Source organism: Artemia franciscana, chromosome 1, assembly GCF_032884065.1.
Source record: "Artemia franciscana chromosome 1, ASM3288406v1, whole genome shotgun sequence".
NCBI classification, from domain to species: domain Eukaryota; kingdom Metazoa; phylum Arthropoda; class Branchiopoda; order Anostraca; family Artemiidae; genus Artemia; species Artemia franciscana.
This window is the reverse complement of record NC_088863.1, coordinates 30,533,498-30,667,208: the sequence shown is the minus strand read 5'-3', so window position 1 is coordinate 30,667,208 and position 133,711 is coordinate 30,533,498. Positions and strand designations below refer to the sequence as shown.

Here is a 133,711-nt window from a genome sequence, read left to right as displayed (position 1 = left end):
AAAATTTTTGTGTGATATTCGTGATAGACAGAATCAAATTGTTCTTGCCATCGAATCCATCAGAAACAAATGATGGTCGTTATGTAACCTGATCTATCATGTAATTCATTTTTAAAATAAAGACAAATATATGGTAAAGTTTGGCGTTTTGGGGCCAAGTAATAACGGCATTAGCTTAAATAAGTGATTCTATTGGAAATTAAAGCATCAATTTGGTGTCAGAAATAAAATTTTTAAGAAAAAATCAGGAATAAAATACGTTGAAAGCAGAAAAAACGTATTTTTATACCGCCCTTAAGAAATGTGTCATTATTTTTAAAAGAAAATAATTTTTCTTTGTCCTAGCATTTTAAGCAGTGTTGGTGAATCAACAGCTACTCCGATTAATCAATGGAAAACCAAAGCGTCGCTCCTACAAAGCTTTTGTTGATGATGCTGAGCAAATGCTGTTGCAGTACTCCACTTTGCCAAAGCAACGCATTCTTTTTACCAATTTGGGTTTTATTTCTACATATTAATTACTGCTTGTTAAGTACCTTAAGTAAATTTTGAACCTTGAATAGAAGTACAAAATTATAACAAATATAAACAAACAATAAATGTAACAAATATAAACAAACAAACAAACCTTCATAAACAAACAACTTGTTTTAAGCTCACTTAAATAGCGACATTACAACTTGAAACAACCAAAATTAACTTGGACAGGAGATGGAGTGTTGTCTCCTCAACTCCCCACTTGTGATGTAATGTGGCTCCTTATGCTTTACTGAAAACTTAGTACAATACAACAGACGCCCAGCTGGCGATTGGAAATATTTCATCGATTTCTAAATTTCTGTTCTAAAAAGGCACTTTTAAAAATTGTACAAAAATTAAGAATCCATGGCGAGTTGTATTTAGGACACTTATGTTCCAGTTTTAGCCTCGCCTCTATAGCTAGGATCTTTGAAAAAAAAAAACTTGTAAAATTGACGGGTGGGGTGCTCTAAGCAGGGAGTAGTGTGTTGGCATGTTTTTTGGGTAGTGAGCTGAGTATGAATTATTGACTCAAGTAGTTGGGTCTTCGCAACTTTTTCGAGTGCATTTCTTCGTAAGCATAATATTATGATATTCAATCCTATATATATATATATATATATATATATAATATATATATATATATATATATATATATATATATATATACTAGCTGTTGGGGTGGCGCTTCGCGCCACCCCAACACCTAGTTGGTGGGGCGCTTCGCGCCCCCCCCCCAAGCCCCCCCGCGCGCGTAAGTCGTTACGCGCCATTGTAGTTGTGTCCCTATGTCCCACCTGTGAATATAGATAGATATATATATATATATATATATATATATATATATATATATATATATATATATATATATATATATATATATATATATATATGTTTTTAACTACGTAAAACTTGCGAATATACAACATTCTTTGCTGTCCCATTGTCTGTGCATATAAATAGATTGTCAGGTTTACCGACTCTTGAACATGCAACATATAATGGTCCATGGGAAAACAATCCGTATTCAGATCTATACCTCATGATTCTAATGATTGCCCTTGAGCTTTGTTGATGGTGATTGCTAATCGACCATTCCCTGAGTCGCCATCGTCATTTATATATCCCCCTGTGCACCCCGGCGTCCCCTTTGTAGTTATGTCCCTGTGTCCCGGTCGTCATTTATATTCCCTGTGTCCCGGTCGTCATTTGTGTCCCGGTGTTCCAGTCTGTGATTTCTCTTTGAGTGTCCCCGGCGTCATTTATATTCCTTGCGTCCCGGTGTCCCGGTCGTCATTTATATCCCCCTGTGCCCCCCGGCGTCCCCATTGTAGTTGTGTCCCTGTGTCCCGGTCGTCATTTATATTCCCTGTGTCCCGGTCGTCATTTGTATCCCGGTGTCCCGGTCTGTATATATATTCGTTTTTTAGTTTTGTTTTTCTCCTTTATTTTTTTCCTTTTTTCTTTTTTTTCTTTTTTAGTTTATTTAGATTTTTAGATTTTTTAGTTTTTTTATTAGTTTTTAGTTTTTTTGTAGTTTTTACCATTTTTTAGTTTTTTTAGTTTTTTTTTTTTACTTATGTCCTGGTCGTCATTTATACTCCCTGTGTCCCGGTCGTCATTTGTGTCTCGGTGCTTTGTTGATTGCTAATTTATATTATATTTATATTTATATTTTTATATTTATTAATATTTTTTTAGTTTTCTTTTTCTCTTATTTTTCAGTTTTTTCCTTTTTTTTAGTTTTTTCTTTTTTAGTTTTTAGTTTTTTTTTGTTTTTTACCTTTTTTTAGTTTTTTTAGTTTTTTAGCTTTTTTAGTTTTTTTATTAGTTTTTAGTTTTTTTAGTTTTTGCCTTTTTTTAGTTTTTCAGTTTTTTTTAGTTTTTAGTTTTTTACCTTTTTTTAGTTTTTTTTAGTTTTTTAGCTTTTTTAGTTTTTTTTCTTTTTAGTTTTTTTTGTAGTTTTTACCTTTTTTAGTTTTTTTTCTTCTTTTGTATTAGTGTGAAATAATTCAGACGTCATATGCGGACAAACACGACGTCACTCGACAGACAGACAGACAGACATAACCCACAAACAACTTATTTTTATATATATTTATTCATATTTTTTTAGTTTTCTTTTTCTCTTTTATTTTTCAGTTTTTTCCTTTTTTTTAGTTTTTTTCTTTTTTAGTTTTTAGTTTTTTTTAGTTTTTTACCTTTTTTAGTTTTTTTTTAGTTTTTTTAGTTTTTTAGCTTTTTTAGTTTTTTTATTAGTTTTTATTTTTTTTGTAGTTTTTGCCTTTTTTTATTTTTTTCAGTTTTTTTTAGTTATTAGATTTTTACCTTTTTTTAGTTTTTTTAGTTTTTTAGCTTTTTTAGTTTTTTTCTTTTTAGTTTTTTTTGTAGTTTTTACCTTTTTTAGTTTTTTTCTTCTTTTGTATTAGTGTGAAATAATTCAGACGTCATATGCGGACAAACATGACGTCACCTGATCCACAGATCCACAGATCCACACACAGACAACTTATTTTTATATATATAGATATATATATATATATATATATATATATATATATATATATATATATATATATATATATATATATATATATATATATATATATATATATATATATATATATATATATATATGTATGTATATATATATATATATATATATATATATAATATATATATATATATATATATATATATATATATATGTATATATATATATATATATATATATATATATATATATATATATATATATATATATGTATATATATATATATATATATATATATATATATATATATATATATATATATATATATATATATATTATAGATATATATATATATATATATATATATATATAGTATATATATATATATATATATATATATATATGTATATATATATATATATATGTATATATATATATATATATATATATATTATATATATATATATATATATGTATATATATATATATATATATATATATATATATATATTATGTGTGTGTATATATATATATATATATATATATATATATATATATATATATATATATATATATTTAAATATATATATATATATATATATATATATATATATATATATATATATATATATATATATATATATATATATATATATATATATATATATATATATATATATATATATATATATATATATACATATATATATACATATATACATATATAATGAAAAGAGAAATCACCAATGCAACAGCACAAACACATTAAAAAAAAAATGAAAAAAAATGCAATGAAATAAAAAAAAATAATAAAAAAAGATAATAAAAAAAGGAAGACAGAAGGAGAAAAGGAAGACTGTGTTTCCTACATTAGTGATTAATATAGACCAGCACTTGAATGAGGCCTTAACCCTACCCATCCATACAATCACATAGGTCAAACAGCATAGCCATACACAATCAACCATAAAGAATAATCCATGGACAGGCAGTCGTGTCGTCAATAAATATAAGTCGTCATTTACCAAACAATAAAAACAGTAAAGACAAATAACTCAGAGGCAACAACCCAACACAAGTGCTCATCAGGAGAATACACACCTGCCTATAGGGTTTCGGCACTTATATATATATATATATATATATATATATATATATATATATATATATATATATATATATATATATATATATATATATATATATATATATATATATATATATATATATATATATATATATATATATATATATATATATATATATATATATTATACATATATATATATATATATATATATATATATATATATATATATATATATATACATATATATATATATATATATATATATATATATATATATATATATATATATATATATATATTATCTATATATATATATATATATATATATATATATATCTTTTCAACAATTCTTTTTGTATCTAATATGGTACTATAAATAATCTTCATCACACCTTCGACATTTTTTTATAATAATAATTATTATTTTAGGATTACCATATTTATTCCCCCTAAAACCGTCCATCTATTTCTACTATTAATTGTTTTTATACAGTTGCATTTTTTTCTTTTTAGGACAATCTGTGGTTTGACATTGGAATGCTTTTTGTGCTAATTGCTGCCTTTAGATTAGTTGCGTTTCTCGCACTGCTTGCAAAAACTTACAGAAAAGGATAGCCTTTCCTCTATTTTATATCTATTTTGTATTTATATTACTAAATAATGCTTTACTTAAAGTGTTTTTCTTTATATAAACTTAGCACAGGTCAGTTATCTTCAAATCTTGAAGCATGGATATTTTTTACCTAATTACCATAAGTATTAATAATCTAAAACACTATCGTTTGACAAAAACTAAGAATACGAAAGAAATATATATATATATATATATATATATATATATATATATATATATATATATATATATATATATATATATATATATGCATATATATATATATATATATATATATATATATATATATATATATATATATATATATATATATATATATATATATATATATAAGATATGAAAACGATGGGAATTATTAAACAGTGAAAAAAACTGAAAGACAAAACAAATATTTCGACAAAAGCTTTTCCTAAGACGTCTTCAGCACTAAAAATAATTGACGAATGTTTTCAAATCTAATTTAGGTATCAGTTTTTTACATTTAGACTGATATGGAAGTAAAGGAAAGAAATTTTAACCCTTAAACTGTCTTTTGAGAATAGTAAAGCAGGATCAAATGTAGCAAAGGTCTTTAATTTTTGAATAGTTAATTTGGTTATTTTTGTAAACTTGACAGTTTTGTGATCTTTTTGTTGTTGTTGCTGAAAGTATAGTGCATAAAAATAGACTGTTCCAAATAGATATCGTTTCAGTGAACCAAGAATGAACTTTGTCCTTTAAAGGTTCTGAAAGGACGGCAGTCCAATTTTTTTTTTTTTTTTTTTTTGTGGTAATTTTTTATTTTAACTGTTTATTCATAATAATTTTTTTTCTTTTTAAGTATTTTTCCTTGTTATGTGACTATTCCTACCTGTTTTAGATTTTATATTGTTCTTCATTAATCTTTAAAGCATGTTTAGTAAAAAAAATCCTATAGCTTAGTTTATATAAATGAATAATTTTTGTTCGTTTTGAGTTTCAATGCTGCTCCTTATTTCCAGTTAAAAAAACTTGTTTTTTTTATATTTAATAACCTCCAAGCACAGCCAAATGTAACAGTATGTAGCCGTCAAAGTCTAAGGTATTTATATGCACATCCCCTGAAACTAGTAGCTGACTAATTTATGTTCTGTAACAACAACATCGTGCAAAGCTGTTTGCTAAAAACGACCAGCATTCAAATTGGGGTTTGCATTCTTTCCTAAAACTTATTTTTTCATGTGAATTTATCCTTTAAGCACAGCGAAATGCAAGGGTGTGTGGCCGTCATAATATAAGCCCTCTATTTATGCACCCCTTGAAACTAGTAACTGACAAATATCTAGTTTACCACGCCTAGAAGCATAATGTAAAGGTGACCACTAGGGACTACCGTCGTTCTTTTTGGGGTTTACTTTATTTTCTAAAAGTAACCAACATAATTCACAGATTTTTAAGTTTTTGGGAAAAATAGCTAGTTTAAAATTTTGATCCATCACCATTGAGCTATGGGACTGTGAGTAGCATAAAAAGGAAAGGCACTGGTGGAAGACAAGTATCCTTCAAATTACTTTCAGCCCTATCTATGGTACCAGAATTTGGATTTCTAGTCAATTTAGCCCCTCCAAAGTTTCCACGAAAATCACTTCCATACGAAGCGGTTAGATAATCTTTTTGCCATTTGTTGGGTCACGTTTAAGAAAACTATTTTTTCTTCTTTTTTTCTTCTGTATTGGAGTCTTCATAGTCCAAAGACTAAAATAGATAAGTTTCAAGCAAATTGGGAAAACCAGTTTTTGGGCCCATTTTTTTAGTTTAATTTGGGGAGAACTGTGTCCTGTAATATTTTTTGTTTATTAGAATCCTCTTGATGCAATTGATTCTGATTGTAAATTTTAACTTATCTGAGACATAAAGAATTTCTGCCTATATTTATGGTTTCTAGTTTGCCCCCCCCCCCCCCCACTATAACAAACAGTTTGATCCTTTTGACCTAGAGACCAAGCTTTTAAATGTTCTACCAAACATTCCAAGTAAAACAAGTTCTTCTATCCGTTATAAAACCTAAGTGTAAGTCATTAACACTTTGCGTCATTTATGGTCCTTGCTCTGGAGGTTGCACTGGTCTATCTATTTTTAGAGGCATATCTATTAGACGTTTTAACTACTTTGAGCATATTGGCCATCTTAAAATATGATCCAACCGTTTTGTGGTTTCGTAAGGGTGGAGTAACCAAAGACAGAACGAAAGAGGGGGATAGCTGACTCATTTGACTTAAAAATGGCGCTAGATTTTTTTATTTCTAATTAAATGAGCCAATTCCGAAGTTCTTACGAACATACCTTCCATATGAAATGGCCGGGGGGAATTTTCAATTGCAAGAGTATTACTTTTAACCTAGGAAGCTTTATAATGCGGTTAAATAAAAAAAAAAAGTTTTTTTTTAACTGCAAGTATGGAGCGACATTAAAACTTAAAACGAACAGAAATCATTTCGTATATTGAAAGGGGTTGTCCCCTCCTCAATTCCTCGCTCTGTACGCTAAAGTTTGACTCTTTGTCACAGCTCTACTTTTTAAAACAATTAAAAAACATTAACGTAAAGAGCGAGGGGTTGAGGAGGGGACAACCCCTTTCATATATGGAATGATTTCTGTTCGTTTTAAGTTTTAATGTCGCTTCTTACTTGCAGTTAAAAAACTCGTTTTTTTAATCTAATTTCAGAACATTTTAAAATTAATGCAGGTCTTGATTTTGGCTCACCAAACATGAATAAATAAAACGAAATTCGCATCTTATTTTTTTTTTGGCTAAATGGCTTTCTCATAGTTTTGATTAGACGATTTTGATCAAAAAAAGGGTGGGGGAGGAGGCCTAATAGTCTTCGAATTTGTGTTACTTAAAAATGCAAATTGATTTTTTATGAACGATTTTGTTTATAAGAAACATACCTACCTTACGAATTAACTTCCGTAACGAACTTCTATATTTGTGTATTTTTATTACGTAAAGGAGGGGGTTCGCCCACTCGTCAATACCTCGCTCTTTACATTAAAGCTTGAATTTTGTCCCAAATCCTTAAGAATGACCCCTGAATCACAAAGGCCATACAATAAATAGTTGAAATTACTAAAAATACTTTAGCGTATAGAGCAAGGTACTGTCGAGGAGACAAACCCTGAACCCCTTTATATACGTAATATGTTATGTTCGTTTTAAGTTTTAATGCTGCTCTTTGCTTCCAGTTGATAAAAAAAATATTTATTTTCTCATTGTTTTTTTTTTCAAATAATGCTAGAAAATCCTGTACCCCCTTCATGGAAATTATTTTCCCTCATGAAAAATTCCTCCGTGGAAAGGTACTTCCATGTAACCCCCTCCTCCGACCCGCCTCCACCCCCAACGCAAGAAAGTCCCCCCTGAAAACGTCTGGACATTTCATAATAACCATTACTATATGTAAACAATGGTCAAAGTTTGTAACTTGCAGCCCCTTCCCCAAGAACTGTAGGGGATTAAGTCGTCCCCAAAGATGTAGTTATTAGGTTTTCAACTAAGCTGAAAAGAATGGTTATCTCAAAATTTTTATCCAATGACTTCAGGGGGGAAATGCGTGAAGGAGGTGACCTAGGTGCCCTCTAATTATTTTGGTCACTTAAAAGGGCACTAGAACTTTTAATTTCCGTCAGAATGAGCTCTCTCGAAACATTCTAGGACCACTGGGTCTAAACGATCGCCCCTGGGGAAAAAAACAAACAAATAAATACACATCCGTGATCTGTCTTCTGACAAAAAATATAAAATTCCACATTTTTATAGATAGGAGCTTGAAACTTCAACAGTACGGTTCTCTGATACGCTGAATCTGATGACATGATTTTGTTAAGATTATGTGACTTTTGGGGGTTGTTTACCCCCTATTTCCTAAAATAAGGCAAATTTTCTCAGGGTCGTAACTTTTGATGGGTAAGACTAAACTTGATGAAGCTTATATATTTAAAAATCAGCATTAAAACGCGATTCTTTTGATGTAACTATTGGTATCAAAGTTATGGTTTTTAGAGTTTCAGTTACTATGAGCCGGGTCGCTCCGTACTACAGTTCGTTACCACGAACTGTTTGAAACTTCAATCAACTAAAGATTATTGTTTTTCTTTTCCACTGTGCAGTTCATGCAATAACCATCTACATAGAAAGTCTTTCCGTGAATAGTAAAGCTGGTAGCACTGGACCATGACGCACCATTTAAGATCTCATTGAGTCAATTCCAGTGGCGGATCCATGGGCCATGGGAGGCGCCCCTCCCCTAACGTAATAGTGGATTTGTGATTGAGTCCACTTACTGTGGTTAGGGCTGGGAAGAAAGTTTTTTTTGTAATTGAATTTTAATAGTTTAGTTTTTAATAAGCTTTTAATTATTGACTGTTTCTTTTTGCAAACAAGTTTGAAACAAGCTTTTAGTTACTTTGTGCGGTCTCTGTCAGATTTTACTAATGACGCATACTGCCAAAAATTATTTAATTAAATATTAAGTTTGTCAAGGGAATCTGTCCGTTTTTCCACAAAAGCCAACTGAGAGGCGAAAATCTTAGTTTTTTAATAACAAGGAGGGGAATTTTAAAATCCTAAATTCTTTAGGCTTTTGAAAGGATGTTTCGACATTGTGCTGTTACAGCAGGGCTGAAAAGCAAGATATTTAATACTTTTTACTGTCAAAATTTGTTTTCAAGTCTTGCTTTGGCATTGAGGCGAAATAAATTGTAATCATTACTTTTTTTGGTTGTCTGTTTTTTTTGTTTTTTTTTTGGGTTTGCTTTTTTGTCAAAGCAGGGAGGTTTTACAACATCGGTGTTCTTAGGGGATTTGTATAAAAGAAATTAAATGTATGAGAAGTGCAAAAATTATTAGTTTAAGTTTTGGATTTAGGTGAGCAAATGGTGGCCACTTTACTATATATTTTCTTTCAATTAAAGCTCTACATTACATGATAAATTATCTCTGTTCGTCCTAAAACATTAGAAAAAAGGTCATTCCCTTTAAACTTTAATAAAGGTTTGTATAAGTTTATACTTGAAACTGAGTACATGAGGCAAAATACTCTTTCAAAGGTTGGAATAATCATTTAGGAAGAATAGATTTTCCACAAATTGTCTATAAAAGAATGCAAATAATTATGTGTTTAATTTTTTTATCTAGCTCGTATAGATGGGTCTCTGAATTCACAGTTTGAATTAGTGGAGTGGCATTGAATTTTTTCAAACATTTAAAATAAAATAAAAAATATAAAAAGGGGAAATTCACACAGCTTGAGTTAACCACGGAAGCAGAATGCAACTGCAATATTACCTCAGAATTTCATATCTTCTCAATACCAACCAGTTACAAACTATAGTTATGTTTTTGACATATTATAGCTAGATTTGTCCTTAAAATTGTCTAAATTGCTGAAGGATTTTGCTGAAATACCACTGAGGATTTTTGTATTTATTTTCATACTTGCCATCCAATCATATTTCCACAATTAATTGCTTATAAATCCAAATTTATACAGGAAAATAAATTGTTTAATACTAAATATGAGTCAAATTTTTGTTTTTGTGCTCAACAGATATTAAACGTTTGAAAGATTTAAACGTTTGAATTGAATGTCTGAAAATATCAAGATTAAAAAAAAAATAATTAAAAATCTCCACAGTTTGAAACCCTGAGAATTTAAATCAAGAATTTATGCCTATCAAACACAAAGATAACAAACACATAATTCTTTGTTTTTAAGGAGTATTTAAACTCATATACTTAGTCTGAAACACATACCTACATGCATCTTTATTAGAGTTCGTGTTTTTCTGACATTTTGGTCTTTATTCGAATATTTTCGAAATGAATAGAAGAGGAAATACTAACGAAGTGCTTTAGACTGACCGGACTGGCCATTACAAACGCTCACTGAAAAATTGAGGTAGACATCGACTGTGTAATAAATAAATATGGCGGGAGTGGAAATAGAGAAATAGACTTCTTACAAAAATTGTGATTTCTGTAATTTAAGCGAAATATCATGAGCTTTAAAAAGCGGAAAGATACGCTAAGTTGTTAGGAAAAGTAAAATTTCGACTAGTAGATTTTGAGATTTTGTCAAAGTTGACAATGTATATGAATGCCCTATTTTTAAAAATAAACAGTGATTAGTCATTGCTTTATTGGCTATACTTAAAACCCTCGTTTGAAATGTCTTCTATGTATTTCTATCTCTTCGTTCTGTTCTTCTTGTTACACCCCTAAAAGAACTAGTATTTAACGTTTTATATATCTTCTCCGCATTTCCTGTCTTTATCCGCATTTCCCACTCTTCATTACTATCATAGTTACTAAAAGATGCCACAAAGTTAGGCAACAAACTAAATGGTTTCACCTATGCAAATTGTCACAAAGATTGCATGACTCCAAAAGATGGTTCAAGATCCTTTTTTTTTCAACAAAAAGCTTAACTCACTCGTTATAGTGGTCAGAAGTGCAAAGGCGAAAAATTATGCAGAAAATATTAAATATTTTTTTTTTATGGATGGTGAATAGCTTTTTATTTTTTTTATAGTGGGGTGATTTTTATAACTTACTATTTTTTGTATCAATATTTGTATACCATTTTATTTTCAACTGGTTTACTAGAACTTAAACCCTCGACAGATTTTAGATTGAATTTACAACCATTTCCACTACCTACCTACAAAACAAGATTGTCAATGTTCCCTTTTAATTGCGGGTTTTTCATTGTTCGTAAAGTGCATTGAAGCAACCTATTATGCGCAACCCACCCTCCCTCAAGAAAATTCTGGATCCGGCCCTGGTCAATTCACTACTAACACTGAAGCTGCTAGATTAAAGAATTCATCCTATCGCTAGCAAGTGCAATTTACTGTAATCATTTAAGTGCGTCATAACCTTAGATCTTGACGGTGACGCACCGGCACGTATAAAAATTTTGCATGGTGACTTTCCGAAATTTTTGACACCACCGCTATTGTCCAGCATGACTTTGAAAACTATTTATACTTCAACCCCAATATTATCTACCCTATGATATATTCTCTTCCTTTGGTTAACCAAATGGAAAAATAATTTTAAATAAACCAAAACTCTAACTTATTCCTGATTATCGATGCCGTTTTAAAGAGTGTAGTAAATTAGAGACTTGCCCCATTAGCAAGTTCTGATTATTTAAGACTGGTTTTAACTAGATTTGACAGATGAAGAATGATTCATTATTAAAAATGTTTAGATTTTTTAGAAAACACCTTGCAGAGGAATTGGATTAAACTAAAATGCAAGGATTCCTAAGAATGCCTTAAAACATGATCTCATAATTTTCTGCTCTCGTTTTCCAAATACAGCATGAATATATGGAAGTGTGGCGGAAGGCGGAAATTTCAATTTGGTCAAAACAAGGATATCCGGAATGGAGAGTCCTGGTAATTGATATTACTATTCTAATGCTGTCCTAGGTGAAAAAACAGTGAAAATAAAAAAAAATTGATTTTCTCTACTTCATAAGAAAAGGTGGTAAAATTCTAGCTAATCGACTTCTTGCTATCTTAGAAAGTATTTAGGTTAGGAAAATGAAACTTTCAGGGATGAATCTACAGACTAAAATATGTCCTGGGAAGGTTTTTTGAAACAACAACCTCCACTCCTTCTCCCTCTAGAAGGCCATGACCTTTGATGACCTTTAAAAATATGTGTGTTATAAAAGTAAAACCTTGCAAAATAGATCTTCTGCTTAATTGAAGTACAACAAAATTGTATTCAGCTTTATAACTTTGCTCATTTCCATTTTATAAGGTTTTAAAGATATGCAAATACATTTCCTAAATTTTGAAAAAAAAACACTGATATGGCTCAAAATTCTACTCAAATAATAGGAATTGCATTTTTAGAACTAAAGGCAGAGAAAAGGCAACTAGTAAGTGAAAATTAAGGTAAAATATTGTTTTGTCAAAAATTTCAATAGGTATAGACCTGTCATGTAGGCAAATTTCAGGGCCCTCTAGAGGGAGAGGGAGTAGAGGTGGGTACTTTAAAATACCTTCCTGGGACATACTTTAGCCTGTAGACCCATCCCTGAAAGTTTCATTTTCCTAGCCTAAACCCTTTCCAAGATAGCAAGAAGTCAATTAACTAGAATTTTGCCAAAAAGGTTATAAGCCAAGAATTGGGGCTATTGAGAAGAATATATGCAAAGAAAATCATTTGTACATCTTGATAAGCAGAAAAGTCAGCTAGCAGTTAACTCATTTTGAAAGTACTTCCACTATACTTTATCCCCAACCCCTAATTAAGGTTTATGCTAACAGACTATTCAGTTAGCTAAGAAATAAACTTAGGCCTACCTCTATAGTCAGAATTGCATCTTTAATCCAAGTTTAATATGCATTTGTGTCAGAAATTCACTTTACTCCCTCCCCTATTGTGACGCCACCTTGTCACTTGTCACTTGCCACTCCCCTATTGTCACTTTACTCGCCACCTTGTGACGGCGTAGTGGATGACGCCAAGGTTTCCAATAAAAGGTCTCCTGGTTCAATCCCACGTCTTGCAAGGAAATTTATTCTTGTAACATCATTATTTGATAATTTACCCTTGCGCTGGTGTAGGGGAGACGACCAGGCTTTCTAATCCGGAGTACTCAATTTCAAACCCTCACAGCGCAAGGGAACTATTATACGAGTCTTTGATGCAACAATTTTTAGGCCGTCCTGGCCGAGTGGGTTGGTGCGCTGAATTCGGAATCCCTTGTCTGAGAGGACGCGGGTTCGAATCCCAGTGTACCCAATTCTTCAGTTTGGGACGGGGGTCAGTGGCGTGACTCTGTAAGCTTAGCCAGAGTCGACCCAGCTCTAAATGGGTACCTGGAGAAATCTGGGGAAGGTAAACAGGAAGGGTGTGCGAAAGCACAGGATGGCTGGCCCCCAACCCCCCATTGCACTTCCTGGCTGAAGGGCCAAGAAACGGAGATCAGCACCGCCGGTACGGACTGTAAAGTCTAATGCTGTATCCTTTACCTTTTTTACCTTTACCTATATATACCAGTTCAGGGTATTTATTTGCACAATAAGGTGGGGGTGTAAAGTTCAAACTTATCTCTATAGTCATAATTGTATCCTTAATCTAAATTTAGATTTCATTTTTGTCAGAAATAAACTTTACCCCCCCCCCCCTAATGTGCAAATATATACCCTGAATTTGTATATATAGGGGTGGGGGTAAAATTAATTTCTGACATTAAGTAAAGTTTGGTAAAATTCATTAAACTTACATCTATAGTAGGAATTACATTCTGAATACAAATTTAACACTCATTTGTATCAGAAATTAACTTTACCCCTCCCCATGGTGTAGAAATATTTACCCTGAATTGGTATATATTGGGTGGAGTTGAAGTTTGTTTCTGATGCAAATGCATGTTAAATTTGAATTCAGGACACAATTTTGACTTTAGAGGTAGGTTTATTTCTTAGCTACCTGAATAGTCTGTTAATATAAACCTTATCCCAATGCCCCCCCCCCATAATTTGCAAATATATAGCCTAGGTCAAATTATATGAGTTAAGATTAATTGCAAAAAGCCTGCACACTATGACAAAACAAAATACAGCCTAAAAACAAAGCTCAGGAACAAAATACAACTTTAAATAATATAAATAAAAAAGAAGGAAAAAAACAAACACACCAAGGTCCAACATTTTATCCAACAAACACCAACCATAATAAAATTCAATTCCTAAAACCCATAACTAGCTATCCCTTCAAACATGGTTCCCATGTTTAATCCCTAAACAAAAAAATTACACACCTGTTTACTAACACATGCATTCCTCTCAGCCATCCACTCAGTTAACCAGACATTCACTCCCAATCACTTGTCCATAACTTTCATTTCTCAGCTCAGACAGCTCTTCACACTTGGACAAGAAAATGAATTAAATTCTCATTCACACATCCATGCATAGGGCAAGAGGGGCCAGCTGATAGCCTAACCTTTCAAAAATTACATTCTCTTACCAAAATCCAAGCTATCCTCTCTTACTAACAATGAATTTTTTGAATCCTCATTGTTCAATCCCAATTTAAATATATTTCCCAACCATTTTTCCATGTGTCACTCTTGTTTCAACCTGTCTAGGCTCCCCATAAGTTGAATCAGTGCTGACAAAATTCCAAAAATAGAAAAACAGATGAGAAAAATGTAATTTGGGCTATATATTTGCACATTACAGGCAGTTGAGGGCAAAGTATAGTAGAAGTATCTTTAAAATGTGTCAACTATATTTTTTTTTGCATCTTTTGAAGTAAGAATTGTTTTCTTAACATGTTTCCTTCCAATAGACCTAATCATAGGGTTATACCAAACAAAGTCCTGTGGGAATAATAATTTGAAGAAGGGATCTAACCCCAGGAATGATTTCATTGTCTATTAGCAATGTGCATTAGAATCCAGATTTTAGCTGGATTCTAATGCACAGTTTGAATTTTTAAATCATTAAAATAGTAATTAGTTCAATTTTTAATTTCTTTTTTATAAAATTTCAGTTTAGAGGCTTCTTGCTATCTTGGAAAGTAACCTATATGAGCTAGATGAAAGACTCTTTCAGGAATGAATTCAAGGCTAAAAATATGCTCTGGAGTAGCAATGAAAACTTTTATATCACTTTTCCTATTTGTAGGGCTTAGAAGACTGCACACATGACAGGTCTGTACCTGTTAGAATTTTATTAAAGGATATTTTGCCTTAATATTGAGTTTTCAATCTCTTTTCCTTTGGTTCTAGCTTATGCAAGTTGAATTCTGTTTATTTTTGCAGACTTTTAAGTCATGTCAAGCTTTTTTTTAACTAATTTAAAGAATTTGATTTACAGATCATTTAAAACCTGATAAATTTGAATTGAGCAAAATTACAAGTCTCAATAGTTCAAAGGTCAGGTAACATTGGTATCTGTGGGCTATTCTGAAGGAAACACTCTTATAGAAAAAGAGTATTATGCTTACTATTTACTTCCCCAATTGTAACTCTTTTCATACATAGTGGCTGTTACCATAACAATTATACCCTAAATATAGCCCTAGGCTAAGTACAGAAGTTTAATGTGTTCATTTGGCATAATAAACCCACAATTGGTGAAAAATAAGAAAAAAGAATTATTATTTTTGGGTCTTGATTCCCCTCTTGTTGTCCCATTGCTGGTTGAAAAAAAAATCTCTTTTTGTATATTGTTGGGCGAGGTGTCTGCTGTGGCATGGCGAGTAATTAATGTTATGTCTATTACATTTTTTTTCCTCTTTCTTCTTTGTCATTTCTTTCTCGGTAAATAATGCACGTTTAGGTTGTTTATAAAAATAGTTCTGCTTTTTAGTCTTTAAAACAAAATTTCAGAGGTCACAAATAAATTCTGCTGAATTTTTTTTCCTGGCATGTTGTGTAATCATTGGACTTTCTTTACCTCTTTCTGCATGCCCTGTAAGCAAGGCTGTATCCAGGGTGGGGGTTAGGGGGTTTGACCCTCCTGAAATTTCTGCCCAGCTTGTAAAAATGTAACAAAAATGGATATAAACAAACTTTTGATCAGTTTTTTATTGTAAGTCCCTCCCTTCCCGAATAAAATCCTGGATGCGCCCTTTCCTAGAACTTTCAAGCTGATTGGCAAAAGAAAATTTTGGACTTTTCTGTTGCAAATTGATACAACCATAAACTACGCTTTTTTTAAATGCCTCTCAAAATTAAACATTGCCATTTATGATTGAATTAATAGCTATTTCTTTAATAATTATAAATAATGGACATATATTTATGTTGGATTTGAAAATAGTTGGAGCTTACAAGGGCTTTACAACGACCTTGGGCCATTCGGGAACCGAGCAGTGCAAGGGTATCAAAGCCCAACAGTTCCCTGAAAAATAAGATTTCAAGTTTGATTTACCTGTACCAATTAGTGATGTCAATGAATTTAAATGATGTGTAATTTTTTCCGAAACTCACGATTGGGTATAAGCTTCTTGGTCACCTATTAAATTCAATCTCAGTAACTCTGAGCCCACAACTTCTTGTTGTGCACAGGTCATATTTTGAATTTAGGCAAAGATACATGCTGTCAAATACATTTCCAAAAGTCATATTTTTTTTTACTTTCTCAGCAAGTTATTACTAAATTAAAGTATTATTGTACGTAAAAGAAAATTTTGCTTTGTTTCAAATGAACCCCAAGACCTATAATCACTGTCAAAGAGGTCTCCTCTTATCTATGACTTTAGACATTCATTAAAAAATGCGATGAAATATTTGTAAATACTTCTTTTTTACTATTCTTAACCCCTAGAGACCATAATTGGCAAAATGAGCTTGTCTCTCTGCCAAATATTTGTATATTTACAATGTGATGTATATATGAAGAAAAAATAGATGAATCTGAACCAAAAAAAAGCCTCAGATGGTTAATTAGCCTATTAACTAAAGGGTATCTAAACAAGAACATGAATTCGAATATACTGTAATTCAAATTTACTACACATTTGCACATTCACATTACGAACTTTAACCTAGAAAACAAAAGCACAGTATCAAAACCTAACCTCAATCATCAGTGGTAATCAAATCATGAACAGTGGTAATTATTATGCAAAAACAATAATGTAAACAAATAAAGATAATGGGCTTTTCAAATCCAGCATTCTTTTTTAGATACCCTTTAGAAACACAAACTGAAAAAAAACAATAGGAAAAAGACAAGAAATGAAGGGATAGCATAGAAATAATCTATGCTAATAGAGGTTATAGCACTCTTCATAGTACTTGGCCCAGTTGGAGCTAGAAACCTCACTTGTTTCCAACAAAAATTTAGTGCCATGGTGTAACTAACTCAAAACCCTCAAATAATGACTTTACTTACTTACTTAACTCCCATTCAGCCCAGTTGGCTCATTTGGGACTTCTCCTCTAATGACACCATAACACTATTTTCGGTATGCCCCTTTCTTTGTTGCAGTCCTTAGCAGTACTGGGGTGGTCAGAAAAATTTTCCCTCCAGCGCTTGGGAGGTCATTCCCTTGGGAAGAGGCATTTATTCTTCCTTCAAATGCTATTTTAGGTAGTTGGGCTGGGGAAATATGCTGAATGTGCCCTAACCATCGAAGCTTGTGGAGTTTGATGGTCTGCATGATGGTTTGATGGTAATTTAAAGAGTAAAGTTCATTTCATACTTGGTCAATGGAAGTGAAGCCACTGAGCTTTTGGAGCGATTTAGTCTTCAAATGCTGCCAAACAGTGCTTGTCATTGGCTTTTAGAGTCCATGTCTCTGCTCCATACTTTGCAATCTTCAGAGTTGCATCTTCAGTTACAAGGGGAGGTATTTATTTTTCCAATGTCATCTCCAATGTTTTTTCAATGTCATTTCCAAGGTCATCCCCTTGGGCAAGAGGCATTTATTCTTCCTTCAAAGGCTATTTTAGACAGTTGGGCTGGGGAAATATGCTGAACATGTCCTGACCATCAAAGCTTTTCATGTCATTGATTCCAATTACAAGCACTGACCAATCAGTGCTTGTCATTGGCTTTTAGAGTCCAAGTCTCTGCTCCATACTTTGCAGTTGGAATCACTAAGGTACAAAGGAATTGCATCTTCAGTTATAAGAGGAGGTATTTATTTTTCCAAATAGAGTGCAGTGACTTGAAGCATTCAGAGGCAAGAACCAGGCATTGTTTGATGTGTTTGTGGATGACATTGAGGAGTCGTTTGTGGATGCCAGCAAACTTCCTAGGTACCCAGCAACCCATTTGATTTCCTTGCCCTGAGTAGTGACTTTTGTGATGGAGGGACCAGTCTCTGCATGCCGCAATACTCTCATTACCTTGGTCTTGCTGGCGTTTCTCTTCGTTCTAAAGGAACTAGCTGCATCTTCAATATAGTTTGCACTGGCTTGGAGGTCCTCTGTTTTTGTTTTCAGATGATTAATGTCATCAGCGTATGCAAGTAGGTCAGAAGCTATCTTCCCAAGATTATTCCTGTGTTATCATGGACAAGTGAATAATGAGAAAGTGATTCCTCGTCCTTCACTAGTCTGCGCCATGCTTCTTACCTTCTCATACAACCTCCTTGGGATATTGATAATATCAAAGGGAATTCATTTGTGAGCTAAGATATACTAGAGACCATTTCGCCCGATAAGGTCAAAGTCTTGCTTAAAGTTGATGAACAGCTATTATAGTTTGGCCCAAGGGAAAAAATTGATTACAGTCCTAGCCTCCACATAAATCTGAAAAAAAAGTTGTGTCGATTGAAATGGTACTGAAAACAATGGAGGCCACTTCATTTAACCTTCTCTTCCCTTTGGTCTCACACCGCTTGTTGAAAACCCCTTTGATATTATCTATATTGATAATATCAAAGGGAATTCATTTGTGAGCTAAGATATACTAGAGACCATTTCGCCCGATAAGGTCAAAGTCTTGCTTAAAGTTGATGAACAGCTATTATAGTTTGGCACCTTGAGAAAAAATTGATTACAGTCCTAGCCTCCACATAAATCTGAAAAAAAAGTTGTGTCGATTGAAATGGTACTGAAAACAATGGAGGCCACTTCATTTAACCTTCTCTTCCCTTTGGTCTCACACCGCTTGTTGAAAACCCCTTCGTTTGTTTTAAGGATATTGAACATTAACTTTTAATAGGCCACAATCTGCATATAAAATATCAGCCCTGCCACACCTTTCAAGGTCTCAAGAGCACACTGAAGATCAAATTTGGAAAGATACTCTTTCATACCCTTCGTCGCTACTTTTTATTTTATTCGATTGTTTCTTTCTTCGGATGTGTAGCTTTTGCATACGTCCCAAGTGTTCTTCTTGAAAATTTATGTTAGCTTCCGTTTTCTCTATAGGCTAATTTTACTTAAACCTGTTCCTCATTGTCAGTTCATCGTAAAAGCAACTTCTCGGAAATACCAAAAGTCCTGAGAAAGAACTTTTTGCATATATTTTATTCGCCGGTTGGTTAGGGATAGTGTAAATCACTATAAAATTTCCATTGGAGGTTTCAGGCGTACCAACTGTGCTTTCTTTTTAAGAACTCTGCGACAAAGCCTCGTAATGTATTGGCAATTTATACATGTGCCCTTTGGACCCTTGTCTTGCAAATGAAGGTGCAAGAAGGTATATCTGAACTTTCCATCATTTTCTTCTTAATTTATTAAAGAATTATTTCTTTCCGTCCAATCAAGTTGAGAAGTGATAATAACATGCTACTGTATAATGTCATCAGCATATGCAAGTAGGTCAAAAGCTATCCTCCCAAGACTATTTCTGTGTTATCATGGACAAGTGAATAATGAGCAAGTGATTCCTCATTAAGTCCTTCGCTAGTCTGTGCCATGCTTCTTGCCCTCTCATACATACTCTTTAGGATATTGATAATATCAAAGGGAATTCAGTTGTGAGCCGAGATGTACTAGAAACCATTTCACCAGATTATATCAAAGTCTTGCTTAAAGTTGATGAATAGTTATTATTGTTCTTTGCCAAATTCCAAATTTTGTTTCAGGATTTGTTTGATGACAAACATTTAATCTATAGTGCATCTATTCTGACGTAATCCAACTTTATTCTCAGGTGTAACATGTCTTGTGTGGTCTAGGAGTATTTTCATGAGGATTTAAGCAGGCTGGCAAGTAAGTGATGTGGGTCTTTAGTTGTTGCAATTGCATTCGAATCCTTTCTAGTGCAAGGGGAGTATGACAGATGTTGACCAGAACTCAGGGTAGTATTTTATATGCCAAACAGCTGTTGCTATTTGATACTGCAGATCAATGACGATGCCAAAATTCTACTTTGAGCAATTCTGCTTGTATGTTGTCTATCCTGGGTGCTTTGTTGGATTTGAAGGATTACACAGCGGTTTCTACCTCTGACCTTAAGGTGGTAAGGGTGGTTCCTCATTTATTTTGTGCTGGAAATTCCTGTAGTAGTCCAAGATCTGGGTTTACTGTGAAATTTAGCTTTTCCTGGAAATACTTTTTCCAACGATCATGGATTCCAGTGCAAGTGGTAATTTTCTGCCCATTTTTATCCAAGAGATCCAGACATTTCATATCTTTATCATTTGCTATCTCTTTAGCATGTTTGAAGATAAGGTGTGAGTCACCCCTCATGAAGTTGTCTTCGCATTGCTGACACTTTTTGGGTTATCATGTCTTTAAGTGCCCAGCGGATTTTTCTCTCGATTTTGCGTTTGGATTGCTTTAATTTTAATTTTAAGTTTCAATGTCTGTGTTCTTGTTTGTTTCTGAGAGTTCGTTTCTTGTTGCTCATGTCAACGATCTCCTGGGTAATCCGTGGCTTGCCTCTGGCAGATTTACGACTAAGAACGAGCTCGGCTGTCTGACATATAGCCGTCACATGCTGATCAATGTCAGTTGGACCAAATAGGTCAGGTGTTTCTTGCAGGATCTTTGATAGTCTTTCGTTTAGCTACTCTTTATTCTCTTGGTTTGTCTTTTGGTCCTTCAGGGCTCCCACTTTGATTTGACAACGGCGACGAATTGATGACATAAGGAGTCTGTGATCAATGCGGAAATCTCCTCCAGAGAACTCCTTATTTCTTTCCTTATCCACTAATTGTAGCCCCACTAAGTGAGACAAGCCCAGATGGACTTCCAATCTATTCAACGCATGGTAATGTGTTGCATACGGCTTACGGGTTTACCAGAGTCTTTGAATTCTTTTATATCACCCCAAGGGTTTTTTCTATCAGCAGCAATCCGAAGGAGGTGTGATGTGTCAAAACTTGCGAATCTAGGAAAAATATTAGTTGTGGATAATGGGAGCTCATTGATCAAACCCTTGCCATTATGTAGACCAGAATCTTTGTCTAATCATGATTTGAAATGAATTTAAAATGGCCTTAGCTATGCAAACAATTATGTAATTCATAAAGCCCTTCTTTTAAGTTAAGCCAAGTTAAGCCCTTCTTAAGAAGATATGGATGATAAACTTACAATGCTGAACAGTTTCCATTGCCCAAGGGCCCAACCTTGAGAAAAAATTGATTACAGTCCTAGTCTCCGCATAAATCTGAAAAAAAGTCAGACTGTGTCCATCGAAATGGTACTGAAAACAATGGAGCCACTTCGTTTGACCTTCCTTTCCCTTTGGTCTCATACCGCTTGTTGAAAACCCCCTCGTTTGTTTTAAGGCTATTGAACGTTAACTTGCAATAGGCCACCCTCTGTATCTGAAATATCAGCCCTGCCACATCTTTTGAGGTCTCAAGAGCACGCTGAAGATCAAATTTGGAAAGATATTCTTTTGTACCCTTCGTCGCTACTTTTTATTTTTTTCGATTGTTTCTTTTTTCGGATCTGTAGCCTTTTGCTTGCGTCCCAAGTGTTCTTCTTGAAAATTTATGTTAGCTTCCGTTTTCTCTATAGGCTAATTTTACTTAAACCTGTTCCTCGTTAGTTATTCTTGGGACGGTGGAAGAATAGATTTCGCTTCCTGAAGTAGACACGGTACATCTAACTACGTAGAGTAACTTTTCGCAATTCTTTTCGTCGTTCTTCGTACAGTTCATGCATCTGAGGACTGAATTATTGGAATCAAGGTAACGTCTACTTGAATTTATTATGCAGCATCGGCTTTCGACCACAGAAAACGACCTGATCTGCGATATAAGGCATTATAACCGTTCATTTGTCGCCCTTTTCGTGTTTTCGATTTTTCCTTTCTCTTATCATTATTTACCAATCGTGAATCTTTTTTTTTTGGAATTGACTTTCAGTGCATCATCGAAGCAACTTCTCTGAAATACCAAAAGTCCCGAGAAAGAACTTTTTGCATATATTTTATTCGCCGGTTGGTTAGGGGGGATAGTGTAAATCACTATAAAATTTCTATTGGAAGTTTCAGGCGTACCAACTGTGCTTTATTTTTAAGAAGTCTACGACAAAGCCTCGTAATGTATTGGCAATTTATATATGCTCCCTTTGCCCCCTTGTCTTGCAAATGAATGTGCGAGAAGGTGTATATGAACTTTCCACCATTTTCTTCTTAATTTATTGAAGAATTATTTCTTTCCGTCCAATCAAGTTGAGGAGTGATAATAACATACTACTGTAGCAAGCTCTTATCATTCCTCAACTTAGTAGGGCAGGGCAAGAATCACTCTTTCGTGAAATGAGAAAAAAAAACAAGTTTTTTCAACTGAAAGTAAGGAGTGACATTAAAACGAAAAGAAATTATTCCGTATATGAAAGGGCATGTCCTCTCCTCAACGTCCCGCTCTTTACGCAAAGTTTGACTCTCTGTCACAATTCTACTTTTTAAAACAATAAAACTTTAGCATAAAGAGCGGGACGTTGAGGAGGGGATAATCTTTGTCACATTTGTCAGATATGCCTGACACAAGAGGAAAAAAAAACTAGATGGCATTTCCACTCAAAACGGATGCAAGGTGTAGGTATGTACTCAAAGATACGCCCTGTAAAAAAAAATTATTTTGTTGCCTCTTGTCTTCTTCCTCTATAGTTGGAATTGCCGAAACTACGTTATTTGAAGTTTATATTTCTTTACGCTTTAGGTAACACATCAAGATCTGGAAGAGTTGTCAAACGTTCTCAAAGGTCAGAAGATTTTTACTATGGGGATGAAGATGAAGGACTGAGAAATCTTCGAGCATCAGCAGCTGGTATTTCCAAAATTTTATCTCTGTTTCGGATATTTTCACAAGGGCTTCGTCAACATCTAATGTAAAAGTAATCATGGCTGCAGCTATAGCTGCAACCTAGTACACATTGAATCATGGCCCATATTGACAAAAAAAATAAAAGTGCTTTAAAAAACTGGATTGTATGTCATTTGAATTTGAACCAGCAATCGTAATTCTGATTTCGATCAATCTTAATGGTAGTAATGTATCGTGAAAAGAAGTTTATGGGGACTTCAAAATATAGGAAAGATATTTGAAAGGAAGTTGCAATGTCTAGTGCCTTTCGTAATTAGCAAATGATAATATTGCAGAGTCTATATATTGTACTTGATAATGTTGTACTTGACGGATATTCTATTTTGTAATAGTTACCCTATTAAATACATTGATAAAATAATAAAAAATGGACGCATTAAACATAACAATAGAGTTATTGGAGTTTCACAGGTGTACAAAATTAAATCTGCCGAAAAGTTTCATTTCTTTCCCTTATGTACCTATTTCGGGTGAGATACGTAAACGAATTTTTCGTAAACATATCATTGATACATCTTTCCAATCAGTGAGACCATTAGGTAGTTTCCTTAATTCTGGGAAGGATTTAACCTGGGGGATTTAGTTAGTGCGGTGTATAAAATTCCTTATCTTTCATCCCGAACATTTTATACAATTTGATGAGGCCACAGCTATTTCTAGTGATAAGGGTTTTTCTCAGCGGGTGAGGGAGACTACAGAAATTAAAAAAACTTATGTTTGCTAATCTTTCAATAAATAGGGACAGGGTAAATTTAAATATTGATCCAATTTATGATTGTCTTTTGAAAAATGAACCAATAGTCAATAAGGGAATTAAAATTTTACATAATCACGAGGGGACAAGATTACCTGCTGGACCAAAAAGAGTTGCTTCAACATTAGCTAACAAGAGGATTATTTTGCAACAGAATAGTTAACTTAATTTCAATTTTTCCTCAGATGCTTTGATGTTCTCATTGAAGTAACTCTAATACCTTGTTTTCCCAACGTCGATCAGTAGCGACAATTGTATTCATTTTTATTGGTGGTGGTTTTATTTGTTTTTAGTTTAGTCTTTTTTTCTTTTTATCCTGTGCTGAGGACGCCTAGTTTGCATACAGGCGAAATATCCGCGTTGTTTTAGTCTTTCATCTCTATTTTCTCTATTAGCTGCAATCTCGTTGGATTTTTTTTTATTTAGTTTTATCCCTCTTTGTTGTTTGATATATATATATATATATATATATATATATATATATATATATATATATATATATATATATATATATATATATATATATATATATATATATATATATATTTATATATATATATATATATATATATATATATATATATATATATATATATATATATGTATATATATATATATATATATGTGTATATATATTATTTTTTTTATTTTCAAGTCACGAGGTATTAAACAAGCAATTTAAATGAAGTTAAAAAATTCTGGCGTGAATTCAATTCCTCCTTCCTGTTAATGCATCAAAGAATCTTCTATTTGATTGGATTTGTTTTCTTTTGGGACTTGTTGCGACTTTAGTCGTCATATTTTTGCTTGAATTGTGTTGTTGTATAATTCAGTTGCATATTCAGTTTCAGCTTTACTCGTTTCAAGATTTATTTATTTATTTGTATGTATTTTTGCTATGATTGCTTGTGTAATTCCTGTTCGTTTTTTGTTTCATTTATTCTTTGATAGTAATTTCTGGTCATTTCGAGTTTGAACTATTGTAGGTCTCTGTTTCTTCTAAGCTTGAGTTTAATATGGCCCTCTTTTTTTGGAAAGTTTTTTTTTTAAATTAATTTTCTTTTGTTTTCGATTGCCAAAGTGTCAAGTTTTTCAAAAATCACTATTTCAAAATAGTGTTTTCCAAAGTAAATTCTGAAATATCGCTGTAAGTGTCTGGAAACGGATTAGCAAGAACTAATAAAATTAAAATGAATATTTGATATAAAATGATATTAATTAGTGAAAGCTCATCAGCCAAAGATTTTATTTCACTGCAATTTTCATTCAATGTTGCAACAAGTACAAAAGAAAATATTCGTAATATAATTATCTTTAGTAAAGGGCCAAATACGCAGTAGACATTGTGCTTTTACCGTTACGGAAACGGGCAGTAGCCAAACATCTTTTTTTTTTTGTGAAAACTATAGGTGTCATGGACAATCTTGGAAAGAGCTGATAAAAGTAAACTAAATATCCATGATTTTCGGAATAAATTATTGATAAAAAGTTGTTGTTTTTTTTTGGGGGGGGGGCAGTGGCATGAAAGGAGGGCTAGGGGTCCTTTCCCATGATTTTTTTAATAAAATATCTCCAATAAGCTATTTTGGACGGGGGTGTCCGGCCTTAAAGGATGGGCCAAGGTCAGCCCCCTTGAATTTCGGAATTAAATATCGTTGGTAATCTTTTTTGGAGGGGGTTAGGGCCATGGAGAGGACCAAGGGTTAGCTCCCCTGATTTATCATTGGATAAATCGTTGTTTTTAGGGGGAGGGGGTAACACATTTTTTTTAAAATAGTACAGTGTTTTCCAGCTGAATTAGATGAATATTGATGGTGGTCTGTGTCCTAAAATGACCTTGGTTTTGCTCCATCAGGTCTAGATTTTTGCTACAGAAATTAAAAAAAAAAAACTATTTTGCGTAGAAAACAAATTCCCGCAGATCATCAACTGCGAAACCCTTGACGGTTTTTTTTTCCGTTTTTCTCATGAAATGACGTATCCAAATTTAGTTTTTATTTGCTCTGTCCAATTTGATAATCATAATTTACAATAATAGTAAAATAATGAGCATTGCGCAGGGCCGTATCCAGGATTTTTCGGGAGGGGTTTTACTAAAGTACTTTTTTTTGGGGGGGGGGGTAGATAAAAAACTGATACATTTTTTCATGTTCGTTTGTGTTACGTTTTTATGGCACTTGGTATTTATCAAGTGGCATATAGCGATCGCAATTTCCGTCCGTCGGTCTGTTTGTCTCTCGGTCTCGATTTTGCTAGTTCGGGCACTTCAAGATAAGCTAGGAAGATGAAAGTTGGGAGGCATATGTGGGGCCAGACCAGATTGAATTAGAAATAGTCTCTTCCCCGATTTGACCACCTGGGGGGGGGGGCAAGCGAACGAGATAGTTGAGGAGAATTTTATTTGGCGATAAAAGAAATGATTATTCTTCTTAAATTCTTCCGCTTAGGTTGCGAGAGAGGTCTCAGGGTCGAATCCCGGACCGCCCCAATTTTTACATAAGAAGATCTAAAACTAGATGTGTAATAGCGATCGCTGAAAGTTGGCTGGCGTGTCAGTGATCAGACCAGATTAAATTAGAAATAGTCACTTCCCCTATTCCACCATCTGGCGGGGAGTGGAAGGACGGTTAATTCGGAAAAATTAGAAAAAATAGGGTATTTTAATTCACGAACGGATTATAGTATCTTAATGAAATTTAACATTTAGAAGGACCTTGTGTCTCAGAGCTCCTATTTTAAATCCCGACCGGATCCGGTGACATTGGGGGAAGTTAGAGGGGGAAACCGGAAATCTTGGAAAACACTGGGAGTGGAGAGATCGGGATGAAACTTGGTGGGAAGAATAAAGAAGTCCTAGATCCGCGATTGACATAAGGGGATTGGATCCGCTCTCTTTGGGGATGTCGGAAAGGAGATTTCCAGTGCTTTAGCGAGTTTGGTGGTTCTGGACGTGCTAGGACAATAAAAATTGGCAGGTGTCTCAGGTAACTGCACAGATTGACTTAATAACAGTCGTTTCCCCGATTACCTAGACTTCCCTGACTTCCTGGGAGAATTTAAAGAGATAGGCTTTGAATGGACTGGGATGTAAGAGGAGCGTGCATGGCTGTGTAAGCTTGGTTCTGCGGTGAGTTCTTACTAGTAGTATTAGTTGTAGTTAAAGGTGCGTGAAGGTGAAACTAACAGGGATTATTGTGAGGGGATGTTGAACCTGCCCGAAGGAAATATTTGCATCCTAATACTACTGCTTTTACTCATACTACTTCTACTGCTGTAAGTGTTACTACTTTTACTACTACTACTGCCACTAAAGCTAAGGCTTCTACTATTTATTATACTGCTACTTCTACTACTGCTGCTATTAAAACTGAAGGTTATGGTGAAAAATTCAGAATGTATTGAAACTATATGGAACTAAATCGAAACACAATTTACCCACACATGTTGTCAAGAGGATGTATCAGAAATGCATCCGGAACAGTTGAAGGTATTAAAATGAAACTTTCAGCTTGTGTTGAAGGGGAGGTTGAAGAAACCAAAGCTGTTATGCGAATTCTGCTACTATTGCTACTACGTAAGCTAAGAGTACTAAGCTTAAGCTTTTAAAGAATATTTCAGTGGATGTTGAACTGAATCAAAGCAAACTATGAACATATGGATTTTCAAAAAGTTGACAAAGCAATATCTCAAGGACAGCTTGTATTATTAATTTGACATTTAAGGGCAAAATGTGGTGAATTTTGAACTAGCCAGATGGTGATATGTGTATACTACTCATACCACCACTACAGTTACTGTAACTCATGACGCTAAGGGTATTAAGGCCAAACTTTTATGGAGAGTTTCAATTAAACAAAAAAGCTAAATGCATGCAGGTTTTCAAAAGGGCATATAAGCAAGATCATGGGCCATACCATTCTATAATAGTTTGAAATATCACTGAAACTTTTCAAGGAGCTAATTCGATTCAAAATCAATAGTTGTCGGGCCCCTTTTAAGAACAAAAAGAGATTGGAGGGCAGAGTGGTGTGGGTACAATGTATAATTATTTTTTTTTTATTAGACCAGGGTTCTTCATATAGAAGGAGTTGTCTTAGAAACTTCGAAAGAGGCTGATTTGATTGGAAGTTAAAAAGACTAGTGCCCTTTTTTATAGTCGGAAGTGACCAGAGGGCAACCAGCCCTCCCCAACGCCCATAATTTTCCCAAACACATCCAATCAGAATTTTGAGATAGCCCTTTTATTCAGCGTAGTTGAGGGATCCAGAAATTGTCTGGAGTGTCTTTGAGGATGACACCCCCCCATAGGCCTCAGGACAAGTGTTATAATTTATGCCCTGGGGGGGCATATAAGGATTTCATAGAAACGGCGGGCGTATAAACTTTGGAGAGGGCTCAATAGACTGTTGGTCATAAGTTCTAGTGCCTTTTCAAGACTCAAAGGGCAGCAAACACATTCAGTCAAAATTCTGAGACAGCCATTTTGTTGAGCAGAGTAGAACGGTCCAGCAACTTTGTCTTTTAGTGTATCAGGTATGTCAATCCCCCTTCTCCAAAACTACCTGAAAGTTTCAACTCCATCTATTGAGTCGTTTACGAGATATTTCAGATCTGGTATTTTGATACCCTAGATGTATTTATTGTATTTTGATTTCAATACACCCTTTCCCCCTAAATCATAATTCAACCCCTGATAGCCTCATAACCACCACGCCACCCCAACACTCCCTGATACCTTCAGCTCGATTTCCGAATCCGTTCCGAAGATATTGAAGGTACACTGTTTTGAAAACCAGGCACCACTAACAGGGCTGCCTCAAAGTCCCTAAGGTCCTTGGAAGTCCCTAAATCTGGCTTTGGTCCCTTTATGTCCCTATCTGTCCTTAAATCAGTGCTCTGGTCTCTTCAGATTTTTTTTCCTGATCGACATTGTTCCTTATTAGTTGAATATCTAATCTCTAAGTCATGGAAACCACTATGCAAGACATGGTATTTCAGTTTTCGCTTCATGTAAGTCATTTTCAACATGTGTTTTTGTGACCATAATCCTGTTTCATGGCTACAGCGTTACTGTCTGAATGAAAGAGACTCTAAGGTAGCGAAAAGGATTGACACCCTTTGCTTCTAGAGTCATCTTGGATAATTTTTTTATCCTAGCTTTCAGGAGAGGTTATTATTTTGTCAGTGTTTTGCCAGATACGTGGGCCAGCCTTGGGTTTTAGGGAGTTTAGGGGTAATAGCCTCTTGGAATAACTGCTCTTAACTTCTATTCTTTTGTCAGGCTAAACGATACCTGCTTATAACTGAATTTAAATAGGAAAGTGCAAATTCAAGAATTTTTGGCTTGAGGAGAAACACGAAACAGGGCACCAGATAAAAGAGTGGTGCAAAGCAGTCCCAGGAGATGTACACTTGTTCTACTGTGTCATTTGCAATTCATCACTTGCTTATCAGAAAGGTTGTTACTCTCTACTGCAGCATTCTGGGATGGGAGAACATAAGAAAAACGTCCAGACCAAGCTAAACTCCAATCAACTTCGCTTGACTTCAACCTCCAGCTGCGCCCTGGAAGGTGATCAAACTGGGAATTACACTTACTCGGTAAATGAGTAAACAGTGATAATTAAAATTACATGAGATCTAAAGAAGAAGAAGAAGAAGAAGTTTATGATTATTCAACACAATACAATACAATTCAAAATGGAATTACAATACATTTATTTCCCCTCGAAAGGCTCCATGACCAGGTATACAAGGGGGATACCCGAAAAAATACAAGCAACAACTACAATATATATAAGGGGGATACAGTATAAACAACAACTACAAAAAAAGAGAACAATAGAACATACCTGAACTTAGAGAACATACCTGAGGCCTAGGAGTCAAAGCACAGAGAAGACAACCATACACCATGAACAGAACTCAGGGGAAATCAACTCTTCAAAGGAAGAAAAAAAGTTATTCTATTCGGTTAATTATTAAATGATCCTTAAGAATTTTTTTAAAAGTCCAAATGAGTGGCATCTCTGTACTGAAGAAGGTAGTGAATTCCAGACCTGTGGACAAGCAATGAGGGGATTGAAATCTGATTGAATAGTAGAGGTAGGTCAAATGTAGATATTATTTGGAGAACGAAGGCTATATGGAGGTGAATCAAAAATAAACATATGAGTTTTCCGAAGAGATCTTGGAAGATTGCCGTAGAGCTGATGAAAGGCAAAAGAAGCACAACAAATAATGTAAATAGACCGTACACTTAAGAGCGGTGTTGGTGAGGAACGGTTGGTGTCCATAACCAGACGCCGTGCTTTATTATACATGACAGAAAGTGACCGCAGCGTAGACGGAAAAGTAGACATCCATACAATGGGGCTTTCACTAAATTTTCTTGATTTGAAATACACTTTGAATGTGCTTGATGCACCACACTTAGCTGTTTTGATGCATTTTGGGATTAATTTCTTCAGTGACGAGTCGACTAGTTCGTCCGGTACTTGTTTAACAATAGCAACAAAAGCAGGCTCTTGAAGTGTAACATTTAGAATGGGGTCAGAACACTTCGCCTTTTCGACAAGTGGTTTCTTTAGACGAGACTACAAGTTTCCATTCATTCTTGCCACGGCGTAGCTCAGATACATTGCTGCCGGGGCTAGGACAGAGACTGTCTATAAACGCTTGGTGCTCAATTGGGCGTTTTAGCTCTTTAGGAGGGTTTTTTAATATTACAGATGATTTAATCAGACTACTCCGGTAATTAGACAGACGGAATACCAGAAGTCTTCAAGAAAATGTTCAAGGATCCAGTTCTTAATAATTTCTACATCGGGCGAACCAAGTTTACATGCCTGTTGAATGAAGCGCTTGGACCATATTTTGAGAAGATTACATATGAGGAAGTTTGTAACAGTTATTATGTGATAGAATTTGATGAAACTACCAACAGAGAAAGTGAAAAGGAGTTACAGGCTAGAATCTGTTTCTGGTCTGAAAAGATGAATCAGGTAGCAGAGAGACATCTGAAGACTTGTTCCTTAGGTTATATAACTGCAGAGGACCTAAAATGGGAAAATCTGACCGCAATTGATGGTAGAAGTTTGTCCCTCTCTAAGCTGCTTAGTTTGAGTAGTAACGGCCCGAATGTGAATAAAACACTGTTCAGACTGATGGACAGTGAGAAACGTAAGGTAACAAATGGTGACGGACTTTTATACATTGGCACCTGCAGAATCCACATTGCACCCAACACCTTTCGCAAAGGCCTAGGAGAGGTTGGGGAGACTTGCTCTGATCTCATTGTGAAAGTATATTACTTTTTTCGTGGGTGGTCCGCGCGCGGCTGGAAGACTATTCAAAAATCCAGCAGAAAACTGGCGTTCTCAGGTCGAACATTTTCAAACATGTACCAACCTGATGGCTATCGATTGGTCCTGCTGTTGCTAGGATGATTAAGCAGTGGCCAGCTAGTTTCGAGCATTTTACCGTCTTCGTTCCGAAGAAAAATGTTACTTTGATGAGGTCGAACACATATAAAGAGATTACAAAACTCCTGAAGCTTTGAATCCACTTTGAAAGCAGAGTTTCAGTTCATTGTTGACAGTTCTAGTCTTTTTACTCGGGTTTACTTTGAAGTTCGAGCAGGAAGAACTGTTGTTACATAAAATTTTGGGAACTGGAGCTTCTTGTTCGGACGCTTGCTAGGTGTATCTTGAAAGCCAAAGCAGCTCAGAAATTGTTAGAAGACTTGAGTCCAAGACCGTTCGAAGATGACAAAAATATGCTTCCTCTGTTGGAAGTGGCTGCCTCTCTAAGTGACGAAGTTCAGACCTGTCTCAGAGCTGCTGACGAGCTTTCAAAACGTGTGTTTTGCTGAGTGTACAGAAGCACTACGCGTCGGCTGTAAAGTACATTGTAAAGCAAGCTTTGAACAGAGAATTCTTGTTGTTCCTGAAAAGCTTGTCTTTCTTGCACCCAAGCCAGTTTTCGTAGTCAAATTCTATTCAGGATTTGTTGTATGTCACCCAAAAACTGCCCATCCCAGTAAAAACTGATTTGCTGCTAGACGAATTTAAACTAGTCCAGATGAGTGAGTTCCCATCTGTGCCGGCAAGGATAGATGAACGACGGAATAGACTCATTGAAAATGGGAAGTATCCAAATTTGGCTGTTGTGGTGAAGAATATGTTGATTATTCCTCATGGTTCGGCCAGTGTTGAGCACCATTTTTCGATGTCTGGGAGGATCCTCAGTAAGCAGAGAGCATCCATGAATGAGCTCACGTTGAATTTCAAGCTTTTTGTTGCTGAAGGGTTGCGTCGAGTTGGTGGCAGCGCTCAAAAGGTTTGTGTTACTGAAGATTTGATTAAGCATTCCCAAGTCATCGCGAAAGACCTATCAAAACTATCTGGAACGGCAGAAAGAGTTTAGAAAAAATGGCGAAGAAGAACGGCACAAGTTTGAAAACGAAGAACAGCAAAAGGAGCAGCCAATCGCTGAAATGTCATCGAACAAGGAAATGATAAAGGCTCTTGAGGAGACACTAAAAGAGAAAAAGGAAGCACTTGGGACTAAGGAAAAAGCAACTGGTCAGGTACTTCAAGAAGCAAGGAATCGACTGAAGAAAGGAACTCAGAAGAACAATATGGTAGAAATCCAGCTTGCTCAGGCAATGCTAGATGGATCATTAGCACTCCCCGATGAACAAAAAAAAATATATTTGCAGATCTTGAAACTACGCAGGCTACAATCTAGAAGAAGCAGCAGCTGCCCATAACTAGTCTTTTGAAACATTCAGAAAAGTGAGAAATGTGTAAGCATCCTTGTCCTCACTTCCCCTTCCTTTTCCCAATAGCACTTTGAACTTTCAACTCCATAGCCCTAGCCATTCTGGAGATATTGCAGGCATGCTACTTCAATGATCTGGGTAAACGTACCCTTGAGAAAATCTGGCAAAGTTCGTTCAGCGAATGATCCCTAATAGTTCTTAGCTGATCGAACTACCAAGATCAACTGACACCGCCTTTTCTACTAAATCTATGAACCATGGACAATTGTGTAGCAGCATTGTGGCAGCACAATGTGGGGTAAGATTACCCCACACACCTTGTGCTGTATGGGGCAATGTTTATTGGGGACATACTTATCAGATCTTTCGAGGCTTAAGAACAAAACGGCTTTCTCAAAATTCTATCTAATTGAGTGGGTCTGTTTGGAGCTGGTAAGCAGAAAAGGAGATAGGAGGGGGGCTGATTACCATCCAATCACTTTAGGATCTTAAAAAGGGCGCTAGAACTTATAATTTCCGATTGGTTGAGTCCTCTTTCAAGTTTCTACAACCATCTTTTCTATATGAAATAGTTTGGGAAAAGTTTTTTGACCATTTCTGGCCGGCCCTTTGTTGGGCTCCATTTTGGATGCACAAATATATTTATATATTTTTCTTCTGTATGGGGTTCCCTTAGCCCAAAAACTTAAGGATAATACTTTCGAGCCGATCGAGGAAATTTTTTTCCCCGTTTTTGAACTGACCTTTTTGGGAGTAGTGAGACCCCTCTGAACCACTTTTTTTCCCAAGGCTCCTCTTACCTCAAGGACAAGGACTTCTGTTTGTAAGTTTCCAACGTATGAGTGAGAAAATGTTTGTGGCCCATTTCAGGACCTCTAAAAACTCGCTGTCCCAAGCTCAAAATCTCTTCACTCGGGAAACAATGCCTGAAACTTTGGGCCCCAAGACACCTAAGATCTAATGTGCCTCCTATCCTTCCTCTGCAAAACCTATCTGTTAACAATTGACAATTTGCATATTTTACAGCCCTTGCCCAAGGGACTTCAGGCGTCATAATCATCCCTAAATAAATGTTTTGTTGAACCTTCCGACTATTTTTAAACAAAATGACAGACTCAACGCTTTGGTCAGATGTCGGGGGGGGGGCTACGGGGGCTGGGTAGAAAAAAATGCATGGGGGCTGATTCCCCTCCTATCACTTTTGGATCTCATAAAGGATACTCGATCTTTCAGATTCTAATTGTTTAAACCCCCTCCCAAGTCTGTGTCCTATAGCCAGTGAAATTGCCATGAAAAAGTTTTTGCCCTTTTCTCACTATTTGTCAGGCTCCGTTTTGAAAGGGATCAACATGTTTTCTAAATTGTTTTTTCTTCTGCGTTTGGACCCCTCCCTAGACAAAGGACTTGAAGATTCATGTTTCGAGTCATCGAGGAAAAAGGCTTTTTGGCTCTTTTTTAGATCCTTTTTTTTACACAGATACTTTTTTAACCTTAGGTTCCTCTTAGTCCTTGGACATACTGCTTAAAGTCTTGAACTCATCAAGGACAAAAAAAAAATCGGGCCCACCTTGACTTCCTGCATAATGTGTTCTCCTTTTGATTCATAATGTGTTCTCCTTTTGATTCAGTGAACGATCCCTGAAAGTTTTGAGCCACTAGACACTCAAGTCAAACATACCTTCTTTTTGTCATAATGAAATGGCAGTTGTAAACGATTGCCACTTTGCATTATTTACGGCTCTTACCCAGGGGCATTGAGGGTTACGTATATTCGAAGGCATATTTACTGAACTTATTGACTATTTTTTGAAACGAAGTGTTTTAATGCTTTGATCGGATCAATATACATCTCCATGCTTTGTTTGGATTTCTTGGGTATTTGGCAAAAACGGTCTTGGAGCAGGGGACTGGTTACCTTCCTCTCATTTTTGATTCTTTTAAAGGGGAGCAGAACATTCAGTATCCTGTCGAATGAGCCCTTTTCCAATTATCCCCAGCCACCCCTTCCACGCGAAGTAGCCGATGAAAAAAAGGAATTAGGAAAGTATAAGGTGGCTTTTAGCTACAAGGAGATGTTTTTTGTTTTTTGTTTTTTTTATTCAAAAAACTTTTCCACAAAACAAGTTTTTCAAGCAAAGGTAGAGCTCTAATAAGCAAAGAATTAGTAGAAATAAAGTCAAATAATCTTCCAAGCGCAAAACTACTGCGAGTAGAGCTGATAACCCCCATGCCTTTTCAGGACTAGAACATAATTTGCGCTTTACTGAAAAAAAAACAACAACAAAAACAAATAACCTGGAATTGTCAGTTTAATTGATATATACTGATATTTATTTCTTAAAGTTTTGGTAATTTTTTATTTATGAAATTAAGGGAAGTGAAAACGTTTTAAACATATTTTGTTTCCAGTAAACCGCAAATTATTTTTGCTATTTCTATTGCCTTTTTGATCATCTCCATTATTATTTCCCGAATTTTCCATATTAATATGCTCAGCTATTCCTGTGTTGCATCCTTTTGACAATCCGTATACACCAAAGGTTTTTGATTTAGTTCAAAACTCCCCTCAACATTTTTTGAAAGTCTCACATTCCAAGGAGACGAATATCTTTCGTCTCCTTGGAATGTAAAGTTCAAACATGCATATATTTCTCAATAACATATGAACGAATTGCCTAACTTACAGCCCTTATCCTAAGGACTGTGGGGAGGTTAACATCCCCAAAGACATAATTACTGGACCTTTCAGAAAACTTCCAACTTCCAGTCAAAAAAGCTCCATCCGATCCAAAGTTTATACGACCACCCGTTCCATAAAAGCTGTCCTGGGCATAACTTTATAATCCTTGACAATGGGCTCTGGGGGATGGTGTCCTCCCAGAAGACGTTGTTATATGTTTTTTAGAGGCTACGAAATGACTATCTCATGATTTCAGTTGAATGCGATTTGGGAAAAGATGATTTCAGGGAGGGGGGCTACTTGCTCCCCATCTTGTTTGACTCTAAAAGGAACTAGAACTATACATTTCAAATCAAATGAGCCTCTTCTAAAGTTCACACGATCACCCCTTCCATAGAAACCTTATATGCCTCTAAATCATAACTTACAACTCTTACCCTCAGACTCTGGAGGATTCTGTCCCCTCAAAGGCCTTATTATAAGATCTTTGGACTCTTTTTGAAAAAATGCCTATCTTAAATTTCTTTATCGGATGCATTTGTGGAAAATAAAAGGTAAGGAGGGGGAGCGGGTGCACCCCATCACTTTGACTCTTAAAAAGGGAACTGGAGCATCTAATTTACAATGCAATGAGCCCCTTCCAGATTTTATACGACCATCCTTTTCATAAAACCTTATATGCCCTCGAGACATAACTTACAACCATTGTGCTGAGAGCTGTGAGGGGAAGGGGGGGAGATTGTCATCCTCAAAGACATAATTTCCAGACTTTTCAACTACGCTGAACAAAAATTGACTACTAAAACAGGCCCTTTCAGTTTCCTGTCAAATGAGCCTTGTTTTGAAGTTTCTACAACAACAAATGACCATCTCAAAATTTCTTCCAGACGTGTTTCAGAATAATACGAGGTGTGGTGGGGGTATCCGCCCTCCGATCACTTAGAATCTTTCAAAGGGTAATAGAATTTCATATTACTAATCCAATGAGCCCCCTCCAAAGTTTATTTGACCATCCTTTCTTTTAAAACTTTATATTCCCCAGGACATCATTTACAGCCCTTGCCCTAAGGGCTGGAGGTGGGTGTTGTCACCCTGAAAGACATAATTTCCGGACCTTTTAACTATGCTGAATCAAATAGTCATCTAAAAATTTCATTGGATGTTTTTGGGGAAATGGTGGGAGTGGGAGCGGGTTAGTTACCCTCTAAGCATTTTCGACTTTCAAAAAAGGCACTAGCCCCTTCAGTTTGCAATCGAACGAGCCTTTTTAGAAGTTTCTACGACAACAACTGACCATCTCAAAATTTCTTTCAGATGCATTTCAGGAAAATACGAGGTGCCGGGGAATATCCACCCTCTAATCATTTTGAATCTTGAAAACAGTACTAGAACTTCTGATTGCCGATCTAATGAGCCTCCTCTGAAGTTTGAACGACCACCTTTTCTATAAAAACGTTATATGCCTCTAGAGCATAACTTGCCCTGAGGGCTGTGGGGGTTGTCATTCTCAAAGACAAATTTTTCGGGAGGTTTAACTATCCTGAACAAAATGGCTGTCTCAAAATTTTGATTTGATGTGTTTGGGGAAATGATGGGCATGGTAGTTGCCCCCTTGTCACTATTGACTATTAATAGGGGCACTAGCCCCTTCCATTTCCAATCGAATATGGCTTTTTAGAAGTTTCTACGACAACAAATGGCCATCGCAAAATTTCTATCAGATGCATTTCGGGAAAACACGAGCTGTGGGGGGATATCTACCCTGGCACTAGAACTACTGATTACCAAATCAACGAGCCCCCTCCTAAGTTTATTTGATCACTTTCTCTATAAACCTTAAATGCCTTCCATGCTTAACTTACAACCATTGCCTTGGGGGGATTTGGGGGGGGGGGAGTGTCATCCTCAAATAAATATTTCTGGACCTTTCAATTATGTTGAATAAAAGGGATATCTCAAAATTTTGATTGAAGGTGGTTTGGGAAATATGGTAGGCGTGGGAGGGGGGTCATTTGCCCTCCAATCGCTTTCGACTATTAAAAGGACACTACCTCTTTCGATTTCCAATCGAATTCGCCCTTTTTGAAGTTTCTTCAACCACTCCTTCGATACGAAGTGCCCTGGTCTAAAACAAAAAAGCACATCGCTCTTTACTTAGGCAGCGCTATTGCACAGCCTATGATTTAGTCATTATGTCTCGTCAGTATCCATGATAGCTTTTCGTTAAAAATTGCTTGTGTTCGATCCTTTTTCGTTTTTCGAACTCGACTGCTGACAAATAAACTACCTCACTCTCCATAGATCTTTCCAAAATTTGTAGCTGACCTTTCAGAAGAAATACACACTAACGAAAAAACAGTGCAAGTAAAGCAGCAATAAACTAAGCTGGAGAGTGGGATTTTACTTCAAAATTAACCTGATCCTGCAAAAAAATCAAACTTCTTAAAAAAAAGAATGCGCTGGTTTCTTCCCTAAAACGCCAGCTATTTTGTTTCCTTTTTTAATATTTATATTGAATATATTTATATTTAATATTTATATCTATATATGCAAAAATAAGTTGTCTGTGTGTGGATCTGTGGATCAGGTGACGTCATGTTTGTCCGCATATGACGTCTGAATTATTTCACACTAATACAAAAGAAGAAAAAAACTAAAAAAGGTAAAAACTACAAAAAAAACTAAAAAGAAAAAAAACTAAAAAAGCTAAAAAACTAAAAAAAAATAAAAAAAAAGGTAAAAATCTAATAACTAAAAAAAAACTGAAAAAAATAAAAAAAGGCAAAAACTACAAAAAAAATAAAAACTAATAAAAAAGCTAAAAAAGCTAAAAAACTAAAAAAACTAAAAAAAACTAAAAAAAGGTAAAAAACTAAAAAAAAACTAAAAACTAAAAAAGAAAAAAACTAAAAAAAAAGGAAAAAACTGAAAAATAAAAGAGAAAAAGAAAACTAAAAAAATATGAATAAATCACAGACTGGAACACCGGGACACAAATGACGACCGGGACACAGGGAATATAAATGACGACCGGGACACAGGGACATAACTACAAAGGGGACGCCGGGGTGCACAGGGGGATATATAAATGACGATGGCGACTCAGGGAATGGTCGATTAGCAATCACCATCAACAAAGCTCAAGGGCAATCATTAGAATCATGAGGTATAGATCTGAATACGGATTGTTTTCCCATGGACCATTATATGTTGCATGTTCAAGAGTCGGTAAACCTGACAATCTATTTATATGCACAGACAATGGGACAGCAAAGAATGTTGTATATTCGCAAGTTTTACGTAGTTAAAAACATATATATATATATATATATATATATATATATATATATATATATATATATATATATATATATATATATATATCACAGGTGGGACATAGGGACACAACTACAATGGCGCGTAACTAATATGGCGCGTAACGACTTACGCGCGCGGGGGGCTTGGGGGGGCGCGAAGCGCCCCCACCAACTAGGTGGGGTGGCTTCGCGCCACCCCAACAGCTAGTATTTTAATATTTTTTTATATTCTAGCTATTGGACGAGCTGCAAGGCCTGCTGCTCACAAGACTGGAATTAATCAGTCGTCCGATGACAATCAGACAAACCGAAAGATAAGTGGTAAGTGTTGCTTCTAGGTTGTGTTTAATCAAATGGGTAGTCTATACTCTGTCTAATGGCAATCTTTTGTCCCCCTGTGTAACTTATACAAGTCTGCTCCTATGGTTTTTATTCTAGAGATACTTTTTAAGATCTCTTCAGATGTTTGAGAAATTGCTAGTTTATATCATTCCCATTGCACTTCATTATACATTTTTTTATTGTTCCCCCCATTGCACTTTCTGGCTGAAGGGCCTTGAGACGGAGATCAGCACTGCTTGTTTGAAATTTAAGGGTCTAGTACACTATCCTTTATCTTTACCTTACTATGGATGTCCTTAGATTTGCATATTTGATTTCATCAACATCTTCACCGTGAACAGCTTGTCATATTTTGTCAAGCCTTGTTCCTTTAAATTGAGTTGATTGAAATAAGGTGGTAAGCAAATTGGCAAGAGCAAAGTTAAATATCCCAAGATAGTACAACACATCAACACATGATAATCTCCAGAATGAAACTGGGAGTTGTAATTTTTTCGAACTATTAAGATCATAACCAGTGAGAGGCGCTTCATTCAGCTGTTTCTATTTTAACTTTTTGACATTGAATATTTGTGGAAAAAGCTAAATTTTTGTTCTGGTATATTGGATAGATTATGTTGTTGAATTTACAGGAAGTAATAGGATTTAAATTCTTAATCTAGCAATGTCGATTGAAAATTGAATAGATAATGTAAAATAAACCGTTTAGGTAAATTGAATTTGGTCAGAATTGTTTTGGAATTGCATTTATTTAAAAGGAATAAAACATACAAGAAAATTAGTAACATGTTTGACTAGTTTCAGTACAGTGATTGTTATCGATATACTGAAATGAAAGAAACACAACAAACAAGAGCTAAGAGCTCAAATGGCACTTGTGACGAGGCCGGACGAGCCAAAAGCTCATATGGTATGAGCTCTAGCAAAATTCTAAGAATCAATAGATTGATTTAAAAGAAAAATCGGAGGGTTAATGCCGGTCGGGATTTAAAATAAGAGCTCTGAGTCACGAGGTACTTCTAAATATCAAAACTCAATTATGATCCGATCACCCACTTGTAAGCTATAAATACCTCATTTATTTTCTACTTTTTCCTCTCCCTTCAACCCCCCCCCCAGATGGTCTAATCGAGTAAAACGACTTTATTATGTCAATTTCTGCTGCTCCCGGACACGCCTACCAATTTCCATCATCCTAGCACGTCCTAGCATCCTAGCATCGCCAAAGCACTGAACCCCACCCCCTAACTCCCCCAAAGAGAGTCGATCCAGTACGGTTACGTCAATCACGTATCTACGACATTTGCTTATTCTAGCCACCAAGTTTCATCCCGATTTCTCTACTCTAAGCGTTTTCTAAGATTTCCGTTTTCCCCCTCCAACTCCCCCATTGTCAACAGATCTGGTCAGGATTTGAAATAAGAGCTCTGAGACATTAGTTACTTCCAAATATCAGATTTCATTACGATCCGGTCACCCGTTCTTAAGTTAAAATTCCTCAATTTTTTTATTTTTTCCAAATCAACACCCCCCCCCCAGCTCCTGCAAAGTGAACATATCCCTTCCACTTTATGTCAATCACGTATCTATAACTTGTGCTTATTCTTCCCATCAGTTTTCATCCCTATCTCTCCACTCTAAGCGTTTTCCAAGATTCTTGTTTCCCCCCTCCAACCCCCTGTGTCCCCGGATCCGATTCGAATTGAAAATTGAGCATCTGAGAAATAAGATCCTTCTATATATCAAGTCTTATAAACATCCGATCACCCATTCGTAAGATAAAGATACCTCAATTTTCACGTTTTCTAAGAATTCCGATTTCCCCCTCCAACACCCCACAATGTCACCGGATCTGGTCGGGATTTAAAATAAGAGCTCAAAAGCACAAGATCCTTCTAAATATGAAATTTCATTAAGATCTGATCACCCGTTCGTAAGTTGCAAATACCTCATTTTTCCTAATTTTTCCGAATTACCCCCCCCCCACAACTCCACCAAAGAGGGTGGATCCAGTCCGGTTATATCAGTCACGTATCATGGACATGTTTTTATTCATCCCACCAAGTTTCATCCTAATCGCTCCGCTTTAAGTGGTTTCCAAGATTTCCGCCCCCCCCCCCCCCCCAATGACGCTGGATCCGGTCGGGATTTAAAATGAGAGACCTGAGTTACGAGGTCCTTCTAAATATGAAGTTTCATTAAGATGCGATCACTCTTTCGTAAGTTAAAAATACCTCATTTTTCTAATTTTTCAGAATTAACCCTCCCCCTAACTCCCCCAATTAACCCTCCCCCAATTCCCCCAAACAGAGCAGATCTGTTCCAGTTACGTCAATCACGTATCTAGGACTTCTGCTTATTTTTCCCACCAAGTTTCATCCCGATCCCTCCACTCTAAGCGTTTTCCAAGATTTTAGTCTCCCCTCCAACTCCCCCTAATGTCACCGGATCTAGTCGGGATTTAAAATAAGAGCTCTGAGACACGATATCCTTCTAAACGTTAAATTTTATTAAGATCCCATCACCCGTTCGTAAGTTAAAAATACTTAATTTTTTCTATTTTTTCCGAATTAACCAGCCCCCCACTCCCCCCCCCCCCCCCCAGTCTGGTCAGGTTCCTGAAACGCCTGCCAAATTTCATCGTCTTAGCTTACCTGAAAGTTCCTAAAGTAGCAAAACTAGGACCGACAGAATTTGCGATCGCTATGCGTCACTTGGTTAATACCAAGTGCCATAAAAATTTAAGTTTTTTGCTTTGTGGGTTTTATTTTATAATTTGTTCACTATTTATTTTTAACAGACGACACCAGCTTTTTGCTGGGAATGATGAACCAGGAACGCCACACCCATTTGTGGTAATTTTTGTTCGTTTGAAATTTGGCTTCACTACTCATTGTAATTTCTATTTGGTTTCATGTTTGGCATTTTGTGTAAGCTAATTCTGCTGCAGAGCAACAATGCTTTTTTTTTCTTTTTTTTGGTCGGTATCCTCTACCTTAGTAAGAATATTTTAACTATTCTTAGGTATGGCGAGCATTAAATGGAGACAGAACCTATAAATGTTGCAACATTTCTAGAACTCCAGGATTTCCAGACAAACAAAACAACCTCAGTTCTAAAATAATCTTTTTAATGATCATTTACTATCAGAATCGTTTACAGTCACAAGAATAGAACGAGGGACAACTACACTGTACCAACGAATGGTACGCTACTGTATAATAGACCAAATTCAGCCTTGAAAAAATTTGATCGATCTCCAGAGATTGACGTCTGTGGTACATTACTGAGTAAGTGACCAAAACAATCGGAACTGATGAGTTTTGATTGACATTGGGTGGGCAGGTACCCACAATCAGTTAGACCTTCCCCAAGAAATACTAACATTCGATCTTCGCAGTCCAGATCTTAGCTGGCTTTAAAGCTTTATAAACGGGAAATCTCCAACTATTAAGTCTTGTATCTCAACCAAAAACAGACAGTGGTCTAAAATTTCATGGAGAAAATTTGATTGAATATAACATTAAACTTTATGCAAACCTTTGATGCAAATCCTGCAAATTTTCCCATGGAAGATAGGTGTGACTCTGAAGACCAGTCAAAATTGACTTAGCTATGATGTCGACCCGGTGAGTCACCTGTAAGACCTTGCAAATAGATTAAGTAAAGATAATTATCGAATGAAACTTTGTCTACAAGTTCCTTAAGCCTCATATGCTCAAATATTCTTTTCGATTGCCAAAAGTGGATTTTTGTTTTCTTTTGTTTTTTTTAGGAAGATTGCTCTCTTTTATAAGTTTTTTTTTTCATCAAACATAAGTAGTCTGTTTTGTAACTAGTAAAATTTTCCATATTTGTATGTCAAATTTATAGAAAATTTTCACTAATTTCTTCATCTTGTTGAATGTCAACTTGAATAGCAAATTAGAAACAGTGGAAGTGTATATTGGCAGTATGCCAATTGTTTATGATTTTTCTACCATGATTTTTCACTATTATTTTTTCTAACGTCTCTTAGGTAGTTTGTCTGTTGATATATGCACACCCAGTAAAATCACAATATTTGAAGAGATATAAATGTGAAACAGAATTTGTTTATGCTTGAATATTTTTTGGTGATATATAAGGGTGTTTTGAGCGTAAGAATCTATTTCAGTGCTCAGGCTATCATGAAATTACTCTATTTAATTTATTTAATATTTTCAGACAGTTACAGTGACGGTGGACAACCGAAACTGTCTTCAGCTGCCACAGATCCCGTCACCTCAGACGATGAATTGGATGTGGAATCTTCTGAAGAACAATTCGTAAGTTTTTCAGCCTACTTTTAGCTCCTAATAAAGCCTTTAGGCTCCTACTTTCAGCTTCTTTAGCTTCTAATATGTAATGTTAATTGGTTATCGGAAACAATATTTTCTGAAATCTTTATGTGAAAACAGAAAATAATAGTAATAACGGATTTGTACCCTCTGTACATGCAAGAAGAAAAATAATTAACGTTAGAAGAGTTCATTACAGACAAAGAGACAGAACACGCACTTCGCAAGAAAAATAACACACAATGTCTACTGACATAAAAAACATTGATAGTAAAATGTCTGCATGTTTAAATTCTACGTGAAAAAGTATTAAGAATAAGTATTGCTCTAGTACTAAATTCCTGAAATACTAAGCGTTAATCAATCGTTTTTTATAGTAAATATTAAATAGGCTCAGAAATCTGTAAACTAGAAGAGGTTCACTTTCCATCTCATGGAAACGCTGGTACATTCTTCTATGTTACAAGTGGTAACTTCTACAAATAATGGGTTATAGTAGAGAGGTAGAGCCGTCGATTCCAAAGCCTATACGAATGTTGGCATTCTCCTTAATTTTAACCCGAAAAACAACCCAGAAAATATTCAAAATTTTTCTTATCCCACAATTTTGAGGGGCTTGTGGACTCTACAATGGTAGATTGAACATGAAGAGGAAATGTTTCAATCACTTTGAACTTGCAAATGGACTTAACAGGTCAGAAATGACAGATAAAGCCTAAAAATATGTGCGTGGTGAATTCTTACTCTCTATGGGATAATTAAAACATGATTGTTTATGGCGTCAACCTAAAACAATCGAGGAATGAAACTTAAAATGAATAAAAACCAGAACAGTCAATGAAGTCAAACTGAAAAGCAACAGCAATTCTAAAAATAAGTCTTTCTGTCCCTTAAAACCGTCAAAAAGCAGGAATATCAAATATGCAGCCTACAATTCAATAAAACATTGCAAAATTTAAGGAAAAGTGGAAAAACACTCCTAAAAATGGAGTTGGGCAACTTTGATTCCCAGGGGCGATCCTCCCAACCAGTGACCGTAGAATATAGAGGAAGATCGCTCTCGAACGAATTTAAAGCTCTATTGCCCTCTTTAGGTAACAAAACAGATCGTGGTATTGCAAAGTGTGTATTTCTACCATTTCATGTTTTAAAACAACGATCTTGTCCCGAATAGGACCAACATACTATTTGGACTAACATTCTAAGATACCCAATGGAACTAAAACTACCGAAAATACATTTACCTAGCCTCCCTGTTTCAGAGCCGGTATTGCTACCCAGTACCGCATTTATCACTTTACATATGTGCAAATTTCTACAAATGAACGGTTATTAGAGATAATTATCTCGGCACGCCAATTATTTCGTTTATTCATTCATTTATTAAATACTAAATACACTATACAGCAGACATGGGGGATCAATTACCTTTAACGCACTATTTCAAAGATAAATGAATATCATACATGTAAAGAGAAAAAAAAGAAAAAAAGGGATGAAACAAAAAATACGAGAAGGAGAAAGAAACAGACCAAATACACATTACAAGAACATAATACAATTAAATTCAAATGATTTGTTAAATTAATTCCATTAATGGAAAGAAAACGTCGGTAAATAAACCGCAGTGTAAGATGAAGAGGCATATCGGATGGGATTGAATTCCATAAAGAAATAGAACAGTAAATTGAGGATTTCTTAGAAGCTCTGGATGAACACTTTGGAGCAAATAACTTTCGAGAAAGACTAAGTAGCGATAAAGGGTATCTACTTAATGACACCGACCTGAGAACGTGCCGCTGGAGAACTTTAGGTAACAGACCATTGAAACATGTAAAGGCAAGGCAAAGATTATTTTTGGCAATAATGGTATCAATTGTATTAAGATCTGTATCTGCATAAAGGTCGGTAGAAGGGTCGACGAAGACGAAAAGCAGCCTTTAACGCTCTGTTCTCGGCTCTCTGTAGAAGGTGAAGTGTAGATTTGTTTGTATTTCCCCAAACAGGTGAGCAATGAGAAAGGTAAGGAAACACAAAATTAAAATAAAGATAAAGCATAATATCAGGTGATAAAACTGAGTTGCCACGGCTTAGCATTGAAGTTTGCCTTAATAGGACTGAACGCGTGTGTGCTATATGGGTTTTAAATGTCAAAAAAGAATCAATGAATACTCCTAGGAATTTAAATGTAGTAACTTGGGGGATTTCATCCTCACCATAAAACAACTGGATCACATCACAGGGCACCGACATACGATATGGCATTTTAAACCTCATAACTGCGCTTTTTTTTACTGTTAAGCACCATACCATTAAACAGGTACCTTTTTTTTGATATTATCAAGAAGATTATGAGCTTTCCCGACTACCAAATTGAAATTAGAGTCTACAATGAAGAAGTTATTGTCATCAGCGAATAATACAGGGTGAATAAAAGAATCGAGACCATCCACTAGATCATTAATATAAACAAAAAATAAAAGGGGACCTAACACTGAACCTTGGGGAACTCCCTTAAAAACTGGTAATGGTAGAGAACATGTAGAATTAATGGACACATACTGGTATAGATAAGATGTGAACCAATGAAGGGGAGCACCATACACTTCTAAACGAGTCAGTTTAGATGCCAATAGAGAATGGTTTACCATATTAGAAGCCTTCGAAAAATCTAAAAGTAGGTCAAGTATACACAATCATTTATCCAGATTAGTACGCACAAATTCAGTTGCGTCAGTCACTGCATGCGAAGTAGAAAAGGTTGGCCGGAAACTACACTGGTGAGAATTTATTCAAGGCTTTCCTTCAGCAGTGTTGGTGCCAAATAGGAAATAAGAAAGCCTCTTATGCATAACTCTTTTCAGGATCTTCAAAAAAAAAGGATAGAAATAGGCCTATAGTTAGATATAACAGACCCATCTCCTTTCTTATGCAGTGGGCTAACTTTAGCTACTTCAAATATATTAGGAAATGCACCGGAGGAGAAAGACAGATTTGTAAGATGTGCAAGTGGAATAGAGATAAACTTTGACATCTTTTTAACAACATAATCACTTAGGCCAAATTATCTACAGAGCGAGAATTAGGAAGAAGAGAAATAACATTTCTATTTCACTACAAGGAGTGAGAAAAAAAGATATTCCGGCAATGGGGATGTTACTTACGACCTGGAAGTAGGTGTTGAATCCGCTCGCTGCTGATTCGTTGTTGATGGATGAGGCGTCTGCATTTTTTATTGATATGGATCATTAATGACTGATCAGACCTTGTGTAAGTTACCTTTGCTTTCATCAATCCTATTTGCAAAATATATCTTTTTTACAGTTCTTTTAGCAGACGTTAGGACATTTTTATAAGACTTATACTTTACTAAATCGTCAGGGCACTTGCTATTACATGCAATTGTAAATAACGACGCTTTCTTATATGTACACCTAACTAGACTTACTGTCATCCACGGGCACTTCGGGGTCAGACATTTTCGCCGGTTTTTTTTTTTTTTTTTTTTTTTTTTTTTTTTTTTTTTTTTTTTTTTTTTTTTTTTTTTTTTTTTTTTTTTTTTTTTTTTACGGGGAAATTCTTATCCACCAACACTTCAATACGGTTAGTGAAATTTCACTAGCAATATTAACATCTTTATCACCAAGTACTTTCGACAAATCATTATCCTGATGGCACGAGATTAATTTAGAAATATTTTTATCGTTATAATGTCTAAATAGGGACTCACCTTGCATATCCACAATTTGTTTTACATTAGATATTGGTATAGAAAGAAAATCAAAAAATGGTCAAAAAGATCAGAAAATAATTCCAGACTAGAATTTTAGACTAGAAGAAAAAGAAATGCAAATGCTGTCTATTAGGGTAGCTGAATTTCTAACAGGGTCAACACGTGAAGGGAAAAATATAGTTGGCAAAAGTCCTGATGAAGATAATATATCAAATAAATGGTCTGATTCTTAGTCTGCTCCAATTTTTAACAAATTACAGGTCAAGTCACTAAGAATGCACACACATTTTTTGGAAAATTCCCTACCCGAGATAGCTCATCAAATAATTCACAAAACAGGTTGTAGAGAAAGAGAGAGAGAGAGAGAGAGAGAGAGAGAGAGAGAGAGAGAGAGAGAGAGAGAGAGAGAGAGAGAGAGAGAGAGAGAGAGAGAGAGAGAGAGAGAGAGAGAGAGAGAGAGAGAGAGAGAGAGAGAGAGAGAGAGAGAGATAGGTTTATTTAAACAACATGGTAGCTAACAGCTAATTTGCGTTGCTTCACTATGCTAAATAACAAACTAACACAAAAAAAAAGAAGAAAATAACAGTGGCGAATAACAGCTTCAAAATCTTCTGTTTTGTAGCACAGCGATCTAGTGTTGCAAACGAGGAAGTTAGGAAGGCCACGACGAGCGTTGAAAGTAACAGGTCTTAGGATGGGAGGCGGCTCATTGGCATAGTCGTTAACGTGCAAACTGTCGAAGCGTACGATTACGGGTAGGTCTGTGAGACTCGATTCAGTCGGTCTGCCTACACTGGCGCGGGTGTCACTTAGAGCGGATAAGTTACTCGGTTCCACTAGGGTAGAAAAGCTCTACTGTGAACAGTGCTGACATCTAAAAAATTATTAAAAGTCACCAAGTTCGAAAAAAATAGATGGCGCCACCGTATACAGGGGTGAAGAAAGGTCAAATAAAGTATCTTTCCTGTACTTAATTTGCATATTGATGGCACAGAAAACTGTCAGGATAGCCACTACTTTAACTGGTCACGCCATTGACGAACCAGCACACATAAATAGGGCACTATTAAGCTAAAGTTGGTAGATGGGCTCTGCAATGTGCTAGCGCAACAGCGCCATCTACCAACCACTGGGCTTATATAAGGGGGGCTTATAAAATAAACATAGTGTCTCACACTGTATCATCGGGTTTTGTGTATCAATAATCAAAGAGTAAACCATTCTACTAATAGACACTGATGAAAAAGACCTTCAAGGTCAGGCCTTCTGACAAACTTATGCATAGACTTAATGCACAATGAAATCCCCCCTGAACACTTGTTAGCATTCTTGGGATATGAATAACAGTGTAGCCAGGTAAGTCATATATTGCTAGATCATCACTTTCTGAAAGCCATTTTTCAGTTAGTCCTATTACATAAATGGGCAACATTCATTAGCACACAGGAAAGACAACATTGCCTTGCACTTATTTCTTAAACCTCGAATATTTACACAAAATACATTAAAAGCACTACTAGAACCAAGAGAAGGCAGAACATTATCACAAAAATCATCAGTAGTATAATAATTACAGCCGGACTTAGACATTTAAGGATAGGATCTGCAGTTTCTATATCACTTCTACAATTACAGCTTGGTTTATCAAACACAACTGAATCGAGCAGTGAAGAGGCTAACAGATACGAAAATCAGAAGAACTCATGAGGTAAGCCTAAAAACTTATAAAGAAAAACACATGAACCAAGTTGTGGCAAGAAAATTCGATGAGATTGACTCCAACACACACACACAGCAATTTAAGTTAATCATGTGAGGATCCATTCTTTCTAGCTAGAAGACCTTGGAATGTGTCAACTTCATTAGTGCTTTTTAGCTTTATAGTCTTCCCATCGGGAGTTTTGAGAAATATTTCTCCACCACTGGACCACACAGAGTTCATGCCAAACTTGGCTTTGGCATAGTTCAGAACTACCAGCTTTGTTTTGCTTAAAGATTCAGACAAGAACACACCATTACCTTTCAGATTTTTCCTTTGCTTAAGGATAAGTTCTTGCAATTGAGTTGTAGAATTCAACAATCATAGGACTTAGTTTAAGTCCCACTTTCCCATTTCCCCTGACAGATAGAAATTCCTGGAAATTCTGGCTACAGAGAGGAAGATATTTTTTTTTAGATACATCTGGTGTAGTGTCCTCCTTCACTCCAAATAGACTGATTTGGTTTGACATTCTTTGTTATTCATTTTGATCATTTAGTCTGTCAGTGTTTTGCTAAATTAGCTCCTGCATTCTCTGCAGGTCAGACATTCTGCTATCAAGAGCATTTATAGCTGATTCAAGTTTTGACATTTTAGAGTTATATTGTTTAAGGGATTTTTCCACACGTGAATCAAAATCAAGTTTCAAGCTGGCATACACATCTTGCTTCATTGACTCCAATTTATCAGCAGTGATATTTGAAGCTATGGGTGAGACAATATGTGAAGCTGAAAGCTTCTTCAGTGAACTATCAACCATGGATTCAACTTCTCTAGACATGACATCTACGCATGACATCTAGGATAATTTCAGTCATGGTTGCTCTAAGGGTGTTTTCATCCAGGGATTCAGCTAGGAGCTTTTGCTTATTTTTCAACATATTGATATGGGAGTTAAGCATTGTGATCTGTTCTACTGTTGATTCATGACCACTGTATTGGATTATGAAGTCAGACCAAAGATCTCGGGAGCTTGGAGCATGGATGTTGGATTTCCTTTTTGATTCTTCTCTAGACATATCTGTTTTTTAGACATGATAACAATGATGAATCAAAGCCTTAACTCAGCAAGCAAAGCAGGCTATAATAGAGGTACAGCAGTACAACAAACTAACAGCAGTCAGGCAAGCAGGAACCATGAAATACTGAGCTTCCAATTCGGACTCTAAAGTATGCAGTAATTAATAATCGCCTTGATGCGCCTTCACTTAACTAGAACTCTGTTTGGTTCTTGTCTCTAAGTCCGTTAAAACAGCGCTATCTGTTAGAACTAATGCTTCTTTGCATTAGATGGCGCTAAAATAAAAACTGGTAAGGTTTTGACTTCTATCAAGGAGACTGGCTCCAAAAAAAGCAGCATCAAACTGCTGCACAGTCTATTGACATTGTTCAAAAATTTAGGTACCTTCTTTCTGTCACCCACAAGTTATTTTAGGCATATGTAAAATCACTAAAGACTTTCAATATTTTTAAGTGTTTACAGATGGCCAAACCCAAAGAAGTCACTAGATATTTTTGGTCAGGGCATAGAGAATACCTTATAACTGGTACGATACGTCACTCCTACTCATTTCCTATAATCCTTCTTGCGAATTTAAGGTCACTAGTAAATAAAATGGAGGAACTACAAATTATTCTTGACAAAAACCAGATTGATATTGCTTGCCTTACAGAAACATGGTCTGCTACAGAAGATTCTTGCTCGATTTCTAATCATGACTCCCATTTTAAGCCCAGATTGGACAAAGATGGTATTCGTCTATCTCATGGTGGAGGAGTTGCTTTTTTTTGTAAGTGTACCCTCCCAAATGGGATTCTATCATTTTCTGAAATAGAGAACAACTCCAAAACTGAAGTTTTATGGCTCTGGACCAGACCCAAAAACCTCCCAAAAGACGTATCTTGCATGATTTTTTGTATTATTTATTACCCTCCCCGTAGTGGATTTAAGAAGGAGCTGACGGCATATCTGCAACTTTATACTGACAGAATTCGCCACAAGTACCCCTATGCTGCAATTACATTATGTGGTGATTTTAATGAGCTAGACCAAAAATGGCTTAGCGCTGCTCTTAGTCTTGACCAGTTAGTCAAGTCATCTACACGCAGTGATAAAACCCTAGACTTGATTTTTACCAACATTGAAGATTACTATTGTGCCCCGAAATAGCCCCTCCATTAGGGGCAAGTGACCATCTATGCATTTTTTGGACCCCTTTATCATCCTTTCCCCCTAAACCATTGATCAGTTATTCATATAGACCTATTACTGACGAGAAGATTGCCCATTTTAAAGTAAAACTTAGCTCCAAATCCTGGGCCAATATCCTATGTCTTACCAATGGTGATGAAATGGCTTCTAAGTTTTCAGGGTGAACTTTTCCAGTTATACTGTGACACCTTTCCAGTGAAAAAAGTCAATTACAAATCCAATTGTAAACCATGGATAAATAAAAAAAATTTGTGCCTAATAAATGAACGTGATAGACTCTTTAAGGAAGGATTTTTCCAGGAATCTCGAAAACTTCGAAACACTGTTATTAGTGAAATTCGTAAGGCAAGAAAAGAGCATGGTGCTCACGTGCTCCATAAGTTACTGTATTCTAACCCTAAGAAATTCCACAAATGTATCCAAGATCTCATGGGAAATGTCTCTTCTAAGTTTCTCTTACTGGATAGTAATGGCAACCCAGTGAGTGCTGACATCATAAACGATTATTTTACTTCAACTTGTAAAAACTCACCCGCCACTCCAAAATAGCCGGCCAACAGTGCATTGAGTGATATTCCTGTGATTGGTAATACATCAGACCCAGCTTAAACTCGAAAATCTTGATACAAATAAGTCAGTTTCCCCAGGTGATATCCCTACCCAATTTGATTGTGAAATGTGCCCATTATTTAAGTGTACCTCTAACTGCAATTTTTAACCAATGTTTTGTAGATGGTATTTTTCCAGTGTGGTTTTTAAACGAGCTATTGTATCACCTATACCGAAAAACAAGACCCCAAAAGTCCCCTCTGACTTAAGACCAATATCAAAAACCTCTATTTTCTCTAAAATTTTTAAAGTTTTATTTACAATTTCCTCTTTGATGATATTCAAGATAAAATTAACCCAAATCAGTTTGGCTTTAGGCCGAATCATAGCACCACCCATTGTTTATGTTATATACTTGACACTGTTTTCAAACATCTTGATTTAAGTAGTTCCTACGTTGAGGCTATTTTTGCTGATATTGGTAAAGCCTTTGACAACTTGGATCATCAGACAGTTATTGATAATGCAAGGGCTTTAGGTGTCAGAGATTTTGTTTTACGTATAGTAGCTAGTTTTTTATCTGGTCGTGAGCAATGTGTAGTCCTCCGTAACGGAGACTCATCAGGTTTTACCTCGATTTCCTGTGGAGCACCCCAAGGGACTAAATTGGGTCCTTTAGCATTCTTAATTGTTTTTAACAATGTTTTACCAAACTTTGACAACACTTTTAAATTTGCGGATGATTTGACATTACTTAACCTTTGTCAAACCTCAAACACTTTGGGTGTTAAACTTGACTCACTCATTAACAACTTAAAGAATGATCTTGCCAATGTTAAACTCAATCTGAGCATACCGAAAAGCAGTTTAATGCTATTCTCCTTTTTAAAAAATATACCCCAAATCAATAATTACCTTTGTATCCCAAATTTAAACATGGTTAAGCTACTTGGTGTGCACTTGGACAATGACCTTAAATGGAAATCTCACTCTTTTCACTTATTTAAAACAGGTGGTTTTCTCCTTAGATCTTTCCCCCTTCTTAAACGGTTCTCCATATCAATCCAGAACCTTAAAATAATTTATTGTTCATATATAAGACCTTGTCTTGAATATGCTTGCCCTGTCTGGCACCCTGGACTGACCAAATCCCAATATTCTAAAATTGAAAGCATTCAAAAAAGAGCTATAAAAATTATACTGGGGACGTCCTATACTGCTTATGATGAAGGTTTGGCTAGACTTGAACTCACTACATTGGAATCACGACGTCACTTCCTTACCATGAACTTCGGGCACAAGTGCCTTAGTTCTGACTATCATCGACGTCTTCTTCCCCCCTTCAAAGAAAACCCCCCAATCCTTCCCAATACAAGACTTAATGCTCGTAGAGCTCCAAATACTCAACTTGACTTGTGTCCCCAAATGTTGACAATGAGGTACAAAAACTCTTTCGTTCCCTATTTTGTTTCGCATTTTAATAATTGATTTAACTTTGTAACTATGTTTATCCCTTAACATTTATTTTATCATTGTAATTATAATTGTTCTGATGTGCTTATGCTAGCTTGTGTGCTATTTTAGCCAATAAATCATATTCTATTCTATTCTATAACAACCATCTGGGTTTCTTTTTTGCCGTGATAAGGGTTGCTTCTTATAATGTAAAATAATAAAAAAATATCTTTAAATTTTGTTCTTAGTACTTTTGGGAAAATTTTATCTACTACTGTTTTGTTAAGAATTAATTGCTGTTTTTATTTGATTAGAAATGAGTAACGGGTGCTTATTCATGAAGGTCTGCTGGAATTTGGGTTTACTCGAGCTATTTCCTAGGTTTTGATTGAAGTAAAAAAGCATTCTGTTTTTTCAACAGGAAATGAATAATTCTGAATAAATGAGGATTTTCTTCCTTTTACAGTAAAGAAATTATTCTAACTTAACAATTCAAAATGAGTTCTTAAATGAGATTTTGTGTTTTAGGAAGTATTGTATAATTGTGACTCTTGTGATTTAATTTTGAAACAGGCTGACTATTCCAGTTTTCATACCCCGACCCAATTAAGTTCTGCTTGTTATTTAACTTAGATCAAGCAGTTTGCTTAATAGAGAAAGATGTCTCTTCCATGTATTTTTTCTGCCTCATCATATACGAGTAGATTGAATGATCCTAGAAACTTCGCGAGCAGGGGGGGGGGAGGATTCAGTCGATTGTCAATAGAAATTTCTGCTGCTCATTTTAAAAACCAATACCGTGTGAAGGGCAGTCTTTCACTCCTTCAATAGACATCGTGTCCCCAAGCCCCCTCCAGCGTTGCTGGTATCGGATCAGAAGATGTACGTTGACAAACGAACTCGTTTGTCGGGGTAGGATATTTGTTGTGCAAAATTATAGAGATACCCTAAATTTTGGACCTATTTAGTCAGTCACAAAGAGTGTAACTCTTTACAAGTTTCCACACGTAACTTATACGTGTGGAAACTGGCGCTAGTGTCCACCGAAAAAACTGTCAATGCCATCTAGCCATTTTGCGACACCTTGCTTTTTTTTTCAGTGCAGTAATAATAATAAGTAATTTAATTAATGTCATTGCTAAAATTACGTTAGTGATATATATCTGGTCTCATTTCCTGACAGATAAATTATCGTAAAGCTTGAAAAAATGCCAAGTGTCGCCGAAAGCCTGATGACGGTAATAGTCTTTTGCCGACATTAGCGCCATTTTCTATTCGTATAAGTTCCCATACTCTTTGGCCAGTCAAAAAAGGCCAGTCAAAGCTGTGAAAGATAGAATAGTTAGGTGATCTTTTAGTATGTAGTAGGACCCAACGAAAAGTAGGTCGTCCTCGAATGGACGGGAAGATATCGTAAGAAAAGATTTAAGGAAAATGGGAACTTCCTGGGAGGGTGTAAAGAAGGAGGCTTTGAACAGATTGGGATTGAGGAGTAGCGTGTTGGTCTCAGGCGGCTTGGTGCTGCATTGAGTTGGTAGTAGTAGTAGTAGTAGTAGAAGTATATTAGTTATAATTTAAGCTTAAACGAAGGCTCTTCTAATTTTCAACACTAAAACCTTTGCTTGATTAGCAATTTGTGGTAAGATATGTGTTCAGCTATTTAAGCTGATGAAGATTTTCTTATCGTTTCCAGCGTTATAAAAATCCTAAAATGATCATAATTTGGACTAGATTTAAGACAGTTATGAGATTTAACACGATTTTCAAAACATTTTTTCATAGTGCACATCACTGTAACTAAGTATTTTTCAGCTAATCGTTTAAGCTGGTAAAGCGGTTTAAGGCTCGTAAAATGAGATTGTGCTTTGTTTTAAAAATTTGCTGAAGGCCTTTCTTGGTGTATACTGCAGAATTTGTCTTTTGCAGTTAAACTAGGCGTCTTTTTTTTAGAATTCAAAAGATACTTCTGGCTTCTCTGCTGCGTTGACACGTGGTAAAAGAACAGATTCAGAGAGTTCAAATCAGGTATATTTTAATTTATCTAACCAACCTCTCAAAGTTGTTTTCACGGTTATTTACTACAGTGCTAAAATTTTGCACTACATTCTTCAACACTAAATATGAAAGTTCAGAATAGTAAATTCAATTTCAGCATCTGTCATTTAGCTATATAGAACATACAAAAGAACAGAACAAAAAACGTTACCATGGCAAGCAAAACAATACCTTCCCTTAGGCGTTGTGAATTTCCGTGTAGTAAAAGTCTGCTAGCGTTCTATTTAGTTGTTCTTTTTAACTGACATTTTACTGTTTAATTATTGACTCACGAATGATTTTTCATTCGTTTTTTTTTCTTTTTCGTTGTCGTTTTTGGCATTCTTTGCCAGTTTTCGTGTTTTTATGATATCTTTTACTCCGAAGTCCAAATTCACCCCTTTTGGGCTTGTGATAGTGATTCTTTGAGATAAATATCTTATTTTTTATTATGAACAGTTTGAAAATCATTTTGGTAAATAGAAAATCAGGACCTATGTATCTCAGTACAATGTCCAATGTCATATTAGTTAGAAAACAAAAAAAAAAACCTGAAACGGTGCTTGAATGCTTTCCCATGTCCTTTGAGGCCAAAATGTTTAATAGCATTTCTTGGAAAGTACGTCTTCAGGATTTACTAAAATCCTCGTGTGTGGTTTCACAACCGACTTAAAAAGTTAATTTTCTAAGTCCAAGAATCATTTCGCCAGAAAAGTGGCGTATTCGCTACTCTGCTCCAGTTTTTTACTATTCTCTTACTGTGAAGTAAAAATTTGTCCTATTTTCGCTCTTGTGGATGAATAACCTGAACTAACAGAGCGATTCAGCTTTGGAGCAGTAACTTTGATAGTTTTTCCTTTTATTGTTTTATCATCTATTTTATGAACATGTAGGGTTTTCCATTGCTTGGGCGCAGTTCGAAAGCTCTGTCAAAGCAACAAGAATATCAATCCTTAATGTTTTTCGTGTTTTCCACGGGTAGTGGCGGTGTCAGTTCATGATTTTTTTTTTTTTTATGGGGTTAGGAGGTCAGGAATCTATCCTTCGAAACCTCGGGTTTTTTTTTGGTTTCTTTTTAAACTCTCCAACGAAAGAACCAAAAAAGCCATTTTTTCAGTGAAAATACCGAAAAAAAGTGTTTTTCAAAATTTAGAGAGGACAAAAAATCTTGGGGGGCCAATGCCCCCCATCTAATTGAAGCCATTGCCTGGTATTCATTTAAAAATGCCATGATTTTTTTCTCTTTTTTTGTTTCACAAGTTTATAACTGTCTTCTGTCTTTCTTTAAGTGTTTCTCATTTATAAATCATTCAATGTCAGAATATACATTTAATACTACTACTACTGCCACAAATAACTCACTGCAGCGCCAAACCACCCGACACCAACTCAGCTGCGTGCGTTCCTCCTCCATCTCGATCTATTCAAAGCCTCTCTCTTTATACCCTCCCAAGAACTTCCCATGTCGCTAAAATCTGATCTTATGAAATCTTCCCATTCAATTCGGGGGCGACTTGCTTTTGTTTGACCCTACAGGGTGGCCAACACCTTCTAAATACCAGCACAGAGTTGTTGGACAGGGGGAATCGGGATTTCACCTGGTCCAAACGCCCTCCCTCAAAGACTAATAACAGTGGCCAAAAAATGTACTTTCGTGTCCTGACTCATCCTCCGCTAAAGGTTGGATGCATTCGTAGGTACTTAAACGTGCTTATGTACCCTACTTCACGTTGCCTCAATATGAATCAATATGTAGCTCCTCCTTTTTTAGTTAGCGATTTTAATTACTAAAATTATCCATTCATAGTGATGGTTCCACCCATGCTCTAATGGAGTATGTGGAATGGTAAATAAATTATGTACACACTAACCGATTGTTTCCACTTGAAAAAGAGATAATGATTGTATGTATAAAAAAATATTGTAAATCAATATATAAGAGGAGGGCACTTTACATGCCCACATGAGGGTCATGCCTCTGACCCCCTTCTATGACTCCTCTTCGTTGACTGGGGTACTTTTCCTCTTTTAGAACCTCGGTGCATTCTTTCTACAGTCTAAGAGATTCAAATAATGAACGAAATGAAGCCTTTTAACGTTTTTTTATTTAATTTTTGTTCTATTTTAGCCCAAGAAATTAAGTGCTTATCAACTATGGTCAAAGGAAGCTAGAGCCGACCTGTTGAAAAGAAATCCACATTTAGGTAAAAACCACCTTTTTTTAGTCGTTGTCTTGATATATCTCTATAGTGGTAAAAATTGTCATGGGATGAAACATGTCAAATAAAATAAAAAGTAATTTTTAGGGTTCTCCGATGCACTGAATCTAATGGTGTGCTTTTTAATAAGGGTGCTTTAATTTTTTGGGATGTTTCTCTTCTTTATTGAAAATCAGACAAATTTTCTCAGGCACTTAGCTTTTGATGGGTAATATTAAACTTGGTGAATTATATATATATATATATATATAGTACCGGGAGTCCCGGCAATTTGCACGTGGCTTCTTCTATATATGGATTCTCACTATCACTTGTCTTCTAAATGCAGGTAATTACTTTTTTTATTGGACCTTTAACTTTTGCCTCGACTTGTCTTTTGTCATTATGACAGACATATCGCCATTATGAAAGACTTTTGCCTCGACTTGTCTTTTGTCATTATGAAAGACATATCGCCAATTCTTTGTTTCTCTTAATTGTTCAGGTGGTGGGACAAAACTCCTTCTTTTGCCTCGGCTTGTTTTTTGTCGTTATGAAAGACATATCGCCGAACCTTTATTTCTTTTAATTGTTCAGGTCGTGGGACAAAAAATTATTTTTCTTCCAACGATTTATCTAGTCCAGGTATTTTATTTTCAAAGGTATGGTAGGCATTGACGACCACCTTTGTTTCTTTTAGTTGTTCAGGTGGTGGGACAAAACATTTTTCTTTTGCCTCGGCTTGTCTTTTGTCATTATGAAAGACATGTCGATGAACCTTTGTTTCTTTTAATTGTTCAGGTAGTGGGATAAAAACTTCTTTTTCTTGCAACAATTTATCTAGTCCAAGTTTTTTATTTTCAAAGGTATGGTAGGCATTGATGATCTTATCCATGCCAAAATACCAAATCCGATCATCATCGCTGTCATTTTCAGTTTTGACACGTTTTGATTCTCGATGTCCAGGCTGATTTTCATTGACTCGTCCACATGTTCGGTGTCGAATGTCTTCTAACCGCGTGTGTCTTTACTCTTAGTTTTCATTTTTGACCTGCTCACATGCTTGGTATCGCATGTCTTCTAACCGCGTGTGTATTTGCTCTTGGTTTTCTTTTTTGAGCCGATCACATGCTTGTCGCATATCTTCTAACTGTGTGTGTGTGTCTTTGCTCTTCATTTTCATTTTTTAAATGTTTTTGGATTTCGGTTTTTTCAGACAACTTAGCGATGGCGTTTGCTTTAGCTGTATGTATTGGCGCTGTCGTAATTTATGGTCCAGGTTGTTCTTTTTCACAGCGTATGACGTTTGATAGTTCAGGTGTTTGTTCCAAAGAATCATTATTTATAGTAACTGCAACTGCAAATTTTTGTTTTTGGGCCTTCCAACAGACATGATATTATATAAATAACTGATGCATTGGAAACTCAAAAGGCTTATTTATGCTATGTGTGACATCATGTAAGAAAAAGCTTAAACGATATCATAAGAATTGCTTATATGATGTACTAGCATAGTACATGACATCATTTGCAGAAACCAAAATTAAGGCTCTTAACGAATTTTCTCAGACTTCTGACCTATCTAGATCTTTTTTTTTATGTGAGAATATTCCAAGATACCAATTTTGCCAAAAAAACATGGAGCCGTTTATGAGAAAAAAAAATACGTAAAAACATAAATAAATACATATATACAATTACAATTATTGCTTGCTTATTTATAAAGATAGTATAAGTACATAAATACATATACAGTTGTTGCTCGTTATGAAGATAGTATATATATGTTACTGTGAATGTCAAAAATCTGGTTAGGGTTGACATTCACCCGTGAATGTCCAAAATCCTGTTGGGAACTTTGGACATTCAATTTGGATTCTGCTTGGATTCAATTAACTTTGCAAATCAGCTGTTTCGGTTTTATGCAAGCTTTGATGGGAAAATTTAAAGTTAGATTAGATTGGGTTAGGTTAGGTTAATAGGTTATAAATCTCAGAAATGGGTTAAAAACCTAACTCTACCTAACCTAACCTGTCACAATCAAATCTTGCTTAAAACTGAAAAAGTTGACTGGCAACGTTGACCTAAATCCAAGGAGAAAAAAGGTATTTCCAGTTGAAACAGTTTTCTAAAATTTTCTCATGAAAAATTATTTAATGAGAAAATCTTAGAAAACTATCCAACTGGACAAATGTCCTGACTAATAATCATCTAAGAGATAGTAGAAATTATTCGATAAAACAAACATGACAGAAAATGTGTGTGTGGCTGAAATATCCAATAAGCTGAACGATAAATGTGGCTCGGTTCCGCTTTCTAGGGCTAAAATGAAATAAGGTTGCTAAGTTTGAAGGAAATTGGTATTTCATGGGAGGATGTAAAGAGAAAAAGGTTCGAACATGTCGGAGTGGAAGAGGAGCGTATGTCGCTGTGTTGGCCTTAGGTGGCTTGGCTATGCAATGAGTTGTTAGATGTACTGTAAAAACATGCATGGTTATATTTATAAATGGGCACATTTATATTTAAAAAAGAAAACTTTTTCCATTAGATATTGTAATTTTTCTGGTCAAACTAAAGAACTTAAATCTTATCGTTTGTTTTTGTTTCAGATTCATCACAGATAATGAGAATTTTGGGCCAACAGTGGGAAAGTCTTCAAGGACAAGAAAAATCGGTATGTATACCTGGGAACCAGCAAACCAGAGTTATTTAGTGTTAGTCATATGCGGTCCTTCAAAGTAGAAAGAGTATATTAGAAAAAGAAATATAAAAAGGATTCCAGTTAAGCCACGTTATCTATGCACACTGTTCATTTGAAGATTGTTCACATGTAGCCTTTCTCTATAAGTCGTGTCAATATTTGCCCATGGTCATACTTCATTACCACGTTTTTGAATGTCCTTAATTTGAATTTAAAAATTGCAGATTAGTTTTGCTTAGAATTATCTAACTACTCCCTTTTAAACTATTTTTCCTAGAAAACCCAAACTTGAAGAAGATATTACCCTAAAAAAAAAACTACTTAAAATTCAGATCTATCTGTGAAATATCAACCTTACCTTGGACCATAGTTCCTCATAGGGCGTCAGTGAGTAGCCTTCAGTCTCCAATCTTCTTTCAGTTTTGTCGCTACGTATATCTCCTCCCACTCTTGGATGAGACTCGTTTAGAGGGCTCTTCTGCCATGTTCGGACGTCCTACGGAGCGTGTTCTTTGGTCTTCCTTAGTGGCATGCTGAGGCTATACCCAAGGTAATGCCATCTTCTTTGTCTTACAATTGAAGCTATGTCTGGTTGGCCTGTGCAGAATGGAATTTCGTCGTTGCTGACATGGTCTTTCCAACTGGTCCTTAGGATCTGGCTTAGCCACTTATTCACAAAGGCGGGCTTCTCCTATTCCTCAATTGCTAACTTTAGTAATTTCATAGAGTCTCATAACAGAAAAAAAGTTGCTTTGGAACAGGCTGTGTTTCAGCTTCTGTGCACTATGGATTTTCATATTGACATGAGTCGTTAAGATGTTGGCCAATACTATTCTGGTCCGTAGTTCTTTTTCAGTCACCATTAGAAGCATTTGTGTACTCCCATTGTACTTTCTAGTTACCTGAAGTCTGTAACTTGTTGAATGTCTTCACCTCCTAGATAGGGTCCTATGGAGGAACTGCCAATTGACATAGCTTTACTCTTTAGAGCGCTGATTTATAGTCTGAACTGTTCAACTTCCTTCGCGTGTTTGTTCAGGAATCTCTTAAACTTCTGCTTCTTGGCTTCTATGGGCCTATATTGTTGGCGCAGTCGACCTCCTGATAAAGCTTGAATAAAACTCAGATTCCATGTCTATCTATTAGTCTAAAAAAGTAGCCGTCAACTACGACGAAGAAAAGAAGTGACAGAGAACAACCTTGCTTGAAGCCCGTTACAGTCTTCAAGTGGCGCGTGTTACGGTTAGAGGTTCTAATGCAGCATTTCGTCTCTTCGTACATAGTAACTATTCGACGAATTAGTTTTTCGGTAACGTTGCAGAATAACAGGACTCTACTATTCATTAGACTCCTCCAGCACTATGCATTAAGTTAATTTAAGGTCTGCACTGGACATTACATCAAACAAAAATCAATTTGTGAGAGTTTAGTTGAAAAGGATTTATGTTATTGGCTAAGGCCTAGTAGCAGTATACCCCTACCTCCCTTACGCACGTACTGTCTATTTCCATACCGAGTAGATTCTGCTTATTTTCTTCCTAATGACGATTCATGGAGACGCTTGTCACACATTGCTTTAATACGTTGGAACCTCTTTAACTTTTACTTTTTAAACTAGTAAACCAAGGTTGTCCCAGAGAGATGGCTTATCGCTGTAGCTCTCTCTCTCTCTCTCTCTCTCTCTCTCTCTCTCTCTCTCTCTCTCTCTCTCTCTCTCTCTCTCTCTCTCTCTCTCTCTCTCTCTCTCTCTCTCTCTCTCCTCTCTCTCTCTCTCTCTCTCTCTCTCTCTCTCTCTCTCTCTCTCCTCTCTCTCTCTCTCCCTCTCTCTCTCTCTCTCTCCTCTCTCTCTCTCCTCTCTCTCTCTCTCTCCTCTCTCCTCCTCTCTCTCTCCTCTCTCTCTCTCTCTCTCTCTCTCTCTCTCTCTCTCTCTCTCTCTCTCTCTCTCTCTCTCTCTCTCTCTCTCTCCTCTCCTCTCCTCTCTCTCTCCACTCTCTCTCTCTCTCTCTCTCTCTCTCTCTCTCTCTCTCTCTCTCTCTCTCTCTCTCTCTCTCTCTCTCTCTCTCTTCTCTCTCTCTCTCTCTCTCTCTCTCTCTCTCTCTCTCTCTCTCTCTCTCTCTCATCTCTCTCTCTCTCCTCTCTCTCTCTCTCTCTCTCTCTCTCTCTCTCTCTCTCTCTCTCTCTCTCTCTCCTCTCTCTCTCTCTCTCTCTCTCTCTCTCTCTCCTCTCTCTCTCTCTCTCTCTCTCTCTCTCTCTCCTCTCTCTCTGTCTCTCTCTCTCCTCTCTCTCTCTCTCTCTCTCTCTCTCTCTCTCTCTCTCTCTCTCTCTCTCTCTCTCTCTCTCTCTCTCTCTCTCTCTCTCTCTCTCTCTCTCTCTCTCTCTCTCTCGTTGGGATTCTTCAATAGAACTAATACATTTCCAATGAGAATGCAAATTTCCCAAATTTGTCGTTTATCGTTCCGCAGCCGACTTTCTGACTTCCATTAAAATCATTTTCAAACAAACTTTTGTATTGATGTTTGTATTTATATCGACAAGTCCAAATCAGGTGTTTAGATAGATAGGTAGATAGATAATTTTTATTTGCAACAATTACATAAATAGATATGACAAACCAGTGCACATGCTTGGTGGCAAACTATAGCACTGACAATGTTACACTACGAAAACAAAAACTAGCAGTGTTGTAGCTGCAATTGACAACTAGCAGTACAATTAGCAGTGTTGTAGTAGTGCTAGTAGTTCTAGCAGTGGTGCAGTGTGCTAGTTGTTGTATACAACTAGCAGTATACAACTAGCAGTGTTGTAGCTGCAATTCTCTGGCATGCAGGAGCGGTTCGAAGGGGGGGGGGGTTACTCCCCCCTGGTTTTTGCAAAGTCATGTTAGTTATTTATTTGGCCTCATTAAGGTCCCAGGTTGTAAATACCGAGGCAGTCTAAGCTGTATTTTCTTTCTCCTGGAAAGACTTTTGCATTTTCAAACTTTTTAGTAAAGGAATGACTGGTTTTGACAACACTCACCTTCAACCATGGATTCATTTTATTTTATCGCTTAATTTTATTGATTTTTAATTTTGCTTTTTGTAGAGTCGTTCAAATTAAATCAGGTTTAAAGGGATTGGTAGCAACTCTCGCCTTCAAAACCTGCTTATGCTCGCATATGATTTGTTTTTGTCTGGTCGTTCAGATCTAGCCCCTACTTTTTTTGAAGTCATATAAGTCGTTTATTTTGGCCTCATGCAGTTCCCAGGTGCTCAATTCAGTCAGAGACAGTCCAAGTTGTATTTCCATTCTCCTGAAAAGACTTGTGATTTTCAGACTATAATTCCGGGTTTAAGCGAAGTCGTTTAAATTAAACCAGCTTAAAGGGGCTGGACTGGTAGCTTATCAATTCGCCTTAAAAATCTATTTATGCTGGTATATGATTTATTTCTATCTGATGGTTCAGTATTTTGGGAAACTTCAACTGAAGCCTGACTAGATAATATGAACAAACCAAAAGCAATAGACAAGGTTACATGCATCAAATGTAGGTCAAACTTGGACTGCGAGTGGAAAAGAAGGTAGGACATTTTTTTAACACAATTGAAAAGTAATTAAAATTCAAAGAAAAGGAACCCCCATGAGACCCTTTCAAAGCAAGTGTATACAGGACAGTGAAAAAAAAAACTCGATTAAAATACGAGGGTGAAACGGATACAATGCTTGAGAAGGACAAGCAAGATTTGGATGTGCTTTTTCTACAGAATCTTTTCCCCCAGGATAGGAGTACTTTTAAAGACGATAAGATACCTCATTCAAGTCGAGAGGTCATTGTTTGCCTGGGCCGAAATTAATGAGCAACGTTAAACTTATAACGATCAGGAATTAGATAAGGAATTATTCCACATGTGAGCCTCCGCCTCTTTATGGTAATTTTTTGATGTCACGCCATCGGTCAACGCAAATGATGAGAAGGAGTCAAATATGGGGCAAGATGTATCCAATCAAAGACCAAACAAAGTATTTTGTTACATGTGTTACCAAGCTAGAATATATTGTGTCATTAGTTGTTGGTTCCAATGACACTCTTAAAATTGTCCAGGGAAATTTTACGGTGAATTCAAAAGATATCTGGATAAAAATACAATCTAAATCATCTTCTGCGTTTGACCTATGTAAAGAGTTAGCATTCAATTGCACTGAAGAACTTGTTCATAATTCAACAATTAGTAGAGTTGTTGTCGAAAGTTGCTGTGACGATTTTGAAAGTATTGTTCACAGGGGTCTAATCTTTAGCGAAAACCAAAGGAAGTAGCCTACTTCATGTGGCCCTAATCAATCAAAACTGATGGTATTCCCTGATGATCCTTCAATGTAAGAAATGAAACAGTGGCATTTTTATCCGGGATGGTATGAGGATTACCAGTTCTTAGAATACAATATCGAGAAAGCTACTGCCTTCTGGTTCGTGTGTTTTGTTTTCTCTAGTGGTCCCAGGAGGGACCAATCCGAAAAAGCTTGGGTGGAAGACAGTGCGTGGCAATGGCACAAAATGAAGTGCAAAGTAAAGGTGAAGAAGGGAAAACTGGCAAGTCATTTCTCTTCCGAGTCACATAATAGCTCTAAAACTAAGGTTTTGCAGCAAGCAAAAGGTTAAGAGACAAACAGAAAAATTTCGAAAAACCTTTTGAACCTTGCAAGGACCCTAGCGAGACTGGACATTGGCTTTAGGAGAACCGAAGAAAAAACGACAACTTTGTTCAAATTGTTCAACTTCTAATGAGATATGTGACAGCTCTTCATACCCGACATAGACCATACAAATTTATCTATTTACGGACAATCCCTAGAACGAGTTCATTGACTTTCTTTCTTCAGAAGTCAGGGAGATGATCCTCGACAAAGTCTAGGATTCAGAATTTTATGCCGGATACGACATCCAATGCTTCACTTTCTGATAAGCTTTCAGTCTTAATCCGCAATATCCACTCGAAAGGGACACCTAGAAAGAGACTATTATATCCTAGTCAGCCTAATGTTAAAACCGGCCAGGTTATGGCAGAAAGTATAATAGGAACATTGTCAAGGAGAGGAATTCCTCTGAATAAACTAGCTTTCCAGTCTTACGACTCTGCAAGTGCGATGTCTGGTCAATTTAACGGAGCCCAGCAGAAAAAAATCTGAACTTCTTGATCGCAGTGTGCCTTATATTCTCTGCCAGGCCCGCAGACTAAACATTGTTATAGAACATAGTTGCAGATCACCGCTTTTGATAGTCGAGCTCGTCAAGATCCTTGACGAAATATACGTGTTCTTCTCTTCATCTACAAAACATTTTGCTGTCCCTTAAGAAAAACTCTCTTCGATTGACAACACCCTTAACCTCCGAAACTTATCACGGATGAAACCATACAAGCAGTGGTTAGTTTGTTTAAAGCAATAGTTTCAGCCTTTTACGGAACAAAACAGATAAAGAACACTAATGCGAAGACGAAAGCACATAATAGCGGCCTTCTGAAAAGGATTCTAAACTTCGATTTTACCGTTAGCTTCATGTTTAGGGAAAAAAAATCATGTACAAGATCAGAGTATCAACAGAAAAACTCGAAGAAGAGGAGATCAACATCACCGACGCAATCGAGATGCTTAAGGCTATGAAGAAACTTTTCAAAAGAATATCGGAGGATGAAATGAAAGATTTTATTTAGAGTGCAAAAGTGTTTGCCAGAATGAGAGAAGTCGATCCAGAGGTAGACTTCTTCTCTATGAGTCGTTTAAATGAGGAACCCCCCCCCCCGTAGCCTGGGTGCTTCGGGCCATCCCTGCAGGCATAGATTATTTGGTTATTTATATCTAATGGTTTTAGTTTTTCCAGCTCAAAAAAATTGTCGACTCTGTCCAAAGCTTAGACTCAAAGTTAATGACTTGCTTCGTATCAAAACTGCTGTTCGAGGATGCTAATAATTGTCTAATCATAGGATTGTTGAGGAAACTGGAAATTTTACAATTTTTCACCAATTGGATGGCCTTATCTTCCTTCTTTTCTTTTTTTTTTTTACTAGGCCTATTGTTGTCAACATTAGCTTATTAAAATTTACTATGCTAATTCACTTGTTAACTCTCATTTAACATAAAATTTGTTTCAGTTTTCTTACTTAAATTTTGTTTTGCAGTACTGGAAGATGCTTGCGAAAAAGCAAAGTGATTCTTTGCCACCTCTTAGCGCTAGAACTTCAAGTAGGGGTCGTGGAAGACCTAAGGGATCTGTAAACTCCTTATTTGGGAAAAAGACTAGGTGAGAACAATAATTAAATTGTTTATAAGTAAAATTTATTTTTTCATTTGGTTTTGCATATTTTTTCCTGTGATGGGCATTAGGCATTTCTGGCCCAATATCGGGTCATTTACTTTGGTTGAGTAACAAGTGTGATAATTAGAAATTACAAGTAAAATCTGTCATTGCAATTTTCTACATAATTGTCACACTGTGGATGGAGGAGGATTCATGTTAGGGTACTACCATATCAGCCAAACAAGAATGATTAAAAGTGAAAAAAAATTATCTTTTTAAATTGTCTGGATGCTTAAAATCCTTTCGTGAATTTTAAATTTGACTTAATGAAATCGTAGCTTGTTATTTGCGTGATATTATTTTGTCTGTCGTAATTTTCCTTCTTGCCTTTATATTTCCGTTTTTTATCTTCTCACTTATCATTTTCTCTTGCTGCTCAAACTTTAAAGCACAAGTATAAACCGCTTATATTGTTTATTTAAGCATTTTTTGATATCTACATTTTTTTTAAATGGTAACAATAAAAAAAAAGTTTACTAAGCTATGCAAAAAAAACTTATTTTTCACAAAATATTCGTATTTGTTTTCTTACTTCAACATGGATTTCAACGTGTACACGTCCTAAGAACTGATTAAATTAAAAAACAAGTTTTTTCAGCTGAAAGTAAGTAGCAACATTAAAACTTGAAACCAACAGAAATTATTATATATATGAGGAGGGTTGCTCAGGGTATGGGGGAGGGCATGTTACCTCCACACAAAAAAAAGTATTTTTTCACAAACTATCCTCATTTTTTTTTCTTATGTCAGCTCAAAGATTACAACGTGTACTCGTGTTAAGAAGTTTGTGCTGACTGAAGCAATCACTGAATACTTAAAACTAAGCATATGAGTCGAAATACTGCTTCAAAGGAAGGAATAATCATTTAGGAAGAATGGAAGAATAGATTTTCGAAAAACTGTTCATAAAAAAAGGGAAATAATTATGTCTGTTTTTTTTTTTTTTTTTTTTTTTTTATCTAGCTGATATTTCTGAATTCTCAGTTGTAATCAGTGGAATGGCATTGGTTTTTTTTTCAAACATCTACTAATAAAATGTTGAAACTAAAGTAAAAATTCACACAAGTTGAGTTAACCATGGAAACGGATTGCAACTACAATATACTTCAGAATTTCTCACTTTCTCAATACCAACCAGTCACAAAATATAGTTATGTTTTGTGTTGGGGTTGCATATATTTGTCCATAAAATTATCTAAACTGTCATATATACCGCTGAGGATTTTCATACTTATTTTGATACATGCTATCCAATCATATTTTCACGATTAGTTGTTCATAAGTCAGAATTTTTACAGGACATTTCTCTTACTTAATACTAAACCTGAGTCAAATTTCAACTTTTTATATTTGTGCTCAAAAGACAGATTGAGATTTAAACGTTTGAGTTGAATATCTGAACGTCTCAAATTAAAAAAAAAATTAATTAGAAATCTCGACAGCCTGAAACCCTGAGATGGATTGATCACCAATCCATACCTATCAAATACAAAGATAACAAAGACATAACTATTGGTTTTTAAGGAGTATTTGGGGCGTTTTTATAACTTACTATTTTTTGCATCAGTATTTTTATACCATTTTAATTTCAACAGACTTGTTAGAACTTTAACCCTCACGAGATTTTAGATTAAATTTGCGACCATTTCCACTACCTACCTGCGACACATAATTGTCGAAGTTCCCTTTAAATTTCGGGTATTTCTTTGTTCGTAAGTTTGTCAAAGCGACTTGTTATGCGCCCCCACCCCCTAAAGAAAATCATGGATCCACCCCTGTATGGTAGCACTTTTAGCTATTCATGTGAGAGTTATTATGACAAAAATTTATCATAATAGCCTTATTTAGCCACTATTGTTTGTCACATGCCAATTACTGACGCATTACACTCAAGTTTAACTGGTGAAAAACGTTTGTGTGATAAATATTGCAGACACAAAGATGGAGACTCCTAGATGATATTCGAATGTACTTCCCACAAAAAAAGTTCATCTATTTGTTCAAATGATAAGCGCTCATTAAGAATTTCATTCCCGCTAAAACTAAGCGTTTTGTAGCCGGTAAAATGTTTGAAGCTCATAAGCTTCGTGAAATTGTTAAAAAGAAGTAAGAAAGTTAAGAGAAAATCTTGAGCCATATTTAGCAAAAAGCCCAAAATTGAAACTGTAACACTGATCAAAACATGGCAAAAAAAGAAGAAAAGGCACGAGTATGCCAACACTTCTCCCGATTTTTTTTTTTTTTTTACTATAGGCGAAGTACCTTGTACTCCTGCGAAGAGTTTGAATATGTGTCTTGTATACAACTGAATTCTGAATTGTAATTCATGCTAATTCAGTTTACCACTGAATTAGCAGGGGTTTGACAATCTCTGACAAAAAAGCAGTTAAGAACTCTTTGTGCTACGGTTTTGTTAGTATGCCCTGTACATGGATGTATGTAAGGTTTTGTGACGATAAGAAGTATAGAGGAGAATTACCAAGTTCAAGTTCTGCGACGATCTTTAAGGCCACCAATCCGTGAAATAAATATATCTGCGAAAATTTTATCACTTTAATACTCCAATTTTGGAACAAAAATCGGGTTTAAATGTTCTAGATCTTCTTTAGTGAATGTTTAACTACCTTCGTCTTTTGTAGACATGCGTAGATTTTGATTCGTTAAAATACCTCCTTAACTTTTAGAGTCGTCCCAAGTTTTGATGTTAATGGAAGTAGTTTTCTTGAATCAGCTGCTTATCTGAATCTGCTTGGCCAAGGACTGAACAGTATCGGAGAACGCCTTAAGGAGCATCAAGAGGTCTTTTTCTCATTTATTTCTTTTTTCATTATTTACTTCTTTTTGGGGGACAGGACAGGTTTTTGATCAGCTGCTCATTCGATGTACCCTTGCGTTTTTTGGTTATAAAAGAATATTGTTCAGTAATTCATTATTTAAAAGAAAATAATTAATAGATTTTTACAAGGTACCAAATGTTAGCAAAAACACTAATTGTGTCCTCTTTTATCTAAAATTAACCAATTAGTGGAAAAGTCAGTAACAGTAATTGAAAAGGTAATTAAAGTAATAGAAAATATTAAAAACTCATAATTTTATTCTGCTTATTTCTGTTTGTTGTTTTTTTTTTTTTTTTTTACTGTAATTAAGTAAAATTAATAATTTTTTACTGTAAGCCTTATATGCATCTAGGATACGGCAACACTAGAAAAGGTACGGGGATTATTCGAAACAACATTAGCATTGGTGAATGCTTCATTTTCACACATGTTAAACAATGATAAATTGTTAGCAGAAACTGCTACGTTCGTCAATTAAGAAGAAAATGTCGAAAAGAACATTTATTTTGCATGGGTTGTTTCCAGTCGTTTACAAAACAAGAGGAATCAAAATTGCAAAGTTTTCTGCTACTCAACCTAATTCGTTAGAAAATAACTTGAAGCAAGGTTTTCTATTAAAAAAAAAGACTTAAGACTTTTCGTCACTACTTTTCAGATTCTTTGGAAAAAAAATTTGGTTACAAAAGTTTTTTTTTGGGGGGGGGGTACAAAAGTAAAATAAAAGCACATCAAAATTTGTTTATATTTACTTATATTACGTCTTTACGAGTCGGACAAATTTCGAGGGGGGGGGGGTTCAAACCCCCGGATATGACCTTGTTCATAGTATATATATATATATATATATATATCCCTTTGAAGATTTAACAGAATTGTTCTCAATTTTCCAGTGGGTGAGGTCCCCTTTTCTCTGAGCTAGGACCTATGTCTGTAAAAATGTTCTGCTATTGATTTAGGGACCAAGATCGAGATCGGTCACTGATCGAGAAGTAATTAAAAATAATTTTGCAGCAACGTATGCAGAAGAAGAGGCTTGATTGCATGACACTAGTGTTCTTTGCATATGTTAAATGCAATAGCGTAGATAAGTTGCTCAATTAGTGTCGTTAAAGTGATTAATGGTATGCAAGGGCTTCGTGTACATCTTCGTGTAGATACACGTTACAGGTATGTAAATACACATAAATACAGCTTCGTGTAGATAGGAAGTAAAGCTATTAGCTGGTTCGGTGTCGAATAAGGAGTCGAGTAGCATTGTGCCTTATCCTAAACCTTGTCCTAAGAAACATAGCTAATATGGGAAGGCTTTGGGAACACGTGGCACCAGCTAGGAAGTTTAAGCTCTCGTAGATATAAATTAATTCTTAAACTAAGAATTAATGAGAATCAAGAGGCTGACTTGGCTAGCGATAAAATTGACAAAGTCAATAGCTTGAAATACATCAACAGAATTATCAATTACAGATGTGGGTGGAAATACTAAGTAAAAGGTAAAATAGCCAAGGGACAGGATGTTATAGCACATTTGAAAAGTTTGGGAGAACAAGTTTTAGAACTAAGATTGGGATACTAGAAGCCGCGTTAATGACAGAAGCCAAATATGCCTTTGCATTGTGAGCACTTCGAAAAGTTTAAGAAGGCGTGCTAGATGTTTTCTAGAGGAATTGTCTATAGGACTAGGAGGTTTCTGGTTCTCTGCTAATAGGCAGCACAATATGTGGCCCATAGTTTTTTGAATCGCCAGCCTTTTCGCGAGTGGATGCTTTATTGTCAAAATCTCGAATCAGTTGAACAAAACGAGTCACCGAAATGCGAAACATATACATGATTTTCATCCAATTCAATGAGAAGAAAGTTTAACACGTTACCATACAAATCATACTTTTGTCGAAGTTTAGGTGACCCTTGGTAACTTAAAAACTAAATACGGAAGCGGAGGGGAAGTATTGAAAATTTTCAGATAGTGAAATTTCATTTTTTACTGCTTTCCCAACTTGCAATTTACAATTGCAGCATGAGTCAAAATTAAGTGAAAAGGTTTAATTAAAATTTTTGGCGGCCGTGAAAACAAAACAAATTATAATAGCCAAAATATTAACCTTGTTTTTTAACGATATGTCCTTTGTTTTTTTTATTATAGGTATTTATGTTAATTTGTGATGTTATATGTTAATATGTGATGTTTTTTGTGATGTTAATCTGCGTTAACATCACAAACGATTCATCCAAAATAAAACAGGACTTTGATTACGTTGTAATTATCTATCTATTAGTAGGTCGTTTGAATGCAAGTGATTTCTTATTTATTAAAATAGAAGTGGTTTTACCATTTATATTTATTTCAAACTGCGTATGTCCAGGGGTCTAGCTTCAGCATTTTTATTCGGGGGGGAGGGGTCCATATCCAGATAGTCAAGGAGGATAGACTATATAATAATTTTTTCCAAATTATTAGGGGAAAACTGCCTTAACCCCCCCCCCCCCGAAACGACGCCCCTGCGTATGTCCTTGCATATGCTTCTTAAACTCTCTTTTTAGGAGCCAGTAAGTCAAGAGCGTCTAAATGGATTTTTGAGTGTATTACTTGATTCAGCTCTTTGTTCCATGGCAACTTTGATTTCATTGACACAGTATATCGACGAACTTGAAGATGCCATACCTGCAAACTCAAGAGAAAAAACTTTGAACAATATCAGCTATATCATGCCTGGAGCCATATGAATTATTCTCAGCCTAAAAATTCTTTTCTTCATTGAGCTTAATTTTAGCTTGCTGTCGTCCAGAGAGTTGGCCGATTACCATCAAATACAGCTTTTTTACAAATTGTTATTGTAGTAAAATCGCCACTAGCATTGAAGAAGAAGTCTATACAAAAGAAAGTAGTTATTTCTAGAAAATCTACCATCATCTTAATTTCTCCTGTGTGATATTAAAATAAATCATTTTACATTTGTCATATTCACCTTTGTAAGATTCTTTTGAAATATAGAAACTAAAAGAATTCTATTGTGATAACTTTTATGAGTGTAGAAATTCCTGACATAGAATTTTTACATTAGAGAATGTTTTATAGAGATGAAAGTCATTGCTTTCATTTTTACAGTGAAAACAAATGAGTATGAAATACAAAAAAAAACTGTGCATAAAGTTAAAAAGGGACAGTACCTAATTCAACCTCCTTCGATAAAGGGTAGGGCTGAGTTACACAATGAGAAAAAGAGAATATTAACACAGCACATGGTACAGAATGATCTTAACATCCTCCCTTTCCACAATGAAGAAATCATAGTTGAACTTTATCTTTGGTATTACATATACCCCCTCCCATTGTAAAAAGTAATATTTACAGGAGCGTCAATTGCCCCCCTCCCCTAATTTTGACTGTTTTGAGTATTTTCATTGAAAAATTGTAAAAAAAACTACTTTCTAAAATTTTGAAAAATACACCCACCCCCAAGATTTTCATGGCTGACACCCCTGAATATTTGCGTTCCAGTTCAGAGTCGATGTCACTAGTACTTACAAACAAAAGAAACATGACTAGTCTTGCCCTATAAGAAACACAGGCAGGGTTCGATAGTGAGAGTTTTTGCAGAATAAAAGTACACTAATGGAACATAAACTGGATTTTAGATGTCCGTAAAACAACCACCTGCCAACTTCCGAATAAAATATAAACATCCAAAATCTCAAGATGGAGCAATTACATTAAAAGATTGATTAATAAAACTGAATGCCAGAATATTGTATATGGTCTCAGGTTGCATAGGGAATCCTTATATATGATATTTATTGACATTGAAGCCTTTATGGGTCTTGTGGGATTTATATAATTGCATAGCAGAAGCTATGTAGAATTCTCCATCAAAGGAAATACTTGAGGTCATACTTGCCAAACTAAGATTTTATTTGCAAAAAAACTGATGGCTAGAGGGAACGCAAATCTACCACTGACTTCTATAATAATCACAATTAAGCTGGCACATTTCAAAAGCGAAGAAAGCAGTAAAAAAAGAATAAAACGAGATATACGTCTTTTATGCTAAGCATGACAGTATAGAAGATTGGACCTAATTTCAATAAATATATTGTCCTTGCTTAAATTTTCATGCATTTTAATTGTTTTTGTGCAAAACTGTCCACTGCAATATTTTCTAAAATTTTCTTTTCCTCATAAAACGACTTACAGCAAGATTTCGTGTCATTTCAAGCACAAAGTATATTGAAAAAGAGGGAGTTGATGGAACTGAAAGTCTCTATTTATGATGTACTGGTCAAAGTTAATGAAATAAAACTGAAGATCGAGTATTAACAACTATATCTAATTGCACAACAGAACATAAATTTATGGACAAGATGTTTATTTTGAGAACAGTTGTAACGGTTATAAGCCTTAAAAAAGAATATTTGCAACTTGAAGCTAAGGTGCATCCAACACTGGGAGCCTACTTCACATGGATGCATCAGGTAACTACGATCAATTGTTTCAAGGTGGCATTTTTGTATCTAATGTCATTCTATGTCACACTTGAATAGGTAACATCCTTGCATTTAAAATAACCAGCATATCCATTAGTTTTGAACCTGGATAGCAACAGACACTAATGGCATCTATTCTGTGAGTAGTGTTTCTTCAATAGCAAATCGGAGCAATGCTTCCCCTGGTTCCATGCGATACTGTTTCCATTCTGATTCACTAAGATCACTTTCAGTAAGCTCAGTGGAAAATGCTTTTACAGGCAACAACTTCCTTTCTCTCTCTTCTGATGGCTTTCTAAAATAACAGCTAGAGATGGAACAGGCAAAGTTCAGCTGAGAACCACTTTTAAGAGCTTTTTTACACTCAAAACAAACATGCTGATATTTTTCTGTTTTGGGCTCTATCCGTCCATAATCCACAATATCTTTATAATGAAATGTTGCTGTTGCATAGTCCAAATCCAACTTTACTATGTAAGGTATTTTATTCAGACCTTGAATTAGAATCAACTGCAATTCTCCATACCATTTCTTAATTGGTTTTAGAGAGACTTCATCCAAAACGCACAGATCATTTTCTAGGAAATGTTGAGTCCATGCTGGTTTGATTTTGGAGTTTCCATGGACATTATAATATCCTCTATAACAATCCCAGGAAACTAAGGCAACAGCCGTAGTGAAGTGGGGAAGATGCACAACAGAAGATACTACTGTCCTAGAAAAGAATTTGTACAGAGAATTGTAAATGTGTCGGAGATCTTCCAGTTCTGCACTAGTTATTGGTAGCCTCGACTTGGCAAAGGGATCGAATTTGAAACCAGTCCCAATCAGCTCCTCTTTAATTTGAGTCTCTGGTGTATTGCTTCTTTCCTGTTCTACAGCTTTATTTATTTTCAATAGCCTTTTCAACTGTTTCCCAATCGAAACATTAAGGGAAGCTGGTAAATCAAGTCGCTTAACAATGCCTATGATTGTGGCCATTCTGTCCTCGTTTTTGCGGACGTAATCAAGAATGATGGCCACAGTGATTTCTTGATAAAGTCGCGTGTGGTATGCAAGCAACTTCATGAATATGTTTCTTACCGCTTCTATAGGTATATGAAGCTTGTGACAGCTTTGCTCAAAGAAATTTAATGCTATCTCTTGGCCCTGAAAAAGAAAATTATTCCTTAAGTTTTTTCTACAAGGAGTGAGTTAACATGGGAAGGCTAACCATTAAAGTGGACTGCTCGTCCATAAGACTTTCGAGATACATTCCCCCAGTGTTAAATAACGAAAATTTGTAGTAAGGTTGACAAAATCTAGAGTCAGAAATTGATTTTAATAAACCAAAGAAAAGACACAAAAATGCAAAGTACACAGTTTTGATTTGATCACTTCACTGAGATAAGGAGTTTTCAAAATAACCACCTAACCAAGAGCTGACAGATGTGTGGTGGAGATACAGAATTTTGAAATACCCACTTCCCTGCTTGAAATAGGATACATGTTTAGGGCATATAATATATATATATATATATATATATATATATATATATATATATATATATATATATATATATATATATATATATATATATATATATATATATATATATATATATATATATATATATATAAATTCGTTATTTTTTAGTGCAAATTAATCATTCTTTCGTCAGTTAACATCCAGTGAAATACCCACTTCCCTGCTTGAAATAGGATACATGTTTAGGGCATATAATATATATATATATATATATATATATATATATATATATATATATATATATATATATATATATATATATATATATATATATATATATATATGCCCTGTTTCGAGATAACGTTGATCTTAATCTGTGAGCGTTTATCTTTCCTGGATTTCAGATTGTTTTGGTAATTGTAAATGTTGCATAGTTTTGTATTTTATGTACCAATTAATGATTGTAACTGTAATCTTTCGTGTCACTATAACTCATTGTTCTGTTCTGTTGTCTACTTAAGAATCGATTAAAAGTAGTCAATATTTAACCTCCGCCTTCTCTCAAAACCCAGCAGAATATGTGTGAATATAGCTAGTGGGAATTTTGGACTAGCGAATGATCCTGAAGACATTGCTGCTCATTGGACAATAAAAACTAAACCTGTGCAGCCTTTTCTACCAAACCTGATTTGTGAACAATGGGCGGTTTATATAGCTAAGGGTCTTTGTCCCTGGGACTGTGGGAGTGAAGTTAACCCCAGAGCATACTGCTGAGCAAAATAACGATCAACATTTGATCCAATATCTCGGGGTTTTATGGAGGGCTAGGGTAGCTCAGAAGGGTTTGGAAGCGTGATTGGCTATTCTCTAATCAGTTTGACCTTTGAAAAGGGTACTCGAACTTCCAACACCAAATCAGCCTTCTCTGAAGTTTCTACAGACAACCCTTCTACACAAAGTCGCCAGGAAATAACAAAGTTTTCCCTTTTTCTGTTCCTTTGTTTTGAAGGCAACCAATATTTTTTTAGCTTAAGCTTGAAATTGTCTGTGCAGGATCTCAACTCATGTTGATAGAAAAGCATTGCGAAGTGTTGAAAACCGTGTAATGACCAAGATGGGTCGAGGATTGCACACAGCCTCCATTCAACTTGAGGTCCCAGGGACTTCTTGCTGTCCAGTTCTAAGCCAGCTTGTGCACTCATGTAGACTTTAGAAGATGTGCTAGTCCGCATACTGCACTGGTTCTGGGACCATTGCTTTTCCTGAAGCCAAAAAAGAATATTAATGGTTCAAAGAACATGAAAATTGCAATTAGGGGTGATACAGTATTAAAAAATAACTATCGTGTCAACAATTTGACTGACGAATTTAGGCACTTCGTACTGGGCTTATTAGGAGTTTCAAAAAGTCATATCCCAGGGGTAGGAAACATGAAATTAGGTGATATAGAATTTATTTACCAAAAAAGGGAGGATGAGGTACATAGAAAGGGAGTAGGGCTCATGGTGAATAAGGAAGCTGCTAAGTCTTGTTCAGGCTGGAAATGTATTAATAATAAAATTCTATTTGCTCATTTTATGACTAAAAAGGGCAGGGTATCACTCATAGTAGTATATGCCCCTGTAGAACTGACTGATGTAGTTAGTAGTGACTCAGATGTAGTCCCAGGTAGAAATAATGTGATTTATTTGCAGATTTTAATGTCCAGGTCAGTAGAAACAGGGATAGACGGTATCCTAAACTAGGTAACTATGGTTTAGGAAAAGAAAACAGTAATGGCTGTAGACTGCTGCAAGTTTGTAATTATGAAAATCTAGTTATAATCAATACAGTTTTTGGTTACAAAATGGCTCATAAGTTAACATGGTATTCACATAATGGTAAGACAGCTAATCTTATTGATTATGTTAGGTAAACTGAAGACTGGTAGGATCAATACAATATAATAGGGTATATAGGAGTCCTGTTATTTATTTTAAAAGTAAAAATCACTATCTAGTAGTGTCTAGGGTTTCTTTAAAGCTGAAATTTAGGAAGAGTTCTTCTGTGAACAGGGGTTTTATTTTCTTTTTAGTCTTATAACTTCCAAGTGCAATTTTTCACTACCAGTTTTTATAATTGTTCAGCTGTTATTTTACCACAGAAAATTTTGGAACACGACTTGACAAAGAATAATGAAAGTTTGCTATTAAAAATCTTCTATAAGTAGAACATGAACCTATTGCAATCAGGCATCCTGCCAATATGCTGTTTTTTTAGCTGGGGAATTCAGGAAAAATCCTATAAATTAAAATTGGTTCAACTTTAAATTGGGATATTAGATTAAAATTTTTTAAGAGCTAAAATTAATACCAGGGTCTTCCTCTCCTTAGTAGTTTTGAATCCATGCTGCACTTTTTTGTAAGGAACATTTCCTGTGTAGTATTCCTTATCCTCGCCAAATTTGATATTAATGGCTTCTTCTTCCTTAAAAAAAAATAGAAAGAACAAAGATTACTTACTATTACTCCTTTAGAGAGGAGTAATCCTCTCTGTTACCAAGGCTGTTCTTTTTTAAAACCAACCAAAATTTTGCATTTTGATACTCATAGTTTCAACATTCTTACTACATTTGGGATAATAAGGATATTATAAGAATATATGAGACTCAGAGTGAATATCATTCTGAGGGATGATTAAAATAGAAACTTTTGAAAGAATGCCAGGTTTTAGCATACATTCAGAGAATGTGAAAAGTTATGAACTTATCTATTCACCCTTGTTAAATTTTATCAAAAGTAATTGGCTGAATCAATTTCAGAAAAAGAAATTATTGTATATGGTGGGGATTTTTTTGTCTTGCCAAAAAATGCTGAAGCCAAGGCTGATCTATGATCAGAATTAGTGCCTGATAACCATTTAAAGGGTCATAATTCACTGAAATTAAATCTCAAGATAATGACCTTAGTATCAGCAATGTATACCAATATCCAAGTGGCTCCATCTTTTCATTTTCTACAGATCTTTTATGAGCTTTCGAAGAGAGTAAGTGCTCGTCTATGTGAGCTTCTAATATTGAGGGATTCCAGTCTTAATTTATTAGATCAGGCACTTTCAGTCATGTTGGATTTTCTACCATTTCTACTCGCAGCTGGAACTTTACCAACAGTTTGCAGTTATCCAAGATGCCATTCAATATAGTTGACAGAGATATGGATTTTCATTATCAGTTTGACTCCTTTTATGAATTGATCAAAACTTTGTTAATGTATATACTATATCCACTTGTGGTTCTAGAACAAAAAGATTTTTCCCTTGAATTCATGGACAACCCCAGGCTTTTCAGGAGCTGGAGAATAAAATATAATAACCTTTAAATCTTACAAGTCAACAAAAGCATTGACAAGTACACCAGGTGCTCATCTGGAACGTTTCAGACACTATAAGAACATTACACTTCTTTGATCAGGAAAGCTAAATTCCTTTATTATTTTCAAGAATGTTCTAATCACAGTAAAAAACATTTGCAAAACTTGGCAAGTGATTAATTCTATCCTCAAACCTTTAACTCCACCTTCTTGTTCCCCTCCAAGCTTGATGATTGATTGCTTGGTTGTTCAGCGTGAACTTAACATCCAAAAGGCCTTTACCTCCTATTTTGTAAAAATTGCAAAAACAATTGCTTCAATAGGCTTAAGTCTTTCTGAGCCTGATTTGAAATTGTATCTCAGTCTGACTTTCTTGAAATCAATGGCCCTGCAGCCTGTTATTGAAGTTGAGATAAGTAGACTTGTTAATGGGTTAAAAGGTTCAGCATCTTTTGGTCCTGATTGTATACCCACCAGGGTTATGAGATTAATGTTTTCCTTCAATCATATCCAATTGACAAGGCTTGTAAATATATATTTTGAGCATTTCCCAGTTCACTTAAGCAAGCTCAAATAGTAGACTTTGCAGTGATTCTACAAATTATTCACCAATATCTTTATTGTCTGTATTTGGCAAAGTTTTGAAAAGGATACGTTTGTCTACTCTTCTTTTTAGAAGTTAATATTTTTTTCAGTTTTTTAGTTTGGTTTCAAAGCAAAGCACTCAACTGAGCATGCCTGTGCTGCTCTTTTAAATTTCTAACATTTGGTTCTTGATTCAGATCTGATTCCCACTGCTGTAATTTTGGACTTCTGAAAAGCTTTTGATTTATTGAGCCACCAAATTCTACTCTTTAAATTATATCATTGCAGTGCATGAGATCCCACAATGCTCATTTCTGTTCTTTATTTTGTGATAATGACCTTATTTTTATGGTTATGAAAAAAAAACAGATGGTTTATTATTATCTATGTCAATCCAAATCTTTCCATACCAACAAATGTAGATCTCCACCATCTGGTGATAACATTCTAGTTATCTTTGCTGATGAAGAAAACAACCACTAAAATAAAAGCAGAAGTCTCTTTCTACCTTTTTAAAAGCTAATTGCTTACCAGGTCTGGTATCATCTGATGTTTTACTGGGTTGCACAATATTATAATGTAAAAGAGAAAAATCAGATTTTTTTTTTTTTTTTTAATGTTGCTCTGGTATCATATCTATCTGGTATGGGTTTCTCCAGTATTGCTATTAAGGGCTAATTTTTCGTGTATGCATTTCTTAATTTCAACAGCCTATCTGAAAACTTGAAAAAGACCTTTAACAGAGGAGGAGTTAAAACACAGGTTTTTTAAACAAGTTTAAGTAGTGTGGGTTGCACTACATGTGTTGAGATAAGCCCAAATCAAAATTCTCAGGGCTTTGGCATAGCATCATGGCTTTGTCAATTGAAGATTTGTGTTCCAACAAACTCTCTCCCAACTGTTGGTGGACCCTAGAACTGAGCCTTGTGGAGCCCCAAACTCAACCTGAGATGGTGAAAAAAACAGAGGATCCAGGGAAATAGCCCTTGTAGACAAATAAGAAGCAAACCAAGCACTAGCATTCCCTCTTACACCATAATGATATAATTTAGAGCAGATTTTAGTGGCTCAATGATTAAAAAGCATTTCAGACACACAAAAATATACCAGCACAAATCAGACCTGAATCAAGAGCTGATTGTAAGGTATTTAAAAGAGTAGCACAAGCCTGCTGATTTGAGTGCTTTACTTGGAAGCCAAAATGAAAATCATGAAAAAAATCCTTAGTTTCCAAAAAGGAAAGTAAATTGAAAGCATAGACTTTTCTATTGGGAAAAAAATTCCCAAATACAGACAATAAAGACATTGATGGGTAATTCATAGAATCACTCCAAGATTTGCCTTTATATAAAACAATCATTTGAGTTCCCTTAAGGGAACTGGAAAAAACTCCATTCTCAAAATATATTTTTACAAGGCTTATCAAGACAGAGATAATTGAAGGAAGAATGAACTTCTGCCATATTGATGGTATACAATAAAGACAAAAAGATGCTGAAACTTAAAACTCATCAATAAGTCTACTTATCTTGACCTTAGTCTGTGTTCAGACTGTTCATGTAGAATTGAACATTAGATTTGTTAGTCCCAATCCTGTACTGGCTATGTGACCATTGCTTTTCCTGAAGCAGTAAAACTTTCAATAATTTACAAAAATTAACTTACAAAAATTACAACATGAAATGTTACAATGTTAAAAAACAACTATTGTATTGATATCTTGACTGATGAATTCAGACACTTCAAACAGGACTTACTAGAATTTTAAGAAAATCATATCCCAGGGTTAGGAAATATGGAATTCAGTCATTTAGAATTTATTTACTTCGGCATGAAAGATGGGGTAAATGGGTAGAGAGTAGGGCCCATGATGAAAAAGGAAGCTGCTAAGTCTTGTTTAGGTTAGGAAGGCATTAACAATAGGATGCTAGTGAATAATTTAATGACTAAAAAGTGCAGAGTACCAGTCATTGTAGTATATGTCTCTGTAGAAACAACTAATAGAAATAGTACTGCATCAGATGAAGAGATTTACTTAATTAAAGTTTACTTAAAGTTGTTCAGTACCATCTGGCAGTTGACCTGCCTGTTTGATGCCCTCTTTTGCTTGATGGGTTTGTAGTTGGTTGATCTTTAAGCTATGTTTCTCCCAGGACTTGTCAACTCTGTTTTTGAAGCTATTGATGTTTGGTGCTTGGATGGCATGTTCAGACAGGTTAATCCATGTGTCAACTGCTTGTGCTGAGAAAAAGTTTGCACGGGCATGTTTTCTGGCTTGTACACCTTTTCTGAGTGGCCTCTGATTTGGTTTATGGCTGTTTTCCTGAAGAACTTTTTGAACGGCAGATTGTCTATTTTGGCTTTCATCTTGAATATCTGGATGGCGTCTCCTTGCTTATGTCTGTATGACAGACTTGGCAGCTTGAGAGTTTTTAGGCGGTCTTCATATGGCTCCCCCTTTAGGCCTGGCATCATTCTGGTTGCTCTATGTTTAACCTTTTCCACAGCTATGCAGTCCCCAATGTAGGATGGCCCTCAGGCTATGTTTCTGTACTCAACAATTGGCTGGACTAGAGTTTTGTACAACTGGGTGAGCATCTTCCTGCTGAAGTACTTGAAGGATCAGTAGATCAAGGACAGTGTCCCATTAGCTTTGTTGGCTGCTGTGTTGGTTTGAAGGTGAAACTTGAGCTTCTTGTCAATGATGATGCCAAGGTCTTTTAAGACCTTGAGAGGTGATCATGGGTAACAAGAAGATGGATCAAGTGTACAGCTTCACTTACATAGGTAGTATCATTAGTAAAAACTGTGGGTGCAGGGAAGATATTAAAAATAGAATAGCCATGGTGTTATTTCACAGCTGAAAAAAGTTGAAAAGAACATGAAGAAAAGATTGTGCATTAAGACTAGAATATTGGAAGCTATAGTGATGACAGTGGTCAGGTAATGTTCTGAGCATGGGTGCTTGAAAAAATGGAAGAGGTTTGCTAGATGTTTTCTAGAGAAATTGCAGTTTTAGGCACCTGACTTACTCACCATATCTCAAACAGTAAGCTGAACAAAAAATATAGACCAAGCCCTTTTTCTAGGGCTATAATGAGAGAAAGGTTGAGATAGCTAGGACACATACTGCAGATTAAGGATGATAGATTGCCCTTCTTGGGCAGTTGTCTAGGGCCAAACAAAAAGTAGGTTATCCCTAAATAGGGTGGGAGAATGTCATAAGGAGAGATTTAATGGAAATATGAACTTCTTGTGAGGGTGTAAATTGAGAGGTTTTGAACAGATTGGAATGGAGGAGGAGTATGCCTAGTTGAATTGGCTTTGGGCAACTTGTTCCTGCAGTGAGTTGTGAGTAATAGCAGTTTGACATACAATGAAAATAAACTGGCATATTCATAAACTGGAAAAAAATCTGATGACTGAAGTTATCACTGATACTAAACTTTCCAAATCAGGAAACAAATGATATACTGTACTCAGAAGACATGAAAATATAGATAATTTCTTAGTGTGTTGGAAATCAATGCCTCTACCCTAGGTCTAATGGATGTTTACAAGTCAAGAAATCCATTCCCAAATAAAAAAAAGCATTCACAGAAGCAAAAATAACAGAGAAATACATAAACTAGTGCAGCATATAAGACTGCCAGGGGAGAGGGTGTACTTGTAAGTAAAACAATTATTATATTCAGAAAGAGCATAGGCTAAAAAGGATATTAGGTAGGATGTTCACATTATCCCCATGTCAGTAGGCCTAATAGTCATGTATACATTTACCAACAGAAAAACGGTTATCAGTGTGGTATTGAGAAGGAAAAACTATGAAATTCCAAATGCAACTTTTAAAAATCCAAAGACACTTAGGCCTACTTATATCATTCCTAATCCCCCCCTCTGCCAATGTGCAAATATATAGCCTAAGGCATATGTTTTTCATGTATTCTTAAATTAAATTATCTTACCTTAAATGGCAGCTTGGAGCAATCTAAGGATTTTTCCTTGTAGAAACTCCAGAGTTGATAATACATGACACATAGTTGAATAAATATACTTGACTAGTGGTTTAATGTTGCTGATTCAACTGCTTCCCAGTTATACTTCCATTCTTTTGCTGACCATTTGTTGTCAAGATGGTTCTTAAAGCTGTCTGTGGTTTGGGCAGCAATGGTATCTGGCAGAAATTTGTTCTAGAGGTTGACACCACGGTTGGTAAGAAAATTGGTGTGTTGCTGCTTTGAGGAGAAATGCCTGGATAACTGCAAGTTATATCTCCTTATACAAGAGTCCTGAGATGCCAGAGGAAGAAGATCAGGAAGTGCCTTTGAATCAATAAGTTTATGAACCAGAATGGCATCACCCCATCTTCTTCTATAAACCAGAGTGGGTAGTTTCAGCTTACATAGCCTTGTAGGGTAAGGGAGCTCATGCAGTCCATTCTGCCATCAATTTCTTTTTTGTTTCAAATGAGTGGTGTTGTCAGGCACTAGATTTGAAGTTTTGAGCAGGTTCAACAATAATTGTTTTCAGGTTCTCCATGTGCAACCCAGCCAAACTTGCAAGTGTTTTCATCTTAGAAGTTTTGAGCACTACCCTTCATGACTTGTCTAACTAGCAAACTACTGAATAGGAAGAAACCTGGAAACACTTCAAAAAAAATAGAAAACAGATGCAAACTATCAGAAGTATCAAAAGGCACAGAATGAGGCCACCAATTCCATCAAACAACTGAAGAAGGGACATGAAGAAAGGTTAGCTGAAAATATAAAAAATAATCCCAAGCTGTTTTGGCAGTATGCTTCTGTTAAACGTTGAAATAGGCACTCTGTCCCTGTGACTCATCATGGTCAGACAGTTTCAGACCCAGCTATTAAAGCCAAGATCCTAAATAACCAATTTGCATCAGCTTTTACATCAGAAACTGCTAGTAAGCTCCCAGCTCCCCCCTCATATATTGTTACTCAACCAATGCCACCTCTTGAGCTGACTGAGGAGTCTGTTATGAAACAGCTAACTTTGTTGGATGTAAATAAATCTGCAGGGCCAGATGGCCTCCACCCCTGTCTCTTGCATGAGTGCAGAACAGAAATAGTATATCCACTCTCAAAACACATTAGACTATTTCTGGATAGCTCAAAGCTTCCTGCTGAGTGGAAAGTGGCATATATTACCCCCATTCACAAAAAGGGAAGGAAAGATTCTGTGGAAAATTACCAGCCTATTAGTATTACCTCTGTTGTTGTTAAGCTTCTTGAACGTATTGTCAACAAAGCAGTTATTGAGCATCTTGATCAGAATCATCTTCTTAACAGCTCTCAACATGGTTTCCAATGCAACAGATCAGTTGACACTAATCTGCTTGAGTCATATGACTATATTACAAAACTACTGGAGTTGGGAATCCCTGTTGACATGATCTTCCTTGATTTTTCAAAAGCATTTGACAAAGTTTGTCATAGGAGACTTGAGCTTAAGCTACAATCTATTGGTTTGGAGGAAAAAATTCTTAAATGGATTCTGGATTTCTTGAGGAATTGTGTTTAGCATGTAAGACTGTCTGATGCAGATGGCAATCTTATTCTATCCTCCTCTCAGAATGTTATCAGTGGGGTTCCACAGGGTAGTGTTCTTGGCCCCACCATGTTCAATATTTTCATAAATGATGCTCCTCTAGCATTTAAAAGCAGGATGACGTTATATGGTGATGATTCCAAGGTAATTGGTCCAGCTAGCACTCTTGAAGATACTTCCCAACTTCAAAATGACCTTGATCTCCTTAGCATGTGGGCAAAATTTTGGCTACTCACTTTCAATGTGTCAAATGTCATGTTTTACACTTTGGGCACAAGAATATCAACACAACTTACTCTCTTTACAGTCAGCTCCTTTCTCCAGTATTGGAGGAACATGACCTAGGAGTAATTGTTGACAATAATCTTAAATTTAGCACTCATGCAAAGAAGGCAGCAGCATCAGCTAGCTCATCACTAGGCCTCATAAAAAGAACAATTTCCTCCCATTGTCCTAAAATTCTGAGCCTTTTGTATAAAGGACTTGTTCAGCTGAGGCTTGAGACAGGCATGGTCCTTGCATCCCCCTTTTTCAAAAAAGTTGCTAAAATTCTTGAAGATGTCCAGAGAAGAGCTACTAAGATGGTGAGTGGACTGCATGAGCTCTCTTACCCCACAAGGCTCTGCAAGCTGAAACTCCCAGCTCTGGTTTATAGAAGAAGATTGGGTGATGCCATTCTGGTTCATTAGCTTATTAATACAAAGGCAGTTCCTGGTCTTCTTCCTCTGGCGTCTCAAGATTCTTGTACAAGGGGACATAGCTTGAAGTTATCCAGGCTTTTCTCCTCAAAGCAGAAATGAGCCCATTTTCTTACCAACCATGTTGCCAACCTCTGGAACAAATTACTGCCAGATACCACTGCTGCCCAAACCACAGACAGCTTTAAGAACCATCTTGACAACAAATGGTCAAAACAAGAATGGAAGTATAACTGGGAAGCACTCAAATCAGAATCAGCAACATCAAACCACTAGTCAAGTGTATGTATTCAACTATGTGTCATGTGTTATCAACTCTGGAGTTTCTACAAGGAAAAACCCTTATATTGCTCCAAGCTGCAATTTAAGGTAATGTTGGACATGGGATTTCTAAAATTATAAAATTCCAAAATAGCACAGCCTGTTGAACACAGGCTATGAGAAGACCAAAACCTGTGTTGAACACAGCATTCAAATGAGGTTCAGCAATACATTTTTCAAACTCTGTGTTGAATGTGGGTGGTAAATTGCATCAATAAAATGTACCTTTCATAATATAACTTTTATTTTATTATAACTTGTATTCTAGGATTATTTATTTTTCAAAATTTTATAATGTTTCCTTCTCAACAGCCTAAACTGAAACTGATGGCAAAGAAAGAATTATAATAATGTAAATATTTGCATTAGAATAACCTATAATTAGTGATTGAAAATATATCAAGGGCTTTAGTCTAGCCTAGGCCTGTAATAGGATTATTTTTGTTAAATGTTTAGTTTTGTTCCAAGTGCTCTAAACTGGAAACTATGCTGCAAAGCAGCATAGTTTCCAGCTTATAGTGCTGAGAAATGCTAATTCAAGTAGCCTATCCATTTCTGGTTGACCCTTCTCCTCAATGGGGCAAACTAAAAATGTGTAAAGTGGGCTTGCTTAGAGGTAACAGTACTTATAGAGCAAAGCATATTAGTCCAGGAGCCTGGCAGGCAGCAGGGCAAGGTCATATGTAAATACATAAATACGTCTGTATTTATTTAATAAATCTTGTTTGAGGTTTTTTAGATTGATCACTCTTTGTTAAATCAATATAGAATACAGACCTCACCCCACTGCCCATGGACTAATATGCTTCAGTCTATAGGTAATGTTACCTGTAACAAAGCCCAGCTTATGCATTTTTAGTTTTCCCCATGGAGGAGGAGGATCAACCAGAAATGGATGCACTTCTCTAATAATGACAAAGAAACAACCTGCAATCATTAGAATCTTGCTATACGCAGTAATACACACTTGGAGCAAAACTAAATATTTAGGCCTACCTAATTTTTAATATGATATGGAACATAAACTAAGATTTTACTCGATGCTCCATTTGTTTGTTTTCGATTACTCAGATTTGCCGATAACAGCCCAAATGTACGTTTATTCATCTAATAGATGACTAATGGTGTAGAAAATGATGTCTTTTTTCTTCTTTTTCCTGGTGCTTTTGGCTACCATTGTTGCCGTGATGGTCGTTACATAATAAATAGAGGCCGTGGTTCATGGAAACCGAAATTTGAAAAACGCGTTTTCAGTAGACACAAGTTCAGAAGTAATTAAATAAAAAAAAAAACTAAGTTTTATTCCAAATGAAAGTAAACAGAAAGATAAAAACTACAAAACGAACATGAATTATCCCGTATATCAAGGGGTTATCCCCTACCCTACACCTTGCTGTTCACGTTAAAGTTTTTAGCAATTTTAAAAGCTTCCTATTCTAAATAAACGGTGCATGTGTTATTGAGGAGGGGACAGTCCCTTTCATATACCAAATAATTTTTGTCAAGTTTTGAGTTTTAATATTGCTACTTACTCTAATTTGGAAAAAAAATTTGTTTTATTTAATTTCTGATCGTTTTACGAATAACACCGATAAATTTGGCTCACTCTGCACGAAAAATTTTCTCCCCACATAAAAACTCCGTAGAAAGTTCCTCCCAAGTACATTACCCCCTCCTCCTACCCGCTCCTTAAAATACACCTTTCCCTTAAGATCCCCTGGAAATCCCATCTTTACTGAAATTCTCCCATCCGTAAAATTTCTGGCGGACGATTCAGCTTGACAATTGATTCTGAGCATACTTTTAATTGAAAAGACTGTAATTTCGAATCGTTTTCTGATCACTTCGGAAATTCCCTTTCGTGGATTTTTTCCCAGAAATCCAAACACGTTGAAAATTTTCCCGAGAACCCCAAACGCAAAATTGAGGTGGCAAACAAAAGAAACACAAATCAAAAGAATTTCGTATAGGAACTCTGTCAAATAAATCCCCTTAGTATATGTTTCTCCTGAAAAGTTCCTCCGGAAATTTTTCTCCCTAGAGAATATTTTTCCCATATAAACCCATCCATAGCAAAAAATCCCCCCAAAAAATGTCTGTATTCTTCCCAATAACAAACACTTTAAGCAAACAACGGGCAAACTTCACAATTTACAGGCCTTCCCCCAAATGCTGTGGGGGGTCATGTTACCTTAAAGGCCTAGTTACTGGATCTACAACTATGCTAAACAAAATGGCTATCTCAGAATTATGATCAAACGACTTTGGGGAAGAAAGAGCCTCCAATCTTTTTGGTCACTTAAAAAGGCAGTAGAATTTTTGATTTTCTTTCTAATATTCCCTCTCCCGATCTTATAGAACAATTAGTTTGGTATGATAACCCCTAGAGAAGAAAAACGCGTCAGTGGTCTTTCTTTTGGCAAGCAATGCAGAATTCCAAATGTTTGTATTAAGAGCTTGAAACCTTTACAGTAGGGTTCACTGATACGCTGAATCTGATAGTTAAATTTTAATTAAGATTCCTTGACTCGTAGGAGGTTTTCCCCCTTTTTTCAATTAGGAATATTTCCTCAGGCTCGAAGCTTTTGACGAGTAACGCCAAACGTGACGAATTTCATACGCTTGGAATCAGCACAATAAGTCGATTCTTTTGATATATTACATAAAAAAAACTAGTTTTTTTTAACTGAAAGTAAGGAGCGACATTAAAACTTAAAACGAACAGAAATTACTCCGTGTATGAAATGGGTTGTCCCCGCCACAATCCCTCGCTCTTTACGCTAAAGTTTTTAATTGTTTTAAAAAGCAGAATTGTGGCAAAGAGTCAAACTTTTGCGTAAAGAGCAAGGGATTGCGGAGGGGACAACCCATTTCATATACGGAGTAATTTCTGTTCGTTTCAAGTTTTAATGTCGCTCCTTACTTTCAGTTAAAAAAACTAGTTTTTTTTATGTGATTCCTGAACGTTTTTGAATTAATGCATGTTTGATTTTGGCTCTCCACACATAAATTATTAAAATGAAATTTGCATATTAATTCTTTTTTTGGCTAAATGGCTTTCTCTTAGTTTTGATCAGACCGTTTTGAGAAATAAGGGGTGGGGAAAGCTTAGTTGCCCTGCAATTTTTCGGTTACATAAAAAGGCAACTATAAATTCTAATTTTTAACGAATGTTTTTATTAGTAAAAAATATACGTAACTTAAGAATTAGCTTACGCAACAAACTTTTATATTCTTAAATTTGTATTATGTATATGAGGGGTGTACCCTCGTTAATACCTCGGTCTTTGCACTAAATCGTAAGTTTTGTCCCAATTCTTTAAAGATGACCCCTGAATCCGAAAGGCCGTAGAATAAATAGTTGAAATTACTAAAAATACTATAGCATAAAGAGCGAGGTATTTATCTCCTCCTAAATACCTCGCTCTTTATGCTAAAGTATTTTTAGAACCCCTCATATGCGTAATAATCTCTGTTCGTTTTAAGTTTCAATGCTACTCCTTACTTTCAATTGAAAAAACTTTTCCATGTTTATTTTTTCATTTTTTTTTTATAGTAATTTTAGAAAATCCTGCGCCCTTTTCATTGAATTTCTGTTCCCCCATGACATATTTCTCCAAGGAAATATCCTCCCACATAGTTCCCTCCGCTCAACCCCACCCCCAAAAACAAAAAAAAAATCTCCTGAAAACGCTGTACACTTCCCAGTAATAATTATTATATGTAAACACTGGCCAAAGTTTGTAACTTGCAGCCCCTCCCCCAGGGACTGTAGGGGAGTAAGTCATTCCCAATGACATAGTTATTATGGTCTTTGACTATGTGGAACAAAATGGCTATCTCAAAATTTTGATCCGTTGACTTTGGAGAAAAAATGAGCGTGGGAGGTATCATAAAATGATACTGGATCTACAACTATGCTAAACAAAATGGCTATCTCAGAATTATGATCAAACGACTTTGGGGAGAAAGAGCCTCCAATTTTTTTGGTCACTTAAAAAGGGCACTAGAATTTTTCATTTCCGTTAGAATGAGCCCTCTTGCGACATTCTAGGACCACTTGGTCGATACGATGACCCCTGGGAAAAAAACAAACAAACAAATAAACACGCACCCGAGATTTGTCTTCTGGCAAAAAATACGAAATTCCACATTTTTGTAGATAGGAGCTTGAAACTTCAACAATAGGGTTCTCTGATACGCTGAATCTGATGGTGTGATTTTCATTCAGATTCTATGACTTTTAGGGGTTGTTTCCCCCTATTTTTTTAAAATAAGGCAAATTTTCTCAGGCTCGTGACTTTTGATGGGTAAGACTAGACTTGATTAAACTTACATATTTAAAATCAGCATTAAAATGCAATTCTTTTGACGTAGCTATGGATATCAAAACCCCATTTTTTAGAGTTTTGATTGCTATTGAGCCGGGTCGCTCCTTACTACAGTTCGTTACCACGAACTGTTTGATTTATTGATATTAAAATTCTTTTTTTAGAGTTTCGGTTACTATTGAATTGAGTTGCTCTTTACTAACAATTCATTACTATAAATAAAAATTCGAAAAGGGATAAATTCTTTTATTAGACACTGAAAAAAACAATCAAAAATATACTGGATATTTCGTTCAAATGTACATTGATTGTCATCAGCAGAAATACTTAAACAAAACAATTAAGACCCATGATATATATACAAAATAAAATAAATACATAATGTTTATTTCTCTTATCTATTTCAATTTAATACCAGAAAGAATTCTTCTTAACCTCCTTGGTTCCGGTTTGTTAGCTATATTTAAACTAACAGGTGGGCTGAGGTCAAATGTTTTGGGATAGATGAACCTTACTTTATCTTACTATAATAAATTATCATAAATGGAATTCAAGCCAAATTCACCTGCGTCTTTATTCAAAGCTAGGTTCTTGAAGAGAATTTTTGTTATGTGAGTCGTTTCCCTGAAGATTTGCTTTAAACCCCGGTTCAGAAAAATAGAAGAGACATTATTGAACAAGATAAAATGGTCCGGAAACCAAAAATAAGATCTGACAGGGCTGATGTGAAATCTTCAGGTTTGGAATTATACTTTAAAGCCGACCAAATAGATTATTGATGTTGTAGCAATCTCATTTTCAAATTCTGGTTAATACGTAACACATATGAGCTACTGCAAGTGTATGGGATCTGATTTTGCTGCTCCAGTGAAGTTCGATCATTCCCAAAATTAAGAAAAATACCCAAAGTATTACTACTTTTTAAAGCTACCATTAAATCATTACTTTGTAAAATTCCTTTGATTTTTTCTCTTATCCCTGGAACATATGGTAAAGAATAAAAATCATCCTCTCTTCAGTTGTCTCAAAGATTTACTTAAAAATCTTTAGAAACTACTTCTTTTTTTAGAAAAATCTGGTCAATTAACTATCCTGGATAATGATTATTTATTAATATTTCCATTTAAAAGGTAACTCCTCCTCAATAAATTGGGAGAGCAAATACTACAAATGCAGTCAGTTAAAGATAAGATGAAACCAATTTTTATTTGGCGAGTGTAACAGGAGAAAAAAGACAACAATCTGTTATTGTTATTCGATTTTCAGTAAATTTTGAAGTCCAGACTATTTTCATTCTTTAAAAGAGGAATGACAAGAAAAGAAAGTTTCCCATCCTCTCCTCAAAATTTAAATCATCCCCTCCCCAAAATTTTTTTCAAGATATTAAAAAAACTTTTAATTACTCCTACCCATGATACAAGCTTCCGCAAGAACATGGGACTTGATGTATTCCAATTTGCTGATCAAATGAGATTAGATTATTCCCAGAATTTAGAAAACTACCCAAAGTATTAATACTCTTTAAGGCAACCTTTTTTATAAATTTTTTATAATTTTTTTACGTAGCCCTGGAACACATGGTAAAGAACAAAAAAAAATCCCTTCTCTTCGGTTGTCTCTAAGACCTCCTTAGAAATATTTAAAACTTTATATGGATGACATAGTTTCATTATGGAATCATAGAGAGGAAGGATTAAAATGTTATCCTTTTCTTAATACTATTCTTGTAAAGAATAAATATAGTCTGAGCTTCAAAATCCACAGAAAACCGACTAGCAACATTTTGTCATTTATTAATTGAGCGGTTTTTAACAATTGGTGTCCGACATTTATTTAGGAGGAGTTGTCTTCTCTGAGGGAAATACTAATAAGCAACCATTATCCAGATTGATTAATTGACCAGAAATCTTTAAAAACAAAAAAAAAAGTTTCTAGAGATTTCTAAGAAAGTCTTAGAGACAACTGAAGAGAAGGATATGTCTTTTTTGTACCGTATGCTCCAGAGCTAAGTGGAAAAATTAAAGAATTTTACAAAGTAATGGTTTAAAGGTAGCTTTAGACAGTAGTAATATTAATAATACTTTGGGCAGTTTTCAAAATTCTGGGAAGAATTAAACTTCATTGGAGTAGCAAATTTGGGTCTGTCAGATCCTATGAGCTTGTGGTAAGTCATATATGGGACTTACAAACAAAAATTTAAAAATAAGATTGCTAAAACATTAAGAACCTATTTCGTCGACTTTAAAGCAAAATTCCAAACTTGAAGATTTCACTTCAGCGCTATCGGAACACATTTAGGATTTTTGTACCATTTTATCTTGTTCCGTAATGTCTCTTTAATTTCCAGGGACCGGGGATTAAATCAATATTCCAGGGAAACGATTAAAATTAAGATGAGTTTTATTCAAGAGCCTTGCTTTGAATAAAGACGCAGGCGAGTGTGGCTTGAATTCTATTTATATAATAGCATATATTTGTTGCTCATCATAACCATAAAATACAACACTGATGGAGTAATAAAGAAAGAAAAGGAAAAGAAACCAATAAATTCTGACTAACACAAACAAAACCAAAACAAACAAGAACTGACAAGAAAAAAAAATAAGGGCAGTCATATGTAAGAACAAATGCATGATCAACGAAGAACAATTCCAGAGGTGCTTTCACCAATAATCTACTTCCGATATATCTCATTTCTTTTCTGCACCGCGGAAGCTGGACTGACAGATTCGTACCGCAAGGATAGGGAGCTTTTTTAGCCCAGAGAGGTAGACGCAGCAAATATTTCGTATATTTGTAGAAACACTTCCGTATATCCTTAATATCTGAAGTAGTAAGAAGAGAAATTTGTGACAATTTACTGAAATCAGATAAAGTAAGGTTCATTTGTCCAAATACGTTTGACCTCTGTCCCGCTGTTGGTTCGAATAAAGCTAACGAACCGGAACCTTGGAGGTCTAGAAGAATTGCTTCCAATATTAGAGCAATTTACAATATGTAATTATTATATTTTGTGTGTATATCATTGGTCTTAATTTTCTTATTTTAGTATTTCTGCTGATGACGATCACTGAAAACTACCCAAAGTATTAATACTCTTTAAGGCAACCTTTTTTATAAATTTTTTACGTAGCCCTGGAACACATGGTAAAGAACAAGGTTTTTAAAGGTAAGGTAAAATGTGATCAAAATATCCAGTATATTTATTTATTGTTTTTTTTTTTCGCCGTCTAATTAAAGGATTTATCTCTATTCGAACTGCTATTCGTCTTGGAAAGGGCAGCATGGTCTTTGGCATTACCTAATTTCTTATCACAAACTATTTGATAACTTTTTGAAAACATTCAATAGACCAACTCTCAAGAATGACTTCAAATCCCTACAAAAAGTAAATCATTTAAATCAACATGGTCAAAAACCTTTCACTGTAGATTTAAAGTCCCCAAACTTCAACGGCAAGGAAAACTATTTTTGGACGAGCACCTATTGACGTGTCTCCCTGTTTTTCTGTTGTTTCATAGTGGGAAACTGGGGAGCTCATCAAACTAGTGGCAGTAAAATTTTGGAAGAGGGCTCATTTAAATGGAAATCAAAGTATATAGTGCCCCTTTAAAATTGAAAACAAGATTAGACCATTGCAAAGGGTTGTTTTCTTCCACATAATATAAATTTATGCCCAAAGAAGAAAGAAATTAGGAAATACGAATTTTGATCTAATAATTGACTATTCATGGTTTGAAACATTTAACTGGAGCAATGTAGATCCTAATCTGTTAAGTCAAGGAAAGTCAAATTTTACTCTAGAAAGTATAGCTTTTTTTGATGTGATTGGGCTAAATATAAGCAATTTTTAAATGTCCTAAAACAGAGCAAGAAGAGAACATGGCGGTTTTGTTTTGAATTTCTTTTCATCAACTTAAGCATGACAAATCAGTATTTGTGAATTACACAACTTTCACTAAATGGATTTATAATGAAAGAGTAGGTTTTAATCAAATGTTATAACCAATTTTTATACCCAAAATATAGAATAAAATTATTATCTTCAAGGGTTTTAAAAGGGCTTAAGATTGAGTCTGCGACAAAAACGATTATTAAATTCAAAATGAGCATAAGAAACGGCATCTAGTGGTATGTTCATTTATTTGTAGGTCAATAATATAAACGACGAAATATTTACCAGATAAAAATTACAAGGAGGAGGCTCATTCAAATGAACATCACAAGCTCGAGCACTTTTCTTAAATAGCAAAATTGATCACACCGCAACTTTTTTTTTGTTGGAATCCCCATAGCCGAGTCCCTTATATATAGGGCGGCTCTTTGATTTGGCTTATTGCCTATAATTATCTACATTTGGCAGCACACCTAATATTAATCAGTTTATTTGTGGAAGAAACAAAAGAATATATTCTTAAATTGTTATCGAAACGCTTTTGACCTACTATTTCTTGATTCGTTGTAGGTAGCCTAAGAATAGTCTACGATTTAATATCAACACGCGAAAGTACCTAGACTTAACGTCACTTATAGGTAGGTTGAAGCAATTTATGTTTCTTGATACAGTCTACTTTCTTGAAGGTTTTTAAAGGTAAAACCTTGGATGCAGTTCTGATTTTGGTAAAATTCTGTTTTTAGCTACCTTTGGCTATCTTGGTAAGGGGTTAGGTTAGAAAAATGAAATTTTCAGGGATGGGGCTACAGGCTAAAGCATGTCCTAGGAAGGTATTTTGAAGTACCTACCTCCACTCCTTCTCCCACTAGAGGGTCCTGAAATTTGCCTACATGGCAGGTCTATACCTATTGAAAATTTTACAAAACAATATTTTACTGTTATTTTCAGTTATCACTTTCTTTTTCTCTGGCTTTAGTTCTGAAAACATAATTCCTGTTATTTGAGTAGAATTATAAGCCATATCAATGGTTTTTTTCTTCAGAATTTAGGAAATGTATTTACATATCCTTTAAACCTTGTAAGTCAGGATTAAGAAAAGTTGAGAAGCTGAAACAACTATGCTGTACTTACTCTGAGCAGAAGATCTATGTTGCAAGGTTCATTTTTATAACAGAGATTGTTAAAGGTCATTGTAAAACTTTAAGTTTCATCACAAGTTGCCTATACCACTTAGAAATGCTAATTGTAGAAGTGCATCCATTTCTGGCTGACCCTCCTCCTCCATGGGGAAAACTAAAAATGAGTATTTTATGAAATGTAGATTGGTAAAATGATAAAGTAGGCAGGGTTTTGAAGCCAAGGGAAAAGTTGAGGCTGTACAATATGAATAAAATTATATTTTAATTACTAATTCCAGTCATCACTAGTAATTTCTTTATAGTAGGCTATGAAGTCAAAAGATAATTAAAAAACTTGCACATCCATTAATGCCAATATCCAAGATAGTTCACTTTTACTTTCAGACAATACAATTGTCCAATTTTGCATAGCCTACAGGTATAACATTATTTATAGAGCAAAGCATATTAGTCCATGAGCCCCATGACAGCAGGACAAGGTCTGTATTCTGATTGGTTGAATTGTTAGTTGATGTTTATGACATATTTTTTGCTGATTAGTTAAGCCTTGTTTGTTATGGTCATGATGTTTAATTGTTGCAACCCTATTTTCGCCAGAAATAAAAGGCTAGTCAAGGGCAAGCTTCTGCAGTATTACAACTTTTAAGGAGGATATTTTAGTTTTTTGTTAGTTTTTTTTTGAATTGCTCAATATAGATAGATTCTGATGATTTCATGTTGTTTTTATGTCATTATTCATTCATATTGTCCAACCCCATGGCTTCAAATGGCCCACTTTACACATTTTTAGTTTCTTTAAAGAGAGATTTTAGAAAGCTAAAAAAATGGATTCTTTTCTAGGATTAGCATTTCTAAGTAGTATAGTATAGAAACTAGGCTGCTTTGTAAAATAGTCTCCATTTTCGACAGCTTGTGATGAAACTATAGCTCTACCAAGGCCATCAAAGGTCAGGACCCTCTAGGGGAAGAAGGGGTATAGGTAGGTACTTCAAAATACCTTAACAGCAGATACTTTGGTAAATTTTTTACAGTTCATATTATTGACTTACAAATAAAGTAAACATACCACTTGATGTCTTTTTTTATGGTCTTTACAAATATAATAATCACTTCTATTGCAAATTCAAATTTAAGCACTTTTTGACCTAACCAACCTAATCTAACTATAAATAATTTTGGTGCTGAGAAAACATAGTATTATTTTGTTCAAAATGACCAAAAATGCATACTTTAATTTAAAATTTGGTATCAAGGAAGAAGAAAATGGCATAAATGAGAAAATAAAATTTATTTATCCCACTTAATTGTGGAAAATCAGTGCTTGTGGATTATATAACATTAAAAAAAATGGATTGATAATGAAACAGTAAGTTTTAGACAAATGTTTTAAAGTTTGAGACCAATCTTTTAAGCCTTTCTTATACCTCCTTTTCAAGAGCTCAAAAATTGCTTAAATTTGAATTTGCAATAGAAGCAATTATTATATTCATAAAGAACATACAAAAGGCATCAAGTGGTGTGTTCACTTTATTGGTAAGTCAATAATGTGAACTGCAAAGAATTACCCATACTTTAGCATGTAGATTCATCCCTGAAAGTTTCATTTTCCTAACTTATCCCCTTCTCAAGATAGCCAAAAGTAGCTAAAGTAGAATTTTACCCTAATATAGATAAAAGTAGCTAAAATAGAATTTTACCCTGATTTCATTTTTTTAATGTGTCAAGGAAAAGGGGGCTGGACATCATCAATATAAAATTTATTAATCTGCCAGTGTTAACCTGAGGTGAGTGACACTTATAATTTTAGATGTGATGTAATCAAGATATTAACCAGTTTTTAGATTGGTGATGTTGCATTTACGGTACCTTAAGGCAAATACTATTGCTTGATATATTTGATGGGATTGTGTATTTTAATAAAAAGCACATTTGCTTATTTTCAATAAAGAATGTCAGCAAATTTCACTTTCCTCAGTCACAAACTTTCCAGTCACATACATAGGTAAAGGTTTAGAATAGCAGCTCTTCAGAAAGAGATATACTAGAAAAAAAAAGAATGATTTTTAGATTAACCTAATAATTTTAGGTTCACTATTAGGCTATGGTTTTGTTTATGTTTTTGACAATTCATTCCCAGCCAGGATTGTTCCTAGGCAGTGAATATAAGAAAACATGTTAACAAAACAATTCTTACTTCCAGAATAATCAGAGCTAACCTATTTTGCATAGGGAGAACCTTTATTATCATTACTTCTGTCATTGTTGTAATTTTTTTTTTACCAAATTTCTGAAAAATAAACATGGATTCAACTGAATTTTCCCATGTTCAAGTATTCTTATCTATGTAATTAAACACAACCAGTGCCATCTAATTATATTCTCATATCACATGTCAGTAGACAAATATTGATAAATTAGGTTAGGCTAGGATGGATGACATTTGCTTATAAACATTTTCAAGACTCTGAGAATAGACAGAAATATTTAGAAATGTGATAGAAGAACTGAAAACATAAGGAAAGAAGTGAAGATAAAGGTTCTCCCTATGCAAAATGTTTTAACTCTGATTATTCTGTACATTATGAACTAAGAATTGTTTTGTTAACATGTTTTCATATCTTCAGCTAGGGTCCTAGGCTTATACCTTGATGGCACCCAGAGCAAAATTAATTACATCACTGCTCTCCCAACTCAAACATAAATAAAAAAGGCCCCCAGAAGCTCTAGCCATGGCACCTCCCAGAGTGGTCTCATACAGCTCTAGGCAATATAAAAAATAGCCTAAATATAATTAAATTCTTACTTTAGCCTATAATATTTAGTAAGTATAATTGAATCACATTTACTTGTTTTTTTTTACCCATTTTTTCTGTTTGAATTAGTTCTCATCAATTATTATGTTACTTTTTCATATAGCCTAGGGCTGTATGAGACCCTTGAAGAAAGGGCGGAGGTAAATTGTCAAAAACACAAATGGAACCATAAAAATGAATATAAAATTAGTAATCTGAAAGTGTCTCTCTTTTTGTTCAAGCTAAAATGCCCATTGAACAGTTTCTATTCTTGTTCTACACATTGAGCCTTCTTCTTATTTTCAATGGGGCTTAAAACATTAGTTTTGCATGGCTTTTGGATTTATTCCAAGTTTCTTTGTGGTTTTCTGATTCCCAATTGAGCTCGGAGGGGGGGGGGGGTAAGGGACAGTTGATCCCATCATTTTAACACCATGTAAAAATTTTCTTTGTCATGATGTCTGAGCAGTATGCTTGAAACTCAGGTTATAACAACCTGCAATACAATGAAAACTATATGCCAAGCCTAAAAAATTATTATAACCACAGCACAGGCACATTCATATCATATCAGATGCAAATAAAGTGATATGTTACATTTGGGAATATGAAATAAACAGTAATTGAAGTTCCTCATCACCTTAGTTGCTCTTTTTTAATTTTGAAAGTATGCAAGAGAAAATGAATTAGAAGTTATATAACATAAAAAGGAGAAATTTCAGCCAATGAAATCATTTAGAGGCACTAGAGAATCACTGGCAATTACCTCAAACTGCAGCTTGGAGCAATCTAAGGATATCTTCTTGAAAAGCTCCAGAGTTAACAATCTTAGTTATATTCAATATTCTTTAGTGACCAGGTGCACTGTGCTGATCCATAGTTTCCCAGTTGAGTTTACACTCCTTTAGGACATCTCAACATCTAGTCTTTGTTTGAAGATGTCCACAGATTCAGCAGTAACAGTTTCTTCAGAGAGTTTATTCAATCTGTTGACAATTCTTGAGGAAAAGAATTGAGTGCTGACTCTAGATAAGGTAAGCTGCTTCACAAGTTTCAACTGATGACCTCTAGTTCTTGAGTTTGGACCAACAGTGGGAAATAATAATGGGAGTGTATTAGCCATCATTAACTTAGGTTAAAGTGGCATCATCTCTATTTCTCCTGTGTACAAGAGTTGGGAGTCTCAGCTTTGCTAGTCTTGGAGGACAGGAAAGTTCCCTCAGGCCAGATATCACTTTGGTTTCATGTATTTGCTCATCTTCCAACACTTTTATGTCTTTTTTTAAAATATTGGGAGACTAGAGACATTCTAACTTCAAGCTTAGGATGCACACTTAGGAAAATACTACACTGAGGAACTCAACTCAAAGCATGCTTAGATGAAGAAAGAATACAGCTACCAGAGTCATTAAATAACTGAACACATTGAATCACCTTTACAGAAAATCAAGGATCCAGAGCAGGAACTTCTCTTCAAGCCTGACAGCACATAATTTGAATGCAAGCTTGTGCCAAACTTTGTTAAAAGCTTTAGAAAAGTCAAGCAGAATTATGTCAGTAGGCAGCCCTGTACCAAGTAACTTATTAATATGGTCATATGGTTCAAGGAGATTGCTATCAACAGATATTCTAGAACAAAAGCAATGCTCTGAGATGTGTAAGAGATTATTTGCTTTAAGATGTCTTATAACTGCAGAATTGATTATTCTTTCTAGGACCTTAACAACTGCTGATGTCATGCTAATAGGCTGGTAATTTTCAGCAAGGTTCTTTCTGCCTTTTTTAAATGTTGAAATGATATGGGCTGTTTTCCAATCCAGTGGTAGCCTGGAAAGATTTAATAATAACTTGAACAGTAAGGGTAAAGGTTGCCACAAGACTGTTCAACATTCAGGGAGGATATGAGGATGAACACAGTCTGGACCAGCAGATTTGTTCATTTTGAGGACTTAAGTCTCTTTAGAACTATTGTGTAATTGATCTGAATAGGTTCCATATTATGGGATACATCATATATAGGAGATGGGAAAAAACAATACTGGAATTGGAGGAAAAAAACAGATGCAAATTCTGGTTGAAAATTTCAATTTTCAGCTCAGGATCAGCAACTGGTTGACTTGTGCAGGATATCAGGGACTGTGCATCTGCTGCAACATTTTTGAGAGTCATATGGCAAGAAAAATTTAGGATTATCCCTAATATCCTCAGCCAATTGTTCCTCAGACCTTCTTTTCAACTGCTTGGTATTGTTGGTTGTCTGGTTATAAAAAGTTTTGAAGAGTTGATAATTTTCTGAGATTTTCTTTTTCCTGTAACAATTCCAAGTTCAATGTTTTCTATTAATTAGCTTACTTGTTTCAGCAGTTAAAAAAGGTAGACTTTTGGCCTGTTTAGCCAAAAAAATTCTGATGCACGAATTTTCAGCATACAAAATTACATTTTTCAGGTTAGACCAACTCTCATCAATATCATTGGTAATAAGCTGTTCCCAAATGACATTGGCAAGTCTTTCAGAGACTAGTTTGTAATTGTCGTTGCTTGGAAGAGGGTTGTTTAGTAGGTAAACATAACACAGAAATAATTACAACATGTCACTATGAAAATTATTTGAAATCAAACACTAGAAAAGCAGTGAGGGAGGAGGGATAGAGGAATTTTAGGATAAAAGGTTGTAAGAAAAAATTCTCAAATGAAAAAAATACTCAATTTTTCAAACAGTTTATGATAGAAAACTGTAAGTAAGGATTATCATGGCCCAATAGTAGCCTTACCTAATTTCTAATGTGTATTTAGAGTTAATATATCTCTAATAATGTATAATTAATATAACAAAAGACAAATTTTTTATGCTGATTTGAAATATATGAAGATCAATAATTCTAATGTTATGCATACCTAAGAAAGTGTGCCTGATTTTCAAATATGGGGGAAAATACCTTTAAAATGACAAGCAATCTTAATGAAAATTACACCATTAGATTTAGCACAACAGAAGATTCTGCTTTAGTTTTAAGTTTCCACCTACAAAAATACGTAATCTTAGATTTTTTTTCTCAGAAGAAAGATCATGGATGCTTGTTTGTTCAATTGTTTTATTTCTAGGGGGGCAATTGAATAGAAGTAATAGTCCTAAGAGATTGGTTAAGGGGTGCTTGAACATAGCTTAAAATTTTTAGTTACCATTTTAAGGGTAAAGGTCAATATTAACAACTTTCAGGAGGAGAGATGCCATGGTTAATATACATGATCATTGTGAATTCAATTCATTTCAGTCATATATATTTAAACAAAAAACACATAACTACTGTACATAATCTGCCAGGAAAGCGCAAAAAGTGCTTGGCTTGGGCAGAAACTTAACTAAAGAATAATTAAACAATTAACAAACAGAAACAATGAATAAACTGGATTTATCAAAAAAGAAAAAAGAGAGGGGAGGGGGACGAAGAGAAGGAAAAGAAAAGAGGAGGACATGTTATTCAAATCTAAACAGTATTTCTGTAATGACCCTTTACTGCTTGCTTGAAGGTAATAAGATTATTTGAGTTCTGGATTTCCAAGGGGATTAAATTACAAATAGCTGGTGCAAAAAATCTAATTAAAAAAGCTCTTTTTGTTGATGGTGTCTTGTGGACAATGTCACATGAATTTTGCGCTTCGTAAGTATGCAAATCTTGATTTAAAGTGAATAGATGTTCAAATGATGATGGAAGGAGGTTGTTAAAATATTTAAAACAAAAAGTTGCAATCTGAAAATCCCTAGTCTTTGACACATCAAATATTTTAGTAAGTTTAAAATGGAGGTTAATGTTATCTGAATGCTGAAGAGGTGACATAATTTCAATGGCCTTATTTTGGATGATCTGGATTCTCTTATAACATGAGATGAATTTACTTGCCCATGTAGAGCATCTATAAGACAAATGGGGATGGAAAATAGAATGATAAATCATTTTCAGGATTTTTTTTTTTTAGGGAAACGGAATTTAATACGGCTGATAACTCCAATTGACCTTGAAAGTTTGTTACCAATTCATTTGGCATGTTCTTTCTACGTAATATTCTCGTCAATAATAAATCCAAGATATATACTGGTTTTTACTCTATTTATAATATTGTTTTTTACTCTTAAATTGAGGTCAGTTTGGAATGATCCGATTCTAGAAAATAAAATATAATTTGTTTTGCCATAATTTAGTGTTAAATATTGTGAATTAGCCCATAATACAAATTCAGTCAGAGTAATTTCCATTTTTTTAAATAAAGAAGGTAGATTTTCACATGCAACAAATAGAAGTGTGTCATCTGCAAATATTATGATATTAGTTTCAGATAAATAATATTTTACATGGTCAATGTAAATGAGAAAAAACAGTGGTCCCATTATTGAACCTTGTAGCACTCCGCACGGTAAAAGATGGCGCTCTTATGTTGCGTTTGCGTTTTGTACAATTTGAGCTCTATTAATAAAATATGAACAAAACCATTTTAAAGCCACATTACATACACCAATGGATTCAAGAATTTGAATAATTTATCATGATCATCAGTGTCAAATGCCTTTTTAATGTCTAAGCGTAAAGCTGCGGGTATTAGGCCTTTATCAAATGCATCATTCACCCAGTCAACCAATTTCAGAATTGCAAGGTCCGTAGAAAGTCCTTTGCAAAAGCCAAATTGGGTATCACAAAGAAGATTCTGCTCCTGGAGGTAATCATACATTCTTTTATGGACTATTTTCTCATAAGTCTTCGAAAAAAAAGGGTAAAATAGAAATGGGTCAGTAATTATTCGGGTCTTGTGAAGGGGTAGCACTCGGGCTATTTTAAGTCTTTCTGGGAAAGTTCCCTCTTCAAGTGAAAAATTAATCAGATAAGTCAAAATAGGAACAACAATTGTTTTTGTTGCTTTAACAACTTTTAGCGATACTTCATCTACTCCACAAGATTGCGATTTCATTCCGATAATTATTTCATTTATTTCATTTTCATCACAATTTGTAAAATTCAGAAGTAACATGACGAGGTTTAAGTTTGGGGACTGGTGTACTTTTTGATCTTTTAACTGCTTCATGGCACAGCTTAGAACCTTCCTCTGAAAAATACTTGCATACATTTTCGCAATTTCTTTTTGATCATTAACAATTTTTTCACTGAATTTCATCAGTTTAATCTGGTCCTTTTCCTTTTTATGCTCCAGTGTCTCATTGATTTTAGTCCAAGTCTGCTTCATGTTTCCTTTTATCTGTTCAAACTCTTTTTCCTGATAAGATCTTTCAGCGTACCGTTTAATTTTATTCAGCCGATTTCTATACTCTTTGAAAGTCAGGAGTTTCTCATCCATGGGGTCTTTTAAATAATCTTTATACAATCTGTTCTTCATTTTTACAGATTAAATAAAAAAACAAGTTTTTTTAACTGCAATAAGGAGCAACATTAAAACTTAAAACGAACTGAATCGGTTGAAACTCTTTTTCGTAAAAAGATCTTTCAGCGTACCGTTTAATTTTATTCAGCCGATTTCTATACTATTTGAACGTCAGGAGTTTCTCATCCGTGGGGTCTTTTAAATAATCTTTATACAATTTATTCTTCATTTTTACAGACTAAATAAAAAAAAACTAGTTTTTTTTTAACTGCAAGTAAGGAGCAACATTAAAACTAAAACGAACAGAAATTATTCCGTATATTAAAGGGGTTGTCCCCTCCTCAACACCCCGCTCTTTACGCTAAAGTTTGACTCATTGTTACAACTTCACTTTTTAAAACAATAAAAACAAACTTTATCTTAAAGAGCGAGGTGTTGAGGCGGGAAAATCCCTTTAATATGTGGATTTTTTTCTGTTCGTTTTAAGTTTAATGTCGCTCCTTACTTGCAGTTAAAAAAACTTGTTTTTTTTTTTAATTTAATTTCTGAACGTTTTTGAATTAATGGCTGTTTTGATTTTGGCTCACCGCACATGAATAATTAAAACTAAATTTGCATATTTTTTTATTTTTTTGGCTAAATGGCTTTCTGATAATTTTGATCGGACAATTTTGATAAAAAACGGTGGAGGAGGAGGCATAGTTGCCCTCCAATTTTCGGTTACTTAAAAATGCAACTAGATTTTTTTTACGAAAGTTTTTGTTAGTAATAAACATGCGTGCCTTACGAATTAACTTACGTAACAAACTTCTATATTTGTGTATTTTTATTACGTATATGAGGGGGTTCATCCCCTAGTCAATACCTCGCTCTTTACACTAAAGCTTGAATTGTGTCCCAAATCTTTAAGAATGACCCCTGAATCACAAAGGCCGTTGAATAAATAGTTTAAATTACTAAAAATACTTTAGCATAAAGAGCAAGGTATTGCGGAGGAGACGAATCCCCTCATATGCGTAATATCTTATGTTCGTTTTAAGTTTTAATGCTTCTCATTACTTCCAGTTGAAACAAATCATTTATTTTCTCATTTTTTTAAAATAATGCTAAAAAATCTTGCGTTCTCTTCATGGAAATTTTCTTCTCTCGTGATAAATTCCTCCATGGAAAGATCTTCCCACGTAACCCCTTCCTCCTAACCCAACCCCACCCCAACGCGAAAAAGTCCCGCCTGAAAACGTCTGTACACTTCATAATAACCATTACTATGTGTGAACCATGGTCAAAGTTTGTAACTTGCAGCCCCTCCCCCGGGAAGTGTGGGGGATTCAGTCGTCCCCAAAGGCATAGTTATTAGTTTTTCGACTAAGCTGATCAGAATGGCTATCTCAGAATTTTGATCCGGTGACTTTGGAAAAAGTGTGCGTTGGAGGGGGCCTAGGTGCCCTCCATTTTTTGGTCACTTAGAAAAGGGCACTAGAACTTTTGATTTCCGTTAGAATGAACCCTCTTGCGACATTCTAGGACCACTGGGTCGATACGGTCACCCCTGGGAAAAAAAAAAAAAAAAAAAAAACAAACAAATAAACACGCATCCGTGATCTGACTTCTGGCAAAAAATATAAAACTCCATATTTTTGTAGATAGGAGCTTGAAACTTCTTTTGAACCCTTGAGTAGGGTTCTCTGGTACGCTGAACCTGATGGTGTGATTTTCGTTAAGATTCTATGATTTTTAGGGGGTGTTTTCCCCTGTTTTCTAAAATAAGGCAAATTTTCTCAGGCTCACAACTTTTGATGGGTAAGACTAAACTTGATGAAACTTATATATTTGAAATCAGCATTAAAATGTGATTTTTTTGATGTAACTATTGGTCTCAAAATTCCGTTTTTTAGAGTTTCGGTTACTATTGAGCTGGGTCACTCCTTACTACAGTTCGTTACCACGAACTGTTTGATACAAGGATACCAGTTGTCATCCATACTTTCCGAAGGTTAGTTTTTTCTTTTTAACTTTCTTTAAGGGGCAACATTTATCAACTCAGCTAGAAATATATCCATAAACAAATTATAAGCCTCTTCTGCATATTTCCTTTTGAAAACTTCCGAAAAATCAACATGTTCCAAATTTTCAGCCATATTTTTCAAACTATTTTCTGATAAATCTCGATGTTTAATCTCATCTTTTGGTGTTTTCATCTTCAAACTACCAATTTTACTGATCAAAATAAGGTGGTCTGATCCATCATTAACAACTACATCGGCCATACAACCATTCAATAACTGCCCATCAATAAATATATTGTCTATTAAAGTTGCCGAAGAATGTATTATTCTCGTTGGAATTGTTACTAAAGGGTACAAATAAGACGACAACATTGTGTTTAAGGAAATCAACACGATCACTTGGATTTAATAGATCAAGATTGAAATATCCCATTTAACACTACCTTTTTCTTTTGTTTTGCAACTTGTGACAGAAGACTTTCAAACACAGCTAAAAAATCTTTCTCTGAAAATGATGGTACTTTATATATTATTCCAAACAGGAGCTTTTCTGACCATGACGACCTTATTTCAATAAACAATGTTTCGAGTTTACCTTCAACCCAGAGTGAAAGGTCATGTCTTACTTCGTAATCCACATCACTTCTTATTAAAGCGGCTAGTCCTCCTCTCTGCATAAAAGAGCGACCTTTGTATTCAACCTTATATCCTGGAACAGAAAAATCCAGTACATTCAGGATCTAATCGCTCAAAAACGTTTCACCTAGGCCTACAAACAATGGTTGGGATTTAAGACACTCCATTGTCCACAGCAAAGAACATTTAGCCGATCGGAATCTTTATCAGTTCCAAAAAAGTAACATACATCCCATACATAACATACATCCTGTACATACATCCCATTTAGTAAGATCTTCAAGTTCAAAGTATGAACTATCTTTAGGGTACTTTTTAATCCATCTTTAAATCCTGACTGATCGATCGAAACATCTGAAAACACATCATCAATAACTAATCTATTTTCCTCATAATTTTTCAATCGGTCACGGGACCCTGACATGACTTAACTGCAAAAAGAAATTAATAAAGAGTACAAGCAGAGAGCTTTGCTTTTTCCCGTTGCTGAGGGCTCTTTTTCCCGTTGGCTTTGAGGGGTCTTGTCATCCCCAAAGGCATAGTTATCGGACTTTTCAACTATGCTGAACCAAATAACTATCTCAAAATTTTCATTAGGTTTCTTTTTAGAAATCAAAAATTTTTATCAGATGTCAAATCTTTTTATTCATTCAAAAAGGGCACTAGAACTTATAGTTTTTATTCAAATGAGTTTTCTCCCAATCTTCTAGGACCTTTGGTTTGATGCAATCACACCTGAGAAAAATAAGATAAACATGCATCCATTTTCTTTCTTTTGGTAAAAAACAACAACAAAATTTCACATTTTTGTTGGTAAGAGCTTGAAACCTCTCTAGGCAATTCCTTGATTTTTTTTTGGGGGGGAGGGGTGTTTCCCCGCTTTTTCAAAAATAAGGCAAGTTTTTTCAGACTCAAAGCTTTTGATGGGTAATATTAAACCTAGCCCAATCAATTTTATATATTTGGAATCACTATAAAAAGCCAAGTCTTTTGATGTATGAATTCTTATCGCAATTTTGTTTTTTAGAGTTTTGGTTACTAATTGCTGAGTTGCTCCTTACTTACAGTTTGTTACCATGAATTGTTCAACAAGAATGATGACAACAAATAAAAGTATTATATAGATTGAAAAGGAGAATAAGGCACTCCTATTTTCTCCAAAATTCTCAAGTGACATTTTCTGCTAATTTTGAAATTTTGGAGCAGTCAAAGCCTCAGGCTTGTACACAAGAGCGTCAGATTATAACACTAGGAGAGAAATTGTCGAGATTTTAATCTCATTAAATAGAAAGGAGAACCTAAAACAAACCCAAAATTATATCTAATTTTTCACAGAATAGTCAGGATTATGCTTCCATTAACCAAATATGGAAAAGAAGACAAGGCTGTGTTATATTATTGGGAAGGACAGTAACCAAGCATGACTTTACCACACGTAAAAAAAAAGAAAAATTATAGAATGCATTTGAGTCATGTATTTAATAAATATGTCGAAATTGCTGTTCCTTATGTTTTAAATAAAGTTCAGATTATACCATAGCCCTTTCTAGTTAATTTATGTGAGGTCTTTTCTGGAAGAAATTTGGGCCAGAATCCAATAAGAAACTAAAATAAGCATTTTTCATTTTCTACCATCCAATTGTGCTTTAGTTGAAAAGCAATTTATATCTTAGTACTATCTAGAAAAGTCTTGCCTTATATTTTATCTCACTCGAAAGATACAAATATAAATATATACACCATTCAAGTAATCAATTGTAACTATGTACTCAAAGCAAGGGACACACACAGGGGAAGGAGGATTGTCCTTTCCACCAAGATCTTAACCCTTTTTTGTATGATTTTCCTAATAATGTAATATTTTGTTATAAATGCACCTTTTTCTGATTTTGTTTTTCATTTAATTAAAATTTCGCTTTCCATATACCTCAATCTCCTAAAAATATGTTAGAACAAAAATTTACCACAAGACCAGCCTTATTGCCTATGTACATAACAATGGCAAAGATCTTATCTACCCTTAGCTTAGCTGCTTGAATAGCAACATGCGTCAAGATACGCGATCCTGGAGGTGGTTTTCGTCCATTAATAAGAAAAAGGTCTAATTATAACTTCTACCAGAACAAAATCCGTGTTGTATCTTACTACCTATGGAATTTATGCCCTTCTTTATCTCAGTCCAAAAGATATTATATAAATACATGTGCTATTAATTCATCAATTATAGCTGCATACTCTAAGCTAGGCACACAGATGGAGGAGGCATATGGAGGATTGACCCCTCTTCCCATATCTTAATCTTTTATATAATTAGTATAATAATTTCCTATTTTTTCATGAATTCACTTACTAAATTTTCTAAAATTACTAAAATTCCTAAAATTACTAGATTACTAAAATTTCACTTACCTACCTATCTCAAATTTCTGAAAACATAGCCTACTTGAAAATAATAGCACCACACAAAACCATCCCCAAGACCTACATACATAGCAGTGTTAAAGAGCATATCACCACGGAAAAGGGAGATGCATCAGGGTTCAAAAACAGCAACTCTAATTAAACCACTCTATAAGAAAGGTTATAGAATAAGTTTGGTAATTATAGAAGCAGTAGATTGGTTTCTATGGGATGCCAATTACTTAGTATTACGGTATTTTTTAGACTTAGAGATTCTATAGATACAGTTTTAAGAGAAGAACAGTGTTATTTTAGGAAGACCCAATTTTTATGGCATTTGGTATTTACCAAGTGACATATAGCGATTGCAATTTCTGTCGGTCTGTCGGTCCCGCTTTTGCTAGTTTGGGCACTTGCAGATAAGCTAGTACGACGAAATTTGGCAGGCGGATCAGGGACTAGACCAGATTAAATTAGAAATAGTTTTTTCCCGATTCGGCCATTTTTTTTGGGGGGGGGGTGGAGGGGACGGCTAGTTCAGAAAAATTAGGAAAAATGAGGTATTTTTACCTTACGAACGGGTGATGGGGGGGGGTGGAGGGGACGGTTAGTTCAGAAAAATTAGGTATTTTTACCTTACGAACGAGTGATCGGATCTTAATGAAGTTTGATATTTAGAAGGATATCGTGTCTCAGAGATCTTGTTTTAAATCTCGACCGGATCCGGATACATTGGTGGGAGTTGGAGGGGGAAACCTGAAATCTTAGAAAATGCTTAGAGTGGAAAGATTGGGATGAAACTTGGTAGAAAAAATAAGCACAAGACCTAGATACGGGATTGACGTAACCGGAACAGATCTGCTCTCTTTGGGGGAGTATGGGGGAGGATTAATTTGGAAAGATTAAAAAGATGAGGTATTTTTAACTTACGAAGGAGTGATCGGATCTTAATGAAATTTGATGTTTGGAAGGATATCGTGTCTTAGATCTCTTATTTTAAATCCCGACCGGGTCTGTAACATTGGGGGGAGTTGGGGGGACCTAAAATCTTGGAAAACGCTTAGAGTAGTGGGATCAGGATGAAACTTGATGGGAAAAATAATCAGAAGTCCTAGATTTAATTGACATAACCGGAACGGATCCACTCTCTTTGGGGGATTTGGGGGGGAGGATTAGTTCTGAAAAATTAGAAAAATGAGGTATTTTTAACTTATGAAAGAGTGATCGGATCTTAATGAAATTTGATGTTTGGAAGGATATCATGTCTCAGAGCTCTTATTTTAAACCCCGACCGGATCCGTTAAAGGGGAAAGGGGGAGGGGTGGAACCTAAAATCTTGGAAAACGCTTAGAGTGGAAGTATCGGGATGAAACTTGGTGGGAAAAATAAGCACGAGTCCTAGATATGGGATTGACATAACCGGAATGGATCTGCTTTCTTGGGGGGGGGGGGGGTAATTCTAAAAAATTAGAAAAAAATGAGGTATTTTAACTTGCGAAAGAGTAATCATATCTTAATTAAATTTCATATTTAGAAGGGCCTCGAAACTTAGATCTCTTATTTAAATACCGACCGGATCCAGTGTCATTAGGGGGGGGGGGGGACCAGAAATCTTGGAAAAAGCTTACAGCGGAGAGATCAGGATGAAACTTGGCGGAAAGAATAAGCACAAGTCAAAGATAGCTGACTGACATAATCGGACTGGATCCACTCTCTTTTGTGGAGTTGGGAGGGGGAGTAATTCGGAAAAATTAGAAAAAATGAGGTATTTGTAACTTACGAACGGTGGTCAGATCTTGACGAAATTTGATATCTAGAAGGATCTTGTGCTTTAGAATTCTCATTTTAAATCCCGACATTATCCGGTGACATTGAATGGAGTTGGAGGGGGAATTCGGAATTCTTGGAAAACTTTAATTTGGAAAAATTAGAAAAAATGAGGTATTTTTAACTTACGAAGGATTGATCGGATCTTGATGAAATTTGATGTTTGGAAGGATGTCGTATCTTAGAGCTCTTATTGTAAATCCCCACCGGACCCAGTGTCATTGGGGGGAGTTTGGGGACCAGAAATCTTGGAAAACACTTAGAGTAGAGGGATCAGGACGAAACTTGATGGGAAAAACAATCTTAAGTCCTAGATGTGATTAACATAACTGGAACGGATCCACTCTCTTTGTTTTTTTTTTGGGGGGGTCTAATTCGGTAATTTGGAAAAAGTAGAAAAAATGAGGTATTTTTAAGTTACGAACGGGTGATTGGATCCTAATTAAATTTGATATTTAGAAGGACCTCGTGTCTCAGAGCTCTTATTTTAAATCCTGACTGGATCCTTTGACGTTGGGGGAGTTGGAGGGGGAAACCGGAAATCTTGGAAAACGCTTATAGTGTAGAGATCGGGATGAAATTTGGTGGGAAGAATAAGCACATGTCCTAGATACGTCATTGACATAACCGGACTGGATCCGCTGTCTTTGGGGGAGTTGGGAGGATTTGCTACTTTGGGCTAGTTTGAAAGTTGGCAGGCTTATCAGGGACCAGACTAAATTAAATTAGAAATAGTCTCTTCTTTGATTCGATAATCTGGGGGGGGGGAGCGAGAGAACAAGATAGTTGAGAATAATTTTATTTGTCCATAAAACAAATGATTGTTCTTCTTAAGTATGGCTTGTGGTCTAGGGGTATGATTCTCGCTTAGGGTGCGAGAGGTTTCAGATTCGAATCCCAGACCATCCCAAATTTACATAAAGGAGATCCGAAACTAGATGCGTGATCAATATAGCTATCGCTGAAAGTTGGCTGTCGTATCAGGGATCTGACGAGATTAAATTAGAAGTAGTCGCTTCCGCAATTTGACCATCTTGGGGCGAATGGAAGGACGATTAATTCGGAAAAATTAGAAAAAATGAGGAATTTTTAACTTACGAAGGGGTTATCGGATCTTTATGAAATTTGATATTTAGAAGGACCTCGGGTCTCAGAGCTCTTATTTTAAATCCTGACCGGATCCGGTGATGTTGGGGGGGGAGCTGGAGGGGGAAATCGGAATACTTGGAAAGCGCTTCGAGTGGATAGATCGTAATGAAACTTGGTGGGAAGAAGCTCTTGACTCTTCCGACCTTGTCACAAGTGCCATATGAGCTCTTGGCTCTTGTTATTCTATGACTAATAATAAAGATGTGCCTAAGTCACCAAACCCCTTTAGTCCTCAGTTTTATAGATTAGGAGTAAGTGATTGATTCAGTTGATAGAAAAGCTTTAGCGAAGGTCCTATCCTTGTATGGTGTACCAGATAAATACATTAAAGTGATTAGTGGTATGTACAAGAATAACATTGCTGCAAACAAGAGGATGTCTGTAGGATGACAGTGATCAGGTAAGGTTCTGGAGCGTGGATGCTGAAGAAGACAGAGGAGAAATTTCCTAACTGGTTTCCAGAGAAAGTGCGTAAGGATTGTTTTGGGTAACCGACTGACTGACAGTATCTCAAACAGTAAGCTGTAAAAAAAAGTCGTGGCTTAATCCTGCTTTTTAGGGCTATAATGAAAGAAAGGTTGAGGTGGCTAGGGCACGTTCTGCAGATGAAGGATGACAGATTTCCTAAGATATTCCTTGTTGGCCAACCGTCTAGGGCCAAATAATAAGCAGGTCATCTCCTGAAGAGGTGGGAGGACGTCGTTAGAAAAGCCCCTTAAGTGGAAAAATGTCTTAGCCCATAAGATCTCCAATGTCAGAAAAAAAAACTTCTAATATCTCCAATACCAATATCCAAAAATGCCTGAATTTCTTCAATGTAAAAAGCAAGTAAAACACACTTAGCTGTGCTATGAAGGTTAAAGCGAGGTGACGTCCTTTCCCCAGCCTTTTTAATCACGCAATTGACTGGATTATGGAGGTACTTATTAGCACACATGAAGGAGCGATGGATGGTAAAGGCGTACAGTTAACTGACTTAGAATATGCTAATGACATAAATTAAGTTTCATAAATATAAAACTCTTAACCATGAGTTTAAGTTATAGAATATGTTCAGCATTTGGGTCAGTGGCCCTCACACACTTGTTATCATGAGGTCATATTTCCTAATTTTTTTCAGATTTTATAGATCATGTTTATTTCTGTCTTTCCAAAATTGTCTTGGAAAAATCCTTCTAGCTTGAATGATTTGGCTGAAAGTTCAGTGGACCAAGTGGACAGAATAAAAAAGAAAGAAAGATATGGTCTTGTATATATTAAACAAAAAAAAACAAGTTTTTTTAAATGAAAGTAAGGAGCGACATTAAAACTTAAAACGAACAAAAATTACTTCGTATATGAAAGGGGCTGCTTCCTCATCAACGTCCCGCTCTTTACGCTAAAGTTTGGCTCTTTATCTCAGCTCTACTTTTTTAAAATGTAAAACACTTTAGCGTAAAGAGCGGGACGTTGATGAGGAAGAAGCCCCTTTCATATACGAAGTAATTTTTGTTCGTCTTAAGTTTTAATGTCGCTCCTTACTTTCATTAAAAACAAACTTGTTTTTTTGTTTTAATTTCTGGACGTTTTTTAATTAATGCATTTTTTTTATCTTGGCTCTCCACGGATAAATAATTAAAACGAAATTTGCATATTAATTTTTTTGGGGCTAAATGGCTTTTTCATAGTTTTAATCGAAAGACTTTGAAAAAAAAGGAGCGAGAGAGGAGGCCTAGTTGCCCTCCAATTTTTTGATTACTTAAAAAGGCAACTATAACTTTTAATTTTTTACGAACGTTTTCATAAGTAAAAAATATACGTAACTTACGAATTAACTTACGTAGCGAACTTCTATATTCGTATGTTTTTATTACGTATATGAGGGGGCTCACCCCTCGTCGATACCTCGCCCTTTACACTAAAGCTTAAATTTTGTCCCAATTCCTTAAGAATGACCCCTGAATCACAAAGGCCGTAGAATAAATAGTTGAAATTACTAAAAATACTTTAGTGTAAAGAGCGAGGTATTACGAGGAGGTAAACCCCTCATATGCGTAATAATTTCTGTTCGTTTTAAGTTTTAATGCTGCTCCTCACTTTCAATAGAAAAAAACTTTTCATATTTATCTTTTCATTGTTTTTTTTTAAATAATGCTAGAAAATCCTGCGCCCCCTCCATTGAAAGTCTCTTCCCCAATAAAACGTTCCTCCATTGAAAGATCCTCCCACGTAACCGCCCCCCCCCTTCAACTCTCCCCCCAAACCAAAAAAATCCCCCTGAAAACGTCTGTACACTTCCCAGTAACCATTACTATATGTAAACACAAGTCAAAGTTTGTAACTTGCAGCCCCTCCCACGGCGACTGCGGGGGAGTAAGTCGTCCCCAAAGACATAGTTATTAGGCTATTCGACTATGGTGAATAAAATGGCTATCTCAGAATTTTGATCCGGTGACTTTGGGGAAAAAATGAGCGTGGGAGGGGGCCTAGGTGCACTCCAATTTTTTTGGTCACTTAAAAAGGGCACTAGAACTTTTAATTTCCGTTAGAATGAGCCCTTTTGTGACATTCTAGGACCACTGAGTCGATACGATCACCCCTGGGGAAAAAACAACAAAAAAACAAATAAACACGCATCCGTGATTTGTCTTCTGGCAAAAAATGCTAAATTCCACATTTTTGTAGATAGATGCTGGAAACTTCTACAGTAAGGTTCTCTGATACGCTGAATCTGATGGTGTGATTTTTGTTAAGATCGTATGACTTTTAGGGGGTATTTCCCCCTATTTTCTAAAATGAGGCAAATCTTCTCTGGCTCGTAACTTTTGACGGGTAAGACTAATCTTGATGGAACTTATATATTTAAAATCAGCATTAAAATGCGATTCTTTGGATGTGACTATTGGCATAAAAATTCCATTTTTTTTTAGTTTTGGTTACTATTGTGCCGGGTCGCTCCTTGCTACAGTTCGTTACCACGAACTATTTGATACATTACACGCATCAATCACTTTGGTAAGAAAAAAATAGAATGATCGTACTTAAAACCTACAAATAATAAAAAAAAATGTACGTTAGGTTACCTAAAATTTAAAGCTCAGGGAAATTACCCTAAAGAATTTATAGAGAATTTCCGTTGTGAATAAAGATAGCACAAATTGTTGACTAACTTGAATATAGATTTTGCTTGATTTCAAATCGTGTTTTAAACCAAGTTATGACTCTAAACCGTCTAAAGCAGGGCACTCGAGCTCAAACCTGGCTGAACAAGTTCATCTCAGCCAGTTGCGGATCCAGGAGGTGCGTAAGGGAATGCCTACCCCTGGGTTGAACCCAGGTCTTATTAAAATTCCAGCCTCCGAGCCTATCGAGCAAAAAGGAAGGAAGATAGGGTCATCAGCATATTGTGCAGTCTCCCTCTTCCTAAAATGATCAGCCTCTGAACCTGTCGAGCAAAAAGAGAAAAGGAAGGACGATAGGGTCATTACCATATTTTGCAGTCTCCCTCTTCTTCAAGTGATCACAACAAGGGAACCTGTATTAAAGTCTGTTTTGCGTTCTTTTTTCAGCTACAAACCCTAAACTAGAGAAATAATAAAGATAGTGTTTTTAAAACAAGGTGCTAGCAAATCCAGAATCGTGATCTCAGGAGCTTGAATCCATTTCATTGTTGTTGTTTTTTGTGTGTGTTTTCTGTCTTTTGGGTCTAGTATATAATGCAAGAATGTGTGCAGCTCCGATTCCCTTAGCCTTTGTTGAACTGACTTGTCCTTTTCTTCAATATTGAGATTGAGATTCAATACATAGTTTTCATTTTATTTTACTGGCATTTCCTACGACGCAGTCTAGAATCATTCCACATTGGACTTTAGTTTCCGAGACTAGACTCATATTTAGTTCACACTGAGTCTTCTCATTGGAGGTTAGGGTGCTATGACTAGTTCTGTTTGGACCTCAAAGATTTCTTAGTGGAGACACGCTTTTTAATTACTTTTTGTGTAACACCTCTTGTCTATGCATATTTGTTTTACTTTTATTGTGGATATCTTTTTATCGAAATCTACATTGTTTAATCTTAAAGTAGGTAGCTAAAGTTAGCCTTTTTATATTTGGAATGTGCTAACACTTCTTCACTTTATTGCATGCTTTGTTGAAATAATCTCCAAGTGATGTTGTAAGCTATGCTTAATTTCTTTTTCATGTTTGTTTGTATGCTCATTGCTTATGATCCTTTATTATATCAAAATCAGGTTTTAACTTAAATATGGAAAATAGTTGATTGATAGAAGATATGTTTTTAAGGTTACTTTAACAATATGGTACATGCACTGCATTTGATTAGTGTGTACAAATGCTGTTTGTGTGCTTATCTTAGAACTGCTTAGGTTGTAAAAAAGCAATATGTTTCAAATTCATTTTTCGGACAAATAGAGTCAAAGCAACAAAGAAAATAATAATCCTAAATGAATTTATATTAGGTACATTGTTCATGGTTGAATTACCCTACTATGTAGGGTCACTGATCGTATAAAAGGTTTTTTTTTCTGTGTGTTTTAGTAGAACTATAAATTTCATTTGCACCTTGTTGTTTTGAACCTTCAGAAATTAATACCTTCAGCCATTAACCATCCAGCCATTCCTTCAGAAATTATAATGTATATATATACTAGCTGTTGGGGTGGCGCTTCGCGCCACCCCAACACCTAGTTGGTGGGGGCGCTTCGCGCCCCCCCCAAGCCCCCCCGCGCGCGTAAGTCGTTACGCGCCATAATAGTTACGCGCCATTGTAGTTGTGTCCCTATGTCCCACCTGTGAATATAGATATATATATATATATATATGGTTTTAACTACGTAAAACTTGCGAATATACAACATTCTTTGCTGTCCCATTGTCTTTGCATATAAATAGATTGTCAGGTTATCCCCCTGTTTTCCCCGGTGTCCCCGTTGTAGTTGTGTCCCTGTGTCCCGGTCGTCATTTATATTCCCTGTGTCCCGGGTCCCGGTCATCATTTGTATCCCGGTGTCCCGGTCTGTATATACATTCGTTTTTTAGTTTTGTTTTTCTCCTTTATTTTTTTCCTTTTTTTTTCTTTTTTAGTTTATTTAGATTTTTAGATTTTTTAGTTTTTTTATTAGTTTTTAGTTTTTTTTTCTTTTTAGTTTTTTTGTAGTTTTTACCTTCTTTTTAGTTTTGTTAATTTTTTTTTTTTACTTGTGTCCTGGTCGTCATTTATACTCCCTGTGTCCCGGTGCTTTGTTGATTGCTAATCGAACATTCCTTTTGTCCTGGTCGCTTTCTCTTTGAGTGTCGTCATTTATTTTTTTCTTTTTTAGTTCTTTTAGTTTTTACCTTTTTTAGTTTTTTTTTAGTTTTTAGTTTTTTTAGTTTTTTACCTTTTTTTAGTTTTTTTAGTTTTTTAGCTTTTTTATTTTTTTTTATTAGTTTTTAGTTTTTTTGTAGTTTTTGCCTTTTTTTTAGTTTTTTGTCCTGGTCGCTTTCTCTTTGAGTGTCGTCATTTATTAGTTTTTTCCTTTTTTTTTTTAGTTTTTTATTGGTTTTTACCTTTATTTTAGCTTATTTTTCAGTTTTTTCCTTTTTTTTAGTTTTTTTTTATTTTTTATTTTTTTTAGTTTTTTACATTTTTTTAGTTTTTTTAGTTTTTTTAGTTTTTTAGCTTTTTTATTTTTTTTATTAGTTTTTAGTTTTTTTTTGTAGTTTTTGCCTTTTTTTAGTTTTTTATTGGTTTTTACCTTTATAGTTTTTTTAGTTTTTTAGCTTTTTTATTTTTTTTATTAGTTTTTAGTTTTTTTTGTAGTTTTTGCCTTTTTTTAGTTTTTTCAGTTTTGACGTCACCTAATCCAGTTTTTTCAGGTGACGTCACCTGACACATCCATCCACACATCCACAGACAGACAACTTATTTTTATATATATAGATATATATATATATATATAATATATATATATATATATATATATATATATATATATATATATATATATATATATATATATCAGAAATTCAGATATCATAAATACCTTCAGCCATTCCTTCAGAAATTAAACGGATTAGCTCTGCTTCGATTCTCTTTTTTTATATTTTGGGTTGAACTTTCCTGATTCCGCTTAATTTTGAACAATCATAAGGCTCCCTCAAAATAAAGATTAATATTCCAATATGACAATAACCCATATTAAACTACTGAATACTAAGGTACACTCACTTTACTAATATCTGCTTGAAGCCTGCAGTAGTAGAGGTTCATTGTAGAGGTTTCGTGCTCATACCCATAAAAATGTTGAATGATATTTTTTTTTTTCAGAAGAAAGATCACGGATGATTTTTTTGTGTGTGTGTGTGTTTTCCCCGGGGATGCTCGTATCGAACTAATGGTCCTAGAAGATCAGGAGAGGGCTCATTCGAACAGAAATAAAAAGTTCTTAATGCCTTTTTTCAGTGACTAAAAATGATTGGGGAGGAATATGTGATTTTTTTTGTATCCATTACGTTTAATTATCTAACATGACGTCATGACATCATGTGACTATCATAACTCACCAACTGTGTGACAGAAAAGTGGTATATTCTGCAATTTTGTTTTACCAAACTATGATTCTCCCCCAAGTAGGACCAACTTAATATCGATTGAAAAATTCTAAGATAACTCATCGATTTAATAGTATTGAAACTCGAAATAACAATTGCAATATCTTTTCTTAAAATCCATGTTTATATAATTTCTTAGAGGCGCGTATGAAGAGTTGCTTTTTAGTGGGAGGGTGTGGGATATTCGTCAAATCAACATCAAAAATTGAATTATAAGTATACTAGTTAAATGAAATTGTTTTATATAATTAAATGATATGTCTTGTATATAATGTCTTATACTTATGATATATGTATGATGTGTTTTTGTAGTATGAAATGTTTTTGTAGAATTAAATGAATTTTCTTGTATATAATGTCTTGTAATATATGTATGATTTGTTCAGTGCATGATATTCACATCAATTGATCATTTCCATTGCTTTTTATCGGAGATTTGGCCATTTCATCACTAAACTAATATCACAAATCAAAATTGCTTCATACAAAGAATTATGGCGCAAAATCTAGCCACCGAAGATGGTGAAACACTGACAATTCTTAGCGAGAATGTTGCCTATCTATTAAAAAAATCAGTAAATAAGTTAGGGCAAAGGAAAAAAACATTCTTCAAGCACAGCTCATAGACAAAATATTCATAATAGTTGTGAATCGTGCAACATATTTCTGCATCTCCACCACAATTACTAATAGAAGATTACAACTTTTTGATGGCTGGGTATTATTGCGCTTAGACGAGAGAATACATTGAGACTAACGTCTTTTCTTATGCAGTATGACAATAGAAGAAAATTCTCTCGCAGTCTGAATTACTTCTACATCCTGCGAAACGATTTTATCTGTTAAAAAAGAAGAATCCTGAGCTTCTGCTCTTTTATATAGAAATTAAATAAAAAAAGCTAGTTTTTTTAACTGAAAGTAAGGAGCCACATTAAAACTTAAAACGAAAAAAGAAATTACTCCGTGTATGAAAGGGGCTGTTCCCTTCTCAACGCCCCGCTCTTTACGCTAAAGTTTGACTCTTTCTCTCAATTCTACTTTATTAACTGTAAAAAACTTTAGCTTAAAGAGCGGGGCGTTTAATTTTTCTCAGTGCTGCTGCTTCGAAGAGTTAGGTCTGGTTTACTAGTTTTTATAATCTATTTCTTTAGCATTGGTAACAAATTATTTTAGCTATACTTCGTTCCTTATCCTTAAAAAAAAATCTAACGTTTTTGTGAAACTGACCGAGGAAGACACACCGATGTGCAACGAAAAATCATATGGGAGAACGTAAGAGATTTTTTAAAAGAATGTCTGGATTTTCCCTGCTTTTTACTGTCTTTCTCTTGAGGTATCCTCGGGGATGAGATCTTCAATAATTTTTAGAAGACTTCTCCGATCGTCTTACATATAGATTGAAAATAATATGACTAGATACTATCAAAGTTTATGACACTAAATTAGGTTTCTTAAGATCTATTTACAATAAGATTAAAGGAAGTATTTTTCCCAACATTAAGCAATCTTTGGTTGACAAGTAAATCATCTGCACCAGAGGTATACAACTCCTAAGAAAAAAAAAAAAATAATGGAAAAGCTCTGAGACGTGTCTCATGCATATAGAAGCCAATTTATTTCCTTTTCTGAAATTGATTTTTCTTGCTAAGGGATACGTCGGCACGCCAGAAGTAAAATTCAAGATAGTGTTGTTTTTCTTTATTGTTCTGTCATATCTGAGGAGCAATTAATTATGCTCCAGTCAACTTAGGGCGAATTAACTTCTTTTTCTGAATATATTAAGTTTTTAGTCTGCCACTAATGTAAAATTGATTGTAAAAATGACTATGAAACTCGAAAATGAAAAAAAGGAAAAAACACAAAAAGCAAAAGACTTAAACAAAGGCGCCGATTTGGATATCAAAAATATTCAAACACATATCATAAATGACATCATAGATGTCACTTTAATTTTCTTGGGGGTAGGGGGTAAGACTAAAGCCAATCCTATTTCTGCCACATTTTTTTCTAGGAAACTACCCTTATTAAGCAAATATATTTTTGGGATTTTGGTGTAATGAAGAACAATACGGCCCACTGCTCCTACCCAAAATGGCGTCTTTTGGTAGAGACTCTGTGACAATTTAGATTTGTAAGTGAATGATAGTTCTGTGCTTATAGGCAACTCCAACCCTTTTTGCGTTTATGTCAGAAAGACCAAATAATAAGAAGGTGATTTTTTTTTTTACTATTATTCAGGGGAGTCAAATATATCAGATTAGTAAAAAATTTATTTTTAAGCATGGAAATAAAGTGAAAGAAAAAAAAAACAATAATTGCTCAGCATCTTGAATAAGTTTACGAACAAGGACTGTTAATGACGTGCAGCAATTTTGCTATGTCGCGTAAAAAAGTCGCACTTGCAGTTGCACTGTCAGTAGTTTTTCATATTTTTTCGCTTAATATTTGATCTTTAAGAATCAACAGATACCTTTGGAATTTTTTATTTTATTTTAAAATTTCTTCCATGAGAGCTGTTGGAATGAACTATTTAAAAGAAGAAACTTTTATCTATTTTCTTTTTACAACAAAAATAGCCTATTTAATATTTTTCTTTGTCGTTCGTGTATAATATAGGGTTGTGTCAATCAATTTTTTTTCATTCCTCCTTCTTTCTTCTAGGTTTTAGCAAAATGGATTAGTTTATTGTCTAGAAAGTGTATCAGGTAACTGGGTTGAACTGGTTTTGTGATTTTGGCTTGTGATCCATACTACAGATAGGATGGGTAGACGTTACAGGTTGGGAGCAATTTTCGTTGGACTTCTGGATTTCTTCCTAAATACTAGTGCAGATACTATCAAACGAGATGACATATACTGGAATACAAGCAATCCAATGTAAGTGTTTTTTTTTGTTTTTTTTTTATTATTTTTTATTTTTTTTTTACTGTAATTATATGATAAAGTCAGCTCAATGTTCACTTCAACTAAGAATGTGGCTGCACTACTGGTCCCAAAACTACGGGAGCTATGACCACTTTATAGCCAATGTGATGAACATAACAAGAATGATAAACAAATTCGAAACATTGGGTAAAATGTCTGCAAATGTGAAATATTTGAAAGGCGATGTAGGCTTTCAAATATTAAACTGTGATGGAATTTCCATTGCACTGAAAAACAAGCTATTTATGTATTTATAATTATGCATATACATACATATATATATATATATATATATATATATATATATATATATATATATATATATATACATATATAGATTTTATGTTGTTTCTAATGTTTACTTTCTAAAGCCTTGCCATAGGCTACTTAGAAAATTAAATTACTCTTAGCCATCAATTTTCTTTTTGTTTTCCAACTTAATTGACTCTTGAAAGTTATCGAGTATTATGCAAACCAGACGCAAAGCCAATAGTTTTGTTGACATAAAGCATAGGCTCGATTCTGCCTCATTTCCCGACTGAAATTGTTTTCCTGCCTAAATGCTATCCTTTTTATTGAATTGGGAAAAGGGAAATGGCTTGGAACTTGGTGAATTCAACGTTTTGCTCCACCTTATTGTAATTGTTAATTCTACTAAGATATACTCATATACCTTATATTCCTTCAAGTTGGTCATTTTTTTTGCATTTGAATGGGGACTTTTTTTTAGAATTTGAGACAAATATCGTTATAGAACTATTGACTCTTATCTATACGTATGTGATTAGGAATCTTCGCTAGTTTTCTGGCTTCTTGAATATATAAAGGGTAAAACACTTTTGTTTCGTTTCTATATGAACACACCTGTTCTAAGATAGAGGGTCCTCCCCTGAAGTTCCTCCAATTTGTACATTACTGGAATCTATAAAAATAGGCTGAATTGGAATTTTACTTTAGTGAATTATTTTCTATACATTGCATATTTGAATTGAATGAGTTTAAAACCATCGATGGAAATATGTTGCATATTAGCCTCATAATTATACTGATTTATCCCCAAAACATTTCCAAAGGTACATTTACCAATATCGAACAAAGGAGTACCTGGAAGTTTTGCCAGTATTTAATTTTCTAAGGGTATAATGGAAAAAGAAAACTACACAAGAATATATTAATAACACCAGTCTTTTACAATTCGAGATGCGGCGACAGCAATTAGTATGTCGTAATTTATGTTCGTTATAGTTCTGGCTTCATTGTAATTTCTGGTTTGTCTTTGGTTTCATTCTTCATCTTCATCCAAAGTAATTGCTGGTCGATTTATGAATATATATATATATATATATATATATATATATATATATATATATATATATATATATATATATATATATATATATATATATATATATATATATATATATATATATATATATATATATATATATATATATATATATATATATATATATATATATATATATATACTAGCTTTTGGGGTGGTGCTTCGCGCCACCCCAACACCTAGTTGGTGGGGGCGCTTCGCGCCCCCCTAGCCCCCCCGCGCGCGTAAGTCGTTACGCGCCATATTAGTTACTTGCCATTGTAGTTGCGTCCCTGTGTCCCACCTGTGAATATAGATAGATATATATATATGTTTTTAACTACGTAAAACTTGCGAATATACAACATTCTTCGCTGTCCCATTGTCTGTGCATATAAATAGATTGTCGGGTTTACCGACTCTTGAACATGCAATATATAATTGTCCATGGGAAAAACAATCCGTATTCAGATCTATACCGCATTATTCTAATGATTTCCCTTGAGCTTTGTTGATGGTCATTGCTAATCGAACATTCCCTGTGTCCCCATCGTCATTTATATATCCCCCTGTGCCCCCCGGCGTCCCAGTTGTAGTTGTGTCCCTGTGTCCCGGTCGTCATTTATATTCCCTGTGTCCCGGCCGTCATTTGTGTCCCGGTGTTTTTTTCTTTTTAGTTTTTTACCTTGTTTATTTTTTCCTTTTTTTAAAGTTTTTTTCTTTTTAGCTTTTTTCTTTTTTTAGCTTTTTTTTGCGCCATATTAGTTACGTGCCATTGTAGTTGTGTTCCTGTGTCCCACCAGTGAATATAGATAGATTTATATATGTTTGTAAAACTTGCGAATATACAACATTCTTCGCTGTCCCGTTGTCTGTGCATATAAATAGATTGTTAGGTTTACCGACTCTTGAACATGCAACATATAATTGTCCATGGGAAAAACAATCCGTATTCAGATCCATACCTCATTATTATAATGATTGACCTTGAGCTTTGTTGATGGTGATTGCTAATCGAACATTCCCTGTGTCCCGGTCGTCATTTATACGTCCCCCCTGTGCCCCCCGGCGTCCCAGTTGTAGTTGTGTCCCTGTGTCCCGGTCGCCATTTATATTCCCTGTGTCCCGGCCGTCATTTGTGTCCCGGTGTTTTTTTCTTTTTAGTTTTTTACCTTTTTATTTTTTTTTTTTTTTTAAAGTTTTTTTCTTTTTAGCTTTTTTCTTTTTTTAGCTTTTTTTTGCGCCATATTAGTTACGTGCCATTGTAGTTGTGTTCCTGTGTCCCACCAGTGAATATAGATAGATTTATATATGTTTGTAAAACTTGCGAATATACAACATTCTTCGCTGTCCCGTTGTCTGTACATATAAATAGATTGTTAGGTTTACCGACTCTTGAACATGCAACACATAATTGTCCATGGGAAAAACAATCCGTATTCAGATCCATACCTCATTATTATAATGATTGACCTTGAGCTTTGTTGATGGTGATTGCTAATCGAACATTCCCTGTGTCCCGGTCGTCATTTATATATCCCCCCTGTGCCCCCGGCGTCCCCGTTGTAGTTGTGTCCCTGTGTCCCGGTCGTCATTTATATTCCCTGTGTCCCTGCCGTTATTTGTGTCCCGGTGTCCCAGTCTGTAATTTCTCTTTGAGTGCCCCGGTCGTCATTTGTGTCCCGGTGTCCCGGTCTGTAATTTCGTCAGTCGACAAACATGACGTCGGTCGACAAACAACTTCATGACGACATACAGCTCAAACCTTATAATGACGTCAGTCGACACTCAAACATGACGTCAGTCAACAGACAAACAACTTATTTTTATATATATAGATAGATAGATAGATAGATGTCCCGGTCGTTATTTGTGTCCCGGTGTCCCAGTCTGTAATTTCTCTTTGAGTGTCCCGGTCGTCATTTGTGTCCCGGTGTCCCGGTCTGTAATTTCGTCAGTCGACAAACATGACGTCAGTCGACACACAGACATGACGTCAGTCAACAGACAAACAATTTAATTTTATCTATATATATATATATATATATATATATATATATATATATATATATATATATATATATATATATAAAAATAAGTTGTCTGTCTGTCTGTCTGTGGATCAGGTGACGTCATGTTTCTGTGTTGACTGACGTCATGAAATAAGTAAGAAAAGAAAGCGTTCCGAGGAATCACAAGAACAGAAAGAAAACAGGCTTGCGGCTAAAGAACGCAAAACTGCGCAGTTAGATGAAAATCCACCTGGACAGCGAGAGTCAAAACATATCAAAACTGAAAATGATAGCGATGATGATTGGGTTTGGGATTTTGACTTGGATAAGGTCATCAATGCCTACCAGATTTAAGTTAAAAAAAACAAAGGTTCGTCGATATGTACTTCATAGTGACGCTGAAAAATAAAGAAGAAAAAGAAAACTGAAAAAAGAAAAAAGGTAAAAAACTAAAAAAAAACTAAAAAGAAAAAACACTCAAAGAGAAATTACAGACCGGGACACAAATGACGACCGAGACAGAGGGAATATAAGTGACGACCGGGAACCTCAAAGAAAAATTACAGACTGGGACACCCGGACACAAATCACGACCGGGACACAGGGAATATAAATGACGACCGGGACACAGGGACACAACTACAACGGGGACGCCGGGGGCACAGGCGGGATATATAAATGACGACCGGGACACAGGGATTGTTCGAATAGAAATTACAGACCGGGACACCGGGACACAAATGACGACCGGGACACCGGGACACAGGGAATATAAATGACGACCGGGACACTCAAAGAGAAATTACAAACTGGGACACCGGGACACAAATGACGACCGGGACACAGGGAATATAAATGACGACCGGGACACAGGGACACATCATCATATATAAAAATAAGTTGTCTGTCTGTCTGTCTGTGGATCAGGTGACGTCATGTTTCTGTGTTGACTGACGTCATGAAATAACTAAGAAAAGAAAGCGTTCCGAGGAATCACAAGAACAGCAAGAAAACCGGCTTGCGGCTAAAGAACGCAAAACCGCGCAGTTAGATGAAAATCCACCTGGACAGCGAGAGTCAAAACATATCAAAACAGAAAATGATAGCGATGATGATTGGGTTTGGGATTTTGACTTGGATAAGGTCATCAATGCCTACCAGATTTAAGTTAAAAAAAACAAAGGTTCGTCGATATGTACTTCATAGTGACGCTGAAAAATAAAGAAGAAAAAGAAAACTGAAAAAAGAAAAAGGTAAAAAACTAAAAAAAAACTAAAAAGAAAAAACACTCAAAGAGAAATTACAGACCGGGACACAAATGACGACCGAGACAGAGGGAATATAAGTGACGACCGGGAACCTCAAAGAAAAATTACAGACTGGGACACCCGGACACAAATCACGACCGGGACACAGGGAATATAGATGACGACCGGGACACAGGGACACAACTACAACGGGGACGCCGGGGGCACAGGCGGGATATATAAATGACGACCGGGACACAGGGATTGTTCGAATAGAAATTACAGACCGGGACACCGGGACACAAATGACGACCGGGACACAGGGAATATAAATGACGACCGGGACACTCAAAGAGAAATTACAAACTGGGACACCGGGACACAAATGACGACCGGGACACAGGGAATATAAATGACGACCGGGACACAGGGACACATCATTAGAATAATGAGGTATAGATCTGAATACGGATTGTTTTTCCCATGGACAATTATATGTTGCATGTTCAAGAGTCAGTAAACCTGACAATCTATTTATATGCACAGACAATGGGACAGCGAAGAATGTTGTATATTCGCATGTTTTACGTAGTTAAAAACATATATTTATATCTATCTCTATTCACAGGTGGGACACAGGGACACAACTACAATGGCGCGTAACTAATATGGCGCGTAACGACTTACGCGCGCGGGGGGGCTTGGGGGGCGCGAAGCGCCCCACCAACTAGGTGTTGGGGTGGCGCGAAGCGCCACCACAACAGCTAGTATATATATATATATATATATTACTGGAGCTCGGCGGCGAAGGGGCCCCTGCACTCGACACGTGTCAGGATTCTAAATATTGACTGTCATTGTCGCTCGTCTTCTAGCCGCCGACAATTTGTGACAATTCGCTGTCTTTTCATGCTGAATCTTTTTAAAGATATTTGATCATTAAAGCAAGTACGATTTCTAAAAACAATATTTTCTAAGCTTCAAACTTTTGGTTTTCTTTTTTAAGTTTTTTGGATTGTTGTAAATACTTGTTTAATGTATACAAATATTTTGGCAATTACCAGCCACAGGGCCCCTGCACGCGGCACGCGGCAGACTTCTTTGTCTGGATTCTCATTGTCGCTTGTCTTTTAACCGCAGACAATTTGCTGTCTTTTCATACTGCCTCTTTTCAAAGATATTTAATTATTAAAGCAAGTTCGATTTCTAATAACGAGTATTGTTTAAGGTTTTTCAATTGTTGTAATTCCTTGTTAAAATATATACAAATATTTTTCAATTACCAGTTATTTTGCTCTTTAAGCAATTAAATGTCTTTTCATACTGAGGTCTAATCAAAAATATTTGATGATTACACTAAGTCTCAACGATATTTGATGATTACTCGAATTCTATCAACGATTTCTACTAAACTTCAAACTTTTGATTTTCTTTTTTAAGGTTTTGGAATTGCCGCAATCCCTTGTTAAAATATATACAAATATTTTTGCAATTACCAGTTTTTTGTTGTTTTGGCAATTTTATGTCTTTTCATACTGATTTCTATTCAAAAATATTTGATTGTTACATCAAGTCCGATTTCTAACAACGATTTCTACTAAGCTTCAAACTTTTGGTTTCCTTTTTCAAGGTTTTGGAATTGTGTTGAATTTCCAACGCATCAGTTATTTATGTAATATAATGTCTGTTGGAAGGCCTAAAAACCGAGAATTTGTACCATCGATTGCTACAACACCTTTACGGGCAGCTAAAGCAAAGGCCATTGCTAAATTGTCTGACGTAATCAAAATCCAAAAACGTGTCAAAAATGAAAAGTGAAGAGCAAAGACACGGCGGATAGAAGAAAGGTGAAAACGTCAATTAGATCGTGTCAAAAATGAAAATGAAGAGCAAAGACACACGCGGTTAGAAGACATGCGATACCGAGTATGCGAGCAAGTCAAAAATGAAAAGGAATAGCAAAGACACATGTAGTTAGAAGACGTGCGACACCGAGCATGTAAGCGAGTCAATGAAAATCAATCTGGGCTACGAGAATCAAAACATGTCAAAATTTGGAAATGATAGCGATGATGATTGGGTTTGGGATTTTGACATTTATAAGGTCATCAATGCCTACCATACCTTTGTTAAAAACAAAGGTTCGGTGATATGTATTTCATAATGTCGAAAAACAAGCCGAGGTAAAACGAACCAAACAAAGTGAAAATGATTGCGATGATGATTGGGTTTGGATTTTGACATGGATAAGTTCATCAATGCCTACCATACCTTTGAAAATCAAAAACCTGGCCTAGATAAATCGTTGGGAGAAAAAGAAGTTTTGCCCCACCACCTGAACAATTAAAAGAAACAAAGGTTCTGCGATATGTCTTTCATAATGACAAAAGACAAACCGAGGCAAAATAAGAAGTTTTTGTCCCACCACCTGAACAATTAAAAGAAACAAAGATTCGACGATATATCTTTAATAATGACAAAAGACATGCTGAGGCAAAAGTTAAAGGCACAATAAAAAAACGTAAGTTTTCAAAGGAGCTACTTCTAATTTAAGGTCTATTTGTGCTTCGAGACATCAAGAAAAGGCTCAAATTGTCTGCGTTTAGAAGACATACGAGAATAAGAATTCATATAATATATGAATTCTTATTCTCGTATGTCTTCAGGCGGTAAAACATTACCGCCGGGCTCCATCAGCTTCTATATTATAGAAGCTGACGGAGCCCGGCGGTAATGTTTTAATGTTTTGACCGCCCACAAAAAGACTGAATGAGGAATTTGGGAAAGTTGAAGGCTAGACGAGTGGAGGGAGGCGACAAAAAAAAGGCAAAGTTTGCTTTTTGCTCTTCGTTTTTCTTCATATGCTCTTGTATTCATGTGTTCTTTATTACTAAAATTTTCGTTCATTTTCTCGATTTTAGATTTTTTTTTTTTTTTGCTCCTTAGTTGTGTATCTCCAATTGAAAAAAAAAAAAAAAAAAAAAAAAAAATTCAACCTGCCGTCTCAAATGGGAAATTTCATTTTCAAGCATAGCTGTTTTTCCTACGAATATTCATTTTTTTCTGTTATATTTAATCTTACTCATTTATGTCACTCCTGTGATGGCTTCAGACCCTCTTAGCTTCCCGTGAGATTAATTTATTAGAAAATTCTCACTTTTTGTCCCCATTTTTTGTTAGAACTTTCCAGTTTCCCCCTGAGGGTCTCATTTGTTTCGATATGCGGTCTCTGCAATATCCTCTCGTCAGAAATATTGATTTATGAGTTTGCTCTCTCTCTCTCATTCTCTATCTTTTCTAAAAGATCGGTGTTGCCGGAGGTTAATTTCATTAAACCAATATACTCCAAAGAATTTTTTTTTCTGTGCTTTGCTATGAAAGCGTTTTCCATCAAACTTTGCTTTTATTTTCTATTGTGCTATTCCTTTCAAGATAGCTTCTTTGAACTTAAAAGAGATGGAATTATGTGTATTGTGTTTAGGAATTGTGGCCATGGGGAACGGCATAGGTGTAGTTTTCTGCAATAGTGGTAGTGGTGGGGGGGGCTTATCACTAAATGATGCAAACATTTTCGAATTGCATGACATTGAGTCCAAAAGCTGCGCGAGTTTAGCTTTTGGGCTACTAATGATGATTGTTAGACTGGTTTGCAAGGAAAATTGCGAGTATGACAACTCTCTGGTATAAGAACTGTTGGAGCCAAGTAGAACAGAGTGGATTTTAACCCCTGTTTCTTGGAAATGAAATTAAGTATTTTCAGAACGCTACAGTGCTGCTATATATCTCGACTAGTAGATGATTTCTAATATACTTCACGTATAGGCTTAAGAATATTGGCCTTTAGTTGAGTTAGGGCATGAGTACGTTGAACATGATCAACGAATAAAATACACTTAGTTCGCTTTAACGCCTAGCCTACCAGATGCCCATACTGAAACGGAAGAATCGCAAAAACAAGCCAAAGCCTGAAGACTACTGACACAAATTGCTACCTCTCAATTCGCTCTTGGAAGAGTCTCAATAGTCGCTGTTTCAATAGTCGCTAAAATCAAGCTAGATTGTGAAAATTAAAACTCTGATGAAAGTATCTCTATAATTTTTGTAAAAAAGAATTTTAGAAGTAATACCTCATTAAAGAAAACTAGCCAAATCTTGGAAAAATCTAGATGAAACACACATGTATGTTTAAACCGAGGTGAACAGAAGCACAGCTTGTGTCCTGGTCTTTAGAAGGCACGGAGGGTGTCAGCCCTACTCTTAGTTTTCGCTCGTTTTCAGTTTGACTCGGTTATTTATTGTAATTTCTGTTCGTTTCGAGTTTAATTTATTTGCTGATTTTGTTTTATGTAGCTTTGCACAAAAAAAATTATTCGACTTTACTTCTGCTAATCTTTGGTTTGCAGCTGATTAATTTCACTTGAAAAATTTCATTTGTGGAAAAAGTTTTTTAAAAATTAATTTATAGTGCTTTAATAACGAATGAGCAAGAGCAGTTTGAAAATAAGTCTTTCCCACAACACCTTGAAGAAGGAAGGCCTTGCTTGTTCGTATTTGTTTCAAAAAGTAAACTTTTTAGTTGGTAAGTAAATAAAAGGCTTGCAACCATTATATATTTTTGTGCTTACCGAATCAGAGGCCATAGAATGTCGAGAGGAGGGCGATTCAAAAGGATCCTCGGAGTTTTCATGCTTTTTTCATGCAACAAAAGAGATCGTGCCATGGTAAGATACCAGTTTCTACCGTTTTATGCCACAAATCACCTGTTTAGGCCAAACGTGGTACAAAATGCTACCGATTGAAAATTGAGAGATAGCCAACTCGCTTAGAACTCTCAACAAGCTGTTTACCTTCTCTTTCAGTTTGGGAATTTTCTAATGCGTTGTATTAATTTTGTCCCAGAATAAGTTAAATAAAAAAAAACATTTTTTTTTTCAACTGAAAATAAGTAGCAACGTTAAAACATAAAACGAGTTGAACTATTCCGTGTGTGAGAAGTTCTTGTCCCTGCATGAACCCGTCGCTCTTTACGCTAAACGTTTTTGGTCTCAAAAGCTTCTTATTTCGATTCAGCGGCCCTTGTGTTTTAGCAATCGTTCTTAAACAATAGGGGCAAAGTCAAACTTTAGCGTAAAAAGTGAGGGATTGGAAAGGGGGCATCCCTCCGCACAGACGGAATAATTTTTTGAGTTTTAGTGTTGCTACAAACTTACACTTGAATTTTTTTTTCATTTAGTTTCTGATTGTTTTTTGAATCATGTCCAGGTGTTACCATGAAATTATGCGGGCTACTGGCTCCATAAACCCCCGATGCAGCGTCCTACTTTTTCAGTTTTTCTGATAAAGAATTAAAAAGTTGGATTATAATTAAAATTTTTGACAAGATTTGAATATTTCTTCAAAATTTTCAATGAACAGTAATTCGTTTGTAAGTTCTTAGTAATACTTCTGCTACAAAATTTTGAGTGGACTGAGAGCGATATTATTGTTCACATGATTGGAATTCTACTTGACTTTTGGTCATCTACGTGGCTGAGGCCCTCGCGACCTATACAATAGTGGTTTCTAATGTTTAAATTCATTGTTTACGTGCGGTTAAATCCGTTGAAACATTATATATAAGTAGAAAAAAGGAAATCTTACAATGTAAAATGGCTGAAAACCCCTTCCTGGTAGCACTTTACAATATTTCGTCAAGAGCTTTCTTGGCGAGGCTCATGATGACGCGCCTCACCTTTTCCGCCTGTGTGCCGTTAGGCATTTGAATGTAATATTTTATGCTATATTGAAAAATAGTTTCGGAATTGGAGGGACACTATTTTACCCCCTCCTACCTAGTACCAGTAATTAAAACGTAGGTAAAAAAATATTCTTTGGAAGCAATGGGATTAAATATTAATCCGTACCCCTCCCAACCCCTCCCCAAAACTCATTCTGTGTTTGTCTGATGATTCAACAATCTTTAGAATATTTGGGGATCAAAATACAATCTTTGAGGCACTTTCCCCACCCCTCCGCATACAAAATGAACCACCGCCCCTCCTTCATAATATCTGATACCACAGTTTGGTACCATAAAATAGCAGAAAAAAACCCTTTCCTTGGCACAATATTTTCGGTCGCTTAAAAAAGACACCAGAGCTTCTAATCTCCATTCGAATCGGCGCTTTTACGATCTGTTAGGATCATTGGTCATATAAAATTATTCCTGAAAAAACAACAACAAATAAACACGCATTTGTGACCTTTCTTCTGGGAATTTTTACTGCCAAATTCCACATTTCTGTAAGTAGGAGCTTGACGTCTCTACAGTGGCTTTCTTTGATGTGCCAAATCTAATGATGTGATTTTCATTAAGATTGCTTGCCTTTTCGGGGCTGCTTCCCCTTTTTTCGATAATCATTCAAGTTTTCTCTGGCTCGCAGGTTTTGATGGGTAACATTAAATTTAAAAGGATAATTGTAAAAAAGGTTATAGAGCGGTTATTTGGTATTGCGTAATGATTCGCCGACTATGGGGTTGAAGGTGGACATAAACTTTACCTAGGGAGAAGGGATAGGGATGGCATTTCTTTCAATAAAAAACACAATTAACTTTAGCATAAAGGACGATGATGCATTCCTTTCAAATATAGAAACTGAAATTATATAAAGAAATGAAAACTGTTTTATGCCGTGAAAATGAGTATGCTAACCTTTTTAATGCCGATTTCGACAATTCAATCAAACCGGAGCTGTGGCCAACATTAACCATGCTCAAGGATACCCACGCTCATCTGAGGAACGGAGAACCCAGATTTAAGCCACACCGCTAATAGATACGTTTAGTTCGCTTCAACAAAAGATCCAGTAGGCTAATGGCTGCTTCGAAAAGAGTACAAGCAAGTAATATCTCAAATGTAGCTTGTCTGGCTAAGTGAGTGAAGAAGATAAATATCTTCTGAATCTTTCTTTTTTTCAGTTTGAAGTAATTAATCAAAGATGGAGAATTTGAAATTAGAAAGCTTTTGTCTACAAAAGATCCTTCGATCTTGCTTTTACTTCCCGCTGCTTTGCCTTTTAATCATTCTGTCACTACCTAAAATGGGAACATTTTCCCAAAAACCCCTCTTCGATCTTTTCATTTTTCTTCCTTAGAATCATTTCTCTTCCTTGTGAATGTCATTAAATTCTCTGATGGTTTTCACATTGAAGTGATAGATCATTGATTCAGTTACAGTGTCGTTCAACTTCGATTAAATTTCTCTTTCCACTTTCAAAAATTGGCAAGAATTTCCTAATTATTTCTACCCCTTACCGGCTCCCAGTACTATATATATATATATATATATATATATATATATATATATATATATATATATATATATATATATATATATAAATCAGGATATATATCCTAATTACTACTGAAAGATCATTATTATAAGGCATTTAATCATCTGAGTTGGATTTTTTTGGCAAGAAGAAATTTAAAAATTACCGAATTATAAAATTATAAGATCAAAGATTTTTCTTTTTAATTTTTTTGTGGGATAAATTTTTGTTGATATAGTCATGGCAGGATCCTTTCTTTAAATCTGTTTCACCTCCCTCTAGAAATCTGCTTAGTTGTTCCGTCTCAGTAAAGAAAATCACCAAGTTTTTAACTTTTATTGCTAAACGATTTTTTAGAACCGTATTCTTTGTTTTCAAGCCAAATAAAGATATCTCTTATTTCTCAACTTAGGTGGTTTTTTAAGCGTTAACGAACTAAACAGTGAATCTAGGCGTATGAATGAAAATCAGCGCATTGCTTTTAGTCAGATATAGAAACGAGACAAGGAGAATTCGGGAGTGTACTCCTCTTTTCAATAAAGATATTCAAGTTAGACTACGTATTGTGATTGAACCAAGCTTCACATTGTGCTTTGAAAGGTAAACTGTAAAAAAGAAAGGAAGTGTATTCTTGTTTCTGAGCCGTGTTTTTGAACTAGTTTGTAACTTTGACATTTAATGTGTTTACTTTTCTGCAGTCCAACATGCAAATGTTACCGAAGATGACCTATTGAGATGGGGAACGAATAGTTTTAAATTATTAGCATAAAGGATATGTTGTTTAAAAATATGGCAAACTTCTTCCTCTT

The 133,711-nt window shown here is 35.2% G+C and overlaps 3 protein-coding genes across 6 annotated transcripts in view; 2 read left to right on the top strand and 1 right to left on the bottom strand.

Moving 5' to 3' along the window:
- The first annotated feature begins 12,053 nt into the window (after positions 1–12,053).
- On the top strand, positions 12,054–72,483 carry LOC136028432 (transcription factor SOX-6-like). 2 transcript variants are annotated; one of them, XM_065706278.1, is made up of 10 exons: positions 12,054–12,162; positions 23,312–23,419; positions 39,247–39,333; positions 43,561–43,661; positions 55,332–55,406; positions 57,544–57,619; positions 60,223–60,287; positions 66,467–66,588; positions 69,330–69,444; positions 72,021–72,483. In XM_065706278.1, exons 1-10 carry the CDS (start codon positions 12,150–12,152, stop codon positions 72,201–72,203), a joined length of 945 nt encoding a protein of 314 aa, XP_065562350.1. In that variant the 5' UTR covers positions 12,054–12,149; the 3' UTR covers positions 72,204–72,483. The 2 variants fall into 2 exon arrangements, with proteins under 2 accessions (XP_065562350.1, XP_065562355.1); XM_065706283.1 differs by lacking the exon at positions 55,332–55,406.
- A 1,343-nt stretch (positions 72,484–73,826) lies between these two features.
- On the bottom strand, positions 73,827–87,130 carry LOC136028418 (uncharacterized). Of its 2 annotated transcripts, none has more exons than XM_065706260.1 (3): positions 86,989–87,130; positions 77,782–77,895; positions 73,827–75,110 (listed from the first exon to the last, which is right to left on the bottom strand). In XM_065706260.1, exons 1-3 carry the CDS (start codon positions 86,998–87,000, stop codon positions 74,094–74,096), a joined length of 1,143 nt encoding a protein of 380 aa, XP_065562332.1. In that variant the 5' UTR covers positions 87,001–87,130; the 3' UTR covers positions 73,827–74,093. The 2 variants fall into 2 exon arrangements, with proteins under 2 accessions (XP_065562332.1, XP_065562339.1); XM_065706267.1 differs by having other exon boundaries at positions 86,948–87,086.
- A 7,536-nt stretch (positions 87,131–94,666) lies between these two features.
- The window catches only part of LOC136028403 (ephrin-B2a-like), a 251,227-nt gene continuing 212,182 nt past the window's right edge, over positions 94,667–133,711 (top strand). The window contains exons 1-2 of one of the 2 annotated variants that reach the window (XM_065706239.1): positions 94,667–94,815; positions 120,746–120,961. In XM_065706239.1, the coding sequence (XP_065562311.1) occupies positions 120,846–120,961 (116 nt within the window). In that variant the 5' untranslated portion in view covers positions 94,667–94,815; positions 120,746–120,845. Of the gene's footprint in view, positions 94,816–115,358; positions 115,553–120,745; positions 120,962–133,711 lie in introns of those variants that run through there. The other variant, XM_065706248.1, reaches the window with a different exon arrangement.

Bases quoted from the DNA above. Each gene is read 5' to 3' on its own strand.
- LOC136028432 (XM_065706278.1), top strand. The intron at 23,420-39,246 runs GTATTTCCAAAA...TTTATATTCTAG, and splicing joins TCTTCGAGCATCAGCAGCTG to CTATTGGACGAGCTGCAAGG. The intron at 39,334-43,560 runs GTAAGTGTTGCT...TAATATTTTCAG, and splicing joins GACAAACCGAAAGATAAGTG to ACAGTTACAGTGACGGTGGA.
- LOC136028418 (XM_065706260.1), bottom strand. The intron at 75,111-77,781 runs GTATTAATTTTA...TTTCTTTTTCAG, and splicing joins CTAAGGAGAGGAAGACCCTG to GGCCAAGAGATAGCATTAAA.